Here is a 115,482-nt window from a genome sequence, read left to right on the forward strand (position 1 = left end):
CCTTCCCCCCTTCCCCCCTTCCCCCCTTCCCCCCTTCCCCCCTTCCCCCTTTCCCCCCTTCCCCCTTCCCCCCTTCCCCCCTTCCCTCCTTCCCCCCTTCCCCCCTTCCCCCCTTCCCCCCTTCCCCCCTTCCCCTTTTTCCTTCCGCTCTTCCTCTTTCTATCTCCGTCCCGCATTTTCTTCTGCTGTCTTTCTTATGTTCTGCCCTTCCTTTCTTTGCCTTTTCTATCATTGTCTGTTTCTCCTTTTCCTCAAAAGTTTGTGTGGGAGAAACCTAGTACTAACAGCCTGTCTCTAGGTAGAGGCTTTGCTATGAGGATGTAGATACTTTACTTGCTATGATACCTGTAACAGTTATCCTGAACTAAGCAGCAATCCAGGAATGAATTATCAGCGGTGTCTATCTAGTGTTCATCAAGTCTCACTGTTATTGATAGTTCTACCTTCAGTAGTACTTCTGAAAATGAGAGCTACAGATGGCTGTAAACTATCACACAGTCTGGTTTAAATCTGCAGAGGCTGAACCTTCCTGACTTAGATGAGGCTGGATATGCAGGCATCTTCCTAGAATGCCTTTCCTACAAGTGAAAATCCCAAAACATATGATTCTAACTTCCTCTTAATGTTTTTTGCAGATTTTTTGTTTGTTTGTTTGTTTTTGCAAAAGCTAGGACCAAAACAAATTATGCAACTTGGTTAATTCAAGATGGCATAACAGCAACAGGTAAGACCATGATCTCAACAACATACCAGCTTGGACGTTACTCCACAATATTCTTCAAACACTGGAACGAGACATAGTTTAGGTCTCAAAACTCTGGAATGAAAGGAAAATATATTAAAAGAAAATAGTTGGCTACGACATACAAGTCTTCTATTTTTTTGGAGATAGGGGACAAAATGTTACTAGAAGCAGTGGCTGGAGTGTCTTCTCAAATTATCCTGAAAGGGACAGAGGTCCAGGTTAGGCAGATGTAACAAATGCCCACTAACTAAAAAAAAGATGTACTTCTTTTGTTGTTGTTGTTGTTGTTGTTGTTTTGCAGAACGTACCTAGTGGCTTCAGTGAGTAACAGCAAAACCTTGTCACCTTAGTCCATCTGTGACATGCAGTGCTCCACACATTTTCCCACTTGTGTTATTTTCACTTTTATCCATGTGATCAAAGTTTGAAAACTGAAAAGAAGAAAAAAACAGCTCTAAAGATGTGCAAAGAATAAGCAGTACCAGATAATGTTTGAGGGTGATGCAGCTAAAGAAGAAAATGAACTAACAATTTGTGAATGACAGGTTTGACACCAGAGGGGGAAAATGCTGTAACACACTTCACACTCTCAAATATTCACTGTTTTCTTTCTGGGGCCAAGATCTTGAGCATCTACTCATTACAGATCAACAGCTCCAAATGCCAGTGCAGAATGACATTGACCAGTTTATTTTTAAGTAACTTTATTGAGAAGTTGGTATGTTTGCAGATTAACTCAAGGCTAGCTTCCTCAGTGTCAGAGGAAAGGTTTTTTTGGTTTGGGGTTTTTTTTCTTTCTTTCTTTTTTAGTGGGGGAGGGAATGATGGAAGATGAGGGGAGACGAAAAACATTTGATTTGGCCCAAAGTAAAAGCGCATACTTCACACATATTTCTAACCAACCCCCCAAAACAGTTTCTGGCTTTGAACGTGTTGAACAGGAAGCCATTTAGTGTTGGAATGCTTGCTTTGCCAGTCCAAGAAACACACGTTCTTATTACTCCTGGGCTATCAAAAAATTCAGGGTGAAAAAGTTTAATTTATATGTAGAACCTTGTTTCCTGTTTTGTTTTTTCCCTGTGTGCCAAGTCTGTTTTTTAAGCTCCATGATAGGAAGCACATTTCCCATTTTCTCCCTTTCATCTCACTTTATTTACTCAGCTGTATGTTTTACTTCAATTTATAGCTTATACTCTTACCTGGCTTAAAGTCCAAAGACAGAACGGGAAAGAGATGGATGTTGTGTTTTCATGGTTACTGAGGAAAAGGAAGAATCTGGGTGGAGGTGAAGCTGCCTTTATATCAATATCAAGAGAGTGGTTGATGGATATTTTTCTTTCAGGATGTTCTACAGTATGCATTCAAAAAAGGTGAGGAAGAGGACACAAGGAAAGCAGTAGTGAGGCAGAGCAGTTCCCTCATCACTGAATGATCTTGTGCATATTTGAACCCTATTTACATTCTCCAAATCAGATACACAACACAGCTATTTCCTTCCATTTGGAACTACTTGAATATTGAAGCATGAACAACTAAAAATAAAGTTAAGATAAAGTAACAAAAAGAAAAGTAAGATAAACTAAGTTTACAAATATTGGGTACGCAAAATATACACGTGTGTATGTATTCACTCTGCAAGAGAATTAGCTCCCCAAGAAAGAAGAAAAGCCTTCTTGAACAAGGACTATGGCATTTAAAAATTAGATTAGGACTATTGCTTAGAACAGATTTTAAGTAAATTGATTACTTTATTGCTTAGGAGGTGAAAAGATGTCTAATGAAAGCCACTGTAGGTATAACTATGCATGCCCATCATAACTAAAGGGAACTAGCAGGCCCACTACATTGTTGTAGCTAAGTTGTCAAATCATTAAGACTGTAACAGGCTTTGAAATACTTTGAGGCCTTCCTTTTTTGCTGTCCCAACATTTTGATATTGCCCAATACAAAAGCATCTCAGCTATTAAATTGAGGGAATGTACTGTGGCTCTTTCCATGTGCCATCCTGGGGTGGAATTTTGTAAAAATTTAACTTTTCTCTTTTGTACTTCTCTCCCTCTAGAGGCCAAAGTATCTGCATGAGTAGCTTCCAATTTAAAGTTTGGTATAGATGCAAATGATTCCATCCATTTCTGCAGCAGATCCTTTGATTCTCTGTACCTCTATTATTAACAAAGCCAATAAAATAGTCAGTGCACCTCTTCAAATAGGTGCCCATTTCTTCAAGATAACATGGTTGAGGCACACAGATGCCCCTACATGCAAAGGAAATTACTGCTGAACCTGTGGGTTTTTATGAATCAACATGCTAAATTGCTTCCACACAGGCTGCTCAGTGGTCAAGCTTGTGACTGAAGAGGTTGGCCTACACTTCTGCCAATACTCCTGGCCATACTGACTTGCCTGTGCTAGCTAGATGAAGATGGGATCCCCAGGGCTGTTGGGAAAGAAGAAATTGTTGAAATATTCTGTGCCATTTGTAGCATTTTTTCCTTTTTCCCTTAGGTAGTTGAGTGCTTGATTCCTATACGCTAGCATACTTCAGGAAGCTGATGTGGGTCAGCTATAGGAAAACTTCAGATCGTCCATCTTCCACATCCTTTCTTTCTTTTTTTTTTTTTTTTTCTGAAAAGAAATCTCAAGAACAGAAGGAAAAAAAAAAAAAAAGAAAGAAAAAAAAGAAAAAAAAAACAAAAAAAAAAAGAAAGGAAAAAAAAAAACAAAACAACAAAAACCATTGTTCCTCCTCTCCTGTCAGAATTGCACAACCACACCTTGAGCGTCCTGGAGCAAAAGGCTGCCCAGAACCCTGGTAGCATCAGAAGAAAATGAAGAAAGCCTGAGAATGAGCTGGACAAACTACAGCATGGACATATCTGCAGTCTCTGGCATTTCTGTCTAACCAATATCTCTCTCAACTCTCCTTCCCAGTTAGCCATAAGTGGATCATCAAATGACAGCTGAAGACACCTTTTACTGCTGAGAGGCTCTGCACAGTTCCTGGAAGTTCCTGAAAGGTTAAATGGTTCAGAAGAGAGAGCAGCTGCCTGTGTCTCCACATACATTCCTCCAGCTTCTGACCTGCATTAAAATATATAATTTAATATAACAACTTAATTCCAAACTTTAAAGAAAAAATCAGAAGTCAATTAGGATTGGCATGGAAAATACTTCCTCTTGTTAGTTCTCATTTTCTCCCAGCAGGGTCATTCCAGCCTTTGCCACACATGTGCAAGCAGGATGAAGAGCCAGCTCACTCCAGCTTCCTGCTTTGGTGAGTGAGAAGGGCTCAGGAGCAACACCTGACAGACCTCCTGAAGTCTCAGTTGCATTATTCTTTACCTGATACTTCAAGAAACTTCCAGGGCATGACTAAATGTTCAGCAAAGCTATTGGTAATGTCCTGTCAGTTTCCACATTTTCTCCATCTGGGTCAAAATGTACAATGCCAATGAAAGTCATTGGATTTGTGCAAGAAATTATGTGGGGAATGTGCTCAGAAATGTTTCTGAAGGCTCCTTAAACCAGGACATTGAATCTGAAGGTATGTCTCCAGCGACAGCTGTGCAAGTGGAAGTAGGCAGTCACACAGGGCTTTTGGGAGTCACTTATCACAATTAAAGTGTAAAGCCCACACTCTTACTCAGGAGTAGGTGTTTGCTGATAAAACCTAGTAAACTATAGTCTGTATTTTGTGGGTAAGAGTTTTGCTTTGCTGATTTAGGAGAACATACTGATGCAGGCTTAAAAATCCTGGCAAGAATTTTGCATACTTTCTTGATCAAACGATCCAAGCTAGTTAGAGGAGCATGTGATTATCATCTGTACATGTGTTGATAACAGAGTTATAAGAGGTGCTTTCATACCAATTGTTGTGAAAATCTGCAAATGTAACAACTGTCTTCTGTAATCCAGCCTAACTCTTGACTGACCCCTGAATGTACTGACATTAAATGTCACCTTTTATTTTTCCTCATTGACATTGTAAATATGTCCTGTTCTGCATCTTACCAGGCAAACAACCCTCAGATCATTTTGGAAAGCACAGACTGTGGGGGTTAGTTTCATGTAGCACTTGTTCTCACTCTAGAAATTTCTCTGAGTGTCCTTAGTGTTTTTCTAGAATCTAACTCAGTCTCATAAGAAATGTCATTTTAAATCCAAGAAACGAGCCTCTTTCTGATAAACCCTTGGCTGCTTCCCGTAAGTAGTATTTTGGGAAACAGGCCTTGACAAATATTTTACTTTTCTCTGAGTTCTAAAAGTATACATGCATGCAGATATGCATATATCAATGACTTCACTGTTTATGAAAGTGAAAAATCAACCAATGGGTTAATGATTTTGTTTGTTCCTACTTGTTTTCTACTTGTGTTCCTAGTGGGATTTCTTTAACATTTTATTTATAGCCTAGTTTAACATTACAATTTTCATTTTATTTATGCCAACTGGTCCTGCAGAACTGCTGTAAGTCTTAAAGTAATTTTCTGTATTGTCAAAATGCTATTTAAAGCAGGTTAGCATTTAAGGATGGCTCATGTTTACTGTCTTCCAGTGACTTCCCATCACTTTTGCTCAGTTTAGAAGCAAAAGTGTGCTGGTGGTTTTCAAATAAAGTGAGGCTTAGCTCTTCCTGGCTCATATGTTGTCACCTTTAAACTCATCCAAGTTGCAGTATAATATTACTGTAGAAAATTGGGGAGGTCTTGAGAAGCACAAATGTCAGGAAAGCACTGCAAGGTGCAAAAAATTTTTAAGAACCACACATATTATTTGTGATGGGTAAGTGGCAGTGCACAGAGATGAGATGAACAAGATCTCCATATCAGCCATACATGAGACCTCTGAGACTGAAGAAAATAAATAAATAAATACAAAACCACCTTAGCATTTTAGCTGCAAATGGCCTAAGGCAGGTGGATACAAGAACACATGGCTTATATCATCAGTATTAGGGAAACACATCAGGCAAATTAAACTTTGGTCTATCAATAAATGCACTGGTTTGAAAGAAGAACTCTCTTCACGAATATATGTTATTATCTATCAAGTATAATGGATTCATCCCTAATAACACATTTCACGTTTCATGTTTTTCCTTTGCTAGTACATATATATCACCAGGCATCATTACACTTGCCTGTGATCATGTAACTGATCTTGAGGTTTCCTGGTAAATAATGAAGATGGGCAAACTAGTTTTAGTGAAAGAAGAGGCTTAGGCCTATTCCTAGAGTCAGTACTATCCAAAGCTTGCCTTGTTTTTTGAAATATTAAGTCAGCCTTTTTATAGGTTTTTTTCTCTTCTTTTGTACTTCAGGATCTGGGAAAGACATGGGAAAAAAATGTCAGCATTACAAAGAGAAGTTGAAACTGGGGTAGTAGCAACTGGAAACAGAAATGCCTGAAATCTGTCAATAAAGTCTTACACCCATGTCATTCCTAGTCCCATTTTGCAGCGTTAAGGTGTTTGACTCATTTATATGAGATCTGGATAAGAGGCAAGACTTTCTGATGTGTTTCCAAACTGAAAACATGAACTAAAGTGAAGTCGCCAGCACTTGGGGACAAAACTATTTGGACACTGGGTAAATTTAAATGTTACAGGAAGAATATTCAAAAAGCTCCAATATTCAGCAGCTGTAAATAAATGTGGTTATCTGAAATTATATAATCATTCAACTTTTTACTAACTAGATGAATAAACCATGAATGTGAGGGGAAAAAAAAATCTCATTAATGAAATTCCTGTCCCTGTCTGAGAACAGCTATTGAAATGTAAGGACCACATTATAAGGAAAATGCCTGCTTGGGGCTTCAGGAGGATAGACTGATGCTTAGTTAGGAGTCTTTCTACAGAGTCTGTTGAATTTCAGCACAGCTTGAGATGTCAGTTTATGAGTACTTTTGAACATAAATTCTATGTAAATGCAGGTGTATGCTGTGCCTTAGGATATGAACAAGCACAGTTTAATAGACAGGAAAGAAGAACAAATGTGATGCCAATTAAGTTAGATGAAACTAATACATTTTCCATTTACATTTCCAGCTGCAGTTAAGAGCTGTTAAGCAAATGGCAGCTGCATATTTTCATCTTTCTGACATAGGAATGTAAGTATTTTATAGCTGTTGAAAGACACGGTTTATAAACCATACTGTCAAGTATGAGCAGTCAGTTTTTCTCAAGGTTCTGTCTTTCTATATCAACAGTATAATGTTTTTATTTTTGGGTTTTTTTTGGTTTTTTTTGGGGGGGGGGGGGGGGGGGAGGAGGAAGAAAGGAGTTCAGAATGTTCAGCTAATAATGAAAGCTTAGACATCAAATAGTATTTTATCATTATAGACACAAGTAGAGTTTTCACATCAGCCTACTTTGTGGAGTACAAAAATATCAGCACTAAGTTCAACAAAATAAACCGAAGCCAGAAGTTTTAAAAACTTCTTTAAATGCCATTCCCTAATTATTGTTTGCTACTTTATAAGTGATTCTAATACCGTTCCCTCTTCCTACAACTGTCTGACACATCACATTTTAAGATTTTATCTTCTATTGCTTAAAAGGGCATCAAATTGAGCTTTTGCTTACCTTCCTGTAGAAGAACTGTTGTGAAATTTGTAGCTGAGTCTATAGGGATGTTCCTGAGAACATGCAAGAAGCTGCAGGCATGGCACTTTGGTTTTCCCAACTGGATCCATTGCACAATGTGGTCAAGTTTCAGCTGGAAGTGGCTATGACCACCTGGTCTCAGTGCTGTGAGTATCTGCTAGGTCTACTGTAAGTTACATCAGTCCCATCGGGCTGAGACATGAGAATGCTTAGTTTACAAAACAGTAGAAAGAGGCTGTTATTTTGAATAAGCTGGAAAGCTTCCCAAGCTATCGCAGGAGAACTGAGTGCTTGCAGGTGTGTTTCATGATGGCTGACAAGGTGCCTGCTCATAAGACATGCCATTTCTCTCAACTTGCTACAACACCATCCCACCTGAGGTGAAATTAATGTTCATTTATGCACCTCAGACTTGAATAAAGAGTGAGGGATCTCTTGCACAATGATGCGTTATCACATTATAGGCACTCCTAGAGTGAATGACATAACAAATTCAGTTCCCTGTTTAATTCTGTGTGTTATTATGCTTTGAACCATCACAAAGTGTGTAGTTATTCCACAATTGCTTTAATCTGTGGGACACAAAGTGAAAGTAAATGGAGAAGTGCATTCTGAAGTATGTCCTGTCTGTGAATGCAACCAGGGCACTATACTTTCTCTAAGACTGAAAGTAGGAGACTCATTATCCCCCTGGTACTATTAGGAATCAGCTCAGTAGCTTGAGGTTTATTCCCAAAGACCCACAGAAATGCAAGGCATGCGCTGTATACTTGAAGATGCAGTAAGGCCTGAGTATTGGCCTGCCTTTATTCTGTGTGAAAAAATGCTACCATCAGCAACAGATTAGTTGAACAATTTGCAAAGGTTTCCAGGAAGCATCTTCCTACTTATGAAGAGCCATAACGTCTTTGTTACAATTGCAGAAACCAGAAAGACAGAGGACAACAAGCATGTGCTGCATTACCCAGTTACAGTTCACAAAAAGCCGCTTTGTAACTGTAAACAATAACCCAAGTTGTTCAGAAAAGAATCATGACAAAATTATTCTTTCGCAAACTGTATTGGTGTTAAGAGCCATGACAATACTGTAGATGATGAAGACAGGTCTTCTTCTGCATAGAACAGGGCCCTGATGCACCAAGATTAGTAGCAGTACTAATGTGATTTGGCTGTTGCACTCAATTTTTAAAACAGCCCTCTGGTGTTTGTTTATTCTGATTAAAATCTCACACTGAGGAAAAGTGATGACTCACCCATTTCTCCCCTTTTGGTGCAATAGAGAAAGGACATTGGCAAGAGGTTTCTTGTCTTTGTGAAAGACGAGAAGCCCATTCTCATGTCCCATCACAAGCACCAGCTAGCAAGCGCTGCTTCTGCAGGTCTTTTCTTCAGGTGACTCAATCTCCTACATTGCCTGTGATCCTGGAAAAAGAGCTCATGCCAAATAAGCATCCAGATAATGCTGCAAATTCCAAGCTAATCAGGGAAATTGCCTATTCACTTGAACAACAGCCACAGGCCTGGGAGACGCCAGCCTCCATCTGCAGTCATGCCTTGGCTCATTAGTCCTATGTCCCTGAAACTCAACTGTCAAAGGGATGTTGAGTGCACAAAGCACTGGGCAGCATCTGAATTAAATTCCTGTGCGGAACCAAAAATAGAACACTTTGAGCTCCTTTTCTGTTGTGAAGAAAAAATGCCTGGACAAAAAAAATGCTTTTATTGGTATTATTTTATGTGTTTTTCTGTCTAAAAAGCTAAAGATTTTTGGCCTCAAGGGGTGCTAGCCTGTTACCTTAGAGACTGTTTCTTTTAGAGGCAGTGGAGTGGCAGAGGGCATGCCTTTGCTGCTTACCTTGGCAACCATGAATTGCTAAATGCTGTTCCCATGAATGCAAGCCTTTCACTGCCATTAGCGCCTGCCCACAGGTATAAACATTCCTTCATGAAAAGGTCCAGGGGAATGTACACTACCTCGATAAAAATCAAGACAACAAACAAAAGCATATTATATAACGGGGCAGTTATATAAAATTAGATTTTAAAACAAGACGTGTCTTTAATGACATTGATCCTCGACATGGTCAAATTTCCTGTTCCATTTATATTCCCTACAGCCATACCAAGCAGTGGCAGCGGGGAAGGGAGGAAAGCTAGAAAGCTCAACTGGATATTCTTGTTTCTGTAATTGCAAAATGGAAGACCACTGCAACTGTACTCAGAATAAATTCACTCGATGGCTCCACAGAAATAGCACAACTCTAGTGGTCTCCCTGCCTGGCACTAGGGCAGATGGACATGGGAGGAAAGCAGAGCTCCTTGGGGCCATGCAGTGCCACCATCTCCCCTTGCTCACAGGGATTCTTTATGGTCTAGCTGGGCAAACATTACAGGCAAAATTCTCAATGTGTTTACCTGTATAAAGCCCTTGTGCTGCAAAAACAAGAGATTTGTTGTATTCTTCCTGTAAATGAGGCTGTTGAGTATGAAGGAGCTAAGTTCTAAACTTAATTATACCCCTTCTCCCCCTACCAGCCTCCATTTTGTAAACTGTTGATATTTAAAAGACATTTACTTTTCATTATCAAGTTAATTCACTTTCTCAGGTCCCATCTGACAGTACTTCTAATAAAAACATGGCTCATCTGACTTTTTAGATTGCAATGAGGTGTATTTAGAAGGAGAATAATCTGTAGGGAAAGCAATTCCAGTACAAGACTTTTCTCTGATGTCTGTCTACACAGAGCTGGAAAGCATCTCGAGATTCAAGTGGACTGAAGAACCCAGAGGTCAGCAAAGCACAAGGAGGCTACAGTGTTGATATGCCTGTACAAAAGCACTTTCGTGCATTGATATTGGGATATTGTCCTAAAGTGAGCCCATCTGGCCAGGAGAAGGTTCATTCCACCTTGGAAAAATACACGTGGACATGGTACTCAGGACTGCTCAGGTAACCTTCACATGTGTGCCAGGACACCCAGTGGTTAAATTAAAGCTGAACTTGATGGAAGGGCAGAAGGAGCGGACTCTGGATGGCTGCTCCAGAATAGAGCAACCTTGGAAAGTTTCAGCATTACCACTGAGCCACTAGCCATATAACTGCTCAGCTATCTTACCTGTGTGTAAGTGGTCAGATTGCTTCCTCTGAACACCTGTGTGCACCCAGTTAACAGCAGAGCAGCAGCTTGTATGACAGTGTCTGATAACAAGTGCCTGAGCCAATCCCCAGAAATCCTCACTGATGCCTTAGTCTTGCACTGGGTATCTCTAGTCTGTTCAAAGAGTTGAATGTGTAGTATACCAAGAATCAGATCTATGACATGTTTGAGATTTCTAGATTCTGCTTTATAACACTGTAGGAAAAATATACACACGCCTTACTTAGTGTGAGGGCTTTTCCTACTTCCTACTATTTGGCAGAGCACAAAAAGCATTTTCTTTTCTGGTATAAGCCAAGCTAATCCCACATATTATCTTTCTCCTCTGTCCTGTTTAGGTGATAAAATAGCAGAGTCAGCAACAGGAAGACTTCTCAGTTGGCTGCAAGCCTCATATTTATTAGGTGAAACTGATAATTATTTTCAAAATTTCAAGTGTATCTTTGCCTTCTTTGCATGAAGGACTGAGGCAGCCAACCTTATGCCAGTGATGGTTATGTCTATAGCAACACAGCAATCTGTGCAGTGATCAAACCTATTAGAAAGCAATGTGGGTTTGCATGAAACAAAATAATTAAATTATTAGCAACTTTATAAACTCAGAATTTAATGCATAAAAGTTGTATCATACCTCAAGAAAACAAACTCAAAAATATATTCTTCCTTGGTTTTACTGCTCTGACTATATGGCATTGTTCTAAGAGCCTGGATTTCAGTTTAAAGTAGCAGGATTTAAAACATTAAGCAAAAAAAAGTCATAAATGTTTTTTAATTCAACATACAGGTAAGAAAAATCTTTTGCCTTTTAGTCATGGAACTGGGTTCCTCTGGTTGCTCTCTGAAATCCTTTAATGTAAACCCTTAAGAAGGTCGATACGAAATTTGGCATCTCCTTCAAGAAAAAAAAAAAAAAAGAGAGAGAAATGAGAACTATTGGAAAGGTTGAAGTATCTGTAGGCACTGATCATCTGGCAGCTGAGCAGACTTTAGTATTTAGAGACTATTCAAAGGTTTTAGTCAAAACAATCAAAATTCTGTGACACATTTGGATGGCTCAGATTTGGGGTCTCTTCCTTCCCCTTCCCTGAAAACACCCTCAGCTTCCTTCCTTACCAAATCCATTTAGAAAGTGCAGACAACAGCTGCCACTGTATTTTTCCTGGCATGGAGTAGCTGCAAGTGTTTACAACAACAAAACAGATCTGGGCACATGACACCATCAGGTATGAAACAAAATGAGCCAGATATTAAACCGTGGCATCCAGCTTATATTAGAAAGTGTTGCCAGCGGGAGCAAGGAAGTTATCATCCCTTTGTACTCAGCTCTGGTGAGGCTGCACCTTCAGTACTGTGCTCTGATTTGAGCTCTTCACTACAACAAAGACTCTAGGGCTCTGGGCTGTGTTCAAAGAAAGGCAGCAAAGCTGGTGAGGGGTCTGGAGCACAAATATTAAGAGGAGAGGCTGAGGGAACTGGGATTGTTTACTCTGGAGAAGAGGAGGCTCAGGGGTGACCATATTGCTCTCTACAGCTACCCGAAGAGAGGTTGTGGTGAAGTGGGGGTTGGCTTCTTTTCCCATGTACCTAGTGATAGGACTAGCAGGAATGGCCTAAAGTTGCACCAGGGGAGATTCAAATTGGACATCAGGGGAAAAAAAATCTTAGAAAGAGCAGTTGGGAGCTGGAATGGGGTCCCTGGTAACAGGGAGTCACCATCTCTGGAAGTATTCAAGAAACATTTAGATATAGAACTGACGAACATCGTTTAGTGGGAATACTGGTGATAGGTGGATAATTGGACTGGATGACCTTGGATGTCTTTTCCAGCCTTGATGATTCTATGAAACCTGAGGACTGGCAGGGAAATAAGGACAAGATCAAAGGCTGCAGTTATCGTGTCTAACACAAGCTATTCAATAGCTTCCACTGTCTTGCCACTGCAGTTCCGCTGAATGACAGCAGCAAGAAATTTCCACTATAGGAAACACACAGAATATGGCAAGTACTTCATTAATTCCATTTTCCAGCATCTGTGTAAGGTTATCTCCAGATGTGCTTAGCCAAGTTTCCCACATCAAGGCTGTAAATACTTAACATAATCTACAACTCTGAGAATCCAGTGGTCTTGCCTTGCCTTGCTTTGCCTTGCCATCTCCTCCTTCCACAGATCACAGAATCACAGAATCACAGAATTACCCGGGTTGGAAGGGACCTCAAGGATCATGTAGTTCCAACCCCCCTGCCTAGCAGGGCCACCAAACATACACATTTACTAGATCAGGTTGCCCAGGGCCCCGTCCAACCTGGTCTTGAACACCTCCAAGGACGGGGCATCCACAACCTCACTGGGCAACCTGTTCCAGGACCTAACCACCCTTCTAGTAAAGAACTTACCCCTAACATCCAACCTAAATCTTCCCTCCTTCAACTTAAAACCATTTCCCCTAGTCCTGCTATTATCAGCCCTTTCGAAGAGTTTACTCCCTTCCTGGGAGTAAGTTCCCTTCAGGTACTGAAAGGCTGCAATGAGGTCACCCCGCAACCTTCTCTTCTCCAGGCTGAACAAACCCAACTCCCTCAGCCTGTCCTCATAGGGGAGGTGCTCCAGCCCCCTGATCATCTTTGTGGCCCTCCTCTGGACCCTTTCCAAAATTTCCATATCTTTTTTGTACTGAGGGCTCCACACCTGGACACAGTACTCCAGATGGGGCCTCACAAGAGCAGAGTAGAGAGGGACGATCACCTCCCTATCCCTGCTGACCACCCCTCTCCTGATGGAGCCCAGGATCCCATTTGCTTTCTGGGCTGCCAGAGCGCACTGCTGGCTCATGTTAAGTTTCTCATCTATCAGGACCCCTAGGTCTTTTTCAGCTGAGCTGCTCTCAAGGACAACTCCTCCCAGCCTGTACAGGTGCCTGGGGTTCTTCCGGCCCAAGTGCAAAACCTTGCACTTTGCCGTGTTGAACCTCATTAGGTTCACCCGAGCCCAGCTTTCCAGCCTGACAAGGTCCCTCTGAATGGCATCTGTTCCCTCCACCGTATCGACTGCACCACTCAGCTTGGTGTCATCAGCAAACTTGCTGAGGGTGCACTCCATTCCCTCATCGATGTCATTAATAAAGATGTTAAAGAGCACCGGTCCCAAGACAGACCCTTGAGGGACGCCGCTCGTTACCGGCCTCCACCTGGACATAGAGCCATTGACCACCACCCTCTGTCTGCGGCCTTTCAACCAATTGCTTATCCATCTAGTTGTCCACCCATCAAATCCACCTCCCTCCAATTTGGAGATGAGGATGTGATGGGGGACCATGTCAAAGGCCTTGCTCAGGTCCAGGTAAATGACATCGGTCGCCTTCCCTTCATCCACCAACGCCGTCACTCCATCATAGAAGGCCACAAGATTAGTTAAGCATGACCTTCCCCTGGTGAAACCGTGCTGGCTGTCTCGGATCACATGCTTGTTCTTTATGTGATCAAGCATGTTGTCCAGGAGGATCTGTTCCATAATCTTCCCAGGCACAGAGGTGAGACTCACCGGCCTGTAGTTACCCGGGTCGTCCCTGCTCCCCTTCTTGTAAATGGGAGTGACGTGACCCTTCCTCCAATCATCCGGGACCTCACCTGACAGCCACGACTTCTCAAATATGATGGAGAGCGGCTCAGCAACCACCTCAGCCAGCTCCTTCAGGACCCTGGGATGCACGCCATCTGGCCCCATAGACTTATACTCATTCAGTCTAAGAAGGCACTCTCGGACTTGCTCTACCCTTACAGTGGGGAGGGATTTACCTCCTTGGTCCCCACATGGAGGGATGGGGGTGCAAGACTTAGGGACGTGAAAAAGACTAGAATCCTGGCCACCAGTGAAGACCGAGGTGAAGAACTCATTCAGCACCTCAGCTTTCTCTTCATCTGTTGAAGCCATTTCTCCTTTTGAATTTACCAGAGTAGGTACACCCATTTTGGCCTGTCTCTTCTGGCCAATGTACCTGTAGAAGGTTTTCTTATTGTTTTTCACATCCCTCGCCAAGTTCAGTTCTGCCTGTGCCTTGGCTTTCCTGATCCCACATCTGCAAGTTCGGACGGCATCCCTGTATTCTTCCCGGGTGACACAGCCTTGTTTCCAGAGCTTGTACACCCCTTTCTTCACCCTCAGTTCTCTTAGCAGGTCCTTGCTGAGCCATGTCGGTTTTCTACCTCTCCTGCCCACTTTCTTAATCAGGGGAATGGAGACCTCTTGTGCTGCCAGGAGGGCATCCTTGAACAGTAGCCAGCTCTCCTCAACGTCCTTATCTTTGAGGGCAGCGCGCCAGGGGATCTTGGCCAGCATTCCATTGAGTAGCTTGAAGTCTGCTCTTCTAAAGTTGAGCATCCTGGTCCTGCTCTTTGCCAGGCCCACATCGCTTGAGATCACAAACTCAACCAGGGCATGATCGCTGGAGCCCAGGCAGCCTCCAACCTTGACGCCTTTGATGATCTCCTCAGCGTTGGTGAGCAGCAGGTCCAGCAATGCTTGACCTCTGGTCGGTCTGTCCAATACCTGAACCAGAAAGCTATCATCAATGGATTCCAAGAGCCTTCTGGAGCTCTTGCAGCTCGCCGTGTGGTTTTCCCAACAGATGTCAGGATGGTTGAAGTCCCCCACCAGGACAAGAGCCCGTGAGCCAGACGCCTCACGCATCTGGAGCAAGAAAGCCTCATCAGCAGCCTCCCCTTGATCAGGTGGCCTGTAGTATACCCCTAGTACCAGCTGACCTTTATTAGTCCCATCTCTAATCCTAACCCACAGGCTCTCAACCTGTTCTTGACTGTTTCTCATGGGGAGCTCCTCACAGTTTATCCAATCTCTGACATAAAGGGCGACTCCCCCACCCTTCCTACCTCGCCTATCTCTCCTAAAGAGCCTATAGCCATCGATGGTAGTATCCCAATTGTGGGAGTCATCCCACCATGTTTCTGTGATAGCAACAATGTCATAATTTTCAGAGTGCATCACAGTTTCCAGTTCCTCCTGCTTGTTACTCAGGCTCCGTGCATTAGTATAAAGGCACTTCAGCCGGGCTGTCCGTCTTACCACCTTCATAAGCAACCTCACAAATCTCTCCTCCTTCTCCAAGATAATAATTTGGTATGGTTTGATCCCAGCTGTGAAATTTTGGGTTTCAGTGGATGGCTTTCCCAGCTCTGCATTAACCTCAGCCCCTCTGCAACCTGACAGCAGGTGATCCTGAAAACAGCTCAGCCTTAGCCTTGACCCAAGAGCATTTACAGGATCACCAAGTTCTGTGTCCTTTGCTGTGACATTAGCTCCCACGGTCTGGGTGGGTGAAGTCAAGTGAATTGGTGTAATTTCAGGGAAAGCAAGTAGTGTTGGTTTTGGTTCATTAAATTGAACTGTCTATGCTCAGTCTTGGAACAACTACATGTTGCCAGGAAAAGGAAAAGGAAAATTAAGAGATATTCTTTTCAGTAGTACAGTGAAATTAAAGAAAATCTAACATGAGGATTCTAACACTAGTCCAAGTTCTGTCATTACTGAATAAATGTGCTAAAATATGGGGGGAAAAAAGAAACTTAGTTTCTGTCAGAGAGCAGTGAAATGCTGTGTTTATCAAGGAGCAGTGGATAAGTTCCTTGGAATTAGCTACCGGTCATGCACCACTCACTAATCATGTTTCAGCCACTATGAACAGCTCGTACCCACTGTGAATACACCAGGGGAGCAGCCCTCATCCCCCCCCCGCCCAGATTTTTTTTGCTGCCTGGATGCTCCTGATTATTTTCTTCCTCCACTCACAGTAAACCTACTCTAATTCACCCAACATAACACGTCAGCTTCCATTGTTAATCAGTGGTCACAGTTTGAAGGTATCAGTGCAGATGGCCCACAGTTATCCTCTTATACTGCTGTTCCAAAGTCACCATCAGGCATTCCTCATCTGAAAGTAACCGTAGCTAATTGTGTTACTGATTTATGTCACAAGTTATTGTACTACCAAGTCATGGTTAAAAAAAACACATCTTACTCTGAAAGTTTTGGACTAACACAAATTTTTGACAAGAATATGCTGCTAATTTTAGCTCATCCGGTGGATTACTTTAATCGCTGCTACCAAAGTGAAGTCACTGCTGGGGTGGTGGATAACAAACATTTAACAGCGCTCTGTCGCGGTATGTGAAAGTGTGGGGCACAAATTGAGGAACCACAACCAATTGAAGTGGCAGAGGAATGCAGTAGACAGAATGTAATTACTTTTATGAGAATTTGCCTAGGAAACTGAAGCTAACACCTCTACTCCTTAAAAAAAAAAAAAAAAAAAAGCATGTACCTTTTAGTATATAATAATCCATCCAGGTTTCTTCTTTGATGTGCTGTGTGCACATTGCATTGTTAGAGAGTAGGCAGGTAGGCAGGCAAGTCAGCACGGTAATTTTTTTTCAAAAAAGCAACAATAGAAAGAATATTTCTTGAATCTCAGTTAACTACAAGCTGGCAGACACAAAAAAAGGTAAATGTGTGAAGACTGTCTAAGGAAAGCAAAATGGAAATCAAGAGAAAATAAGGTTAGATTTGTGAATATTTTTGAACTTTCAGAATGCAAAGCCAGAATGCAGAAAGAATACGAGATAGTTCTGACCTAGAAGATGTCAGACTGCACGTTAGATATTAGTCGTATCCTATTTTAGTCCTATCTCCCCAAGCAGTGTTCCATAAAATCAGCCTTAACAGAGACATTTACAAGCACTGAGTATGGATTTAGAGAAAGCAGAAAACATATTTATTCTAGGAAACTGAGAGAAACTTTCCATGTGCGCACACATGCTCGTTCACTCACAACAGCTCCTGGAATACAATTTCAAGAGAAGCAGTGCTATCACTCTGCTCAGATCAGCCAGAACCACTTCGTTTTGACTGAGGAGAAGAAAAACAACAACAGTAAAACTCTAACCGCTGGGTTCAACAATTTGGGCCAAGTTCTAAAAATAGAATCATCTTCTTATGGAAAGAAATACAGAGGGGAAAAAAACAACAACCATCCTCCAGAAGATCTGAACAGTTCTCAAAATGGTCTGAATTTGATGCCAAGCACACAAAGTAGCCTCATGCCGCAGAGGTCTCTCGTGCCTGAGCTGAATCTCTGCAGGAATCAGTGACTGGATATACAGAGTGGGAAGTAACTGTGGAAAAAAATACACTATTTTTTAATGGACAAGCTGTTCAGCCATTTTAACTGTTGTTTGAATGCCTGCCTTTTAGGCAACACAATATAAAATCTTCCTTTGGCAGACTCAGTACAGTCGCTAGGGTTTGCATCCTGGCACCGTGCAGCAGGAGCAGCCTCCAGCAGCTGCCTTCCAGCAGCACATACAGCAGCGGGACTTTTTCTGCTCACAAGGATGTGGTTCAGCCCTGCCAGTAAGGCTGAGCATCTTCAGCAGCCTCTTCCTGCGTGGATATTGGGAGGCAGCTATCTGCCCAAGTGAAAAGCCAGTCTCCCTCCCATTTATAAGTGCATTTTGAGTACTGGAGGCCCCCCTGCAACCTTCTCTACTCCAGGCTGGACAACCTCAGCTCCCTCAACCTGTCTTCATAAGAGAGGCACTGCAATAGTGCCAGAAACCAACAGTATGGACTAAGGCCTTGCTGCTTTACTAATTTCAGCATCTTTCTGCAGGACTGAAAAGGCACAGGGGATGTGCTTTCAGTGGCATTTGAAGTAGTTCAAGAGGAAAGGCAGCTTCCTGTTTTCCTGCTCAAAATGCACAAAACACAAAAAACAATGTTAAGAAAGCAAGTAACAAAGCAGCTTACATTTATCCTCTGAGACTCTCTATTATCTTACTAAGAACCAGGCAGAAATACAGCTCTATGATCTCACTTTCATGTTTTGCCCAATCTCTGTATATGCAGTACTAAGAAACATACCCCCTTTGGGGACAGAATATATGTGCTTTTTGCACATCACAGTGGCATGAAAGGCAGGTCTTTAATATCCACACAGGGAGATAGCATTCAGGATTTATACAAATCGCTGAAGAGCTTTGTGCTAAAATACCTTAAATGTCACTACTGACATCTGGCAAATAAGTTCTGGAGTGTTTCCAAACCCATTTCTCCTTCAGTTCCTTTCTAGAGCCATGGCCTACTAGATGTCTCAAATACCTGAAGATGTGGCCTGCAAAGATCCTGGGAGAGTGACCCTATCATCTCCCTCTGTAATCCATTTCATCCTCTGAAATCCTTGCAAGGCATTTCACTTGTGATCCAAAGCAGTCTGTACTTCTGAGTGGTCATTTTCCTTTGCCATTAAAAAGTTCCACTGTATATCCAGCAATATCCACATAAACTCCAGCCCCAGCCCTAACTCCCATTTTCTGATAACCTTCCTTAGGGGACTAGGGTAACCTATTTTCTTGCACTCAAGAGAGCTGAAGCTTGCATGAGCAGCATGAAGGGCAAGGACTTTTAAGGAAGAAAGGTCATTTCTTTTTCTTTTCTTCCCCCCTCACCCCCACGTAAAAAGGTTTTTTTAAGAAGCCAGAATCCCAGCTGGATTTTTGTAAGCCAAATACAAGAAATATGATATGAGAGAAACAGAAGTGCTATTTTGGGTCATGTAAGTATCATATTCTGAATAATCCTTCTATTAGCAGGCAGATAGCCTTTTCCTGCCTGTTATTTCAGGACTTACAGACTTCAGCCTCATACATTTCTATCACGTGGTGAAGAGGGCATTTGTCAGCTTTCCATCCCTAAAAAATACACGTAAATCTGAACTTGTACCTAGCAAGAAGAAGCACATCACAAAGTACAAAGCAGCAACTCTCGCACTTGCTAAAAAGCATGTTTTCAAATAGAAGGTCAGTCTTTTTAATATTTAATTTATTTCTAACCAAGCAAGTAATCAAACAGAATGAAAGCCTAAAGCCATCAGTTCACGTTTCACCACGTGATTCTGGCCTGGTGTGTAAGAAAACACTCAATTAACTTAACAAGCAAAGTGTGCACTGGAAATATTATTCTAGGCATTTAATGCAGTTACATAACTTGAGTGTTTGCTAGAGACTGTAAAAATAGTCAAGAGAAACATTTTTTTTCATTAAAAAATGTCCTTTTATTTTTAAATGCTGCTTACAGTTTTCACAGACATTTTGAATCGAAACAGCTCTGATAAATGTTATCTAATTTTTTTAGCTAACTTGTCTAAAAATACTTATTAAAAAATAAGCTCTGAATATGGAAAAATAAGAATTGAAACTTCCTTAGTAAAATTTTGCTTTCCAGACAGCTATCACAAATACCTTTTACTTTGGAGTAGAAAGTGGTAAAATTTATTTCATAAAATCATAGAATGGCCTGGGTTGAAAAGGACCACAATGATCATTCAGTTTCAACCCCCCTGCTATGTGCAGGTTTGCCAACCACCAGACCAGGCTGCCCAGAGCCACATCCAGCCTGACTTTGAATGCCTCCAGGGATGGGGTATCCACAACCTCCTGGGCAACCTGTTCCAGTGCGTCACCACTCTGAGTGAAAAACTTCCTCCTAATATCTAACCTAAATCTCCCCTGTATCAGTTTAAAACCATTCCCCCTTGTCCTATCACTATCCACCCTTGTAAGCAGTTGTTTCCCCTCCTGCTCCCTTCAAATTTTGGAAGGCCACAATGAGGACTTCCTGGAACCTTCTCTTCTCCTAGCTAAACAAGCCTAGTTCCCTCAACATTTCTTCATAGGAGCACCAGCCCTCTGATCATCTTTGCGGCCCTCCTCTGGACCCATTCCAAGGGTTTCACATCCTTCTTGTGCTGGGAGCCTCAGGCCTGAATGCAGTACTCCAGATGGGGCCTCATTATTTATTCTAGATTCTTAATGATTCAGTTTTTTTCTCTCATTTGTCTTTTTAGTTTAATCACATACACCAATTTTAAAGCTTTCATATCATCTGGACAAGTAAGAGAAGCCCTTTCAGGATTAAGTCTGTGTCCACCGTGTCCACCAGACATAGCTCTGATGCAGTGGCCAACCATGGGAGTGAAGGAACATTTTTAATTACAGCACTACACTATAAATTTATGATTATTTAAGTTCACTTGACCTCACCAGTTGTCTAATCCTTCCTTTTAACTTCCTCACGGTCTATTAAACATCCCCATTTTCAAGACTCACTGCTGGAATCAAACACTGGCTAGTTACAATGTCCGTCTTTCCCCCTTAAAATGTTCTGATATCCCTAAACATATTCCAGGCCAGGTATGACCTCTCAATGGTATGCGTCTAAATTGAGTCAAACTCACTGACAAAGATCAAACTGCTACTTAAAGTGTCTCGTGGCTGGATTTTCCAGCAGACCTACAACTCCAAGCTGAAGTAAACATGAAAGGCTGCACACCGCTGCATGCAGTATTAGTAGGTAGGAGAACAGTGCAAGCCTCACATGATGCGAACAGCAAGTGCTATTGTGGCAGTGTTGCAGGAAGAAACAAGGGGAAATGAGCTTCAGACTCTTGGTCCCAGAGTAAACCCATGCTCAGAGTGCATGACAATGATACTCACTCTTGTGTGATGATAATACTCATCTGTACACTACATCTCCCTGATGATGATACAGTTGTTTCCTTATTCTTCTCCTTAATTTTCTAGCCATCAGTTCTGCCCTCAGTCTTTCAGGGACTGATCTCACAGAATATAAGCTTGTCATTCCTGGGTGTTTTTCCATACATCTCTTTCCTGAAGAAATGCATCAAGGTGTCATTCAAAACCTTTGTATAGTGAGCCCAAGAATCGAGGAAAACAAAACCAGAGGTTTGGTATGATCTCAGTGGGTGACTAAGGTGTTGGGACAACTAATGCTTTCTCAGGTTCGAGTGCTAGAACAAGATACCACTTCTTCACCTGGAAATAGAAGGGAGAAATCATTAGGTGGTGGCTCATATCTAACCCAAGCAAAGAAAAGGAATGACGATATTAAATGGTGGTTTCATCAAAACAACCCAAAAACAATTACCTTAGATTTTGCTCTTACAAAGCAAAAATAAAACCAAATAACTAAGATCCAAACTATCTTGGGGGATATGGGAGAATAATTGTTCTCTAGTATACTGTAGTAGTGAGAAAACCACTATCTCATTTCAAGAAATATACATATACATATGTATAGCAACCACTGATATGTCCTCTACAAAATGTTTTCTTCTTCATGTGTAACACAGCGGGCTGAAGAGTTTTAATTACCCTCCCCCAGTGCTCTTCTCCCTGCCAAGATAAAAAACCCGGTGGTATTTCAATTCCATTCTGCAGCTAAACATTTTTAGTACACAATTTCCTGCCTTTGGGTAAAAAATAAATAATTTGCTAATTCAGTTACTAATCCAGGGAAAGAGGAGTTGCTGTTTCAAGGACTTCTCAGGCTTCTGTTTAATTCTTTGTCCCTTAAACACCTGATTTTCTACTGAACATACTGTAGGTTTTGGAATTTGTTGCAAATATAAATTATTCTAGGATTTATTTCACCTTTCCAAAGGTATTTAAAGTATCTGGCTTGTACTTGGCAATTATTACTTACTGAATAAAGTGTCTTGCTAAATCCTGCACTGAACTTCATGCAGCACCCTCAAGCAACTAAGCTAAAGGAAAATGAGGGTATTCCTAGTGTTTTCATCAGTGATGTGCAGAGACTTGAAATTTCAGCACACAGTGCAAGCACTTCTTTCTGAAGTCTGCTTTTGAAAAACAACACTGTCTTCCTTTAAAATGATACAGGGTGTCTTTGTAATGGCATTCCCCCTTTCAACACAATAAAAGGTGGCCATCTCTCTATAAGTACACACTTAAAGCTTCTGGATTTGAAGCAATACATCCAGTATCTCTGCTATGAGGCTGTTACATCGTTGAAATAAAATGCAGGATAGGATTAACAGTGTATAATTTACTTAACAGCACAGAAATCTAGGCAAAGATGATAAACCATACAGATTTCTTTGCACTCAGCATGACTAAATCTTTGACTAATTTAAGCATTTTAAAAGCATTTCATGTGTATCTCACAGTGCCAGAAAAACAGCAAGCCAATTGCTGAACTTGCTGAACTGCTGTTTGGATGTTTTAAGTAGTAAGTCCTCTACTCCATATAAGCATTTGCTTCCATTACAGTTGGCTTAGCTCCCACAGACCAAAAACTCTGGTTTTAAAAACACCCTAAGACATGGAATATATTTAATTTGCATTAAAATATTGCCATTCTTCCTCGGAGCATCGTCTCTGAATATACAAAAGCAAATTAATTGCATTTTACAGTATTAAAGTTTCTTCTATCAGAAATAAGACCAAGATACAGTGTGACACAATTAACAAAACTATCTTCCATGATGTTTGTTTTTTTTTTTTTTTGCTGGACTCCTAAATAAAACAGAAATAGTAATTAATGTCTTCATAAAAGCCTCTTTAATCATTTTTACAGTTACACTCACTGAGATGTAACCATAGGAGGACTTAGGAAAACCGAGGAGCTTTCTGGCTGGTACTTAGTCTAAGCCAGTCTCTCTTTTCTACTGCTTCATTTTCATCAAGCCTTTCTCTACTCCAGGACAGTTGAGCTGTTCTCTCTTCCACATCAACTTTCTTTCAACATCCCCTCTCCCTGTTTCTAAATCCCTTCTTCTTTTTGGGACATGATTCCTCTTTGAGGCTGCTGTCTGTCAGGTATCTCTCAGCGCTGAGACTGACACACGGAAGTTCCCCTTTAGTCATCTTGTTTCTCACACTCCAACACAAGTCCTCCTCAATTCCAGTGCTACTCCTTCCCCCCACACAGCTCTGTTTAACTGGCTGGCAATGAAAGGAAGCTGTCAGCTTCTTTGGGTGTGACTTCAAGGTGCAGTTTTAGCACAACAGGCACAGTGAAATCATCATTTCTGCCTAAAGGATGAATCTTCACTGTTTACATTTTCACAAGAACTTTCTTGCATTGTATAAATGCTGTTCATACATGTTACTCAAACTCTGTTCCCCATGGGTTTTAAGTTTAAGGTTTAGCTGACATACATTAGACCAAATCAATGAACAATTTGCTACTATGTGTCACAGTCACCCTCAAAGAAAAACAAAACCAAACAATAAAATAAAATAAAACCTCACCAAAAAACCCCAAACAATCTAAAAGTTTCCTGCAAACATAAGAAAGTCATTTGGCCTAGGTGATTCATTGTTTATTGCTTTCCATATTTAGCGCTTACTATGAAAGAATAAAGACCTTTCTTTTAAATGCCCAGCAAAACAGCAGTAGCTGTTTTCACAGACTAAGTTTAGTAGTCATAAAGAAGTGTTTACAAAGAAACTGAACTGCCAAGACTCCTCAGTTTCTCGTTTTACACACTCAAAACTTCAGTACTTTAAAAACACACCATGTGAAGACAGAACATTATTTAAAATGAAGCACATGCAGGAAGCAGCTAAACTGACTGACAGAAGCACAGCTTGGAAGAAGAATCCCACTGTAATGGAAATTATCCTTCCCAACTATTGCTAAGGTATCAATCACTGCAGCCCTTAAGGGCAGAGGAGAACACAAGATCTCAGGTACTATCCTGGCTTTCTTCTGGCTCCTCTGGGTCATGATTCTTTCTGTCAGTCTTGTACATATCATTATCTGTAACTGACTGCAGAAGTCAGCCCATCTAGGACAGCATTTAAGGGGAGAAACTGCAGTTCAAGAGCAAAAGCAGCCTGTATCCTAAAAGAGGTTCCTCACTGCACGTGGGTTTGTTACGTGAGACTTTCTTGTAGGATGGGATACACGTACATGTGAAGAAGTTTGATTCTTAATACACTGGCTAAGCCATCAACAGTGCAAGCTACGGTATTTCAATTAAGAATAATAAATTGCTATTTTCAGTCATGTTGTTGCTTTGCCCTCTAATTTGCTGTGCTCAGTGGCTGAGCCATCCAACATCTGGACTGTGAATATGATACCGCCAAAGCTGTACTTGGTGACTGCCAAACTGCTGAGCCCATGTGTGGCTTCACAGCTGGATACCCAGAGAGCTCAACTATGATTCAAACTCTGAAAAATCACCAGGTCTACGGCTGCAGCATGATTCAGCAGTCTGGAGGAGAGCCTTCTTAATGGAAAAGAAACAGCAACAAAACACCCACAGCTGACCATATATGGCATAAAACATTTTAAAAAGAAGTAAATGCCCTGAGCACCTTCACTTTGTAGTGCAGCTCTGTAACTCCACTGTTTGGTACGAAATATGGCTAACCACAGGCACCAGAGCTAAATTCTGCCCCACTAACAATGCTTCAATTTCAGATTAACTTCACTAACTTCAACAGTATGCAGCTGGCTTAAATATGAATATACCAAACTGACACATCTCTTTCTGGTGCTGTTTGAGGTAAGTTTGAAATCATTAAGCAGGTAGAGAGTACAGCTCTTTGTGAACAAAAGCCTCCAGTGGTATTCCAGGAATGCTGCCAAAGAGGTGGACTCCGTCCCCACCACACAAAGATACTTGATTTGTAAATGAATTAATGCTTGTGAACCGACAAGGAACAAAACCCGGGGTTCTGCACACGCACACAGAGAATGCACTGGAAACCTTAGAGTTGCACTAATTACTCTGTAATGCTCCAGGGATGTTTACACATACATAAAAGGTGAACACAGCTTGCCAAAATGAGGTGCCTAATGTCCTGCTACATAGAAGAGTTCAGCTGCTCATTCACATTGCAAAACCTATTCCTCAAACTTGGCTCCTTGCCTTCCTAAAGATGAAAATAGCTAAACTGTGATTTTCTTCACACGTTGATGGCTCAGGCGGGCCAGCTTTCCCTCCAGCCATGAGAATGCTACGACTTCATGCTGTGCTGCTGAACACTGTCTGGTCGGGCAGGTCAGACATAGTCCATCCATCTGCACCACACTCATTCTTCTGGTGACGATGTCTACATTTCCCTTGCCAAGCAGAGTGGCTTAACGAATATTCTCTGATCCTCACAGAATAAGTGCTCGGTCATCTGGGAAATAAATTTAAAAAAATAAGTGGCATAAATGCTGCTCCAGTTCAAGCTGAACAATTTGTTTCAGCACTACAAGATGTTGCTTTAGGAAAGCTTCCTTTTAATATAGTATTGGAGATAAATGGAGTCTTTTTGTCTCATTCCCTTCTCTTTACCAGTAATTGAATAAAGTAGAGACTGTGAGGTAAAATCAAGCACATCTGGGTCAATTAGCATGGAAAGTCAATTCTTTAAAACCTGATGGATGCCTCTGGGAATCGCACACTTCACAGCACGAATCTCAGTGCAGTGCTGCACTCTCAGCAACTCAACTCAATTAAGCCATTACGTGGTTCTTTAAATCGGGGGTTCTGGGGGAATTGCTTAATTGTCTGCTTGTCATGGTTCCTCCTCAGGGAGCATGTAAACGTCTTCTGTTTCTCCTATAGATGTGTGCTGCACGTAGGAACAATTCATTTTAGCTGACTTATTCATTGCTTATTTCTCCCGTGGGAAAATTAATCTTTCTCCTCAAATTCTGCTCCAAAGAACAAAGATGCCCAGTGGAAGCAAACCACGCCATCAATACAGCACAGGTTTTCACTGACTACTGTCAGGTTTGTATTTCCTTTGCCTTGCAAGTCTCAACTATTGCTCCTTGCTTTCACTTGCTCATAACTTTCAGAATCAACTTTTTCAGGCTTGTGGGAGGGTTTCGCCGTTCTCTGCAGCTATGAGCAGCTCTGCAACACACTTGGACTTGCCTAATGCATTGTAATCACCCACTGACTATATAGTCAGCAGGGCCTGAGCAAGCTGTCTGAGCATTTATGAAACTCTGTAGTCCAGGGGCAGAGATGACCATCTCCACAGGATAACTCATCCTGCAACCAGACAGTAGACTCAGTGACATAACAGGGATGCTCATCGATGCCCATCTGCCTCCACTAACAGAACCTCTGGACCCACTGAACCAAAGAGATTTTGAACAACCAGCCTAGGGCAGACACCCCTCTTCTAGACTATAAAATCAGTGAGATCAGTCACACATGCATCTCTCCCCGCCACTGTCACTGTGACAACCAACTAGTACAAGCTGCTGTTCCTGCCTTTCCCCACATCAGTGAGTTTCTCTTCACCTGCACAAAAGTAACTGCCATTACTGTACTTTTGCTTCATGTTTCAGACAGCTGAACACCCAAAATCTCCATCTGGCCTCAGTGGGAGACAGTTGCTGGGTGCTCAGGGTTGCAGAAAACAAATAACCCCATTTAGCCCCTAAATACGGATATAGAAGGCTAACTTTAGATTCAGATTTTATATATATATATTTTAACTTGGCACAGTATTCAAGTCTATCCATGAGGTGAGTTAATTTTTTACCATCAAAGAGAAGTAAAATAACTTCTTCAAGGTCGTACAGTAGGATAACTAGGATTAGAATGCCGCAAATTTTGTGTGCTATAACCAGAAAATTATTCTACTTCCTAAATGTAACATAACTGGGACACAGTCTGATAAATGGAGACTGAGTAAGCCACACTAAATCTACTGATGTGTTCTGCAGTGTCTGGATGCGTCCCCAACCCTTGCTATGAAAGGAAATGTAATTATGGTAATTGGAAAGCGCAGTCCACCCATCGTTTGGGTTACCACACACATACGTAACAGATTCCAAATATAGAACTGCAGTAATGTCTCTTACACTCTTATCTCCTTTAGGTCCCTTTTTCCTTAAGTTATAAGCTTGACATCTTTTCCTCTGACAGAAGAATCTTTGTTCTGGTGTATGTTTGTTAGCCAATGGCTGTCATGCGGCCCAGAGCATGCAGAACAGCTGCTTAGAGTTCATCAGAGCTGCCCACGTAGGTCTAACCAGAGTATTTGTTTGGGCACGATGGTGGGGATGAAGGAGGGAAACTCGGTATGAGGAAGAAAGTTCAGGAAGGAGAGGAAGATCAGGAAGCCAGAAAATTTTATAAAGCACCCTTGTGTTTTGGAACCTATGCCAATTTTAAAAATGAGGCAAATGGCTCTTACTGTAGTCTCTGCTGTGAATGCAGGGCACTGTAGAGATTCACAAGGCTTATTCAAGCAACCCAGCTAGGCTCTGGACAAGCAGAATAGCATAGCACACTGCTGGGCTAACTTAGACAGCTTCTGAGTTGGCAGTTTAAATCAGTCATCTCCTCAAGTGTAAAATGGTAAATTTACATGGTATCCTTAGAACATATCACTCACTTGGCTTGCATTACCTGGAGTACTCTTCTTAGGTTGTGTACTACATATGTATAACTTAATGGTCTACGCCAGAGTATATACAAGGGCTCCTGGTGACAAAACTGGCTCTTCCTGCCTGCCTGCAGTCCAGTGATGCAATGCCACTCCATTGTCATCCTGCAATGGACTGGCAGACACTTTTTTTGTGCACTTCAGCATTCCCTGGTTACAGAAAAGAGAGGAAATATTTTATTAACTTTCATCTCCTAAACCAGAGTGTCCTAGATAGCTGGACTTCTAGGTTCACCATGTTTCTGTGGGTAAAAAAGAAGTGGCTCATCACCAGATGTTTACAGAAGAATTCAGAGGTATCTGAGGTTGAAAAGGTTTTCTGACTATAACTTAAATATGTTAATATGTTTAGGCTGCCATGCACAGGTTTTTATTATGAGCTACAAGTGGATAATCAGAGGCAGCAGACAGCAGCAAGAAGCATTAGAGAAAGAGAACTGAGACTGCACATCAGCATCCAAAGCCACCTCCTCACGAATGCCTTGTTCTTGCACTGAGCAGCAGCATGTGGCAGCAAATAACCCCATGGCAGGGGCAGACAGCCCCAGCTGCTAGTGGCTGCTCCTCCAGTATCCAGGGCTTCCAAACACAGCCACAAACAGGAGCAGCATGCCAGAAGGGACTCTCCTTTCCTTTCCCATCCACAGCCTAAATCACATGATAGCTCTGTTCTCTCTGGAATAACACTGGAGCTCACGTACTTGTATCTGCACCGACTGTCAAACTATCTCAGATTCAAGACACTTTAATATCTTTTTTTCATAAGAAAGAAAAAACAAAAAACACTCCACCAATACAGAAACAGTATTTCTTCTGTGTTTCACAGCTTGAAATTCACTAAGATCGTGCCTCATCAGTCATGTCTAGAAGACAAATGGAGCAAGTCTAGTATAATCACATAAAATTTAGTCCAACTGAGTTAACAGTGGCTTGAAAGCTTTCGGATGCAGTCCACACAATAATAGTTCCACATTCCACCTTCTAACAGAAAATATCTGTACCCATGGTTAGTTCAGGTAGAGGCCAAAAACATCTGAAAGAGGCCAGAACCCTACACTTAAATACAGATCATTACATGACAAATGCATGCAAGATAGCCAATGCAGAATTGCCCCACATATCCTGTACTGCAGCCTTTTATGCCAGTTAAGAAATGGTTTAAAATACTGCTACCATGTTTGTGCTGGGTTCGGTCCGATGGAAGAGACTACATGAAATGTGGCACGCACTGAATAACGATAGGTCTTCCACAGTTGTCAATAACACCTTTGAAAAAGTACAAAATGCACCTTTCTAAAAGACAGATAGAATTGATAACAATAATAATAAAAGAATCATTTGCAATTATTAAGAACTTGCTTTTCTTGCTCTTTTTCAAAACAACTGTAACACCCTCCTAACCCCTGAACAGCACAAAAGCTGTAATGTTCACTGTGGCATTACAAACGCACAAACTCAGAGGAACATACACATATACATACATATATATATATATACAGATCCAAAACCCCCTTCCCAGGAACATGGCCGTCTCTTTTCAGGTACATACCAGCAGGAGTGTATAGTCTGAAGAAACACAGAAGGAAAACAGTAATGTTATTTTTCACGCAGTCATTTTACTCTGCTTGCAGCAGTCTTCTCCTTTTACAGGCACAGGCAAGGGCTGAATTCATCTGAGGCCCAGGCAGAGGACGCATGATGTGAGACCACACCTTTAAAACACACTCCAATCACACAGAATGACTGTAAATAAAACCTCACCTTTGAGGGATCAACACCCCCCCCCCTTCTTACATGAAGCAGTTTCCATGTGTGAGAAGTGAGCAAGTAAAGCCAACCCTTTCTAGAAACTCTGAAAACAGACTGGGAGGACTGTAAGTAGCTTTCACCATCCTCAGGTTCATAGAAATTTTAGCTCCTTTGGAAAGCACTTTCCTGTTGTGCATGGGATATGATGAGCCAGCACAAAACTTGCCTCAATTGTTTCTTCAGGTAGTGAGGATCACTTTAGAAACAAGCTGTTTGTCTACAGAGTACTTCTACACATTCAAAGATATGACTCCAATATTACACTGACAAGCCTACTTAGCCTCTCTGTTGATATGAGTGCTCTCTCTTTCACTCTTACTCTCATATGCTTTTTTCCACATACACATCAAAACAGCTCTAAAGCTGATTTAGAGAATTTCCAGCACAGATCATATGCAAAAGGCCGATCTCAAAAGGTAAATGACTGAACTGAAGTCAGGCTTCAGTTTAACTCCTTCCAGATAAAAAGAGCTCACTCAAACCACCTCTAACAACAGTTCTATTTTGGGACAGTACGCAACACAAGAATCAGTAAAACTTGATTGACACTGGATAGTAATTTAACTCCTTGGAAACACTTCAGATGTCTAGGTTAAGAAGGCAAACAACTTGAAGTCATCCTGAGAGGAAAACCACAGTTCTGATGTACACTCCTCAAGCAAGGAAGTCTCAGAGAAATGAAAGAGGCAGACTCCAGCTCCAACAAGATATATGAGACAGCATGAAAGTGCTTTGAATGGCACATGCTCCAGCCAAAAAGGTGGTTTTTAATAAAAATGGATAAGAGCGCATTGCATTCCCACAGAAATAGTAGAAACACTGAGTTGTCCAAGATTAGGAAAAAAAAAAAAACAACAACAACAAAAAACTATTCACATTTTTGATGTTTGCACCAAAGGAAAATCTCCTGCTTTGAACATTTGATGGAAGAGTATTACAGGAAATCATTATTATTATTATCGTTGTGGCTCCCACTAGTGATAGAAGAGGCCAGGATCTGTCAACATTTTCCTTATAAATCCATTTTCAGTAGAGTCTAAATTGGCCTGAAATAGCTAGCTGGGGCTACAGTCTGGTATGTGAGATCTCTAGAAACAAAACTCCATCTGGCTGTTTACAAAATTCTAGTCTGAAGAAAACAAGAGAGACCATGAAAGCAGAAAAGAGGTCATTTTCAGTGGTTAAATCTATCATGTTTGTGTTGCATCGCAGAGCTAATCAGCTAAAAAGTATCTAATCAGTATCTAAAAAGAAAGTTTGGAATCAGTGCTGATGAACATCTCAATGTCAGCATGCACATTCAGCTGCCTCCAACATCTTCTGAAACAGGCAGCTGACACATAAAGCAGTCTGCCTCATGATATATCTGGAGACTGCATTTCCCATGACATCCTGGACTAAACTCAGCAAGAACCACAGCAGGAAAAGAAAGATTCCAAACATTCTTGATTTTTTAGTAAAGAATCATTTCATGCCTAGGCTTAAAACTAAGCTTTCTAAAGAAATTCTATACTAATTTAATGAACCAGTTCATTAGGCTTCAAGGGTAGCACTCAAACCAAAGGACAGATTCTGTCCTTGGTTAAGCCATGCTGGTTACTACCAATCACCTTGCCATTATTTTCCATATGCCTTAGAAGGGCCTTCAGGAGGATCTGCTCCATGATCTTGCCAGGAAGAGATGAAACTGGCCTGTCGCTCCCTGGATCTTCTTTTTTTTCCCTTATTGAAAATGGAGGTTATGTTTCCCCTTTTCCAACCAGTGAGAACCTCACCATACTGCCATGACCTTTCAAATATTGTGGCTTGGCAACTTCATCCACCAGTTACCTCAGAACCCATGGATGGACCTCATCAAGTCCCATGGACTTGTAAACCTTTACGTCCTTTAGATGGTCCTGCACCATTGTGCGGTTCAATGGCTCAAGTCTGCTTCATGTACATGAAGACCATCTCAGCTTTCTTTTGGCTATTAGTCAGGCACTGGAATGGGCTTCTCAGGGAGGTGGTAGTGTCACTGTCCCTGGAGGTGTTCAAAAAATGTGTATGTGTGATACTAAGAAATGTGGTTCAGTGGGCAATATTGGTGGTAGGTGGACAGTTGGACAAGATAATCTCAGAGGTCTTTTCCAACCTTAATAATTCTATGATTCTATGATTCTTTTCCTTTCACACTTCAACTGCCATAGCTGTAAAGCTAAAAAGAGTCAAAGGCTTTGTGAAGTCCAGTAACAATTCCTTGTACAAACAGTATTCAGTGCCAGGCAGAACAGCAGAGGGTCCTCGTACTTCAGCTCCATTTTTCTTTCAGCTGAAATGGTCAAAAACATTTACCTGCACTCTAATGAAATATCCATTCCCAACTTACTGGTTTTCCTCTATTTTCCCAGGTTTTACAAGTTCTTTTACATAAACATTTCTTCAATCTGTGCAGCACGACTGTTAAAATCGGAACCTGAGTGTGGTCCCTTCAAAGCCTGAGCTGTTTTACTGTGCATTCCTGCAACACTGTGCTCAATCAGTTATCTTTTCAGCACTAGTTTAATATAAAAATTGTACTAACTTTCAATTATGTCTTAAGTTTACCAGTTCAATAAATTATACAAATACCTCATATTTTAACCAGTAGGAACACAGTCACTCAACTCCCAAGCTCACAACAGAAACACTTAGCCAACAACATCTACAACAGTATCTGAAAGAAACTTAGAAACAAAATACAACAAGAGAGAAACAGCAGTTAGTGAGAGACCAATAAACACACTGTAAATACTGAAGGTTTTCACAAGAAACACTGCATAGTGAATAGCTGTTGCAGAAATGGAAAAATAGAGAGCCTCTTAACATCCAAATAGGGTGAGAAGGCAGCACTCCAACAAACAAATCAGAAGTGGAAAGAAAAAATGTTACTCAGATCCAACTAGTTTCAAAAATGAAAACAAGGATTAAAAAGGAAGAATTAAAACATGAGAAGCTGAAGCCTGTTCCCATATTTTATTGAGCCACTTGAAAGAAAACTAAATGCAGGCTATGTCCTGATGAGAAGCAACATCCTCTGTGTTTTTTGCCAGTGTTAGATAATACTAATAGAAAAATATGAGGCTTAAAATAGTGTGGGATTTAAATCAATGCACAGATAAAAAGCTCATGTTGCATTCCCTTCTTTTTTTAAATGCAAGGATGACTTTTCTAACCTATGCACTCATGGAAGTTGTAGATATGGTAGATAAGGCTCCTGCATCAGCTCTTTCCTGTGCCCATTGTAAAATGGTGCTTCTACAAGAGCACAGCTGGTAAGACCAACAAGCATTGACTACTGTTTCCAGCTGTGAAAGGCTGGAAAATCCCTGTAGGAATAATCTGCACCAGCTCTCAGACCTCCAGGCAACTGCAACACCACTCACTTGTATCCTTTCAAAATGTTTTTGGCATATCACCCTGCCTTCAGAACCCTGAGGAGTCACAGCAGAAATCCAACAACAACTACTGTGCAGAGCTGTTCTGTGCTGGGCCACTTGGATAAAACTTTATGAACAGAAAACAGCAATAAAGGAGTTGTGAGGGGAGGTAAGGCTCTAGTGTGTGGGTGCTGACAGATAGTGACCTGGTACCTTCAGCTTTGCTGGTCAGCTCTCACCAGCTTAATTCTTCTTGTACTGCATCTCAGTAACTTTCCCTCCAGCCCCAGCAAGGAGACAGCTCTACATACAAGGACTGTGTCATTCAAAGCAATGAAACTTAAACCTATACTCATAAATATAATACATATTCAGACACAAGATGCCATTAAGATCACAGAAGATACAGACTGGCTGATGAAGGCCTTCAAATAAGTAATCAGTGGAAGACCTCTAACTATTGGACACACAGGTCTGTTATCCAAAACTGAATCTTTGAACTACTTAATCCAAGACTTTATACTGCAGTAATCTACAAGAATGAGACTAGTGACAGAAAATGGTAAAAGCGTGTGGCCAAATTTGCTTTTACACAATAGGTTTTAATGGCTTAAAATGAATCATGAAATATTTTTTATGTCTTCCCTTATGTATACCACAAAACCATATCCTTGAAAAATATGGAGATTCCAAACTTTCCTTCAGCCTCACTTAAAATGACAAAGATCAAAAAAGCCCTCAGAGTGTGAAAACTTAAAAAAAAAAACACAAAAAAACCTTAAAAAATAGAATCATAGAATCATAGAATTACCCAGGTTGGAAAAGACCTCAAAGATCATCAAGTCCAACCACAGCCTAACCATAGTACCCTAACTCTAACAACCCTCTGCTAAATCATATCCCTGAGCACCACATCCAAATGGCTCTTAAACACAACCAAGGATGGCGATTCAACCACCTCCCTGGGGAGCCTATTCCAGTACATAACTACCCTTTCTGTAAAGAAGTGTTTTCTAACATCCAACCTAAGCTTACCTTGGCGCAACTTGAGGCCATTTCCCCTCGTCCTATCACTTGTCACCAGTGAGAAGAGATTTGACCCACTCTCACTGTAAGCACCTTCAGATACTGGAAGAGGCCGAAAATGTTTTTATCAGGCCAGTGTAGACCAGTAGGTTATTGACAGAAACTGCATTTCAAAATACACAATGCTTTTCCCTTCCAAAATCAAAACACAACACTGAAACACTTTAATGAAAATGATAGGCTGTACAAGTTACTTAAAACACATGAAGAGACAGGTGGGTAGATATCCCCACACTGAAAAACATTAAATAATAAAAAAAGACCCAGAGATCTGACAGGAATGTCTGGTGCCTGACTGTAGTTCTGACTGGCTCCTTAAGAGGAAAACAAACATCTGATTGCCTTTTATACTCTTTTAAAAATCCTGTCATCATTTTTAAGTGTGTTGATCATGGCTTATTTTTAGCTCTGACAAGCCATAGAAACATTTCCAAAAATATTCTCAAGAAATACAGTGACCTTTCTAACTTGGAAAGCAGAGATATTAACAGCATCATTCATGCTACTGTAAAGACTGAACAAATCTGTAAGACCCTTCAATGGCCCACTGAAAAACTTTCCACACTCACCTGTATGTTATCCCCCAAAAACTGCTTATTTGGGCTAGCAAAAAATAGTTTTGACTACTATACCATGTTCAGAAACAGGTCAAGGAGTCACCTATAAAAGACAGGGGCATGACACTGAAGCTGAGGAGGAAGTCCACACTTCATGGACTGTAATTTCCTGATAGTAATTCCCTCTGGTTGAAGCTCCTTCACATTTGATCACCCCCTGAAGATGAACCTCTGTGTAAGATGAACGCAATTATTCATGTGGATGGGAAAAGGCTTACAACACAGAAGTTGCTAAAAGTTAGAAAATCAGTTTCCGTATTGTTTAATTGAGTAAACCAAGGCTTGGGTTATGTTTAAAGAACATTTGTTCAGCATTTTGCTATCCTTTTAAAGATACTAAGCTGCACTCCACTTTGTGGAGCAGTGTTACATACACACGTACTTCATATGTCCAAGGCTGGAGAATTTCTATCTGACTTTTTAGATGATGGCTAACAACTGAACCACAATCCTTTTAAAGACGATGGCATAAAAAGATTGCGCCATCACAGCAAGAAGCTGGTATCTAATGTTTGCATTCCTGATTCAAAACTTCCTTCCAAGCAAGAACTGTTGTTAGTTAAGAACATCACAGAGCTTGGGTCTATTTTCACAGCTGTCAACAGCAGAAGTCTCCCAGCAATGAAGCCACGGACACATATCACATAAATTATGGAAGATGTACTGTCTTAACCTTTTGGAGTTCTTTGCTCTTCACCATCCCTGTTATTCTCATCTCAGCTCTCCCTAGAACTCTAACACACTGGTTCCTTTTGTCAGGAAGTATCAAATATAGTCCAAGTCTTGCAACTATGTTCCATCTTGGCTTTCTCGATAAATACTGTGGGACAGAACTTTTTGTTACCGTGGCTTTTTTTGTTGTTGTACACCTTTTTTTTTTTTTTCTTTATTTATTTTTTTTTAATAATTAAGTGATGAGAATTTACTGCTCTGTTTTGGCCTGTAGGAGAAATGAAGGAATTCTGAGTGAGAACATAACTTTGGCAGGATTTTTTCTGATTGGCCATCAAGAAACAAAACTCAGGCCTCATCCATTCATCAACTAACTTGGCGTGAAACACGGCATGTGTGGTTTTATTGCTGGAACTGCATCACAACAAAACAACCTTTTTCAAATGTCAGAAGTACATTATGTGTCAGCTCTGAACATAATGCAAAATCGATTCTCTTCAGGAACAAATCTGTGACCTGTAACACCAGAAATAAACATCTATACCTCTTCAACTAAAAAAAAGGATTCAGTTGCACTACAGTAACTGTGCAGTCCATCTTATCCGAGGGTTAAACCATAGTGAAGAGTAGAAATAGAAAGGCTAACACATGTAGCCAAAGCACTGAATGTATTAAACCCACAAAATGGATTTCTTTAATTTCCCTCAGATTTAATTTATTTTTTTCTTGAAAATAATAAGGTGATGAAGACTGAATAATCACAGAAAGAGTTATGGAATTACAAGCCACAAAATGTTGGTTTTGCTGTTGGTTTTGTCTTTGTACATGTATTTATTTTTCCAGTTGTAAGAAACACAAGCCATGTAGAGAATTAATATCTTGACATGGTACTTTGCAAAAGCACTTCAGTTTGGGCCAAGGCTTTTTACATGGTTAAGTGCCTTCATTTTTATCGTCCTCTCTTATGTACTCATGCATTATGGCCAATTGCTTTATCACGTGATCTAGAAAAAAGTATTTGACAAAATAATCTGAAAGTGCTTTAGAAAGTGCAAGACAATTGTGTGGATATCTTTAAATGTGACCATGGGACACTGTGACATTAACTCAGGACAATGTTCCCCAGGCTTTTACTATTCAAAGAGTCCAGATGAGTAAAATAAACTGCAGTACAATCTTCAATATGTTTCTGACTTGATATCATTCTAGAATCTATACATCACTGAAACTAGGAAAAAAGTTCAAATGTGTTCTGAATGTATTTGATTTCAGCTTTTCTCTTTGTACTTTTATAGAATCATAGAATCACCAAGGTTAGAAAAGACCCACAGGATCACCCAGTCCAACCATCCACCCATCACCAATAGTTCTCACTAAACCATGTCCCTCAACACAATGTCCAAATGTTCCTTGAACACCCCCAGGGCCGGTGACTCCACCACCTCCCTGGGGAGCCCATTCCACTCCCTGACCACTCTTTCAGAGAAGTAGCATTTCCTAACGTCCAGCCTGAACGTCCCCTGGTGCAGCTTGAAGCCATTCACAGAATCACAGAATGATCCGGGTTGGAAGGGACCTCAAGGATCATGAAGCGCCTACCCACCTGCCTGGCAGGGCCACCAAACTTCCACATTTACTAGATCAGGTTGCCCAGGGCCCCATCCAACCTGGCCTTGAACACCTCCAAGGACGGAGCATCCACAACGTCCCTGGGCAGCCTGTTCCAGGACATCACCACTCTCCTAGTAAAGAACTTCCCCCTAACATCCAACCTAAATCTTCCCTCTTTCAACTCAAAACCATTTCCCCTTGTCCTGCTATTATCGGTCCTTTCAAAGAGTTTATTCCCCTCCTGATTATAGGTTTCCTTCGGGTACTGAAAGGCTGCAATGAGGTCACCCCACAGCCTTCTTTTCTCCAGGCTGAACAAGCTCTCTAGTCCTATCACTTATCTTTAGTTAACTCCCTGAACAACAAAAAGTTGTGCCTAAAAAAAGCCACGTTTGCCAAATACATATGTTCTTGTGACCTTACATACTTATTGTTCAACAAAAACAGCCTTGTACTCATAAGACTTTGAATATATTTAACATACTTCCATTCAGACCTCAATATCTGACTTCCCAACAGCGCAAACAACTTCCTTATGTCTCAATGGAAACAGAACTATTAATTCTCTTTGTGTGTGTGTGCATGCTAGGCACAAGTTGTGGAACAGGCTCTGAATTTATCAGTATTCTGAACACAAAGAATGCTGTTCCTTTTGATGATAGTTCAATAGTCCTGGAATCACATTTATAGAAAAAGCAAAGAAAAATTTCACTCAAAGAATTGTCTGCTTTCCCAGTCTACTTTATCATTAAAATGAAAAGAAGCACCTGCTTCCCAGTTTTTCTTCTTCATTCTCAAATAAGACAATAAGCAAGGAATATACAGCATTTTTAGCTTTTTTTTTTTTGATGGGCTGTCAAAATGTAATTGCCATTTTCACATATTTCCTCTAAATTCTTTCTTCCTCATTTTCTCTTTCTTGTTGTGGATCTGCACACATTCTTATAAGAAATTCAGAATCGGTTGCTTTCCTGATCAATTCCTGAAAATTACTTCATTCTTTCCACTGTCCCCCTCACTCCCCCACTAAGAAAAAAATAATTAAATTAAATGTTGACTAGGCTGTTGAACAATAAAGCTCCCCAGCACAGATCAAAAAGCAGTAGTTACTCCACCTCACCTCTCAACGCAGCCCATTCCTCCTAAGCATTGAGGGACTCCAATAAAAGGAGGGGGAAAAAAAGGAGACTCGCATCCACATGGGCTCAGAACAGAGCACCAGGACTTTGCAGCAGACACTGCTCTTTTCTCAGAGAAATGAGTTTTCCCGTGGGTTAACAGACCTGATCACTGTTTCCAAGTGGTAAAAGGTTGTGGCGATGGTGGGAAGGAACCTTCCATGCCCACCTCACCCTTGGCTAGTTCATTCATGCTGCCCTTTTCACACACTTCCTTCACTTCCTTCTGTGTCCCCTCAGCCCTTCCCACATAAACAAATGCACACAACACTTCCTTTAGCCTTAATTATCCTTTGCTACTCAGGACCATGGCTGCGTATCTCTGGGTACAGGCTCAAGCCTGCCATGGCAAGGACCTTGTAGGAGGCAGCAGGCACCTTGCCATGGTGCTGCCTGGGTGCTCTCCCCACCCTCATGCCCAGTGCCCATCTCCTGCTATCTCACAGCCACTAGCAGAGCAGAGAGCAGCTGCAGCCTGCACCACAGACCACTTGCAGCTGTGGCCGGGCATGGGATGAGAGAGCAACCACACACTGAGACCAAGGTGTGAGGAATTTATCTCCCTCCCAGACTCTGTCACTCACAGCCCATGCAGAGTCTATCTGCTGTGTGTTACATGGAGAGAATGGACATCACCAATCCCAGCAGTCTCACAGAACAATCCTTTTCTATCAAAGTCATCGCCAGGTCTTCTGCCTTGTAAAGATGCCTTGCCTCTACTGAGCATTTTTTATTTCATTAGCAAATACTGCTAACGTGGGAAAAGCCTTTTGTCAGCCTGACAGGGATTTTGCAAGCCCTGTACAATTCCCACATGTCATCGTCCCTCCTGAGGCAAGGACACAGTTTGCATTCCCTTCACATCTGGATAGAAAAACTGCTTGGAATGAAGAAGGAAAATAGTGTGGTTTTGTGATGCAGTGAACCATTTAGCTCATCCCAGCTGCACAAACCTTTCAGTTCCTTCCTCCAACGAGCCCTTTAATTCCTAGCACATACATTCTTCTTTTGCACCCATTTTTCTCCATGTACAGGACTGCTCAGGGTGTTCGCTTGGAGTTCAGCGCTTGACTTGTATCAGTGAGTCCGCTCCAACCTCCTACTCCCCCCTGTGGCAGTTTGATGGTGAAAATGAAACAAAAAGCACCCTCCTAAAACATGCAATGCATCGTGACTCTTTGCAAGTCACTTACCAAAACGAAAAGAGATTGTCTGAAGGCCTAGGCACAATCTCATTGGTTGTAAGACTGTAAAATAAGATAGCTGCTCCTGGGGAATTTGAATTTCAGCCCTCTCTACCTCATGAATAGCATGAGGAGAAAGCAATAGATGTGGCTAGTCTACATCTACTTTTAAAACTCAACCGATTTTATTTTCCTTTATAAAGTTCCTAACTTGCAGAGTGGATGTTGGTTAGGACAGTTTTAGGACTTCCAAATACCTCGCAAATCTTAGGTAATGAAAAAAGGCAAGTGATGAACTGTCTTTTCATCCTATGTCAGAAATGAATTCCTCATAATCATAAAGATTTACCATGTTATTAGGGTCAGGCTTTTCCACAAGATCTATCACAGGTAACTTCCTCAGAAGAAATGCACCACAAATAACTTCATAGATTCAAACCTCATAGAGACCCCACTGTCCAAACTGGTCAAAACAAACATCTAGGTACGGTAAAAACCTAACCTTGATTTCTATTTAAAACTCTTTAATAAAAATGTTAAACATGAAATGACATGCTCAGAAACACTTGCCACTGGTGTGAGCCCTACCACTTTTATAATCTCATGTTTATTGCTCAAAAGCCACTCATCACCAAGACATTTGCCACAACACTGTCGTAAACTCTAGACGTGGGACAACTGCACAGCTCCTTTTCCTCAACCAGTACATGCAGGAAATCAAAATATCTTAGAAATGCCCCCACTTCCCTGACAATGCACATTTCTTCAAGTGTCTGCATTTCTTGGCTCCATGTGAAAAACAGTCTGACAGAGAGTTTCCCACAGACACCAGAGAGATCAGCGCAGTAAGATGGCTTCTAGACCCACTCCGGTAGTTGCTACATTTCACACACATCCGCAGGTCAATAAGGAAGCTGCCCTGGCTGTTGTAGGTGACATCCTAGTTTCCCCATCTGCGTCAGTTGTAGAGATGTATTTACACAGGTCACATACCACAGATCATGTGATGAAATAACAGCCAGCCAAGCTGGCAGCTGAGCCATAGGGAGCCATTTTCCTGAAAACCAAGCACTGTCTAAAATAATATGTCAGCACATTGAGGCTATAGGCCAGCTGACACAGGGTGCTTATCAAGTTCTCCAGAGGCATCAGAGACCTCTCCAATAATAAAACTCCTCCACTGCCTCAGGAAGGCCTGTGCAAAGAGAATAGCCCATGTCACACCATACCATGCTCAGTTAACACTAGTTGCAGAAACTGCTCTTTTCACCATTGCCAAACATAAAAATCCTTCTCTACCAGACAATACAGGCAAATGCACCCCATGGGATTCTCTACAGGATTCTACTTTTTTAATTTACAGTAGTAAATTAACAGATCCTGTAGTCCTCTCTAAAGCAAATGGAATTTGTTAATTTAAGTCTCTAATCTGGTCAAGTCTTAATTAAACACTGATGTATCAGCCTGGGGTAAAGAAAATGAAAAACCTCAAAATTTACACTGAAAGCTCATGAGAGAAGTAAGGTGAAAAACAAAAAATAAGATGACATGCATTTTAAAACAGGAGATCCAGCTCCTTCCTGATGATGTTCGCAATGACGGAAATGAAGGAAATGTTCCTCCAACTGTTTTCCACAGGGTTCTTCTGAGAGGAACCTCAAAAGACTTTCGGTGAATGTTCTGGACCAGACCTGCAACCACACTTCCCCTCCAGCCAACACCACTCACTTTTTATGAACTGTTAACCATTCATACGACAATTGTCAAAGCAGTGGTCAGTGACTCACTTTGGTCCTACACCAGTTTGACTTCCCACTGCAAGAGGTTGTGAATCTCAGTCAGAACTAGAAAATAGACAACCGAGAGCCTCTTCCCTCCTTACTCATCTTTGTAAACTGTAGAAAGGGCTATAGAAACACAGGACACAGACAGACTCTGCACAGATTCAGTGAACACAGATCCATACAAGGCTGAAAATATCTATGTCACATTTACTCTAATGCATACAGATGTACTGAACCTGGGGCTCAGTAGGTAAAAGACCTTTGGCTCTGTGTTACGTACAATTTCTCTCTCATACAAATATTTTTACATGTGCTTTGAATACTCATTTTGGTTATTCAACTTACAGCCATGTCGCTTTAAGACCACACGCATTCATGAAATACTCTGGTTACTTTTCAAGAATGAAGCCAAGAGCTTAAAGCAACTTTCTCAGTGACTCCGAGTAATAAAACATTTCATGTTTGAACATAAAGAACATAAGTTTAAATAGCTAAGATAACAGAAAACAACAGAACACAGATTCATTAACAGCAATTACATCCAATGAGTTTGCTCCACCCATGCCGATGAGGAGCTTCAGTTCAATGGACTCAGAACTTTCAAGTCCAAATCCTTTGATGGCTGGCAGAGCATTCACTGAAACCCCCATATAACACTCACAGAGGATCCAGTCCAAGCATCTCCAGAAGCTTGGACAAGGTCCACAAGCCCAGCAGTGAACATTTCCACAGGCCCTATGTCACACGCTGTGCTGCCCAGCATGCTCATCCTGGTTCATGCTGACAAAGAGCCAATGCTGATGAGCAAATAACACCTCATTGGCAAGGTGAAATGATGTGAACCTCGCTGCTTCAGTGCAGAGAGCTGAGCCATGTGACTGACACGATGCAACAAACAGAAGTGTGGACAGTTGGCTCAACAACACCTGGGAATTTTCTATTTTCTGTCACCTTTGGTGATTCATGAGCACACATGTGCCTACAGAAGAGAATGAGTTAAAGCGTAGCAGACTACTGCAGAAGTACTTTCTGTGCCTACAGATGCATAGAATAAGTCAGTAGATGACTTCTAAGAAAGATAAATACCAGGGAACCACATCCACGACAGAATAAATCTCCTTATTTATATGTTGTGCCTATTTATGAGCTAGCAGAGTAAGTCCTGCCTGGAATCTGCATTTTAAGCAAAAGCTCAGTAACGCAGCTTTAACGAGACCTCTCCAGATTTTGAGATATATTTGTTACAGTTCTTAAGAAATATTCTGGTGAGCATTTTGGGAAAGGAACTAATTGGCGTAGGAAGGCCGAGGCTGGCCAGAAATGCCTAAAGTTAGTTCCAAGCCAATAGTGACGATAAACAGCCCAGGGTCCAGATGTCCTTATATGGCAAGACTTCCTATAAGACTGACAGTCCTGTATGTGCATTGCGTATGGTTCTTGGATCACACTCACATTCCTCGGGTATGTTTCTCTGGGAGCTTTTGATTTCCGCTTTGAGGGCTGGCTCAGACCTCCAATTGCTCTTATAAAAAAAAAAGATCTGTGACTGAAAGTTGAAAATGTGCAAGATTCTTTCTTTAAGTACACAAACACTCCAAGTCTAGCCGCTTTCCTGTAGTCTTGCCAGGTTTTCAGTATGTCTGATACCTGATCAAGTGACTTTTTTGGGGGGAAAGGAAAAAAATATATTAAAAAAAGAAGGAAAAACATGGGAAAGGAATGCAGAGTATCCACACCTGTACCTTTTACAAGGCTTCACCAAAGGGACTGCACCAACGGGAGCTGATGCAGACACACACATACCGTATATAGCTGTGTAAACACATCTGCAAGGCCGTGGAGTGAATTCCTAATTTCAGCAGAAAAAATATACTATCTTAAAGGCATGTGCTGTATAAACACCTGCGTGGAAGCCAAAAGGAGTGCAGTTTAGCCATTTTATGCATCAATGCCAAATGCCCTTCTCCATCTGGAGGCACGTAGTCATCACAGAAGACAGGCTAACAACAAATGGGACTCTGAAAGACGCACCTCTATTCAGGCTCTCTTGCCCTGCACACATGTGCACAAACAGGGCACCTGGTGAGTCACAGCCAACAGCACAGGAACCAAATGACCAAACACCAAGCCTGGCGGGCTCCCACTCACCCTACGCCTTTGGCTGGTACACGCTGTGACTCGGGGCTAATTCCCAGCTAATTCCCAGGCAGCGCGAGGCCTGCACTAGGCCTGCAGCCCAAACGCCTGTGTAAGTCTTTTTTTCTCAGGGCAGCAAGGATGGGACTTGCTGTACTTGGCCTGCAGTGAGACGACTTAGGACAGATTTATCCTTTAATTTTGGATTTCCTGGCTTTCTGGTGGTTTGTTACTTTTAAACATACTTTTTCTGTCAGTGAGATTCTTAGGTTTTGTTTAATAAAATTGATTCTCTGAAAAAGCCTCTTACATGGAAAGTTATAAAACACGTCTGGAGCCTCTCTCCCTCTGATGTTCCCCTACCATATTTAGGCATTTAAAAAAGGCATTCTGTTTACCTGGTTACATTTGCATTTTGGTATGCATGTCATACATAGTTTGGTACACATATTATTTACCCAGCACTGGGGCCATCAGAGTCCTTCAAGCAAACAGATTTCAGGAGGCCACATGTTTAGGAGCATATATTATTTACCATAACTGTTCCTCCAGGGCTTCTTGTCTTTCAGAGCCAATCTCATTTCTTTTTATGGAGAATTTCAAGTAGAAGCGATGACATCCAAATGACTTTAGCAGCCAAATCACAGGGCTGGCAGAACAGAAGTACAGTTGTCCCATACAGTTCAGCCTGCCGGAGCTCAACATGGCTTTTTTTCCCCACAGATCTGGTGCAAATAAACTGTGCTACTGTAGCATTGGTGTTAAGTGTGCAAATGTATTACAGGAGGATGGAAAGAAGCAGGATATGGCAGCGGGGTTACACACAACGACGGGATCTTTCAAGATATCCATTCGGTTTCATTTGCCTAATGAGATGCATTAGGGCAGCCTCCCTCATTAAGCACTGACATACTCCTACAGGTCAAAAGCCAAAACGCAGGCATTCCTCGTGCTAAAGCTGAGGTCAAACAGTGTGACATCACCGAATATTCAAATGGCACAAGGGGAGGTGGGGGAAGACTCATCCTTTGGGTTAAAAATAGAAAGGAGCAGTTATCTGTAATGATTTAATCCAAACCACAGGTTTGGGACTCGAACACCAGCAGACCGCAGCGTTTGGGTTTGGCACATAGATCCATTCCCTTATCCTGGCAGGACAGAGCCCGGCAAGACGAGGGCTCGGGGACGTGCTGGGCAATGACAGCAGCCGGCGGGCAGCGGGGACTTACAGCCGCTTCTTCCACGCTGCAGCCTCCGCTCGCCGTGCCAAGTATTTCAGAGTAAATAGGCACTCTCTCTATTCATAGAGAGCATCTATTAGGGCAGGAACACGTTACAAATACTCAGTATGATTCAGGAGGACACAGCGGCAATTTATATCCTGCCGTGTAATTATACCTTTTTTGGTCTCGCAAAACGCTCGCCGAACGGCCGGCCCGCGGGCAGCTCGCAATGGGGGCCGATACCGGCGGGCCCCCACCCGCCCCGAAGCACCGCGGCCGGGGGAGAGGAAAGAGGAGGGGAGGGCGGCGGAGCATTCCCCGGGCAGCCCTTAGCAACCGGCCCCGTTCCGCGTGCTTCCAGCACGGCCCGGGACGGCCCCGGACGCGGCTCGCGCGAGGCGAACGGGAAAGAAAAAGAAAAAAAAAAATAAAGGGAAAAATAAAGGGAAAAAGAGAAGCGGAGGTGCCTCGGGCCGGGGGGGACGGGCGTAGGAATGCGGAGCCAGGGGTCAGGGCCGCTCCGGGGCGGCGGCGGCGACCGCGCGGGGCGGGGCGGGCGGGCGGCGCGGCGCGCAGGAATGCGCGGAATGTCGCTGTTTGTCCGCGGCCCCATTCAGCCCATTGGCGAAGCCGCGCCGCCGCCGCCTATAAAGGAGCGCTCGGGCCGGAGCTCGGCAGTCACGCAGCACTCTCCCGCCGGGCTCAGAAGTAGCAAAGCGGAGCGGAGCAGCCACTGCGGGCCCAGCGCGAATCCGGACGGCACCGTACGGCGCTGCTGAAAGAAGCCTCAGCGAGAAACGCTGCGCATCGTCCCGTCTCATCTCACAGCGCACAGCAGCACCAGGATGTCCCCCGCCAGCCTCGCCGTCGCCCTGCTGCTCGCCCTCCTCGGCCAGGTGAGTGCTCACGCCGTTCTTCCCGCACCCTCCCCGTTCCCTCCTCGTCGGCCCGGCGACGCGACTGATGGTTCTCCCGTCTGTCCCCCTGCTCAGGAGGTGCGCGGCCAGGAGTGCAGCGGGCAGTGCCAGTGCGGCACGGGGCCCGGCCCCAGCTGCCCCGCCGGCGTCTCCCTGGTGCTCGATGGCTGCGGCTGCTGCCGTGTCTGCGCCAAGCAGCTGGGCGAGCTGTGCACCGAACGCGACCCCTGCGACCACCACAAAGGGCTCTTCTGCGACTTCGGCTCCCCCGCCAACCGTCGCATCGGCGTCTGCACCGGTGAGTGGGGCCGCTGGGGAAGCAGGCGGCGGGGAGGGGGTCCCGGCAGCAGGGGTGGTGTGTGACCGGCCGCCTCTTGCCTTCCCTCGCAGCTCGGGACGGAGCGCCCTGCGTCTTCTCCGGCATGGTGTACCGGAGCGGAGAGTCCTTCCAAAGCAGTTGCAAATACCAGTGCACCTGCCTGGACGGCGCGGTGGGCTGCGTGCCCCTCTGCAGCATGGACGTCCGCCTGCCCAGCCCCGACTGCCCGTACCCGCGGCGGGTGAAGCTCCCCGGCAAGTGCTGCGAGGAGTGGGTCTGTGACGAGGCCAAGGAGCAGACGGCGGTGGGACCAGCACTGGCCGGTGAGTGGGCATCCCGCTTGGAGTGGCAGCCTAAGGGGAAAGGGGCATCTGTGTGCGAGCTGATGTGGGTCTGCTCCAGCAGCTGGAGCCCAGAAATGAGTGGAGTCGTTTCTCAAGTGTCTGCCTGGGCTTCTGTAGAAGGGGTGGGAGCATCAAGCAGGGTATGATTGTAGATGGTGGGCTCACCATGGTTGTCTGTTCCCTGCAGCCTACAGACTGGAAGACACTTATGGCCCAGACCCCACCATGATGCGTGCCAACTGCCTGGTGCAGACTACTGAGTGGAGTGCTTGCTCCAAGACCTGTGGCATGGGCATCTCTACCAGAGTCACCAATGATAATGCTTTCTGCAGACTGGAGAAGCAAAGCAGACTGTGCATGGTCAGACCCTGTGAAGCTGACCTGGAGGAGAACATCAAGGTAAAAGGTTTCATCCTTAATGAATGATCTTCTAGGATGCTTCTATTTCCTGGCAGAAATTCTTGCTGAAAAATGTAGAGTTCTGATTGTAAGTTTCAAGTGCTTGAAATTTGAGATAGCTCCAGAAGTGAATAATCTACATCTAAATGTTGATAATACTTGCACATTATGACACTACATAAAGCACTCCATAAATATCTTACCTATTGAAAATACAACCGTTAGTAGTGCATCTGCCTGCTCTTAACATGCAAGCTTAGTGCTGTATCAAAGCATACCTTCTAAACATGTTGTATTCACTTGCATCCTAACAGAAAGGCAAAAAGTGCATTCGCACCCCCAAAATCTCCAAGCCCATCAAGTTTGAGCTGTCTGGCTGCACCAGCGTGAAGACGTACAGAGCTAAGTTCTGTGGTGTCTGCACTGATGGGCGCTGCTGCACACCCCACAGAACAGCCACCCTCCCTGTGGAGTTCAAGTGCCCCGATGGAGAGATCATGAAAAGGAAAATGATGTTCATCAAGACCTGTGCCTGCCACTACAACTGTCCTGGAGACAACGACATCTTTGAGTCTCTGTTCTACAGGAAGATGTATGGAGACATGGCATAAAGCCAGAAGGAGACGCTTAACTAGATTCTCAACTTGAACTGATTTGCATCTCATTTTGTAAACATGATTCAATAGCACAAGGTATTTAAATCAGTTGTTTCTAATTTCAACAAACCGCTCCATGTGACTTAAGACAATTTGTCTACTGACCCCAAACGGTGGTTTGAAGAAGGTAAAACGGACCGTGGAACCACAGCAAGACACAGCTTCAGAACACGCTGTTCATGAGGTGGTGTGAAGGGGTTAAGGGAAATGCACGGGCAAAGCAGACTTTAGTGAATGTTCCCTTAATGTGGTACAGTGTTGTGTGTGTTTTTTCTTTCATCTAGTGCAATCGAGAAGGAGACCATAGGCATGTTTGCTGACACTGGTTTAGTGACAGCGATAGCTGAAATGCAAACCCTCACCCAGAAAAGTGCGAAGCAGAAGGTGTTCTGTTTAGTCAGGACCGCAATGTTTCAGCTCTGACACTCTGATTCCCATGGCTTGCTCAGCAAGAATCAGAATCATGTCTATTTGACTGGACAGCTTGTGGCAGTTAGGTTATCTGCAACAAGCTACTTTTTATTAATATTGTAAATACTGTGTGTATATATATTTGTACAGTTATCTAAATTAATTTAAGTTTTGTGCCTATGTGTAATGCTTTGATATTTCAATGATAGCCTTCTTTTTTTTGGAACAAGATAGGTAGGATCTGAAGCTTGTCTGACAATGCATTCAAAGTATGAAATGGATACTTTAGTGGAAACTGTTCAGAGTGAAAGGATGAGTGGAGACTGAGATGGAGAGTGTTGGACTTAAGATGCCTGTATTCTTACAAAGCACTCGTCTGTCTGGCAAAATGCATCTACCTCCACTTTATTGATCAAGTGGCTTTAAGAAAAATGACTCTTCTGTAGCTAATCAGTCTTTCCACTTGAGCATTTGTTTCTTTCTTTGACTATGGCTCTTTTTGGACAGTTTATTTGTTGAGAAGTGTGACCAAAAGTTACATGTTTGCACCTTTTTAGTTGAAAATAAAGTATTTATATTTTTTATATAAATGGCTTGGCATCTCATTTATTTACGCTGTTGTGTATTTCTCAATGAGCTTTGCTTTACACTAGGTAAAAAAATAAGTGATGTAAGTTCTCCTCCTCCAGAAACACACTTGGGAACCATCATTTATCTTATAGTCTCTTTTTCTGTAGATAATGAATCAACTGTAGTACACTACTCTGAATTTGAATGGAGGACAGGGCCAGGTTGGTTCTGCCAAGCTGAGTATCACAACAATGTGCAATGGGTTCCTTAAGCATCATGTAGTGCTTTTAAAATGAGCCAGCTGATCACTGTAGTATTCAACCCTACTATAATAATCCATGCAGTGTGCTTAGTCCTGCTGTGGTGTTTCATTGGATATGAGTCCCTCTTTTGCCACAGATACTTCAAAAACTGACCCAAATCAAATCCAGAAATCCAAAATCTGGTAGAATCCTCAGTGAGGACTTAATGAGGAGTCATACAAATTGTAGAATAATATGAATTGGAAGGGACTTCCTAAGATCTTATGATATAAACTTCATGCAAAGTAATGCTGACTTGCATGTTTCTACCCAAGAAAGACCTTGCAATGTTTTGGTAGATAGAGCACTGAATTTAAATGCAGAATAACTGGGTTTTCTCCCTCCTTAATGACTGGGGGCAAATCACTTTAACTGCCAGTTTGATCTGTAAGGCATCTATTGATTCAAACTCTTGCAGGCCAACAAATCAGAAATGTTGTGAGAGCTACATGTTTAGATGATGGTCCAAGCATTCTAGATAAGAAAGAATAGGAAGGACAGTTGAGACTCTTTAGTTGTATGCTAGGTCCTACCTTTAGTAACAGACTTTGCTCCTTTATTAAGACTCGAGGGGGGTTCTTTGAATTTAAAATTAACCTTTGCACTAGAAGCATTAGTTTTTGTTTTCAGAGGGAAAAAAACCACATGCTCCCCAACAAGAATCCTTTTCAGGCAAACAAGTTCAATCTGGAATTTCCTGGTGGTGAAAGAATGTTAGCTTACAAAAACGTCCATCCTTCTTGAGAGCCTTCCAAGCCCATTGATTTCAGCTTGCATTAGCAGCAAATCGGTATAACACCAGCTTTGACTAATGATGGACAACAGGGTTCTGAACTAATAGGAAGTCAACATGAATCTTTTCCAGCGGTCTTGCCAAACTGCACATAAGGACACAGAAACATTTCCCCTTCCTCTTGAAAATATGAGGAATTTTCCTGGCATGAGGAAGTGGCCTTCTGTGTCCCATAAGAAATAGTTTTGGGCAGCCTCTGGCTTTTACACTCCATGAGACTCCGGCACTTTCTCTCTCTCTCTCTCTCTCTCTCTCTCTCTCTCTCTTTATTTATTTATTTATTGCAGGTTATGAATGCATTGTGGCCATTCAGTTCACCCTGGAAATACTTCAAACGTTTATACAGCCACAAGGATTGGTTGTCCAACTGCTACTGTGTCTCCACCCCCAAATGTTAAGAGTCTGGTTCCAGCAGGGGCAGGACATTCATGGACTTCATTCATGGCCATCATTATAGAAGCTCTCAACATCAGAGGAATGAAAAAAAAAAGCACAGTAGATCTGGCAGTTGGGATTAATGCCCTTAGAGATGAGGTATTTATGATGATGCTCAAACCTATTGAATATAAACCTACGCTGTTTTTTTAAAGTGGTCAAAACTGATATTGGGCATTATAATGAATGAGCATTCCATATAACATCAGCCTCCCGTGTCTCATAATTGGCTCATGAGATTCACTCAGTTTTTGTTTCTAAGGTGGGGACTTTATCACAGACTCCAGGCTATACAGCACAGTGGCAACCCCTGCCACTGCCCACCAGTTGTTGTCTGGCATATGAGGCTGCAGGACTAGTGAGAGGCAGAGGCACTCTGCTTCAGGAAGGACCACCTGTAACTCAAAGCACCCACAAAGGGGGCACCCCAAAAGCAGCTCAGAACCATGATCTCTGCTTGGTAATGCAGGTACATCTGCTTTGCCCACCATCTGAAAAATCACCACGTTGCCTCAGAGGACAAAGGAAAAGTAGGAAGAGGCCTCCTGCTATAATATTCTAACTTTGAGCTTTGCTCTTATCGCTATGAATTAAAGAAAGGAAGCATGTTGTGTATACAAATGTGTTTGGCAAGTTGTTAATCTCCCCAAAACATATCATGGACTGCACATTTTAGCTATCTCTTCAACATAACGATTTACAATCCATTTCCAAGCACATATGTAGTCTCCTGGCAGAAGTACACATTTTATGCATTTCACAGGCTTTAGACTTCTGAAGATTTTTACCTCTGAAGGTAGAGAAATTCAAATAGTCTCCTTTAAGATGTCCTGGAGGTGTAGGCATGCATCACACTGCATGTACAACTTGCTTTCAAAGATATCTTGGGAAAAAAAGGAGCCCTTGTGTGGAATTTATGGCATCTTTAATAATGGTTAAAATGTGGGTTTTTCAGCCATAAAAATGTTTCCTGATTTCATTCTTCATGCCCAAGATATATGGATGCAAAAGTAAAAACCTGACTTCAAAAATCACGAGCCACTTTTACTTGGGATAGAATGTTGGTTCACATTCCTTCCAGAATACCTTGTTTGGGGAGTTTGCTTTTGGATGTTTGAGTTTGCATCCTCAGAAATGTCTGTGATGTGGGTTTGCTGCTGCACTTTTAAAATACCTTATTCACATATGAAGATACAGTCAATCAAATGACTGCCTCCTTAAAATGAATCTCCAACAATATTAATAACATGGTGCATAAAGCACTACTGTAAAGTCAATACTTATTTAATAAGTGACACTCGATTAATCACTAAACAGGAATTCAAGGTGGCTCGAGCTCAGAGTATCAAATCATTATTGAAATAGCTCTTAGCCACCATATTTTACAAGTTTGTCCCATAACACATTTGCATGGATTTTCAGCTCAGCTTTCTAACACAATACAGATGTGAACAACAGACACGGATTATATCCCTTTCATATGAAATAGGCTTTACTGTCCAGATGGAAATTTGTCAGATTCCTCTGAGCTAAGAAACATCCAAAAGACAGCAGTTAAGAAACACTTTAAGAATGATCTACTTCTAGTGATCCATAACCACACAGGAACAAATAAGTCTTTGAACAGCATCCAACTGTTTGTCTCACAAAGTTGGAGATTCAGCTGAGAAAACTGACTTACGGGCACATCTCCAGAAATAGCATACTCTATATCATTTGTGTTTTTCTCATGTAGCACAGCTTTTTCAGACACTGCACTTGAAGAAAAAGTACTATTGCACTGAAAAGGACATTAAATGTAAGAAGGCACAGTAATATTCTTACCTAAACATGTAATAATTCAACCATTCTGACTTTGCATCCTACCACCAAAAACACTGCTTAAATGTGGCTTTAACTGATATTATACTATGCCTGCATGTGGAAGTAGTTAGCAAGGAGAAGTTGGGATGAAATACCAGTATCAGACTTTGCCCAAAACCCAAGAAGAATCTGAGAGAGGAAGTAGCTCAGTTAACTTATTTTTCCTCTCATTTTCCACTTCTTTCCTCCCTGCAGTTCCTTTGATTCATGCCCATAAATGGACATACCAAAAACCGCCACATTCTCACAGTGTTTTTCAGCCTGAGTGGAACCAGGAAATGCCAGGAATTTCTTCAGAGAACCTGCTCCCTAACAGCGCTAAAACCTTCAACACATTTGGAGCTTGAATGCAGTTTAGAAGCATGACTAAGGTCCCATCTCTACTGCATGATCCAGAACTGCTCCTGCACGGAGAGACAACAATTTGCAGTCACTGCTGCCAGCCCTGGCTGCCCTAGTTCTTCTCCATTCTCACCTGAGCCCATTCCTCCTGCACAGCAAACCAGGTGCAGTTCTAGGAAGACCTCTCAGAAACATGAGGCTGTGTATTGTGACAGCATTCCTATGTGACAGCAATAATGCTACTATGCATTATTGAGGAAGTGTCAAATGATTTCGCTTAACGGCAAGTAAGTCTAAGCCTGACAGTGGCAGTGTTTATGCAGAGAGGAGCAGCCTTGAAAGCTGGACCAGCAGGTTGCTGACACAGCACTGCAGGGTAAACAGGTAAACACAGCCCGGTGATGTCTCCATTTGTTGCTTGGCCATAGTAATTGGGCCTCTGAAAGAGACACAGTCCAAAATGTTTGTTAAATTAGTCCTATTAAAATTAGATATTAAACAACTTTCAGCAGCCACAAAATATGTTTCCCTACTCCCGAGCTAAATGCTGAGAACAAGCTGCTCAGCTGTTTTTCAGGATTTCAGTCTAATCTAAGCTAACTGAGATAGCTGCATGAGCAATACTTCAGACCAACTGTTGCCCAAAGACCTGGTGCTGGAGGGGTTCAAGGAATTGAACTGGGTTGAGTGTCTAGGAAGGATCCCTGCAAGGCATGAACTGGCACCCTGGCATTGCTGGGCAATAAGCACCTGCAGGAGCACAAACTACACAACAAAGCCTTCTGTAAACAGCCAGAAGTATAACCAAAAAGACAAGTGATAAGCCACTGCTTCCCATGAATGAATGTGACAGACTCTAATTCAAAATACATCTGAAGTTCAAGCATTGTATAACAAAATTTCTAGGAAGGTACTAAATATGATCTTAATGCACTGTGATGTGCGATGGGGGGAACATCATGGGCTTTGTGAGTTAGAACAGGATAATTGAATCATTAAGATTGGAAAAGACCACTAAGATCACCTGCTCCAACTGTCAGTCCATCACTACCATGCCCACTAACCAGGTCCCTTCGTGCCACATCTACCCTTCAGCAGGAAAAAGAAGCATGAGAACAGTTGAGAATCACTGTAGTCTATAGAGCCAGGGACAAAAGGACTGGTCTTGGTGCAAAAAGAAAGGCCAATTTTCACAAATTCCAAATTTCTGTAAGGTCAATGTTAGAGTTCATCAATTTCAGTGGAAATGAATCTTGGTTTTCACTTAATTTTCAATACCAGTAATGCAAGAGGGGAAACATGCAGAACAATGGAAGTATATAAAAGCCACATTTGCCCTTTTCCATCTGTACCTACTGTGCTTATTCTAGTCTTGTTCCAAATCAAAAAGTCCAAGGTCAGTGAGCTGATGAAGCCTCTGAAATCCTGTGTGATAGTTAATGAAGAATGGCTCACTGGAAACTGCCGTGAGCTTCTCTCAAAAGGTTTCCCTTCAACGCTGTGTCTGTAATTGTTGCCCAGCTAAGAGGACACAACCAGATCAGGATTTTCCCGTGTGTGTGACTCCAAAGCTTCTTGCAAGAAGGCATACAGCATACGTAAGTTTCCTTCCATTCATGGCTGCTTCCAACCACAGCTCCACAGACCCAGACAATAGGTAGGCCTACTGGAAAGATCTCCATAGACCAGAATATATCTCAGACAGTGATCTCAAATGGATCCCAGCACTGCCAATGCCCACAAAAAGCTGTCGTTGCAAGGTAGGAAAGCGCTAAGTTTGCTCTCTGTGTTATGTGCTCAGCATTGCTTTTTTTGCTTAAGCTTCATTGCCATTATAAGTAGCAATGGAGTAATGCTATTTTGTTGTTGTATTAGATACACAACAAAACAAATCATCAGTGTTACCCAGAGAAACAGATCCTTAAAGCTAGACTGCACAGGATATATCTAAGATATCCAATAAGGTCCCACCTTACACCCATGCACATAGTAGTTTTCTGTATGAGGTGGCTATCCTCATGAGGATAGACCAAAGCCAAACATGCATTGTAATGTAATGCTGTCTGATAGAATCTTCTGCTGAATGGAGAAGTCTGGTTGTGAGATGCAGCACATATTTGCTCCAAATGGTTACCTATTCTGTCAAAGGCCTTTCCGCATAATTAGATTTCACTGGACCAGTCTTCAAATGAGTTTGTGCTCTCATTGTCTACACTGTGGAAATCTGTGGGCTACCAGCATTGCTCAGAAACAATCTGCTCTTTAGTCCAAACAGTCAGAAAGTATGGATTTGAAGCACGTACTCCTTTGGAGCATATGCAGAGAGGGGCCACAAAAATGATCCAAGGGATGGAATTCCTCCGCTGTGAAGATGGGTTGAGAGAGCTGGGGCTGTTCAGCCTGGAGAAGAGAAAGCTCTGGAGAAGTCTGACAACAGACTTTCAGTATCTCAAGGCAGGGGGGCTATATAAAAGGAATGGATTCTTTAACAGGGGCTGCTGTGATATGACAAGGGGAACTGGTTTCTAACTAAAGGAGGGGAGATTTAGACTGAGTATAAGGAAGAAGTTCTTTGCAGTAAGGGTGGTGAGGCACTGGAACGGATTGCCCAGAGATGTGGTGGATGCCCTGCCCCTAGAGACACTTAAGTTCAGATGGATGGGACTCTGAGCAACCTGATCTAGCTGTAAGTGTCCTTGTTCACTGCAAAAGAATTGGACTAGGTGACCTTTAAGTATCCCTTCCAACTCAAACGAGTATATGATTGCCTGATTTGTGCTCTGGTGCCTGCATTTTGTCTGTCTGCTCCTCAGAAACAAGAAGGGAAAAGTCAGTCTGACCTTTAATTCACTAGTGTGTTTATATATACATATATATACACACACACACATACGTATACATACTTGGCCTTATGTTTGTTTGTTTGTTTTATGAGGCAAATTCGGGGTGTGTGATCTCCGTTTTAAGCTGTTAGTGGCTGATGTCGGAAGCACAGCAATACCTCCTAATGCTCAGCCCAGCCAGCACTTGACGCACGGCCCGCCGCGACTCAGACCAGCAGCTCCGCAGCAGGGCGCACATCCCCGTGCGGTGCTCGAGGGCCGCTCGGTGTCTGCATCTGCTCAGCTCCTCTGCCAAGTGCCGCTTCCCGGCATCACACCGACACCGCGTGGCCGCTCGGCCACAGCGCTCAGTGCTCTGTGCAGGCTTTGCCTCTGCACAAACGAGAGGAGAGCGCCCAGTTCGTTTCCCCATTTGAAACGATCCCTGTTTTGTTGAGGGAGGCGTGAGATAAGGGCAGACTTGCTCGGAATAGAGGGGACTTTTCCTATATTCCAATCAAGCGATGGAATAATAGCTGCACGCACAATGCCTATGTATTAAGTGTGCCCCAAATAATAATAATACTTTTTAAAAGCACCCCATTAAGTATTGTTTGAAAGCAGCTGCAGGTTGTAGCACGAGGTCTCTCTAATTGTCTCTCCATTCATCTTGGGCTGTAGCAGGAGCCACATGCAAACCCTGCCGTACACCCTAGACTCGATGAGTCCCTTCCAACCCCTACAATTCTGTGATTCTGTGAATTTCCCAGCTTCCCAGCAGTGTCTGATCTGGATCATAGCAGCATAGAATCATAGAAACATTATGGTTGGAAAAGAGCACCAAGATTGTCTATTCCAACCATCAACCCACCATGACCACTAAGCTTCATCCCTCAGTGTGACATCCATCCTTTTCTTGAACACCTCCAGGGACAGTAATTCCACCACTGCTCTGGGCAGTCTGTTAGAATACCTCACCACTCTTTCTAAGAACAAATGTTTCCTGAACCTCCCCTTGATGAAAATTAAGGCCACTCTTCCTATCACTGTTACCTAGGAGAAGAGGTACAGCTCCACACATGGTCATCAGGGATCTGTTAGCAACCCACGTAATTATGTAATTATTACGCCTTATGTAATTACACCTCTTTTTCCAGCTGACTAATTAGGTTACAACAAGCTTTTGCATTGAACTGTTGAAAGGAAAACTCACATCCCTGCTGGCTTCTTCAACATGCATAGACAGTGAGTCGTGTCCGTTATGTGTAGGTTTGGGCTGATGAATGGGATCTTGAGTCTGATGCTCTGGGCTTAACCCAAACCTAGTGTAAAAAGCTCTGATCTGGCTCCTTAGTAAAGACCCACTTTTGCTAAATGGATTTGGGTGTGCAAACGGCCAAGAGGGCTACAGTGCATAAGCAGTACTTCCAAAATTGCTGTTTGGAGAACCCAGATTAGGTAAATATTTCTTTACACAGTTTGCTTTTATACAGAAAGCGCAGCACACCTTTTTTTCCCATTAAAGGTGGAGTCTCAGCCAGGCAAGCCTAAGGACGTTTTCAGGTTAGCTTCTTTCCCTAGCACTGTATTCTCCTAATAAGTATTTTATGTTCTAATTCTGCCTTAGCACAGAAGCTCCGGCTGATTTCAGGTTGGCTTTGACATTCTTATCTACCAACAAAACCTTTGCCTGTGTATAAAGTGTCACCTCTTACACAATCAAAGTCCGCTATATCTTAAGTTTCAGAGAAAACAAACTTCCAAAACAAGGGCTAAAATAAACACATATTCTTTTTTTAATGTAAGGTTTTAGGAAGGTCTTTGCCATCTACCAGTTCCCCACCATCTATCTTGCTATTAATAATGGGAAATATTGCCTTTTTCAGTATCTGTCAAACCTTTTGATCTATAACAATCATCTTCTGGCTTTTTTTTTCTTTTACAAAAATACACCTGACTGTTTGCAGCTAGTAAAGCCAAATCCCTCCAGCTTTCATCACGCTGCCCCTCTTCTGAGGCCCATTTAGTAATGGAACAGCTGCAATTTTTGTGCTTCAGTTATTATTCCATAGGGTCTCAGTCTCCTCTCAAGGGCAACCTCCACGTCTCCCCTGCCCCTCAAATGGCCACATTTTCTTGCTAAACAACCCAAAGCACAGCATTTATTTTTCTAGCACAAGTATCTTTGTGCCTTTCACCTATAGGTTCAGTTCACAGGTCCTCTCTGGGAAGATGTTCCTTGATTACAGCTCCCTGTCACTTAGAAGTCCAATACTCACTCCGGACATGGGGCAACACAGTGTCTGCTTATCAGCCATCTAAGTTCTATTCTCATCATCTGCAAAGGCTTTTTCTCTGAGCCAAACTGGACTGAAGCAAACGTAATCATAGAATTTTTTGTGATTTTTGTTTACTCTGTACTCCATAAGCCTCTTCCTTGTAGGTAGGTGTATGGGAAATTGGTAATCACAGCCTGAACCTCTGATTAATCAGCTGAAGCAAGAGTTGGGTCAGCTGTGGGAGCACAGGTGAGAGTAATTTAGCTGTGCTCCCTGAAGGGGTGGAGCTTGACTCCAACTCCTCTAGACCTCACTTAAGGGCTGACCACCACTAAGGCAGCATCTCTTGGAGACTGCTGTGTGGTGGAGATTGCCTCAGCATTTCCCAGTGTGGGCATCCATATCGGTGAGTTTTTCCTTATAAATAACCTTTTGATTATCTGTTATCGACTTTGTATCGTTCCACCTTACAGTAGGTCTCTTTGCTTATAAAGCTTTGCATTTGCAATCATTTCTAATGGCAAAAGTGTCCAGACTTGCTAAGCTTCTTTTAGGTGAGGATGCCTTACTTCAAAAAATCATTGTTACTTTCCAGAGGATTTATACAGCTTGTTGCAAGGGTCTCCGTGTTTTCGGTGTTCAAGGTGTTACCCACAAGAAGCTATGTGTGTTGATTACAACTTTCATCAGATAGTGAATCTCTATGAATCTCACAAATAGTTTCCCCATAGTTAAAGTTATCATCTCAGCTCTCTGATGACAAGGCTATGGAGATTGCATATCATTTGAACAGACACTTTGAACTCAGAGCCAGGTGATGCAGAGGTCTAACAACTGTTGTCTTCTTCCTCAAAGTCCTTTTTGACCTTCCAAAATCTATTTGCCTTACCCTGGGAAAACTGAGAATATGCCAACTGGCCCAGCCCTGCTAAAACTCTCCGCTCCTCCTTGTCAACAGTGATTCAGTCCAAGTCCTGTGCCCTGCAACCTGACATCTGCAGCCAGATTTGTTGATTTAGCTTACAGTATTTACCTCCCAGTCCATTAGCTAAGTTTCCTCTAAAGTCATGGATGTTAGTTGTCACACCACCATCCACCTCTCCAGATTGATGCCAAATATTTTGGCTGGTTTTGTGGTATACAGGGACTAGGGGGTATGGGTCTTATTTACTTATTTTTTTCATAGAATCACCAGGGTTGGAAAAGACCTAAAAGATCATCCAGACCAACCGTTCACCTATTACCAATAGCTCCCACTAAACCATGTCCCTCAAAACAACGTCCAGTCTTTCCTTGAACATCCCCATGGTCGGTGACTCCACCACCTCCCTGGGCAGCCCATTCCAGTGCCTGACCACCCTTTCTGAGAAGTAATACTTCCTAATGTCCAGCTTGAATCTCCACTGCTGTAGCTTGAAACCATTCCCTCTGGTCCTTCACAACTTCCATAAACAATGTGTTTACTTTGAATAGCAGAACCTAGTGTACTTAATTACTTCCTCCAGTGTAAAGTGGCTAATTGCAGTTTTCACCTAGTAGAAGATTAGTAGCAAAGAGTATAATGAAGTTTTGGCAGTGGACTGTGCCACCTCACGCAGCCAGCAGGTACAGGATTTGAAAGTGAATTTGCCATCACTGGGCATTCTGTCAGCTAGAAATCTAGCTAGAATGTTTGACACAGACGTTGGATGCCCTACAAAGGTAAGGCTGCCAGCACAGAGACATGGGAAGAGACACCAATTTCTCTTTCAAGCTATAAATGGAGACTGGTCTGAAATACAGGTTATCCAGAGAGTGAGGAGGGCAGAGCCTCACGTGCATTATGGACAGACTACAGGGCACTTCCATGGGGCCCAGGGCCATGAGGCAGGTCATTCAGGATCTTTGGGGTGACTCAGTTTTCTATCCCACTGCATTAATTGCATTTGAGCAGAGAAACTAAAAATAAAAAGGACTACATCTGCAATAAGCAGCGACAAATTTAACACACTGTGGCTGAGCAACAGATGATAATTTGCAATGGCATCCTTTAAATTCTGTTTCCAGGCTTCCATAATTATTCTGAGTTTGTCCATTGGTCTCCATGGCAGCCCTTTCTGTAGGCTGTAGTGGTGACTCATGGCGGTTCAGTGAGGAACTCCTTTCCAAAGGAGCCTGAGTCACAGGATGCCAGACCTGGACTGGTTTCCTGTCATACAGAGGTTCCTGAGCTACAGTGGACAAACTACACATAACACACAAACCACCTCAGTGTGGTGCTCCCAGGCAGCTGGATGTGGCCACAGGGTATATGAGAGTGAGCAGGAGGTGCTACTGCTGCCACTAGCAGTGGTGGTATCCAAACAAAAACATTCAGGAATTTCTTCTTTAGTAAGTCAGTGAGTTTGTGTTCTGACCTTCAGTTTTCCTCAGCACAGCAGTAAAAGAACTGAGTATGCCCCAGGATGGCTTCCTGACCCCATTAGTGGTGTAGCTGTAGGCATGGCACTATGGCAGCTGCCCAGTCAGACATAGGAGAAGTCTCTCAGTGTGACCACCCCAAGCACCTCCGGAGTGGTAGGATGGATGGTATCTCATATAGTGCAGGGGAACTATTAGGTCACAGCTTGACGGAGCACCTGCTGAAGGGTGCTGATGGGTGGCCTAGGGAGCACAGGCAAATTGTTTGCACCTGTGTTCTCCACCTGACCAGAAGGGGTAGACCTAGGGTGGAGCTGCCTTGCCCTCATATAAGGAGCAGCCTCTAAAAGGATGCCATTGATTGGACCTAGACTACTTCTAAGGAAGAGTGCTGCATAGCTAGAGAGTCCTTTCACCAGCTGGGTAAAGTCCACCAACCCACCTGTGAGTACTTTGCCTGGTGTTGTTGCCAAGAACATGTCAGAAAGAATTTGGCTTCTTTGTGAGCAGGGTACGCTGGCACATAGACCTTTTTAGCATTGAGCTTTGCTGTAGAGCTTGGAAGAAGGGAGGCCAGAAAAGCCACCTTTCCTCCCAGCTGCATGCCCTAATCAAGAGGCCACTGGTTTAGGATTTCTTTCCCACTCCTTTTTGTTTCATGGCTTTCATTTTCTTGAAAAATGTGAAGTGCCCTCCCATGCGGCAGAGGGGCAGCTCTTCTTAGCCTGGTTTATAACCTTGTATTTAAAGGAATTAGTTTGTACTTCAGTTCTCCTCAGACTAAGGATGGCCAGACTCAGGCCACCCACTCTCAGCATGAGGCCAAGCAGGCCTGGCAGCTACCAAGTGGCTGCAGTGGGCTGCATAGGAACAGTTCAAAGTACAATGGATGTTCTGAGAGTATGTTTGCCAGAACAGGCCTGTATCACATACAGCAGAGAAGTATCACTTTGTTTTCTGCTTTACAGTAGACAGCCTGAGGTGAGAATTCAATTGGGCGTTAGTTAAGTGAGTTATCTCACAGCTATGGGTAAGGAAGCAGCCAGCTCTGACAGCACAGCTCTGTGTGCACTGTGTCAGCAGGAAAACCATTCTGAGCTGTCCTCCCCTCTACTGCTCCACCACCCTAAACTATCAGGCAAATAAACATGTCAGAGTATAGAAGAAGTGGAAATTTCTAGGAAGGCCACATCCCACACTCCTCCCAGCAACCACCCTTACTCAGGGGCCCTCAGCTTTCATAGCCTCTCACCCTCCCTTCCAAAATCTTCCCTAGGTCAAACCAACAGTCAGCTGTTCCATAAGGCATAACCTGTTCTATCCTTACCCAGGAGTAGGGCTAGCCACACCTCTTAACGTTGCTTTGTTTTCTGAAGGTGTTAACATCTGTCATTTGCATACACATACTATCAAATGTAATAATAAAATGTAAGAATATTTCCTCCCTAAAGGAGGTAAAGCTGTCTCCCAGGCTTACCTGGGAGTATACCTCATTGTGAGTCTCTTCTATTGGAATTTTCTTTCTTGTCAATCTGAATCAAATACGACCTCGATAAATGAGATTTATATGGAGCTTTTCACCAGCTCTTGCCCAGAAACAAACATGATGGTCACTAATTATTCCATCTTAGAGAAGTTAGAAAAGACTTTCAGCCTCTTTGTCCTAGCGATACCTTAGTTTGTCCTAGCGATACCTTAGCAGTAGAATTATTCCCACTATTACATATTTTTCTGTCTTCCTCTCCTAATTTCACTCTTCTATCAGAGGCCAGGCAACACAGTTCTTCCTCTGCAGGCAGGCTTAGCTAATACAGGACTTTTATCTGTTGCAATAAGAAGCTGCTATAATAATTCACTATGTCATCTTAATGGAGCAATTCATCGCAATACACGGCTGTCATTCTTAATATTTTCACCCTCCAATAATGAATCTAATGCTTCAGTTAGAAGAAAATACATCTTCAGCTTTAAAAAGATTTAAAGCACCCTCCCAGTCCAGGAACAAGTGAAATGCATTGTTATATCCCTACACTAATATTCAACTAGTCACTACCATTTGGAATATAAAGGGTCACGAACAGCATACGTCATCTGATGTTTTTATTTGGTCACAGGTGCATTGTTACAAAGATGTTACACTGAATAATGCTGTCACAGTCATGTTGTAATGTGAGGTTGCTACAACACATTGAAATTTCACACAGTGAAACAACTTAGGGAAAAAAAAAATAAATCATGCTTATAACAGAAGATCAAAGAAATACATTTAGTTAAATCAAAATATGGTCCCGGGATGTCAGCCCACTCAAACTGAAGCTAATGGAAAAGCTTCCACTGACTTCAGCAGGCTCTGAATGTAGCCACCAACTTGCCCTGACCAAGCCATAATGTAAAATGCCTCTCTGATCTGTCCGCAGGGTTTTCAGTCTTCTAACAGACTTGTGCGTGATGTATTTTCTTTTAAAATGAGACCAAAATAATGTATAATTGACTATACCAAACTTAATACACAGCAGAGCCAATTTTGGCTTACCAGCTTCAGAGAAAGTGGAAGAATTACAAAGGTGACAGCACGGGTACTAGGAAAGGAGGGAGTTACTACACTCCTGAGTGCATGTAGCAGCTGTTTGTGTGGTCTGAGCTTCCAAGGAAGCTCATTATTTGCTTCTGCTGGATTTGCATCTGACAGTGTCTGCATTCAAGACAGGTAACTTATATGAGCTGGAATTTGGATGATGTAGCAATAAGGAGGCAGCTAAAAACGTACAGAGAATGTGGCTGTTTGCTGCCATCAAGGGCAGACTGTGGGCACTGGCTTGTAGCGATGGGCAGTAATCATTTTACCATTCTGGCAATGATCTTTGTGTGAAATTATCTTGGAGGGGAAAAACAAATAAACAGGAGGGGGGGATTTCAAAACCACAACAGACTAAATGATGCACCAAATCTAAAGAGGCATAAATACAAGCTTAATTTGAAGGACGTTAGTTCTGGGAACTCGGCGATCTTTCTGAATTTCTGGGTGAGATGATGATTGTTCCTGCTCACTCTGAGTGATGCACGCAAAATATGCAGAATATGCGTCAAACTCTTCTTCAGCGTTGGAGACACTAGAGGGCAGCAACGCACCAGTATTCCCTTGCTAACTGAACTCCATTAGTCAAGAGTTTATTCCTTGCTGTATAACTGGGTAACTTTTGTATACCAGTCTTACTGCTTACCTCAGTACAGGTCCTTGGATCACAATGCTGCATTATTACACAAGACCCGAAATTCAGAACGTAACTCATGCTTCAGGGAAATGTGCTGCTTTTTGTATTTCAATAATCAAGAATGTAGTTATTTCTTAAATCTGTAAAACATTTGCTAATTAGAATATTGACCACATTGATCATAACTTGTGCTTTACAAAACTCTCCCTCTCCAGTGCATGTAAAAGATAGTTTTGTTTTTGTCTCAAGACTGCAATGATGAAATACTGACAGCATTTAATAATGGTTATGGTTCTACCAATATTCAAGGGTGAACGACAAGAGCTGCCACCCTGTGTTATATACATAGTCCATCAGGAGTCCCTGAGATACAAATACAGCTTCCACTTTTCCCCCTCCCCCACTGGCATTTTGGTCAAGAGTTCTCAATAAATTTTCCAGCTTATTTAAAAAAAAAAAAAATGGTTTTCCATCAATTAAAAATTCTATTTACAAATCTGTTGCAAAATGGACAGAAATATTCCGTAGGAAAAATCAGACAGTTTCAAAAGTTGGTAGATACGTTTTTAACTCTAAAATGTCAGATACTGGCTGTTTTCTGTCTTGATAGAAGCTGAGTCCTGTAAGTAATTCTATATCTCTGACCCGAGCTATGTGAAACTTCATTCTCTCTTCAACCCACAGTGACTCAGACCTCCCATCCTAAAGGGAAAGAGGAGGAAAAGAAGAGTTTGTGAAATGTACTTTTTTTTTCTCTGATATACATTTAATCAATTAGTAAAAGATATTTTCATGCTTTATGATGACAGACAGAAAACAGTAACTGGTGGCAAACAAACAAATAGAAAGCATTGGATTCTATTCTATGAATAAATATAAGCTTGTGCAAATTTAGTACTTGCTATTACTTCCTCAAGTGTACAGAACCTGCAGCTGCATCAGTGGAAGCTGGTGATAATGAGGAGTGACAGGTGAGGTCCAACATCTATTCAGCATGTCTATGATAACCTACTTCTGGGAACTTTGCTTTAAGAGGGCTGCTACTCGTGTACATCCTCCTGTAGGTTAGCACACTTCACATGCTTTGTTCTGCTTTATAAGGTATAAACCTTATAAGCTATGTATGTTCCTGCCAAAATGCTGAGGTACCTGAACTAGAAGCAGTCAATGATCTTCAAGAATATCTCTTCTCCTTTAGGAAGATCTTGATCTAACACTGAACTTCTTTTGTGGATGACTCACCTTCTCCTAGTTGCTCTTCGATTCTCTCAAATAATATAACTGGACACTGCTGCTACAGAAAACTGTGTATGCCTCACACCAATTCTCTCAACATGCTCTGATTCTACCCAGCTACCTATAAGTTTTAGTCTTTGAACAGGAAACTTTTCTTCTCCAATTTAAGGATATTTATGCATTTTAATGTAACTCTGTGTACGAAAAATTTTATCTTTCCTCTCAAGATGATTATGACAGACTGCAGCGTTTTTACAGCCTTTAATTAGCTGATACTCGAGCAGAATGAGCTCAAGCCTGGCTTTATAGAGACTGAGAAGACTACTTACTGCACAGCTTTCACTATTGTCTTCTCTATGAGGTACAATGAAAGACAAGGCATCAAGGGATCCTTCACACTTCAAAGGAGTTTCAGAAGTATTTTTACAAGTAGTCAGCACAATGAAGAAATGAGTAGGAATGGGAACTTCTGAGTTACCAGGGTGTCTGAAAAGCAGAAAAACATTCCAGTAATTCAGTAAGTTAATACCTGTACAAAGAACAAATGGCAGCAATCAACTGATTACACTGAGTATGCTGATTTCTTAGCAACCCACATATTTGGTCTGAAGAAAGCTTGGGTCTGGAGGGAAAATACATCTGTAATCAAAGTTGGCATCATATTTCAGATTAATTGTTCAAGGAATGATTGGATGTTGTCAAAGAATGATTGGAAGTTGTGCTGAGGGATGTGGTTTAAGTGGGAGCTGTTGGTAACAGGTGAACGGTTGGACTGGATGATCTTTTAGGTTTTTTCCAACCTTGGTGATTCTATGAATATTTTGCATATAAAATTCAGCTTGTAGTCCTAAAATGGTGAGTTATAACCACAAAGAAATTACTTAAAAAGGTGCAAGAATTTATGACCTATCTGTTATCTTGAACCAATTTTGCTATCTGGGAGTAACTGGTACACTTGTGCTGACAACCTGATAGTAGAACACTGCCAGATACTCAGACTCACTAACATAAGCTATGATAACACGGGTAAGCCCCTGCTTTATCCAGTTCTATAGGCAATGTTGTAAGTTTTCAGGCTAATGGATGTTTTTCCACATACTTCTCTTACTTCCTTTCAGTATGACATACTTCTACTACACATTCTCTTTCTGCTTTTCATTTGCTTCTGAGCTTCATGCAGCTCAATCTGTTTAGATCCATTTGGCTGCTTCTCTCTGAACTGGTATTACCTCCCAAGGATCAGTTTCAACAAGATGCTTTCCTTGGTAATGAGGATCATAATTACCTTGAGACCACTAATGGAGGAAAGAAGCAAAGGATTACAATGAGAAAGCAGCTCACCTTTTCACTTTTTCTGGGTTATCATAGATCCCATCAGAGTCGTAATCAAACACAGGACCACTTACTACATTGACTCCATTTCTGTCTGCAGCATACTCAGGCAGCAGGGACTGATGAAAGTAGTTCCATAACACTAGAATACAGTAATGGAAGTGGGATGCATCATTTCCAAAGTAGGACTTGTTAATAAAACTGTGCAGTTTTCAGTAGAGTACTGACAGGCATGGTAAGCTAGGAAAATAATAAACTATGCTAGGAAAATATAAGTCTCTGTACTTTTAATCTACCTGAGCAACAGCATGCACTGCAGTATCTCCTGGCATTCTGGTTTCACAGTCACCCTAACCACAAACCTGACTAAACATAGTAATGCAGATCTCTTGTGGCCTTGGGTTTCTTTCATGGAAACCAATATACGGAGAAGCTAAAAAGGGAATGTGAGAGAAAACCATGACTGTATCTTGCCTCATTATCAAAATCAGACTGGCTAGCATGTACACCTGCATCTTCATTTCATGCACATTTTCAATTTATATGTACCCGAAGAAGCCTCTTCTTTCCTCTTTAATTCCTTTTAAGAGGAAATTACTGCTTTTTTTGTCCAGCCATACTTCTTTTCATTAAAAACATGCTTAGCCTCCCTCAGCCAACCATCTCATGCTCCATTTCACCCAGGAAAGCCCATATTTTCATATTTTTTCTATTAAAGATCTGACTAGTTTCCCATTTTCTCAGTGTTTGAGACTCTAAATTTCTGCCTGGAAACTCATGTGATTTTGAGAGACATTCCTAAAATGGAAATGAATTTAACTCACTACCACATAACTGGCATTTGGGTTATCTAGAAGATACATTAAAAAACCTTGTTTAGGAAATGCAAATAAAAATGTTAGTAATAAAATGGAGACATCTATGTTATATGAATGTGTAATTAGACATAAGCTAATCATAAGCTTAAAATGCTGGACCTCTTTTGTAAGGGTCATAGACCTACTTCAAGAAGTTTCACTGATGTAAGAAGTTCAGGGTCCGGGGAGGTCTTATTTCACAGACACAGCTAACTTGAGATTGTTTGTGGTGTTTGGGAGTAAGCAAAAAAGCTGCAGTCCTAGACTCAAGTATATAAAGAAAATACCTTTAAATGCAGGATACATTGGCACAATGTTGCTGGTGAGCAAGGCATCATAATGAGATTTCTTTGCATCTGTCATAAAATCTGAAACCACAAAGCATAAAAATACAAGATTAAAGATGAACGTTATGATGTTAAGGTGGAGCTGACCTAAATTCACTTTACAAAGTTGATGCGAGTCTAAGGGCTAACTTCACTACATGAAGGTCCAAAATAAAACAATCTTATCTGCAGCAGCAATAATTGCACTTGGAAGGTATACAATGTCCACATTATTTTAATACTTTAAAATATCAGAACAGACTTTTCAGTGGTGGGGAAGGGAACAAAATTAACTTTCTGAGTGTCAGACCAACTTGTTCCATCTGCAGAAATTAGGCACAAGAATAGCCCTCTTTGAGTTTTGCAAACCACACTTTGAGCAGATGTTAAAATAACCCTCAACTCAATACTTTATGAAGTAAAACCAACGTAGAATGCTTCCAAATCAGAGCAGCACCAGTTTACACGCAATCCTACCATTTGTAAATAGCTAACTATATTTTAAAATATGTTTTGAGAACCAGAGCTGCACTCTTTACATCAAATACTGAGTGCCTTTACCAAAAGTCACATATGGCACACAATAGTAAATTTCAAACATAAAATAAACTTAAATCAAGGCATTTTTACATTTACAGACAAATGTTTCAGTATTACTTTGTGTAGTTCCAACTAATGGAGGTCATGCAAAACAAATTTGCAGTTTATTAGTTTGCCAGACTTGACTCAAGGTTTACACATTTCTTCCAGTTTCTTCTATGAGATGCCACATTAGAAACCAGACAAGTTGAAAAGCTTTCAGGAAAAACTAAATGACCTTGGACTACTCAACAACTGCTGACGCATGTACAATGTTTTCCTTTCTCATATGCTAAAAAGAACTGCAATAATTCAGCAACTATTGCTTCAAGTTCTTAATCAGCAGTATCAATAAAAGAAGAGAGCTACTGCATTACAAACTATTTAAATCATGTGCTGTACAATGAAAGCAATGTATTTACTTGGAGGAGAAAGAAATCCATAAGTTAGTCGAGGATGATTGTTGTAAAATGAACACGTCTGGTTATGATTAGAAGGAACACGAACATCCTTGCGTAAACAGCTGGAAATATCTTCTGTAGTAGAAATCCAACTGTCCTATTGAACAAGAAGAAAGTGTCACTAGAAAATTGGATAGCTGACTTGCAATATTTTGTTCAATGTGGGGGACTGCAGAATTCTACATATTTACCCATGGTTGCTTTCAGTGGTGCAAAGAGGCTTAAGATTCAAATGTTGTCTCTTTTTTGCCAATGAAAAACAAGTCCTTCCATTTGCTGCATGTATTTTGTAAATAAAATGAGCAGAACTACAGGATTTCAGTTAAGAATAACTTTCCCTTCCAAAGGAAAACTGGAAGGTCTCTACAAAATGTAACTTGATCTGGTGCGAATGCATATGCTCAGGCTAAGAGCTGGAGGCAGCTATCTCTCTCCAATGGGCCACTTGTTACAATAACTGGTTGCTTTGAGCCACTGGCCTCTCAGGAAACTCAGGATAAAGCAAACCTTGACAGAGCTTAGTTTGGTTTTCTTATAATGGCCATTATTTAAAACCCGTTAAGCCCAGATAATCAAACTACAGTCCACTTCAAGCACACCTTGGCTTCTAAACTTTCTCTAAATTGGAAGACCAATCTGAAAACTTTCATTCTTAACATCAGCAATCTGTGTGAACATCTTAGCACATGGTTCAGAACAGCAAAGCCCACATTAATCTCCAGCAACTTCTTTGAACTCAGTCAGAACGATCATCTGAGGGTAGGATTCAATCAAGGCATCAGATAGCCCAGAGATTATCATTTCAAAAGAGTCCTACATCATTCCGTACACTGCTTTATCTGGTAGACTGCTATAGCAGATCAACATTGCCAAACAGTGGGGTCAGTGCAGATTCATAGGATCTCTCAGTACCAATGGCAATGGTCTCCTCACTTCCTGGTGGATCTGTTCTCTACAGAGGCAAAAGCTTATGCCAAGAAAAAGGAAGGAGTCAAAGCCAACTCCTATTCTGGAAAGTGTTTGGGAATAGCTGTCATTCAAGCTTTTTATCTTTCAAGGTTGCTTCTAACATTTCTTCAGATACTTACATTTTTGTTAACAGTGTACGCACTCCACAGAGACATCTTATAGTCCTTGCTGTACCCATTTACATAGCGGTTATGGTAAAGGAGGCAGTAATTATGTTTCTTTTGCAGAACCCTGGGCCGTCCATAGGGCAAAGTGAGTGTCTCTGTCTTCTTAACTGGAGTAGAAATAGTGCTTGTTACATTTCAATCAATAACAGTTGTTAAGAACATTTGTCTTTAAAAATTACCCATTTTCACTTGCTAAATAGAGAAATCATAGTAATGGAACAAAAGCAAAAAAAAAAAAAACAAACAAATAAAGAAAAAGATATATTCATGTATCAAAGGTCTAGTTTCTGCAATAAGGCAACAAATTAACTGAAAATACTAATATAAAGAAAAATGCCAATATCCATAACTCAAATGTACAATGCTCAATTTTACAGTGTATTTAAAATACCACATTTTGACATTTTAAAAATAGTAGATGGATATAAAGCACAAATTTTAGTCATAGTTGACTTTGTGCTTTTATACAAATACACAACATAGGATCTGCTTTTACTTAACATTTAGCTGGGAAATAAACCAATTGTGGTGATTTCAAATCTTTTGAACGGGCTGTTTCAGTAAAAACCACAAGCTATTTGAAGAAATGACATTTATGGCTCTACATTTCATTGTCCTTTAAATGAATAATACCATGAAATAATGGTTAACATTTTCAGATACATGAGGACTCAAAAGGAGATACATAAAAGAAGGGGAAAAACTCTTTAGCAGGGTCTCTTGTGATATGACAAGGGGAAATGGTTTCAAACTTAAGGAGGGGAGATTTAAATTGGATATAAGGAAGAAGTTTTTTACAGTAAGAGTAGTGAGGCAGTAGAACAGGTTGCCCAGAGAGATGATGGATGTCCTGTCCCCAGAGACACTCAGTGTCAGGCTGGACAGGACTCTGAGCAACCTCATTTAGCTGCAGGTTTCTCTGTTCATTTCAGGGTGTTTGGGCCAGATGACCTTAGAAGGTCCCTTCCAACTCTAGAATTCTATGATTCTTCGATTTTTTAATGACTGTGATGGTCATAAAACCCTTTCCTCCCCTCTCTCTCAGACCAGGCTTCTCTACAATGTTTGCATACAAAAAAAAAAAAAAAAAGTATCTCTAAGATACTGCACAGGGTTTCTGGCAGATCCTTGCCTAGGGCAATGCCTGTTTATGTTCATTCACAACTACCTCATCCAACAGAGCTGTAAAGACTTTCCTTTAAAACTGTAACAGAAACAATGTATGCGGGGTAAAAAGAAGGGAAGTCATTAAAAAGAAGCTGAACAGAAAAGCAGAGTTGGCAACAGAGATGCTTTACAGTATACTTTTCTTAAGATTCTTAAAATAATTAAGTGGGAAAAAAAAATGCAACAGAACATAATCGTATGAAACATGTGATCCTTCATTCACCTGCTGCTGTCCAAAAATGTCAGCAAAAGGTTCCAGAGTTTTGAAGATAAACATTAACTCCATAAAAACATCAAGTATTTATTTATTTAGGCTAGAAACAGCAAAAAAATAATATTTGCAAGTTTCTGGTTCTCTAGTGTAAAATAAAAACAAAGAAAAACCAGCACATCATGAAAATATCTCAAAATTATAAAAAATATTACTTCACTACTGAATATGCAAATGTTTTCAATTGTTAAATGAATGGAATTATAAAGAGGGGGACCAAAGCTTCAGGTATGTTCACCATTAAGTAGGTCACTGCCATCCACAAATCTTCAAAGCAATTGTTTTAAATGAGGAATTCAATTCCAAATTTCAACAAAACATGAAGTTAAGCTCATGACATTTATTTCCCTACCCATCATGGAAAAGACAACCATTTTAGGTTTTTGGTTTTTGTTTGCTTGTTTTTTTGTTTTTCCCATAAAACTTAAAGAAGCAGTAGTTAATTGCTCTTATATGGCTGTCAAGTTATAATAATGTCAGAATGTGCAGAGGTAATGAATAAACTCTGAATATTTTTAAGGAGTATTGAGGCTGGCTGTTAGAGAAGGTGTTACAGATGGAGGAAATGTATGTAATAAGTGCAGGATTCATATGACTTAAAAGTGAATTACTTTTAGTAACATCACTGGCAACCTAGGTCTCACTGATAATCCAAGCTAAAATCCCAGTGTTTCAGAAGCATAGGGATAGAACTTTTGATTAGTAATTTATAAAATGGGACCAAAACGTATCACACGCCTGGCATATTTCTCCAGAGCAGGAGAAATCAGGCTTCCACCTACATACTAACAGTTTGTTTCAGTGAAATGCTATGAGGAAAGCACATGCTTCTGTATCCTACTGACTGGATTTCACTTTGCTGCTCTCATGCATGTTGCAATGCCAAAGAGTGGTTTTTAAAAGTCTTTGGGACACATTTAAAAAGATGCCCTGCTGTCAATGGAAAAGGCTCAAAAAAATTATTCATTTTTTGTGCCAGGACAAACTATACAAGTCAAAAGAAGGCTTAAATTAGTCCTGAATAAGCATCAAGCACTGGATCCTGCCTGTAGCTGACATAAATCCAGTTATTAACAGTGAGCTACAGCAGGTTCTCAACAAATACAGAGGCTATTTGCTTAAGAAACAAGGTTCCAATGAGAAAACACCTGGCAAGGTTTCTATCAACTTATTTTCCTTTATGACAATTTTAACTGCTATGGCTGCATTTTTTAAGGTGTTAGCACGAAGGGCTAGATTACAACTTCCTTTCCATTATTTAATGTGTTTTGTTTTACAAGTTATAAATATATATATGGCCTCACAAACTGCAGCTCAAACATGTGTGCTCACAGAACTGAAATACAGCATTAGCACAGCAAACAATGATTTAAAACCACTTCTGTGTTTCCTTAGAAGTACGTTTCCATCATGATGCCAATATTTACAGGGATTTCTTATTACACTGTTACCCATCTACCACTTTTGCTTCTCAGTCTGGAGTGCTCATTACTTCAGTGTTGGATACTTCAAGTATTCCAGGCAATAACATGCACCATAAAGACACATATACACAGATACACATGTAGTACTTGAGAACACACGGTTCAGTAGGACTGTGTCTGAATCCTACATATATATGACAGAGCTACATTTTTAATCATCCTCACATTTTTATTATCATTCTATTTTACAAGCTAAAGGTCTTACCTTCTGTTTCAGTAAGATTTAAACGCTGATGAAAATCTCTTACTGGCAAGCCCTATAATTATAAAGCAAAAATATTGATTTTTTTATTATGTGTTTCACAAAGCACATCTTTATATTTATATTCCACCACTTAAAATAATAAACATAACACATTCGCCTTGCAAGTTATCCCTGCACAAAACTCACAGACATGTACTGCAGAGGAGCTATGGAGAATGAGCAGAAACACACTGTTTTTGCCACAAGTGAATCAACATCTTTGAAAACCAACCCCAAGCATACAACATAGTCACAGAAATTTCAATGTAGTAAAGTGAACCAAGTAATAACTAAATGTTTTTCCCATCAAAGTTTGCTTCTGCAGTGTTTTCCATGCTCTTCAGAGCTGAATGTTGCTTTACATTAGGAAACTTCAAAAAATGAATGTGCAAATATAGGCTCTCTAAACCCAGGCAAGACATGATTCTGAGACCGGATCAAAACAAAAAACAGGTAGCAAAACCATAAGATAAATATTTTTACTAGAGAATCTAGAGTGTCACTCTGAATAGAACAGAGACATGTGCCTCAATGACTTCAACCATTTTGGTACGTACTGCTGTCCTGCAGGAGCAGCCAAGGCTCACTGGAAAGGTTCTTTGTCCCACAAAAGAGCATTCAGAAGGATGGCTTGTTTCTTTGGGATGGTGAGGGATGTAAACAGGATTCCTTAAGAGATTATTTAGGCGTCCATGGGTTCCATTGTTTGGGGCTGGCTTCAAATCAAGCAAGTCTATGAAAGAATTCAAGTAACAGGACAAAACTATAATACATAAAACTATAATACATTGCTGCTTGTATTGTGATAGCAATTATGGTCAATTACAAGCAAGAGTGAGTTAATCCTGTACTGCTTGCTATTCAGAACAACTGAAAGGAAAAACAATGCAAGCACTTTAAAAGAAAGCACATACATTCTCAGGTAGGGCTCAGGATGGAATTAGTCTGCTTGCAAGGAAGTACAGAATAAGCACGCACTCAAAAAAGAAAAAAAAAGAAAGAAAGAAATAAAATCATATAATGCATCTGCAGAATCACTGAATGCTTGGGATGGAAGGGACCTTAAAGTTACAGTCTTCTACAATGGTTAGGGTTGCCACCCACTGGGATCAGAGTAGATCCCTTCCAACCCAAGCCATGCTACAATTTTGTAAAGTCAGGCAGTTTGAACACTTAGAAAAACGTGAGGTGAAATTCCTTCATTCAGACAAGACAATCAGCTGTATGTATTTGGTGTTTGTGCTTTAACTACTGACACACTGCACAAATGCAAGTAGTATTTCTCTTTGGCTGCCTCTGAAGAAGGTGCAGTCAGAGGCTTCCAAGAGAAATCATAGGGACCTGACTGAAAGAATATGCCTTTCTGCAGTCCAGAAGTTACCTAAAGCATGGGCAAGGAGAACTTTTAGTAAGTTGCCTCACTTCATCATTTTCTATCTAAAAGTAAAGGTGCTGGCTATTAACTCCTATGCAGGATGGAAGAAATCTGGACCTTAATGAGTAAACCTAAGAAGTCTGATCTACCACTGAAGTTGCTTCTGTGAGATGTCAGTAAGGACTCCCACACAACATATACAGAAGGGAACAGGGAAGCATTAGAAGAAGGCTCAAAGAAATCAACTACAACATGAGAAGACATCAAAGCACACCAGGGTGTGAGATGCATACTTCCTGAAAATAGCCTGTTTCCTACTCCAGTAAAGAATTTAAACACATGGCTTAAATATGGTATACCTGAACATTGCCACTGATCTCAAGCATGTGCAGTGTTCCCGTTAACTGCTTTCTTGATCATACCCTTTGGTAATAAATTGTCTCTCACAGAAGCAGGTGTTAGAGCAAGCATGGTTCCTGGTAGGAGAGAGAAGGAGGCAGGAGATAATGGAAAACAGGTGAAGACCTCCAGGGGAATAAATGAACTTGGCAGAAAAAAAAAAAAAAATAGCGATGGATTCGTAGAGAAACCATGAAAGAGGACAAAGAAGGGACACAGAAATTAACAGTAACATTGTGTCTGAAAGGGTGAAAAAAAGGAGGGCAGCAAGGTGTCTGATTTTCTGAAATGAAACCCTCTTCTCTGGTGCAGTGAAAAACCATAGAGAAATGGGGAACTTATCCACTGCAGCTATGCAATCAAAGAGACAACAAGCTTTAAAGTAACACTCTTAAAGTCATGTGACTGTAGATTAATGAGAGAGTTACTGTTTATTAAAACACACCAAAAAAATTGTGGCCCTATGAAATAATGAGAATGGACAGGGAAACACCCAAACCCCCAGTACACAAATTGAATGACAGGCATCAGTGAGTTTGGGAGAAGGCTTATTATGTGAATGAAGAAGGTGTACTGTATCGATCAATTTTAAAAAACAGAAATCTCAATTTCAGTTAACTAAATTGAAAACCTATCCAAAACAAGGCAATAAAAAATTGAAAATATGATAAAGGGAAGCACATAATAAGAATACACATGGTAGAACATACAAGGATTGTTCAAGTGTATGAAAAACTGGATGGGGCAGCAGAGCATGACTCAGACTTCCTGGAAATGAGCTGCCTGGCAGCTGAACCCATACCTCCATTCACATACTATGATAATTATTTCTGCTCTGCCAGAATAAGGTAACGTTATTGAATTAAGCCTCTAGTTAAACAGGAGAAAGAAAGGGAGGGTGTGTTTTTGGCAAGAGGAAGGTTGTGTAGGGTAGTTTTAATACTGGTGAGTCAAAATGTCAGTTTGGAGCAGGTCAGAGGAATGTGCACAGTGACTGGTGGAAAATACAGATACAAACAGCCTGAATAGCACAGCCTCAATAGGAATTAGTCTTTTAGAAGCTGAATATTTCTCAGGTACTAGTGAAAATTGGAAGAAAATCTTAATTTCTAAGGACATTTAGAAGTTTGTTACTAAAACATTTATGACACCCAAAAGATTTTATGTTTTTAACAAACAAAGACGACCTTCATCAATTGTACTTACCACACATTAAGTTATATACTTCAATGTTTTCAAATGGATCAACTTGAGTTTGAAATTTGAATCCCGGTCCAAAACCAATAAAGATAGCCTAGGGTTCACAGAGAAAAGGGGAACTCTCTTAAAGACAGGCTGAAACTGAAAATATTTTCACATTCCAACTTTTTTTTAAAGGAACTTATCTGTACTTTAGTAACATAGAATGGATCAAGCTAAAAGCATGCTTTTCTTAAAAAAGGAAATGTGTTTTTCCGGCAAAACGCATATAAACAGAATTTGAAAGATGTAGGAATAAATTCAAGAAGTAGTCAATGAGCATTAGGAAACTCGATTCTGCCTCACCACTGCCCTTAAAAGATGCCTTCAGCCATTTATGAAGTTCTTTGCTTCCCTCTGCTTTTGAAGAACTTCATTCTCTCAAATGGCTTAAATGACTTAATGGAAATGTAGAGCCAAAATAACCATCACTTTGCATGCCTTGTAAACAATTTGGGAGCTTTTAATTCAAGGCTATAAAAACATCTGTTGGTAGTAATGCTTTAAACGGATGAAGCAAATGCAAGATCCAAGACTTTTATCTCTTATACTTCTTGCACCACTTCCTGAGCTGGGCTGGCACAAGCAGTTGTGTAGCCAAACAGTGAACCCAATCCAGGAACTCAGCCAGCTCAAAACACTTAATATTTTTTCCTCCTGGCTCTTTTTCATTTGGTTCAGTTCCCTGACCTACTTAACTCTGCAGCCACACGAAGTTAACTCTAACAAAGAGCGGGGTTTGCTGCAGGAGGAAAAACAAGGGGGTGAGGACAGCAAATGCTTATGCTCAACTTATGACAAGATCATTTTTAAATTTAGCTTCAGATATTCAGCTTTTTTTTTTTTTTTTTTTATAAATAAAGCTTTCATCTACCTGTGTTGCATAGATACTGAGCAATGATGCATGCTTTGCATTCAACACATAATCTCAAAGCACTCTGCAAACAATTCAATTGTCTCTGATTTCATAGCTATGTGAAAAAAGAGGCTGTTCTTTTTCTGAGATGTACGCATAAGACAGGTTGTCACTCTACAATGGTTGCTACCAAAACTGTAGGTGAATAGAGACCAGACTTGTCTGGCTAAGGGATGCTATTAAGGACCATGCTCCTCAGTGCTACATGGTGGGAGGCAGAGGGACAACAGGCATAACTTGAAACAAAAAAGTTTCAATCTGGCTATTGTTAAATCCATTTATACCATGAGCAGTAAAGCAGTGGAAGGAGCTGCAGAGGTTGTTCAGTCTCTGAACTCAAGAGCTTTCAAGACTCAATTGCATGAAATCATGAGTAATCTGGTCTGACCTCACAGCTAACACTGCTTTGAGTTGCAGATAAGACTATGAGACCTCCTGAGATCCCTTCCAATTTGAATTCTCCTGTATTTTATGATTCCTATGATTCCTATATTTGAAGTTCTGAAAAGATAAGTTCTCTTTTCCTGCTTTTAATGCTGTAACAAAACAATTGGATACCTCTTTATATTCTCATCAGCAAAAGTCAAATCTCTGAAGCACAGATTGAATAGTGCCAGATCTCGACAATAAATAAATTTCAAACCTCAGCAACCACAATATTCAAATCAGAAGATGCTAAAAATAAAAGCCAATATAAGTTTTCAAGCCTTACCTGCATATTTGGGAAGCGATTATCTGAGCCATGGAATCCACCCGTGCAACTTTTAATCTCAAGCGGTTTCCTATTAAAAATTCACAGTGCATATAATTCACGCTTTACAAACTTTAACATTCCGTGATGCACTATTTACTTGTTATTTAAAGATATTAGAGTTTTTCCAAAGGGAACAGAAAGTCTTCAAGCTCTAGAAAAAAATGCCTTTTGAATCAGAATGAGAGTTTCCTCTACAGATATTATTCCTCTGGAATTCACAAGAGTCTGTCTTAGAGTTGCTTAAAGTCAAAAATCAGATGATATATGAAGAAAATGTTTGTTCTCAGGCTAAGAAATTAACATTTCACTGGCATTTGAGTAAAAGAACTTGATAGTACACAAAATAAACAGTTATGCACTTCAGAGGATTCAGCCGGGCATCTTATCGTCTAATAAAAAACAAGTTTCAAACATATGTCAGTTTCACATATATTATCGAAATGTGTTTATTTTCAGAAACTCAAACCTGATTTGCAAGACTTATACACATTTCACTGTTACATGGCAGTACTTACTGAATACATGGGCTGAAAAACTCTTTGGTGTTGAAAGCCCTGAGGTATCACAGAGGTGTTCAAAACTGCATTACTACAGCAGTTGCCATTATTATGGGAGTTGTTCATTGATCAGAACAGTATGTTCATTAAGTTCAGCATGGTTCATTCACGTGATTGCTTCAACAACAGCAGTTACACACATGTTTACCAGGACTCAGTTTGGAAATTCCTAAAGTATGGCAAGATGTTCACAATACAATAGGGACCTTAGTTTCTAATATTTGTGACTGAGTATTTGCACTACTCAGCCAGGAGATTATCCATAGCTGTGAGATTAGAAGTGAGCTTTCTCAGGTGAGCACAAACTCAGAGAAAAGGCTGGCTTCTCTGCAACATCTCTTTGCTAAGACAAACAAGAATTCCAGGCTCCAATAGCTGCCATTGAACTCTATGCAGCTATATGTCAAAGACTACAAGAAAACAATGATATCTTTGCTGTATAATGAAGTACAGAAAACTGTAACTTACCTAGCTAGTTGCCACTGAGAAGTTAAATAAAAGTGCAGCGGTTCAATCCGGTCATTATTGGCATAATGGAAACGCTTGGGTAGAAACTGCTTCATGTAAGCTTTGAACGGCTGATTTGGTTCTATGCACTGAAATATTTAAAATTAAAATATAAACACAACACATTCAATCAAAGATTTCTTTATTTCATGCACAGTTCTTAGCACTTCTCTTACAAAGGGTATGCAGTAGCTTCTTGTAAGAACAATGGGACACCATGTTTGGAGTAACAGGGCACATAAATATTAGTTAATACTTAAATAACAAATAGGAACTGCTTTTGCATTTAGCAGTTATTAAAAGAATATTTGTGTGATTATTGAAATCATTTACACTTGTTGTTTTTTTGCTTACAGTCTACATTTGTACATAATCAAACTGTACACTGCGACATTCAATTATGCTGAGTCATAAACATTATACTTTCAAGTGGTAGGAGAGTATCCAGTAAAATAACCTTACACTTCTGTAATACTGGAGTCACAGATACTGAAACATTTTTTAGATTGGTCATTCCAGGACAATCATTTTATTCTAACTGCTTACGATCCATTCATTGTTAAAAACAACACATATGCAAAAGTAGAACTTTGAATTCATCTACACAAACAACATAGCTCTCACTGACAGTGATGTCTGCACAGCTGAGAAGCTAACAACAGGTTATGGTGCAGGGATGAGAACAGAATCAGGAATAGTTAAGTTCAAGTTGGAGTTGACAAGAAGATATCACTGTCCAACTAAAAGCTGTTTATCAAACAGGTGTGAGTTAAGATTCACATGGATGTGGCTTTCAGCCAGCATGGTCCAGAAGCACAAGTTATGAAGAGCAACGTGATTATAGCATTAGGTAAGAGTTAGTGAAAACAGATGAAAACAAAACCTTAGTACATAACCAGAGACAGCCATATGATACCCTAATAAACTTTGACCTTCTTTTACATGGAACTACGTTTTTGTTGTTAACTTTATAGCATGTAGAAAGTCACGGACTCAAAGTCCAGATGTTATTTCAGCAGACTAGAAAATAGCTAATGCTATAAAATGCCTAGTAGAAATAATGCTAGAACAGCAAATAAGACGATACTTACTGTGAGGTTTCTGACAATGCCTTCATAATTAACTGGAAGAATCATATGTAAGAATTAGTCACCTAAGTTAAAAAAGATCAGATGTAAAATGAAAGCATTTTCCTTATGTAACTTAATTACCTCAATTTCAAAAATTTTCCAGAACAAAAACTATCTGTAACAAAAGAACTATTCAACTATTGCTTCTGTGAAATTTTAGTTCACCTCCCTTGCTTACTTACAGTCTTATATTTTTAAAGAATATCAGCTACATCAGAAAAATAATGAGAGAAGTATGCCCTCACATAAAAAAAAAGGCAGCTAAGTGCTGTGCTAATTAAGCCAGAATTTTCCTGCTTGCTAATAAAACTAAGGAAAAAAGGAAACAAATAAAACAACCAGGACTGCAGTCTTGTCTGGCAAATATCCTTAGCAAGAAAAGCCAAGTGCAAGCTAGCCAAGATTCAGATTCTTAGACTGAAGCCAAAAGGGGGCATTACATCATTTAGCTTGACATTTCGTGTCACAGAGGAACGTTACATTTCACAGTTAATCTGCCCTAAGTCTGATGTTCAATGCTTGACTGAAGTACATAAAGGATTATGCTTGCAAGGAACTATTAATAATTCCTTCAGAGATATATGTAGCGCTACAAATACAGCTATGTTACTTGAGGAAAACAGTACATATATCACTAGCAGAAGATGCTCTGCTTTTCTTCCCCCTGAACTTCTTTATCCAGACAGAAGTTGGAAGTGCAGTTGAATCCCACATTCTCCATGGAAACATTTGAAGTTGTTTAGAATAGCACCAAGAAATGGCATAAACAGGAATAAAAGTTACTGGGGTTGATGCATACAAGTTTTAACAAGCTTGGAGAATAACTTAAACGGAAAAAGCACGTCTTCCCTAAAAGAAATATGAAACATGAAGGAAACACTCATGTTCTACATTAAAAACAATCAAAACCTGGAGATATCAAGTGTTCCTCTGCAATGTGACTGCATAATGAAGTTAAACTTTTTAAAGTATTATTTATTATTAAGTATTTATTATTTAAGTATGATTTTTACTGAAGTTGATTATCTTCTTTTACAGTTTACTCCACTGATCTGATGTCAGGCCACTAGGAGAAAACTCATTTTTAATAAAAAGGAAAGATAATTATCATAAAAATAATATGCAAAATATATATTTTTTTAAAACTAATGTTACTTGAAGTCAGAAATAAAGCATATTATACATTTAAACATGTATGAATTTGTAATTCACCAAATAAGGTGAGACATGATGGAGGATTAGGGGGCTATCTTGAGATCTGATTCAAAAGAATGTCTTTCACATAGCAAGAGCATCTGTAGTTGTTCACAAGCAAAAGGAAATTGTAGGATTTGTGTACACTTTTGGCCCTACAAAGCAAAATGGTCTTTAAAAGGATGTGTGCACCACTTAGTATTTTCCTTTCATTATTACCCAGGTTATCCCCAGCTGAGCTTCGCTCAGGTTTACCAGTGTATTATGTAAATCTTAAGTTTGTATTCAGAAAGCACTAAAATGTATAACCAAGTAATAAAAATAAGTTTAACAACTACATACAAGAGAAATACTCATCTGGAACTTTATTAGGTCGAAGGCGAGCTGCAGGACCAGGTACTAACAGGAAATCTTCAACATTGTCCAGGTAGCTGTCCAGATACGCTGTTTTTCTGCAACTCCCTGCTTCCATCCCTGCACAAGGAAGTATATTTCATTCAAAAGTGAAAGTATCAGCTTCGAGCATTCTTACTGATGAGACATATAAGACACACAACTTAAGCTGTAGAAATCATATATGCAATATATCAGGCCTTTTTACTTTTTCATTTCTTAATTCAGCAATGCCAAGACATGTGATCCAAGGATACCACAATACACTTGCACATAGCAAGTGTAAAACATCACACATACATATATATATGTATACATGTATATATGTATGCAAGTGTATATACACGCATATATCCATTTCTTCAGCCCAGAAAGTCACTCTGACTAAGTGGACAAATTTTTCTCAAAGAGAAAGAAATCACATGTCTAAGAACACTGGTAAAGATGAGACCAAATATTGATAAGACAAGAGGCTTTAAACTAGAAGAGGGGAGATTTAGATTAGATATTAGGAAGAAAGTTATTACTCAGGAGGTGGTGAGGCAGTAGCACAGGCTGCCCAAAGAAGCTGTGGGTGCCCCATCCCTGGAGGTGTTCAAGGCCAGCTTGGATGCAGCCCTGGGCAGCCTGAGCTGGTGAGGGGGCAGCCCTGCCCACAGCAGGGTTTGGAGCTGTATGAGCTTTAAGATGATCTGATATTTTAAACATGCATGTGTATTTGGCATAAATCATTCCCAGTGACAGTGAGTTCTGCAAGTTGGTCCTATGCTGTATCAAAGTGTACTTTCATTTGTCAAGCAAAGTTGAAAAAATGGAATGGTGAAAGATACAACTTTTTAGCTCTTATTATAAAAATAATTAAAGAAACATAGAAAAGATACTACAGAAGTAAATCCAAGTTTTATACTCACAGTTGTTTTTTTTTACACTGTGTAGTGTAGTTAAAAGAATAAAACAAAACCTGTTTTTTTTTCAATTCATTTTTTTTACTTCTCTTACCAGGTGTCCCCTGTGTTCTTCTCTTCTTTTCCTCACACTCATAGTCTAATTCCTACCTAAAATGATTGTCTCTTATGCCATCTTCACAATATAAAACATATTTTATATGTCACCATTACCAGAAATGTACAAGAATAAATTCAGCATATTACTTTATAAAAGCCTTTCAAAAGTGTGATATATTTTATAGCGACAAATTTACCATGATCTGATATAAAAATAATATTCAGGCATTTATGCAAGTTCATCTGTTTGAGACCATCCATCAGCATCCCAACTATAGCATCTACTCTCTGCAATGCCAAAATGACCTGCAAGGACAAAAGTTAGGTATGTCAAGTACCTTCTTAAACATTTTAACTGAAATTTAAAAAAAAAAAAACAACACACCAATATACTCCACATTTCTAGAGAGAAGGAATAAATTTAAACTTCAAAGGTATGTACTAATAATAAATAAAAAGCTCACCATTAAAGATGAGATGCAGTTCAGACATAGGTGAAGGACATAAGGCAACTAACAACTATGCAGCAACCTTCAAACCCACAACAAGGAGCACATAAAGGAGGAGCATATAAAAGTGCAAAGTGAAGGGGAAAATTTGAAGGCAAAAGTGAAGCATTCTCAATATCCCATTAAACTGGCTTCTTGTCTATTCCCACTTCTCTCAGTTTTCCATCCTTCACACACATATTCTTTGTGTTTATTGAGAACAGGCTCAAGAGGTATATCTATCATGCTAAATGGAACAAGTGTCTCAAGAGTGCCTAGCATCTGTGCTACTCAAAACTACCTCCATCTAATGAAGACTGGCTATATCCCTATAGCTCTTGGTCCCATTTTTTTCTGCTCCTCATACATGCATGCACTATGCACTATGACTAAGCTACGTGTTTTCATGTATTTTCTCAGTTAAAAGCATTTGGGAAAAAAAAAAAAAGAAAAAAAAAATCAGATTACAGCCAGTGAGAGCAGTTTTAATGTATGAAATTGAGGATGTTTGTCAATTTATTAGAGGTACAACCAAGGACTACAACGAATGCCTTAGGACGCAAGCCTGCAGCAACCTTCCTCAAACTTGGAACAGCCCTGGCAGCAACACTGTTCTCGTAATTGCCCTTGAAAAATTGAGAGCTTTCTATTACTATCACCACTGAGGTTAGATATATAGATAGAACCTCAAGCTTTATAAGCATTCGGTAAAAAGTTATTGAATTTTGGAGAGCTTTTACCTTTGCATTTTTCACTTCTGTTTGTAAAAATAGAAAACCACTTAGTACTCCTGGAAACTGCAACACTGATCACTCCCGAAGACTGCTTACTTATGCAACAGCTATATTACAGTCTGTGATATCTTCCCTTTTATCACTTTTCCCAAGAAGGCATTAATTCTAACTTCAGGGCAGTAAGACCAATATTCACCTAACCTTTGTACAGTAAAATCATAACATGAATATTTATCCACCAAAGTTGGACTGTCACCACTAAAACCTCTGTTTTTGACAAGGTGAAACTATATAATCTTTGGTAGTGCTTTTGTTGCTGTGTTGGGTTTTGGGTTGGGTTTTTTGTTCGTTTTTGTCCTGTTTTTTTCTTTTTTTTTTTTCTTTTTTTTTCTTTTTTCCCTAAATTCAACAGTAAGTATTAGTATCAGACAGATACAACAACACACAATATATCCAAACACACTTTGGTGATTAAAGTTATTGCAAATATATATATATGTAAAAGTTAGAGTTTCTAAATAGGCTGTTTATTACATGTTTTGTATCAATGTTAATTACAGATAAACAGCCTATTATTTATGTTAGAATATTTTTTATTATAGAATAATGTCAAAACTTCAAATTAAAAAAAGAAATTACTTACTCCACTGCTTACTGGTCCAAACTTATGGCCTGAGGAATCTGGTTCTTCTAAATACAGAGTGTAAAAGTGTGGTCTAAATCAAACAGTACCAAAAATGTAATATTTTACATACACATTGAGACGGCTTGAAGAGATTACATTTCAACAATGGATACAAAATATCAATAACAACTCTATCATTCAAAGGCAGAACACATTAAAGGGAAAGAGAGAAATGTAACAGTAAAAATAGGTTCCACTCATAAAAACAGGCTTGCATCAACAGAACTTCAACATTGCCAGAGTCACATTTAAGACTGTTTAAAACAGAAATCGTATTTACAAAGCATTTCATTGCAATGCCACTGGACAAAACTCACACTTGCAATTGTATACCTACCTTTCATCTTCAGGTAACTGCAGCCAGCGAAGAACAGTTACCACCCTTTCTTCAAAGGGGATTGAGCTGTATCAAAACAATAGAAGATCAGCTATATATATTCCCAAGATGTATAAAATTTTAGTCACACATTTTACATTAGTGTTCTTTTTCAGAGAAATTTGTATTCAATGGGATGGTATTAATGGATATATAAGAGAACACAAGTTTATCTGTGCTAATTTTCTGGGATTCTTCAAGAGTTAATGACCTGTTCTAAAGCCTGTGTAGTCAGTGTTCTCCTCACTGCAATGAGATTAGAATTCAGCTCTCAGTATTACTTGAGTTTATTTTTCAAACAGATTAATCGATTAAAAGTTACAAAGCCACATCTAGGTTTTCATTTCTGTATTAAGTTTTGAAAAAGTCTTAGGTTTGGATTTTATGTCTATATAGTCTGAGTGCAAGATCTCATACTATGTCACAAAGTAGATAACTGTGTCAGTTTCTAAAATAAACCAACAATAAGCATGCTGACTTGCAACAACCCAAGGCATTCACAAAGTTACAGAACATGTACAAGTCACTAAAGAAAAGTATTGATATTAAGTCAAGAATCAGGATTTCTATGCTATATTAAGGATGTAGAAAGACAGAATGGTCATATGAAGACAGAAATGAAAACCCTGGCTTCTTGGAAGAGAGCTGAGATTATTACATAAATGATGATAACTAGATATATGTAGCATTTTCATTAGGCCATGTGATTTCATGAAGACCAATCACAGAATAAAATATCACTGGTTTAATGTGAAATATTTTGAAAATTTGCCATGAAAATTATTTCATATTGGAACAACTTATCAGTAAGATGTGAGTTTTCATGGGCTTGATCTATTCATGCTACAAGAGATATAGACTGGGTATTTCTAAACACACATGTAGAAGACCTGTATAAATGAAAATAAATGAAAAAGCCAGTACTTTTTCAAAGCTGTTATTTCCCTACCTTTCCTGTAAAACGTTTACTGAGGAACAACAAAACAATTAGACAAACAGCCTACACTACAGTGAAAAGGAATTACTTGGGGCTTACTTTTCTTCCATACTGCGTACAACTGTTAAGAAATATAGGAAAACTTCTATATTTTCTCTGTGATTAGTCCCACTGCAACAGTTGAAGTAAAATATTAATCCAAGACATGAGATTTCACATACCTATTGTATTCTTTATACAGATCTGGAAAAGTCCCATCAACTGCTACATCTGATCCAGGCCAGAAGAATGTACCAGCTTTTAGACCTTGGTACATAGCTGTTAACCAGATCTGTAGAAGAATAATTGTAAGCAAGAAGGAGCAGGAATGTTCCAAGGAACTATGCGTACTGTGAAGTACAGGAACAACAGTTAGGTCAACTCTTTCAATTTTACAATGGATTCTATGATGTACAGGGTTTTTTTCCTGCTTTCAGTTATTTATTTTTTTTCCCATCTGACTCATGCACCATTTTTTCTCCATGGTCTGCAATGTCTAACAGTATTCTTCCCTCTTCCACTAGTCCTCCCACTACTACTAAATGGTTGTATCTGTTCCATTCCTGTTCTTCATGCTAGCACTCAACTAACCTTTCCTACACCATTTCATTTTGAAGGCAGTCTCAGCAGATTTGCAATAGGAGTATGACTGAACCACAAGCTTTCCTTCTAGAACTGCATCTTTAGACTCAATAGTAATTTAGGCAGAATACAAACCTTCACTACTGCTTACTACCAAAACTAACTGTCCTGTCAATTTCCTCAGATTAATTAACTGTAAACACACTTAATATTGAGAACAGAACAAAATCTTGTATCTTTATTAGTTATTTTAAGCTAGTTTTTTCCTTGGGGAAAATTCCACTGAAGTTCAACAAAATCTATTATACTGCTTCATTCCTAATTCTGCAGCTCTAGTATGACAATTCCTAACCATGCAGAGTAACCCTTCTTGGCTGACTTGAAAGTACCCTCTGTACTCTTTCAACATTGCTATGTAAGCAAGTGACATTAAATAATATGAAAATACACTGCAGTATGCTCACAGCAGTGCAGTAATACTTACAGGCTCTCCTTGGTACCACTCTGGATTAAACTTCTCTTCACTTTTAAGGGTGAAGTATGCATTTCTTTTGAGGTCATACATCTTGTTATCAATTATACCATGAGATTCAGGATACAGTCCCTGTAAAGGAGATTAAAACTTGTTGCAATGCAGTAAAGAAAAAGAACTACCATGTCTGTTTACCGTCAGTAATTCGACTCTCAAATTTAAAATCAGTACCTTTCATTGCAACCAAATCTTATCTTTTAATTCTTCACTGCTTCTCAGTTAAAAAAGAAAAGTAATAGTAATAAGAAGTAGGCATTTCAAATAAAAATTATGTATTAGTGGCTGAAAGCTCCAAATAGGGAAAATCATCATGTAAACACTGAAAGAAGTTCTGAGTTACCAGCTGCTAGGTAGTTTGAAAAGATTTACTGCTCTGCTAACACACAGGTTGGCTTCTTTTTAGATTAAAGGATGCAGTAACAACACTGTTAGGGCCCTCATAAGCATCATGGCCCACTAATTTTCACAAAGATGGGCAGCTGAGTTAAAGGTCTACACTGTATTTAGGGATACTCTAAAGTGGTTGTAGAACATGGTTAATGCTTCCAATTGCACACTCAAACATGGATATTTGGGAGGAAACACAACTAAAAATTTCATTGCTGTTGCTCCTGCTCACTTATCAAAAGACAGTCCAAAGCACTGGGAAGATAAGAAAGAAGATCCAGATCCTCAACTATTTAATTGACTTTTAGCTCTCACATCATGAGAATAAGAAAGCTCTGCTAGATTCCAGCCCCGCATCCAGACCTGAAAATGTCTTTTTTTCTTCTTACACACAGAAAGTAAAAGAAATTTACTAGGTCAGGACTGGGACACCCCTATCCAGGTTTAGGTAACATCAATCACAGAATGAATAACTTAGACAAGAAAAAAAACACTGTTGCCTTGGAGGCAATTGATAATAAATTTTCTTCAGTAACAGGAACATGGTATACATCAGTACTTACTGTGACAATGGAGTAGTGATTGGGAAAGGTTTTTGAAGGATACACTGGTCTCATACTGGAAGTATATGTTCCACATTTTTCTAGAGAGAGGGAAGAAGGCAAAAGAGCTAAATTACAGATGAAGAAACCTCAGCAAGTTTCTATCATGCAGAAACACTTTACTCAAGTTAGCTGCCTAGATTTCCACAGGCAAATGTATGGGACCTGTTTTTTGGTAAAAAGTAATAGCCTTCATTAACAACATCAAAAATACAGTGTTAAAATCAATGGATGCTACAGAGCCCAAAGTAACGATCCTATAGAAAGAAGACCACTGGATCTCCTTCATTCACACTCTAGGTCATATATATACTTATAAAAGTGAACAAAAAGATTGATAACACAAGAAGCTTCATTTCAAAGAACTTAGAATTTATGGGACTGGGACTCTGGATTACATCTTAGTTGAACTCAGTTTCTTTGTGGGAATTAAGATAAAAAGAAGCCAGCAATAAAAACCCTCTCATATTACACAGGCATTCTCTTTACCTTTGTGTTCTCTTTGTGTTCTGAACTAACAAATAAATGGCTGTATTCCTTTGGTACTGCAACACACTTGATGAATTTCAGACAACCGCAAATCTGTTGTTGATGTTGTTTTCGTAAACAGCAGTTACTGCCATTGTGTGGGTTTTATTTGTTGGTTGGTTGATTTGTCTTTAAGTTAGAGAAAAAATACACTTAGAACACATTTTGTCCAAAACTCAAGAGGTTTTTTTTGATGATACTTTCCATGAGTTATCACTCCTATTTTTGGTTTGTTGTCTTAGTTGAAGGCTGAAGACAAAAGGATTTATTTTAAATTATGATATCACAATGGAAAAGAATCATGTGAATATGACCTCTCTGAACCTCTGTGTACACATAATGGTTATCCATATGTTCCCAAAAAAGCCTCAGCACCACTCTGAATACCCCACTTTGCATAGACAGGTGTGGGTGTGTAATAAAACTTGGTGAATGGGAAATTATGATATTGCCTTATAGTCATTTACTCTACTCAAGGATCTCCAGGGAAACAGAGTTGTACTGTAGATACGTCTGAACTAAAAATATAGCCATTATCTTCTCTCTTCTATCAGTACTTGGAAGCAAGCAAGCAATACAACTGAACGCTGCACTTGCCACTGAATGTTTTAAAGGGGAAAATCTGGAGATTTGGCAACACTCTAATTTAAGGAAACTGTAAGCAGTCACAATAGATAACATGGAAAACATGCCATCATTCATAAACAGTAAGTCTTTCAAACACCAGTCCTTTAAAAGGATAAATACTACCTTCAGAAGAATTCAGCGCAATCTTTCAGCAACTGCCAAGCAATTTATCCATTAAGATTTTTAGTCTCCCAGAGGGGTAGACTTCACTACCCAGTCTAGCACAATAAAATACTGTAGGAATATTTATGCTCTCACAGAAATGACAGCTTCCACCATTTTCAGTGACCAGAGACGGATGGGATGCCAGTCACAAGGAGACTTGAAGGCTCAGTGTCTTATGATCTACTTCCTAGTGAAACCAATGTCTGTCCACCTGATGATTTTTCTCTTACAGAAGGATACTGGCCCCATTTGAGTTTTCAACAACTTTACTGAGGAAAAGAGTTTAGAGAGCAAGGATTTATAAGAAAGATCAGGCTGATTAGTCTCTGTAGTGTATTATAAAGGACAATCAGCTTACAAAAAGTGTTCCAGAGTAGTGGAAAACATAGTTAATAAAGCATAATTAACACAGAAATAGCATTTCTATCCATATTGTTTTTCATTTTATTCTGTCTAAAACATGATTAGGCATTCTGGTTTTAGAATCTTTAAACAATCTTATTTTTGATCACCAAAAACTCCATGTCTCTTTGATGAAAACACTGAAAGATTTGTTTGTGGCAACTGAATTTCTTAGTAGTTAGAATTTATCATGGGCTCAACGGAAACAGAAATACAAGCTTATTATGGAAGTCACCAAGAAAAGTTGCACTGTAACCTATCCAAACCAAAGAACTGAGAAATTCTGCATGTGGAAGTGGACATGGCAGCCAAGAAGTCCTGCAGATGCTTTTTGACACCACTGTCTTGTATCTCAGCCAGAGCTGTAACACTGATTACAGCCAATGCCCTTCTTATGGTGAAAATTTCAATGACTGCATCTTACGAAATTTTTTCAAAGCCTCATTTTATTCTAACACTGAATTAAAAAAAAAAAAAAAAAAGCCAAAACCTCAAATACATCTGTGAATTGTTACGCTCCGGAATAGAACAAGCTGTAACAACCACTGTAAAAAGGCAAGTATTTTTACTTCTTTATTTTTAGTCAAACTGAAACCAGTCACACCAGGTAGTAATTTATGAATGACAACAAGATTGGCATATTTTTCAGACAAGAAATACCACCAGTTCTTTAGAGACCACAGGCAAAACAGAGACACAGGAAAAGTAACTAAAGTTACTTAGAAACTTCAAAGTTCACTAAGACACTACACAATCCACAGGAAAATATATATATATATATATCTGCATTTATGAAGCTCTATTTTTTTCTGAAAATGTTTTCTAAAGGTTTTCTCGGATTCATCATAATTCTATGCCACATACCAGCCCTTCTAAATGATCTGTTCCCAGTCTCTTCCTTCTTTTCTTTTTTATTTTTCTTTTTAAAAGCAAAATGAAATGCCTTCTACCTCATTTTCCATTTTCTTCAAATCCATTCCACCTAACTATGAGACACTATGCAATACAGACTAAAATGTGAGCCTATGCCAAACTCGCAGCAGAAGTGTCCACCTCTGAAATACTGTGAGGGCTGCATAGCTGTTTCTTTTAAGGTTATACTGAAACTCCAAAGTCCAGATGGACTGTTTCTAATACCTTCTCTTCTCCTTGCCCTTCTACCCACAAACAACTCAAGTTCTCTACAAAGCTGCTATATAAGGAAAAAACTATAAAACTTGAATTGCTATGCAAGATTAGTGATGATTTTTAAAAGTAAGAATAGAAGCATCTACAGAAAAACAAATCCAATGGGCTTTTGCGGTAAGACAGCGAGATATTGCTTAGACAAGGAAACTACTCACGTAATTTGCTAATAACAGGTAGAAGTCCACCCCACGTCTGCAAATATTCTGCTCTGAAGCCATCCAACGAAAACAGTAACACCGGAGATTTGTTAAATCTGTATAAACAGAACATCAAGTATTAAAAGTAAGACTGAAAAATAAATTCATATCATTAAATTGAAAATAAACTTTTCCCAATACTCTTAGACATATTCCTTACGGGAGAGTAAACCAGGCCGATAAAGAGAGGACTACAAACCAGGCCCAAGCAGAAAGGTTTGCAGGCTGGCATAACAGAAAGCAAGACATCCATAGAATCCCCTTTCTTTGCAGGCTAGCATAACACCCTGCCTGAAGAGGCTGAGGTAAGGTGTACAGACACGTATGTGCACCTTGTGACAGGGCCTAATTTCACAAATATACAAAATAAAGTGCAAGCCAAGATGGTCACACAACCCATCTGGGTTTTCCTGTACTCTCTCCTCAAGTCAGCCTCACTAGAGCATCACCCAATTCCTTCCTTCTCCAGGTAAGAAAAGGGAAAGAGGAAAGGCAATGATAATCTATAGCGCTTCTTTATTAACTTTGCTCCTCCAGAATTTGTAAAGTTTTTTTTAGTAACTGAATTTCAGCATTTTTTAAGAGAAAAAATTACTTTTTGCTCTTAAATAAATAAATAAATAAAAGCAATTTTAAAAAAAATAGCCACCAAATTTTACCTTCTGACTTACAGAGTATACAAAACTAAGAAAAATCTCATGTACAGGATATGTTCAAACAGTACTGTAACACATTTTTCCTTTCTTCTTACCAAGATTATTTAACCAAACAGAACTGAACCACCATTCTCTACATACAAGTACCATCAATCTCAAACCACAAAATGCAGCCCTACAACTGGAACACTGTAACAGTATTTCAGGCCAGAATTTGCCAGGTAAATTCAGAAACTGATTTCACTGTAACTTTCAAAAACAAATTCTCCCTTTCCAGTATCCACAATACCTATGTTTTCCAGCCTTGATTTGTTCCCAGCTTCAGCCCTGTCCAAACGATTTATCTCCAACTGCAAGCACTTAAACCACTGCATCACTGACAGGGATAGACATCAGTTATTTCTTCCCTGAAGAAAAAATATCCTTACGTTAAACCTGTATATGAGGGCATGCAAAGCTGTCAAAGCACTGCAGTCCAGCAACAAAGCAATCACTGAGAATATAGTTTTGCCTAAAATAAATGAATATATAGCTTACACGCCAATTGCAAGCTCATTTTTCCTTTTACTGTTTACAATTTGTAAAATGGAAATTTTTAAAAAATACTTTATTGCACTTCAGTTTCCCAAAATAAAACAGTGATGAAAGAAGACAAATATTATTCGTAAAGCGTTGACAATTTCCTAAGTGACATACCACACAAAAAAATCCAAACCACCATTTACCCTGACAAATGAAACATTTATAAGCCTTATTTCAGTCTAAAACAAACGTGACTGCATTCAACTGAAGATTAGTCAGACAACCAGAACATGTCTATCCACAGAAAATTTTAATCAACAGGTATAAACTACTGGAAAACAGTTCAACCAAAATGACTTCTTTATTCAGAACCATTACACTGCCCACCCTGTCTCAGACAAAATAAACTTGTAGCCTGGTTTTCATCTACATATCATCTCTAATATCATCTTTTGGAAAGTTTAATAGAGACAGTAAGCTGGGAACAAGTAATATATGACCACCAAGGCCAAGAGTGAAGTCTGGTGAAAAAAAAAAAAAAAAAAAAAAAAAAAAAGTAAGAGAACTTCATATTATCTCTTCACCCATATTACAGGCATTTTCTTATACCACAGGTTTTGATCTCTGCAACTTCTCTCAATTCTTATTTTTAATTTATTCTCTCTAATGCAGAGGTCTAAAAAATTTCACAGCAAATTTCCTGCAATAAAATACGAACTTTGAGGCAAAGCCTATTCAATATTACTTACAAATCTAACTAAAAACAAAAAGGCCCTCAGAAAGGGACTTGACGCTACTGCGATACTGCTACAGTATCCAGAAACTGACTACCTCACACACTTGACAAGATAGGCCATTGCTACATTTTGCTTCTTGTATCCTCTACACAAGCTGAAATTCAAATAGTTGATGATCTATCCTGTATTCAGGGAAGCACAGCATGAGAAATTACATTAGACTCTTTGGAAGAGTTTCAGTACAACCCTTGCTGAGTAAAACCCTAATTCACAAACTGACCTAAGCTCAGTTCTGAGATAAATAAGTAATTTCTATGACTTTCTGGTGGTATCTAAGCTTACACTTGCTACTTTTGAAACAACCTATCATGAGCAAGCATACACGAGAATTCAGAGACCCAAATTTTAGCCCTCTCTGTGATTCATGCTGGCTACATGCAAGCTGTGTGACAAGGCTGTTTCACAGCACTTAGATAAATACGAATGCCACAGTTACATCCTGATTCCAAGATAAAGGAAATGCAGTCATAATTATCTACTCCTATAAGCTGGCTTCTATGGAAACGTAACGCAGACAATACAGGCTTGCTGTGGTCTAGCAGGTTCACCAGCCACTATGAGCGAGAGAACTGAACTGTGGACAATGCTGCCAAGCTGACCTGCTTCTCAGTCTGGTTAGACCACAAAAATAACAACAAAAGCTAGACATCCTACACAGAGAAGTCCTACCACACTTCCTATACACAGTCATAAAGCATTGGAAGTAAAACTTTCTCTTTTCCATCAACTGTATGTAAGGCTTCAATGGGAAGAATAAAGATTCATTTATCAAAGAGAAAGTAAATAATGAATCATCTTCAGACACATAGGGTTTCATCCAGCTTACCAAAGACTCCAACGTTTCTGTGGGCAGTCTGTTCGAACACCTAACCACTCTTTCTGAGAAGCTGTTTTTCCTAATTTCCAGCCTGAACCTCCACCAAGTGCAACTTAAGGCCATTACCTTTCATCCTATTTCTAATTACCTTGGAGAAGAGACTGACTCCTACCTCATCATAACCTCCTTTCAGGTCAGTGTAGAGAGCAATAAGGTCTCCCCTGAGCCTTCTCCTCTCCATACTAAATAATCTCAGTTCCCTCAGCTGCTCCTCATAAGACTTGTGCTCCAGACCCCTCACCCGCTTAAATGCCCTTCTCTGGACATGTTCTAGGGCTTTGATGTCTTTCTTGCAGTGAGGAGCCCAAAACTGAACACAGTATTCAAGGTACAGCTTCACTAGTGCCAAGTACAATCACCTCCCTGCTCCTGCTGGCTACACTATTTCTGATACAAGCCAGGACCCACAGTGGCTTTCTTGGCCACCTGGGTGCAGGTTCAGCCAGCTGTCAACTCAGACCTCCAGATTCTTTTCCTTCACGCAGCTTTCCAGCCACTCCGCCCCAAGCTGGTAGCACTGCATGGAGTTATCGTGACCACAGTGCAGGATCTGGCACTGGTTCATGTTGAAGCTCATACAATTATCTTCATTTGTACTTTAAAGCATTTCAGCTGAAATCAGCAAAATTTTTCAGATTAAGCATATCATTGAACACTGCAGTTTTTGTCTCATCTGTACTACATGAACAATCCAATTTGAGCCCAGAAAACACATATATGAATATGAACAGAGTCAGAACCAATAGCCTGAGGCTGAAAACTAAGTGCTAAGCTCAAGTCAACTGTGCTCTTGTCTATTCTGCCACAGGCAGAAGCTATTTGTTTACAGACTTGTCAGTCTGTGGAGAAGCCTGTGTGCTAACAGTCTGAGGTGAGCTTTCAGTAAACACTGCTTGATTCAACTTTGACCACACATCACCCTTTCCTTAGCTGGGTTTTATTGCAACATTTCTGGTTTTGCCACAATTAAAACTATTTTAGTAAAGTAACTATGCATTCTTTCCATGCGCTGAATAGGAAAAAAATAACAAAAAATAACAAAACAAAACAAAAACCCAAACTCCTTATAACAACTTAACCAGCAGGAGTTGCCCTACGACATTTACACCATTAACTGTGAATCTGTATGAGGTTCTTGTTTGTTTATCTACACTTGGAGTATCACTCCCTACCCTGTACTTGGAAGGTCAGCATCCTGGGTCAGTTTCCAGCACACAGCCCTATACTAATACTTCAGAAGAAGAATTAATAACAAAAGCTTCCGCAACTGGCTGGCTACGGCTCTCCTATGTAGAAGCTTATCAGGGACTAGGGCTTAATACAGAAAGAAGCTCCAAAGTCTGTCTTAAAACAGATTCTGAAGTGTCAGCGCTACTCTGAATCAGAATGAAAAATGCTAATTTGGCATAGAAACATTAAAAAAAGAATGCACTTTGACAATATTATAAACCAAATAAAGATAGTATGATTTAAATACCTTAAGTCAAAAAGAGTAATGACAAAAAATAAAGTTTTACTTTGCAAAATGTAGTCTCAGCACACCATTTCAGAATCATCAACATTTGTTTTTGCCTCTTTTCAGACAAGAATGTAGCTGAACTCAACTCATTCCCACAGCATATTTCAGTTTATTTTCCAGTGGAATGCTTTTCAGTCAGGAATGGCTAAGTCACTTCTATTAATGCCTGATGCACCCAACAATGGGATGCAATCAACTTCAGCTTTACTGTTAACCTGAAGATCCCACAACAAGAGCATTACACAAAGTGCAGGCTGAGTCTTTGTCTGGGAACTGTGCTGTGCTATTTGACCCCAAGTTCTGGTGATTTCAGGAACAGACCCAATGTGGAACAGACCCAGTGATCAATGATCCCATGGGAGCTCACATGGAACCTTTCTATGCATTCAGAAGAAAGTAGCTCAGATAGCTTGCTAAAAATTCTGTCCTAGTGCTGCTGACACTGGGACAGTGATCTGCCCATGTCCTGCAGCTATGCAGCTGGAGCGGGCAGAGAGAGATGAGGAAGTCTTCAGAGTCTGAGACTGCCAGCTGGGTCTCTGAGACTAGGTATGCTGGAGCATGTTTAGGATAGTAGTACAGCTGGCACAAAGAAGGGCTCCCCAGAACATACAGCTGTGAGAGATGACAGGGTGTGGGAACAGACATATTCTGCAAGTCAAGCAAGTGCTGGGCTATGTGAGTGCTGCTGGGATTGAGCAACCCGGCCTGTTAGTATGCACTACTCAGTATTGGCTGAATGGGTGTCCCCAGCTGGCTGGCAGCCACTCCTACTATGACTAAGAAAGGCAAGCAGGTCCCAGGAAGGCACATGGTGAAAAATAATCTCAAAAGCAAAGAGCAGAGCTATGCAAATATACATTATCCTCACCCTTTTGGACACTGAGGTTCAGTAATGTCCTCACACTCTTCTTCAACCCAGCTTGCCTCTCCTTAAAACAAATGAGTGCAATTTATTTTTCAAGACAGTAAATTCCTTTATTGATCAATGCAATTTTTTCACTTTATGTTTTTAAAACTATACTGTATCCTTACACCATTCAAACAAGCACAGGTACACAAGAGACACTACAGGAGTTTGCTGAGGGCATTTACCTTTGCACGCAGCTTGATAATTGACACAGCAATCATTATTTTCCACACAATCATCTGAGCAGGAGCAATGATATTCTGGTCGCCTCTTCTCTCCACACCTGAACTTATTACATGTCCATATATGAGCTACAAACAGATGAGAGAGGGGGACAATATGACAGTTAACACCAAGCAAGTGCCAAAATACCAAATGCTAAGTTCTACTGAGTTCAGTTGAATCATTTGGTTCTAATAAGTCAGCACTGGAATTTTAAATTTCAGGTTGACACTATATTAATGAGTTCTACAAAGACTTGTAAAGTTGGGTAAGATGAGAAACAAGTTATAAGAATATCATAAATCAAATATTAAGCTAAAAACACAAGTTCTGTCTTTTGTGTTACTACCCCCAATAACATTATACTCCATAATAATTTTCCATGGTACTTGTCACACATTTACCTATCACGCTCCTAGATTTTGGTAAATCATGATCACTTCCTACTTTGAGACCATTTTTCGCCACTGCAGTCTATTTTGTTGTCCCATGTTTTCCCAGAAGCCATTATGATAGCCATGCTTCACACTCAAGCAAGGGAATAATCAAGCAGAGTGCTTGAACAGCAGGGTATTGGGTAGGAAAAGAGCATTCACAGGGCAGCTCTGTCCTCCCCCTTTCTCATGTAGGCCATGACTGACACAAAGACCCAGTATACAGAATTCACTCCTCTTCCCAGCCCCAGAATGTGCTAGCTGTGTACTTGATAAGAGGGACAATGCGTGCCACTGTTCTTTCACTACCAAGCACAGAAAACAAAAGGCTGGCTGAGATCTGCAGACACAGTTCCTCCTGCACTTTTCAAGGACAAGTGCAGCAACACAGTCTTTCAATTTGTCTCTCCTATTAACAGCATATAAGCTTTACTGGAATGTAAAACATCTACACGTAGCCCTGAGGCTCCTTCCCCAGGAGCCCCTAGTAATCATCACTGCCAACAGAGGGGGGAGGAGGAGGTGGGACCACTGCAGCAGAGAGACCACACTGCTCAGTCTTCCTTCTCTTGCCCCTTGAAAACCATTTCAAGTTGGAGTAATGACCACCTGACCACAGCAGAGCTCACATGTGCAAAGCTGTCCCATATGAGAACTTGCCTCCATTGCCTCAGTAGTTTTTGCCATCCTTACCTGGCTGTATGCATGTTTCCTGGTAATCTAAGCAGCAGTTTCCAAGCTTAACACAATCTCTGTCACAACGACAGCTTCCAAAGGTCCTTTCAAAGCAACGACCTTTGCAGGTTTTGACTGTAATACAGAATAGTGTTATTAATCAATATGCAAAGAAAACAATCAGCCTACAGAGTGACACAGCTGGTCATTCCACTACTGACAGAGGGGCTGCAAACAAACAAACAAAAATGAGGCAGCTGAAGAAAAAGAAAGGTCTTAAACCAACTAAATACGTTTATTTTCTCTTACTGAATGAAAATGTCATGGTGAAGCAGGGGAAAGAAAAGGTCTTGTTTTAACGGGAATATGATATTTCATTTCTGGCAGACATCACTGAAACCAAGGACTACAATTCTAGTTGTGACCGCCACTGCCTCTCAGCAACTCCAGGAGATATTTGTACAGTCATTCAGTACATGAAATATCTCCATAAGAGGAAATACGAACCCTTGTTTTCAGCTAGAGAGCCTTTACAATGTAGATAACACCAATCTTCATTTTTGGCGCTGACAATCATCTATTTTATGTAAGCAAATAAACATCAGTTGAAATCTAGATCACATGAGGCCGGCTTGCATCTCTCCCATAGACTGAATGGCTAGTTTCATACAAAACAGAGACACTCCAGAACAGAAACTGAAGAAGCCCAGCTCTATATTCCACCGTATCACAGTCAAGATACCACTTGGAGATATGGAAAGATCTGTTTCCAATCAAACACAAAGGCATGAACCTTTGTGTACCGGTCACTGGCTTAATATTTGTTCAGTTTTAATGCAAAAAAGGCAGAGTCTTCTAAAGTAGAACATGGCTGCCTGAAAAAAAACAAAACAACTTAGCACTGATTTGCAGCATTGGCAGCACCTTATTTGGCCAGTGTTATACTGTAAGCAGTATATGAAGTGAATTCACAATTCTGCCTTCGACTTCTCAAAAGTCTTGAAACGTGTGGTATGAGGTAGTAAACTAAAAGGTAGTAATGTGGTGGTATGGCAAAGCTCTAATAAAGTGGGCAAAGATAAACAGATTCTAATGAGAAGCCACTATTTTCCATTTGGGTTAAAAATCATTGCAGCACTGTTTGTTAAACGGACCTTCAATTATTTTAGATTTGTACCATGAATAAAATTGTTCTCAAGGAGAAGGTTGATTTGTGTGCCCCGGTGGTGCAGTGGTAGAAGTGCCGCTTTGTAACACCAGGGCCCAGGTTCGAATCCCCCCTGTGGTGCAAGTGGTAGAAGTGCCGCTCTGCTACACAGGAGGCTCGAATCCCGGGGGTTGGACTCGATGATCCCTAAGGTCCCTTCCAACCCGCATGAGATTATGATGATGATACTATGATATCTTAAAATGTTTAACCTTCTACCTGAAGAAATGTCACCATCAAAAAAATTATTTTCAGGGCAGAAAACAGTAAAAAAAATTCCACAAAGAACATTTTCAGATGATAATTCTAACTAAAACACAAAAAAAACAACAACCTTTTTATTTTCGTAGTTGACTGGAAAAGATGAAAAATAAATGTTCCAGGATAACGTGAAATAGAAATTCTTGGTTTTGGGTTTTTTTTCTTTCTTGTGTCTTTTTCTTTTTAAACAGTGAACTGAGAAAAAGCCACATGACATCACCGCAGACACAGCTGGAATACGTGGAAAATGCCAGCTTAGACACTGAACACCAGAATGAGTTTACCTTTCAAGTAAGTACACAGGTACTAAGTACACCTGAGGTTAATTTCCCGGTATTTTCATACCACTCTAAATGAAACTATTTCAACCAATGCATCCAATGTTCTTCATGTATCAAGAAAGGATGGCATTCTGGTAAAAGTAAAATTAACTCACAGAAGAAAAAAATAAATTGCTAGAAATATTACTAATAAAAGGTATATTAGTTACCATCTTTTGAACAGCTCGGCTTCAGGCCAAATATACATCCTAGGATTGTCGTTAACACGCAGACACAGAGTATCTGTGGGACAGAAAGGAAAAGGGAGCAATTGTGAGTGACCACAGAATGGTTTAGAAAGCCTTCATTTTCTCTAATAACACTACACAATTGTACTGAGCTTGATCAACATGCACATTAGGAGGCAGATTTCACCACTTACACAAGCAGTTTTCATTCACAGAAGCAGTTACACCGATTGCAACTAATTACCCGTGCATGAAAGAAAATTCTCTAGGCTGGGTTCTCTAAACTTTCTTATTAAGTTAGGTCAAGTAAATACTGTGATTTATTTCCCTCTTGTGAATGAAAAAAAAAAAAAAAAAAAAAAAAAAAAGATGCTTATGTTTAGACATGTATTCATTTTCTACAAAACTTTCTTTGTTCCACTTCTTCCTTCCTCCTGGACTGTTCTAAGAAAATGAAGTTATGCCATTGACCACAGACTACAAACAGAAGCTTTGGCCTTTAGCAATACCTATAATTTTCCTAGGCAGGAAAACCTTTTCCCACTTCCTAGTATGTAGTTCAGTGTTGGTCTATACAATGGTAAGCAGCTGTGGGATGTCACATTAGACCAACCACAGTGTCTTACACTGACCAGAAAGTGTCGCCATGTTTACTTTGGATTCTCAATGCTTTAAGGCTATTAAACAGGCACCATATTGCTCACAGCCAGCACTTCAAGCAAGATCTAATGCCTACTTAAATAAAGGGATAGATTCCTTCTAACCTCACTATCCTCACTGGATTCAGTCCATAAACTCTTTAGGAACAGTGCATATATTATCACTACATCCACAGTAATTAAAGGCAGTCTGGGAAAGCCAGAAATGCACTCATGACTGCCATTTTATTCAAGCATAAGCTGTAATATTGAAGTTAGCTAAAAGTCCTGAAAGAGAAAGCACTTTCAGAAAAATAATGCTTTCCCATTCAGAAGTATTGAGGAAGACAGTAGAGAATGTACATGTCAGCCTTCTGGTCATAATTCTCTGAGAAAGAGGACGTGGAAACAATAGTTAAATATTTTCAAACACTCTCCAATAAAAGTTATGTACTGCTTACATTAAGCATTTCTCTTTTTACCTCCTTCCCCATCAGCAACAGCTGCTGAATCAGTTATTTGAGTGCAATACCAGGACCTTGGAAATCTTCCATCTGAAATATCACCTAGATAAGTACACACACAGGGAGGTAGGTGTCATGTCAGATACTAGACTTCAAGGCTTATTAAAATCAACAGGGAGAGCAGAACTTATTACTGTTCTTTTTATTTATACATTATTATTGGAAAACAAAAACTTGAATTCTTGAACTCAGTTATAAAAAATGAACTTGAGTCTGCTTTATTTCAGGGTGATGATGGATTTATTGCTTTATGCCACACTACTAAGCTTAACGAGTAGAATGCCTGTTGATGTGTAACCACAAGCAGGCATCAAACAAATAAAAAAACCTCTATTCTGAGTGTAATCCTATTCCTATTCCTGAGATTTTGGCAACGAGTGTTACAAAGCCCTATTTTTGCACTGTGTTCCAAAATTTCTGTTTCACTTCCATGAACATAATTAATTTCAACAAGCAGAAGCATGAAAAGGATTATGTTCACTGGGACATACTAGTATCTTTTGGGTAGGAAAATGATAATGTTTCTGATGAAGTAGTATATGTTGTATATGTTGTGTTTCCAGCGAGCAATAATATGGAAACCCCCAAACATCATAAAACACAACACACTACCAGCAGTCTGTCTAGTACAGATCAACTCTGCTCTTAGATTTCTTCTATAAACAACAGAAACAATCTCCAGTTCCTTACCTGGCATAATATGTCCACCTGTAACTAAAGAAAAGCTGGGAACTGTACTGTATTGTAACAATGGATATTCAAGTATTTCTTTTCCTAATGCTAGCCCTACTATCCGAAATAGCTTTAGAATACTGCAGTAAAGTATATTTAAGACTTTTTTTTTTCTCCTTCAAAGCTTAATAAAGAAACTTCTCAAGGACAGCAGCTTAGACTGTCCTGGGACAGTCAACTCTAACCAAGTACTGTAAACTACATAATTACTTTGAATAAGACCTTTACCTTGGGTCCTTAGTCTTTAGACATTTGGATGTTACCCGCACAAACGCCACAAGCATTCTAATGGAACAATGTGGAACAACTAAACCTGGCCAATCAGCAGTAGCAGTCTTGCCTAAGCCCAGCAACAGTTATTACAGCAACTGTTAACATGTTGTCTGTCAGTGAAAATGCTCTGAGATCATCAGCTCTGCAAATGACCAGAAATGACTGACTTCTAAGAAGACTGCCTAGGTACAAAAGGTTATCTCACTAACACAGCCCCAAGGTGCACTAATTTGCTTCACTTCTTGCTATTTGGGACTTCACTCCCGCAGGCAGTTTATGAATATTACCTGAACTATTTTGCATACAGCTATATCAGGTTTGGGATGCTGCAATCTTCTGTGTAAAGATTTTGTTTATTGTTGTTACGTACAGACAAGCAGCCACATATATAGTTTAAGTTTTATGAACAAGAGCCTTGTTTCAAACTTGCAGAAAGAATATGGGAATCCAACACATAATAGGAAGGGGAATAAAATTAAGAAAACCAGACCTCATTACTAACAAAAGCAGCACATAAACTGTTTGTGATTTTTAATTTAAGAGATTGCTAGAACAAAACGTAAGGTTTCTCAACCAACTCGGTAACAACTGCAAAGAAGAAAATGTCCTGTTTTGTTTTAAAAATATTTTCTGAGAAAGTTTGTTTTGGAATCCAAAACATTGCCATCCAGGGATGAATCTCCGTCTATCACTGCTTCCTTTACGTGGGAGGAAGCAATAAAAGATTTGCTTTGTAAACATTATAGTGGTTGGGAATAGGTGGTTGAGCGTCTGGAAAAATGCAATCCAGAAAACATTTCAAAAGCCTTTTATTTTGAGCTGGGAAGATGGCAAGATGATAACATGGTTAGAGAGCAGGCTTATTTTCACCACTCATCTCTGTAGGGATGAAGTCAAAGAGAAATGCAGTAGCGGTTTCAGTGAGCTGGTGGAAAGGCTCAAGTGCAGTCTGTAGATACCAAATGCCAAAGTGGCTGATCAGCAAACTACAGGGCAGGTCCCAGTGATACACAGTGATGCATAGGGAAACTTTTCACCATTCCTTTGCAAAGGAAAAACAAAATATTCTTCTGTCACAGTTCATTTCTCTTCACTTTTTACTGTTTGTCCATCTCCCCTACTCCCCCCTCTATTCATTCATTCTGTATTTCCTATGGCAAAAAACACTGTCATTTCCTTTAAGGAATGATCCATAATCATTCTGGATTAAGTTTCTTCCTGTGCTGACTCTCCTCAGTCTTTGTGTACCATGTACTCAGCTGCTTTCTATCTTTTTTTTCATCCCTAGTGTTCTATGTCACTCCAAGGCTTAAGGCATACTAGTTAACTAACCACTGTGCAATTAACAAAGAAGCCATGCAAAACAGTGGATTTTCATTCTAACATCCATGATTGACTCTTGCAGTTGCTGTGTCACGTCTGCCCATGAAGTGAGAATGTCTAGACTGGGTTCGTAATGCCAGTATTACAAAAACATGTGGAATTTTCCAAAACCACTGGGATCTGTCAAGGGCTATGTTTTCACCATTTTTATGTGCTTAAAATAATTACTAAATATACGGACTTTAACACTGATAGACCTAAGAGAAAGAATTTCATCTGCAATGAAGATAGTAATAAACACTCAGTTTCAAGTCAGAGCATAGTCATCTTCTACCTTTATAAAGGTCATGTTAAAAGTACAGAAAACATACTGTACATAATCAAAAAAAAAAAAAAACCAGAAAAAACAGCAAAAACTTCTCTACACATGCCAAAGGCAGCAGAACATTTACTCATGTTCATAAAACCTATTTTTAAGTAGGGATAACCCTCACCAACTCAGCTCTATTCGCAAACAGGAGGATATTTAATAAATGTTACTGAGCTGAAGTGAAATGGATACTTCGTTCACACCAACATAGCTACTAGGCTAAGTAAATCAGAAAAAAAAAAAAAAAAAAAAAAAAAAAAAAAAAAAAAAGCAGTACTGAAACAAATGTGTTACACACATCGTATTTCCTTCATTCACCCCCAGTTTTCCAAATTAAATTTGGTTATGATTGTCAAAGACTCGATTTTGTTGACCCACATTCCTTGTCTGGAGTCCGCAATGGGAAAGGGAATTGCTGAGACTCTCAGATCTTGGTTGTCCTGAAACACTGAAGGTGACTGTATTAGCCTGAAGTCAACAGAGGCAAAAGACAGAGATCACTGTTTTTCTTCTCAAAGAAGGCTGCAACAACTCATGTTGTTTCTACAAAATGCTCTCAGACTTATTGTACGCTATTGCAGCCACAGCCTAAGGTCATTCAAGGGGCAAGAATGTTTTAGAGGTAGCTTGGACATGGTTTAGTGGGAGCTATTGGTAATAAGTGAACAGTTGGACTGGATGATCTTTTAGGTCTTTTCCAACCTTGGTGATTCTATGAGCCATGTCAAGGTACTACAAAAAGCCTTCAAGGATCTTACCAAAGAGCTGTAACTTCACACAGTGGGGAAATTATTAGCAAATGCCATTATTATACTACAACTCTCTAAATACCTTACAGAACTATTTAAGCGTCTAGTTTTAACAAGAAAGAAACAAAAAGATAAAATAGAGTCAGCAGCTGCCAACAAACTAATAAAAGCAAAAGTAGAGAAGAAAATATGGTCTTCTGCTGGCCACACTCTTCCAAAAAAACTCTTTTCAAGAATAAATCTAAAGCTGCTATAATTTATAGTAGTTTCCTAAAATTAGTAACAAGAGTGTACAGGTTGCTTTTATTGAGTGCTGATAATACTATTGAATAGACTGAGTAAGCCACTTCCATTTTTTCCTCTTCAGATGTTGCTACTGCCACCATTCAGCAACTTGAGGCTGAACAAGACTCAGTAGCCTTACAAAGTCAGTGAAGAAATTCTGTAAAATGGAGCATAACGAGTGTAAAAAAAAATTGTAAACCACAAAGAGGTACAAGAATAAGACAAAAAGAGCATCAGAGCGACTCACTATGACACTCCACTAAGCTCAGTGGTAACCAATTACAGACACAGCTTTAGTCCTGGCTCCCATGGCTATTTTCCAAAGCGAAGGGCTGATTGAGAGGCTATTATTTGCCTCTGCGTTCTTTGAAAATAGCTCCTCAAAATACAAAAGGCAAACTATCAAAAGATCCTCACTTTACAACGTGGAAACTTTGTATTTCAGCCAGAAGAGCACTTCAGTACTGTTTCATTTGATCCTATCAAAGAGAAAGAGCACAATGGAAGACCAAGATTTTTACTTAGGTCAACTGGCCTCCATGCCTTTAGAGAGCTGAGCTGGGAAAAGGTGCATCTGAATTTTTTCAATACTGTAAATATGGCATTTTTTCCTCATTAATTCTCTCTTGTCCCCAGCTACTTTACTCAACGCTGAATAGCTAAACAATAGCCAAAAGCCCTTCTTCATTCCGCTCAAAGGAATGTGCTCTCCATCACACTGGGTTTACAGCAATATCCACCACTGTCATATAATACTTTTATTGCATTGACCTGTGCAACATCTGCGCAGGAAAGGAAAGTTTATTTAGGGTGTTTGTTGTTGTTGTTTTTCAGTACAAGAAGTGTATTTTTACTTTGTTTCAATTTCTTTCCACTGTTATTTTCAAAATTCCAAGACATTATAAAATAACTTCTCTGAAAATGACGTGTTTGATGACGATGATGTGAGACACTGGCAGATCCTGTTAGAGCATCCTTTAAAATAAGTATTTATTCAGTTCCTATTGTGTGTACATAGTGATTATTTCCTAACACTGACTCTGGAGCAAGAAACTTTTCAAACTTTCCATGATTTCAAAGCTTTACCTTGTTCCACTCCTCCTTTCTGCTGAGATCAACAATTCAATTGTAAGTCAGATCAGAACAATTCAGTCATTGTACATTTCTACTGATATTAGTGAATGAATGCCAAGGAAAAGTTTTTAAGAGTAGAGGCTTGGTGGAAGCCTTGCATAATTTCCTATCTTTGACCTCACATGAAACTAAAGTCGGCTTGTCCGTGGCAGGTAGGCAATCCCTGCAAAATTAATGAAAGGAAATAAGACACAGCCTTAGATGGAGGTCTGAATGTTCAAGCAGAACCTCTGAGCACACATGACACTATTAACAGCCCCACTCCTTTGTGCAGTCTGACTAGACTAAATGGCTGATCCAGGCACACCAGTCTAATCTATCGTCAGATAGTCTAAACTTAAATTCCTAGGCATAGCGTGGATATTTTCAACCATGCAGTCAGCCAGCAACATTAACAGAAACACGCAAGTCCCACAGCTGGATACATTTGATTTGATTCCAAGCTCTGCCCTGCAACTGTAGCCAGGGAAACCAGAACCACTCACATACTGCACTCAGGAGTTCAACTGAAAACCTCTACCATGGTTTTAATCCTTCAACTCAGCTACATAAGGGAGGAGATCGTTTCGCATCCTGTCCTAAATGGCACCTTCTTTTGTCTGGTAGCTGTGCCTAACCTGCCAAACTCAAAATGAGCTCAAATACACTTAGAATAGATACAAATCACACCTGACTACAGCCTATCCTATGAAGTGACCACTCAAGTCATGAGAGAGCTCTGAAGCAGTGTAGATATATTCCTGACTCAGAAGGGACCCACAAGGATCATCAAAGCCAGCTCCACACAGCACAATCCAAAATTCAAATGGCACATCTGAGAGCACTGTCCAAATATCCCTTGAACTCTGGCAGCTTGGGGCTGTGACCTCTGCCCTGGGGAGCCTGTGCCAGTACCAAAGGACCCTCTGGTGAAGAATCTTGTCCCAGTCTCCAACCTGACCTTCCCCTGACCAAAGTCCATGCCATTCACTTGTGTCCTGTTGCTGTCATGAGAAAGCAGGGATCAGCACCTGCCCCTGAAGCTGAAGTAGGCTGCCATGAGGCTTCTCTTCACCCTCCTCTGCTCTGGGCTGCACAAACTAAGGGACCTCAGCTGTTCCTCATACATCTTACCCTCTAGGCTCTCCATCACCTTCATAGCCCTCCTTTGGATGCTCTGTAATAATAATTAATACGTCCTTCTTATATCGTAGCACCCAAACCTTCACCAAGTGCTTGAAGTGAGGCCACACTGCACAGAGCAGAGCAGGACAATTCTTCCCCTTGCATGGTAGGGGTGCTGAGCCTGATCCACCCCAGTGAATGGCTGGCCCTTTGGCTGCCAGAGCACACTGCTGACTCAAACTCAACTTGTCATTAACCAGAAACCTCAGATCACTTTCTGTGATACTGCTCTCCAGCCCCTCATTCCCTAGTCTGTACATTTATCCAGAGCTATCCTGTCCCATATGCAGAATCCAGCACTTGCTCATGTTAAAACTCATGCAGTTGCGCTGCCCTCCAGTTTCTCAAGATCTCTCTAACTTTGAGAGATTCAACAGCACCTCTCAATTTACTGCTTCCACAAACTTAACTTAGTATACCTTCAAGTCCTGTATCATTGATAAAAGCATTAAAGGGAGACGGTCCTTGTTTTGCCAATGTTTTGAAATTGCCTGTTCCCAGTGCTCTTAAGAGGTCACTTAAAGTGACCAGCACTGATGGACACTAATGCCTTCAAAAGCAGGCTCCCAGAGAACCCTGCTAACTAGTTTCCTGAGCAGCTCTTCCAGAGTTAGGAGTCTCTCCTGACTACCACAGTGGCAGCTGTTGACAAGAAAAAGACTTACATCAGGCTAAGCATCCCAGTTACAATGGGGTTTATGACTCAGATCTTACACATTAAACTTCATGTAGAAAATCAACAGACAACTAGAACCAGATTTATATAACCATAAGGCTGAAACGAAGGGACCTCAAACTGGTTTTTAGTCCAATCACCAAAGCGGGATCAAAACTGAATTGAGGCCACGTTGCTGAAGGCTGCATGCAGTTGAGTTTCAAAAGCCTTCAAGAGAGACTGCTCAACTTTCTTGGGCAACATGTTCAAATACTTAGTTGTCCTCCTACAGTACACTGCTTTTTGTGTAAACACCCCCCCCCCTCCCCCCCTTCCCTTATACTCAATATAAAATATAAGAACATCTACTACTTCAAATGAAATTGTTGCATATCCATACAGGTACAAGGTTTATCTTCTTGAAAACACCCTTACAGGCAGGGGAAGGCTGCTATAATGGGCAGGATCTGAGCCTCATCCAAGCCTATCTAGGCTGAAACAGTCCAGCTCCCTTGGCTTCTCCACACTTGTGAGGAACTTCTGTCCTTGACCTTGATCTGTTATGACTAAGAGATCTTCTAATGCAAATGTCATTTGTAAATGACTTTTCCAGTTCTGACAAAGGAAAAGTCTGAAACTGTCAATGTGAAGAATCATTTATTTTGTAACATCTCCCTCCCCCCCCCCCCCCCCCAACACTTCAGTTTTTAAACACATGGAAAATTTTAGTGAAATGAGTGAACCAGACAAAACCCAGTGAGATTTGCTGGCCAACCTGAATTGAAAACCTCAAACCTAAGGAAGAAGTATGTTGCTGTTGAGGTCGCAAGCTGGTCAATCATACAAAGGCAGTAGATGAGCCTGGAGAGAACATTAACAGCACATTTGGCTTTGAGGAGCAAAGGTAAAAAAAACACAAAAGACAATAAATGGAAAGATGTGCTAAGAGATTACGTAAACAAAAAGATCACCATCTCCTATGATGGCTCAGCGCTGGATGTTTGCACTTAGTTGCTCTTCAGGAAGAAAGAAGGGTTAATAAATCCCTGCAGGTCTGTCCCACCATCCAGGAAATCCCGCCCGTGTGTAGCACCAGAAGAGTGACACGTAATATGAGCATCTACAGCTGAGCTAAAATTATACCTGCCACAACAAGAGCTGCTAAAAGCAGAGGTGATTCTATACCACTTCCTCATCTACCCACATCCTCCCTCACCCAGTGATCCCTCAGTTCACAATAGCTGAGTACCGCCATGAAACATGGAGGAGCTCCTGAAACCACCCACAAGTCAGTTCTACGTGTCAGCCTTCTGCATATGGTGACTTCACAGCTTCTCTCTGATGGGATAAAATCACCTCATCAGCAGAATCTGGCAATGCAGAAGTTGCATTCAAGTTGTACAGACATCTATGAGTGGCAAACACATGCACAGAAATAGGGGAGTGTAAGCAAGACTATGCTTTCCAGAAATTATTTTCTTTTCTTCAAAAAAAGCAGACAACAAACAAATGAAAAACAAACAAAAAACAAACACCACCACACACAGAAACTTACCTGTAATCACATTTTCCCATCTACCCAAATAAAGGTAGAAATGGAGTATGCAACTAGGATAAAGGCAGGCATAAGAAGCTTCCCTATGTTTACTTTGGGTAATATCACTTTTATTGTTTCCCACTGCACAACCAGGAACACTGAGCAGGGAAGTCAATTCCCTTTTTGCCCCTAACACTGGAATGACACCATTGACACACTGCTAAATGCACTGGCTGGTGATGGAGAAAGAACTTGTATTTCCAACTCATTTTCTACCATTCTCACATCCTAACATGATGTTTAGGCCAAGTATACCCTTGTTTTACTCAGGCCAATATCATCTAGTATCTGTAAAGTTTTCCAAACTCTGCCTAAATACTCTAAATTATCACTGTCTGCAGTAACTAGAAACAGTGCTGCATGGTTGCTTACAGCTTTCCACTTGTTTCTGTATAGATGGCATATATTTAATCTGAAAACTTTAGTCAGCACAGGATGAATGCTTTGCCAGTTCTTGGAGAACAACTGTGGTCTGAAAAATAAGGATGTGATTCAGAAGTACATGAGTGCATGCAAAAGTTTAAGCTTATGCTTAACTCCAGTCATGAAGTGATAATTTCTATTTGAATAGCACATGATTTTCACTATCACAACCCATTTTCACAGCTGAAAAAAAAAGACAGGCTGTTTTCACCATCTGCTGCAATGCCTTATTTTGGGACATCCTGTCCTTCCCAGAAGAGAACAAAGTTATGAAATAAGCTGCAGCCCATTACTCTTAAGAGTGCTTTTCAGCAGCATAGTTGCCAGGGAGAAAAAAAAATCCTCTACACATGATCACAGAACTTATGGAAATTGGGTCTTTTTCTTAGTGTTCTAGCAAGCCTGCTAATGTAACATACAACCTCTTACGTTAGCAAATATGCCCAGGGTGCAACTTCTAGAATGTGGCGGCCACTTCATTTGAAACAGTAACCAAGTGATAGGTAAACCTGGAAAGGCGACTCTGAAAGTGTATCACTTATGGATACACCACACAATAAAAGCTGCTGTAGTTCCAGAGAAGCTTCCTTCCAAGAAGGCCATAGTTTAACCTTGATAATGACTTCAGCTTCGTAACGATCACTCCGGGCAGTCTGGACAGTCTTATTTTCACATCTCTACAGGAAGGATAATTATAATACAGTTGCGTGGCTAAAAGTGGAAGCTGACCTACCTGCTAAGAATGGCTTTGGACACAGGTCCTCCAACCCAGGCCTGAAAGCAGCTCCGAAAAGCAGCCCCAAGGCACACTCGGAGGCAATCTTTCAAAGCACAGTATTTCAAATACAGCACAAAGCTACTTTTTAATCCTTCTTCTGTCTTCACTAAATCTTCTACAAATTTCCAATCATATTTCCCCATTTTAATCTGTTTGCTTTCACCTACATCAACTAGTTAAAACAGCACAAAGAACACTGGAAAATCATTAATACTAGAGAAGATTCAAGACAATTCAAGAGACGTAAAAGAAGCGACAAGCCGAAGGCTGTCCCAGATCCTCAGGTAGGCTGCTGCCCGCAATTACTAAGCACACCACCGCAAGCGCCGCACTGCTGCCCGCCGCAGAAGGACGAGACAGCCCCGCAGCGCTGCTAGTGCTGCAGGCAGAGCCCAGCCGAGGGCTTCCCAGGAGGGCCCTGGGAAGACGAACCTCTCCCGACCTCCATGGGGGATTGCCTGGGGCCGTCCGCACGCCCGCGTAGCACCGCAGAGCTACCCGCCGGGCCCTTACCAGAGAGAGCACTTTGTAGGTGTTGGGATCCTTGCTTTTGCCGCCCGGAGCTTTCTCCGGCTCCTCGGCCACCTCCAGGGCCGGCAGCATAGGCACGGCCGCAGCCTGCAGCTCGCCGTCGGCCGCCCCTTTCCCTCCGAGGCCCTCCTGGCGGCCGTTGCCCGCCGCCTTCTCCCCGTTGCCCTGCATGCTGCCCGCCGCTCTGCCCTCCGCGTTCCCGGACGCCGTTATTAATAGCCCGACCGGCCCGGCCTGGACAGCCCCGCCCCTCCCGGAGCGCTGCCGCCGGCAGCCCCCACTCCCACGCTGGCGGGGCCGAGCTGAGCCGGGGCCGAGGCGGGGGCGCAGGCCGCAGGCACGGCCCCGTTGCCCGCCCTCGTCTTGCGGGGCCTGACCGCCCCTCCGCGGGCGCGGCGCATCCGCACCTGTACCAGTGAACCTGCCGCTTGGTGGGGGCGGGTGTGAGGTGCCGTCACCGCGAGCCCAAAACAGAAGCTGGCAGGGAGGTGTTTACAAGGCAGAGTGGAGAACGTTACTTCTCACTAGAGGCAGCTTGGGGTTAGATGTGTCAGGGGCTCAGCAGGACGCAGCAGCACCTCTGTATGCACCATGTAGGTACCCTTCCACACACACTGTTCTACATCTTGTGTTTAGAAGGCGTTCAGCTCATCCATGGTTTGACCTCTCCCTGCCTATTCTCACTAGCTCAGCCCTACTGTTTGATAAGGGAGAGGTGCGCTGTTAGCTTTTTCAAATGATCCTACTTGACAGCTTGCTCCAGGATTATGTCTGGCTGTTCATGATCAGTTCCACATGGACTATGAGCCTACTAGTTGCCTAAAAGGTTCAGGGAATGCTTTGTTGGTCATTTCTCTAAGCAAGGTGGAAGTCTTCAGTAACACCAATAGTTGGAAAGTCTACTTATTGATAAATTGCTGAAAATTAACAGCTTGGCATAGGGGGACCTGGATGTGTGTGTGGTGGACACGGAGCTGAACATGAGCCAGCTATGTTCCCTTGCAATGAAGGCCAGTGGTATCCTGGGCTATGTCAAGGCAGTGTGTTGCCAGCAGATGGAGGAAGGTGAACCTTCTCCTCTACCCAGCACCTGTGAAGTCACACCATTAGGTCCAGTGCTGGGATCCCCCACACAAGAGATGTGGACATACTGGAAAGAGTTCTGAGAAGGGCCATGAAGATAAGGAAGAGACTGTAGCACCTCTCCTTTGAGGAGAGGCTGAAAGTTGGGAATGTCCAGCCTGCAGGCTGATTCAGGGATGATTTAACTAACATTTATAAATACCTGAAGAATGGGTGCAAAAGAGACAGAACCACTGTTATGATTCTTTTCAGTTGTTTTCAGTGGACACTGGGAAACAAAATGAAACAGAGAAGTTCCCACTGAAAATCAGGCAGCACTTCTGTGCTGTGTGGGTGATTGAGCACTGACACAGGTTATCCAGAGAATCACAGAATCACAGAATTATAGGGGTTGGAAGGGACCTCTAGAGATCATTGCGTCCAACCCCCTGCCAAAGCAGGTTCCCTACACCACGTCGCACAGGAAGCTGTGGTATCTCCTCGATAGAGATCTTCCTAAGCTGCCTGGACATGATAATGGGCACAATACTCTGAGTGTTCTTGCACAGGCAAGGGTTTGAGCAGATGGACACTAAAGTCCCTTCCCACCTCAGTGATCCTATGAAAGAACTCGTTTTCCATTATTACTTATACTTTATGTACAGTTACACATATTGAAATTAGATCATCTTTCATTCTAATATGATGATGGCTTTGAAATACAAGGAATTGAGAAGTCTATAGTAAATTTTCTTGTGATTTTGTGCCTTTAAGAGTAAGTCACATAGAAATCTTCCTTGCACTGTCTAAGTCATCTACTCAAAAGTTCCAGCAACACATGTTGTGCACTGGTGATTCAATGGAAATGATATATAATTAGATCACAAAACTGTGTCTTTTTTTCCATCTAAAGAAGGGCTTTACTGCAGCTGCAGCTAACTCTCAAGACATTCATTGAATACCTGTCCACTGACAGCTGTTTTTCTATGTACAAATGTTTGAGAAACACCCCCCAGTTTTATCATTTCTATGACAATAAAAACAGTTAAGGTACTTCAGGCTAAGCATGGAAAATAATTAACCTGTTTAGAAAATGATTAACCCACCAGTGAGAAGAACGCTCATCTCAGTTGACTGGCAGGGTGTCTAAGGTACACTATGCAAGAATGGAAAGGAAAACCAAACACAATTAAGTTTTGACATCTATGAAATCATGTGAGAAGTCTTTTCTGATGCATACTAGGAGAACAGATGGAACATTTCAAATGCTAAGCCTTCGGGAATCTACAGTTACTCCACTGCTTCTGGAGGAGATTGTGAAATACTGGTCAATACAGTTTTAATAAATATTTGACAAAATGCGTAACTGTGCAATTAATTAATTTCAATTGTTACTAAAACTGCAAATCCAAATTCCAAAAGACTTGGCTGTGGCTTTTTCAGCAGAGACACAGAAATCTTCAGAGGGACACAAGATTTCCATCAGCCAGTACATGCACTGAGCAATTAATTTCCTCACCAAATGAAAGGGGAAAACCTCGTTAAAAACAGCCATAGAATCATAGAATCACCATGGTTGCAAAAGATCTCCAAGATCATCTAGTCCAACTGTCCATCTACCACCAATATTTTCACACTAAACCACATCTGTTAATACAGCATCTAAACATTCCTTGAGCAGTTCCAGGGAGGAGTATTCAACCACATCCCTGGACAACCCTTTCCAGTACCTCACCATTCTTTTAGAGAAAACACTTTTCCTAATACCCAACTTGAACCTCTCCTGGTTCAACTTGATACTATTGCCTCAAGTCCTGTCATTAGTTATGCTGGAGAAGAAGCTGACCTCCCTTCAGGTAGTTGTAGCCTTTTGTATACAAAGTACAAGGGACCTGGAGTTGGGTGGCAAGGTGTGCGTGGGGTACCTCATTACATAAGCAGACTACCCCTGGGCTCCAGCCAGGGCACAGGGACCCTTCCTGCACTCTCAGTAGGCCACAGGTGTAGCTTGTGTGCTAAGCAGTACCCTGTTGTAAGGCTGCCTGTGATAATCTGTTCTATGCTGGCTGAGTCTTGAGCCTTAAATTATAGCACAAAGCTCCTCCCAGTGGGTGGTTGCAACTGTGAGCTTCTTGTTGCTTTATCTAATCCTCAGAAACATTTCTGTAGCTGTAAAAAAGACCAGAAACTCCAGACAAAGGACGTGCTTGTTAAAGATCGTTACTGCTCAGTGTAATGCTGGACTCTGCCCCTTATGTGTTTCTCAGCTCCCACTATAAGGACTTCTCTGGCATTCTTGTATGGGAGCTGTGCTGTAAACTGTTCTGAGAAGCAACAAGCAAATTGGTAACTTTCATAGTTTCTGAGTTATCATTCTTGGGAGTTAGTATAGTATAGTGACCTGTAACACTGAAGAATTGTCTAATCCTGCCCGCTTATAGTTTGGTGTAGATTAATGAAAATTCAGTAACTGTTAATGCAATAGCTGTTATTGCTGGCTACAACACAAGCAAACCATGGAAAGCCTTTATTGTAGCCATTGTACTTGCTTTGCAGCAATCATGTATCTAAGCAACATAGAAATATTGTTAATTTTAGGAAAAAAAAGGGGGGGCTAAAAACCTTTATGCTGTGAAATCCAGACAGTGACAGTGTGTTGGCAGTCTTTTATGGGAAGCACCAGTTACTGCATGAAAATATCCAGAAGATGTTTGAATACTTTAACACTACCCAGGCAAAAATTAATAGCAAGTCAGTTATGCTGTTATTATCAGACTAATGTCTCCAGCAGAAATAGTTTTACTGGTTACCAACCATGTCTAGGAGGTCTGCATATGCAAACAAGTCACCGGGAAGAACACTTTTGTGCATACATGGGAAAAAATTGCAAGAAGTTCACAAACTGGAAGGAAAATTAATAACAATACTGTACTGGAGTAATTAGTCTAGCAGTTTCCTGAAGACATGCTGGGTTAATTCAGGGCTTCTAGTGAAAGCAGTGTTTATGGATCTGAGAGGAGCGTAGAGCTTTGATTGCTTGGCAATGACTCTTAGCAGTATTGCAGGTACAATAACAGCCACTGCAACTAGCTGGGAATTTAAAGAAAACTGAAAATTCTTTCACAACTTAAACGTTGTGTAACTAATAAGAAGATATACATAATTACAAGCAGAACTTCTGTTCCCTTTCATGTTATTCTACTCATGATTTAGACAAGCTACAAACTTCTCTTTTAGTTTCTGCCTTATAAACCAGTATCTTCTAAGATATCTAGCAAATCATTGATTCAGGAGGTCACATATAGATAGGTCACTGTGAAACCTCATGACATTTTCTCCTTTGAATACGTTAAATGCATTCTTAAGGCTCAGCTGCATGACTCAAAAACACATTGAGAAATCCCCTTGCAGAAGAGAAAGCATCAGGGGAACTTAATGTGGTACTTGAAGGGAACATACAAGCAGGGGGTATTGGCTGTTTACATGGGCGGATAGTGAGGACAAGGGGGAATGGTTTTAGACTAAGACAGAGGAGATTTAGGTTAGACATTAGGAAGAAATTTTTCACACAGAGGGTGCATTGGAACACGTTGCCCAAGGGGGTTGTGGAAGTCCCATCCCTGGAGGCATTCAAGGCCAGGCTGGATGTGGTTTTGGGTGGCCTGCACTGGTGATTGGTGACTATCTACAGCACAGAGGTTGAAACTAGATGATTTTTGAGATCCTTTTCAACACAGGCCATTGTATGATTTGATGATCTCACTGATTTTTGATAGCTCAAAGTGGACAGCAAGACTCAATACAAATAGGAAATGGAAAAATAAGTAAATAAATCAGCTTTCAAAACAGATGCACAAGTAGAGGCAGAGATTTGAAGAAGTGCCTAAGGAATTTAGGAATGCACACCCTGCATCCCCAGGCAGATTTGTCTTCCTAAATCACTTTGAAATCCAGCATTACTTCATGCTAAGAGTACAACAACTGTACTAAGTCAGCTTAAACAGCAGTCAGAGATCTGCAGCTGAGGAGAATTTTGAGCCAGAGGAAAATTCTCCTGCTAAATACTATTTAAAAATGCTTTTTCATGATGTCTGTACACTTTCTGAACACATGCAAACATGTAGCATATACTCCATTCTACAGTATGAAGTTCTACTGCTTTGTTCTTGAAGAAAAACTCAATTTATTATTTATTGTCATCATGCAGAATTGTGTAGTCTAATGTAATTTCACAGTTTTATACCTTGTGGAGTAGCTTTATGATTCAGGTGCTACATGTTTCCTTTTCAGCAGCTGCACTACCGGCATTGGCATTCATAACCCTTTTACTGGAAGCAAGCGCATGGAATGCAAAGTGCTGGAAGAGCATCTATTTCATACGGACATAAAATGCCATCAAAACAAAACTGGAAAATTATCTTTCAGAAAGTACCTGGAAGGACACTTTAAGACATGCTGTGCTGAATTACCATGAAAAAAAAAAAAAAAGAGGGGGGGGGGGGGGAGGGAGGAAACAAAAACCAAAAAGACAAATGATTCAGGAACTTGGTGTGCACTCAAGGAAACATCTGGTATTGTAAAGTCCAGTGTTATATAAAAACCTCACAAACAATTTAAAAAGTACCTGTGAAGATAATGAGAGAAATGCCATTTGTTACTGTTACTTGTTTAAGCATAAGGAAGAAAAAGGCTTGGCAAGGATAATGCTAAGACCATGTGGAAAAAAAATGGAGAGAGAAAACTCAAAGATTCAGAGGAGAGGAGAGTGGAGGGGAACAGAGTGGAGAGAAGAGCGTTTTTTAACACTGCAGGTGCTGTTTCTTGATCATCTGAATTTCAGTGAGGTACGTACAAGTATTATATCCGATTGGATAGAACAAAACACCTAACGAAAACGTTTTGTTGTTGTGATCAAATTTTGCCTTCCATAAAAGGACATCTATAAAGCTTTCCAAGTAATTTGGTTAGCTGTGGAGTTTCTGCACTTCGGAATAACACCAGTACCACCAACAAACACTCACTGACTGAACATCTGTTTTTGCAATCCTGACAGATC

At 40.7% G+C, this 115,482-nt stretch overlaps 2 protein-coding genes across 7 annotated transcripts; one reads left to right on the forward strand and one right to left on the reverse strand.

The window, feature by feature from the left end:
• The first annotated feature begins 45,182 nt into the window (after nt 1-45,182).
• CCN2 (cellular communication network factor 2) lies at nt 45,183-48,142 on the forward strand. The gene is made up of 5 exons (XM_015858579.3): nt 45,183-45,402; nt 45,499-45,721; nt 45,814-46,065; nt 46,274-46,485; nt 46,800-48,142. The coding sequence occupies exons 1-5, from the start codon at nt 45,352-45,354 to the stop codon at nt 47,094-47,096; spliced, it is 1,035 nt and encodes a 344-aa protein (XP_015714065.2). The 5' UTR covers nt 45,183-45,351; the 3' UTR covers nt 47,097-48,142.
• A 13,299-nt stretch (nt 48,143-61,441) lies between these two features.
• ENPP1 (ectonucleotide pyrophosphatase/phosphodiesterase 1) lies at nt 61,442-109,703 on the reverse strand. 6 transcript variants are annotated; one of them, XR_014944045.1, is made up of 26 exons: nt 109,347-109,691; nt 98,171-98,243; nt 96,231-96,347; nt 95,067-95,192; nt 94,843-94,903; nt 89,559-89,656; nt 86,455-86,534; nt 85,457-85,576; nt 84,573-84,682; nt 83,376-83,441; nt 82,997-83,069; nt 81,329-81,437; nt 80,077-80,208; nt 78,502-78,533; nt 77,372-77,499; nt 76,305-76,374; nt 74,644-74,731; nt 73,398-73,514; nt 72,221-72,396; nt 71,625-71,676; nt 68,450-68,604; nt 67,323-67,458; nt 66,283-66,363; nt 65,148-65,280; nt 64,136-64,292; nt 61,442-63,272 (listed from the first exon to the last, which is right to left on the reverse strand). XR_014944045.1 is itself a non-coding variant. In XM_015858551.3 (25 exons), the coding sequence occupies exons 1-25, from the start codon at nt 109,533-109,535 to the stop codon at nt 63,105-63,107; spliced, it is 2,730 nt and encodes a 909-aa protein (XP_015714037.3). In that variant the 5' UTR covers nt 109,536-109,703; the 3' UTR covers nt 61,442-63,104. The 6 variants fall into 6 exon arrangements, 5 of the variants coding, with proteins under 5 accessions (XP_015714037.3, XP_085397747.1, XP_085397746.1 ...); XM_015858551.3 differs by lacking the exon at nt 73,398-73,514 and having other exon boundaries at nt 109,347-109,703; XM_085541621.1 differs by lacking the exon at nt 73,398-73,514 and having other exon boundaries at nt 82,997-83,043; nt 109,347-109,619.
• Nucleotides 109,704-115,482: the final 5,779 nt, after the last annotated feature.

Source organism: Coturnix japonica, chromosome 3 (assembly GCF_054131305.1).
Source record: "Coturnix japonica strain WE chromosome 3, WE-NBRP24, whole genome shotgun sequence".
Taxonomy (NCBI): Eukaryota; Metazoa; Chordata; class Aves; order Galliformes; family Phasianidae; genus Coturnix; species Coturnix japonica.

What these genes read in the sequence shown, in the direction of transcription:
- CCN2 (XM_015858579.3), top strand. Translation starts at nt 45,352, where the DNA reads ATGTCCCCCGCCAGCCTCGCCGTCGCCCTGCTGCTCGCCCTCCTCGGC. An exon ending in GGTGGGACCAGCACTGGCCG is followed by an intron (nt 46,066 to 46,273) that starts GTGAGTGGGCAT and finishes TGTTCCCTGCAG; the next exon opens with CCTACAGACTGGAAGACACT. An exon ending in ACCTGGAGGAGAACATCAAG is followed by an intron (nt 46,486 to 46,799) that starts GTAAAAGGTTTC and finishes GCATCCTAACAG; the next exon opens with AAAGGCAAAAAGTGCATTCG.
- ENPP1 (XM_015858551.3), bottom strand. Translation starts at nt 109,535, where the DNA reads ATGCAGGGCAACGGGGAGAAGGCGGCGGGCAACGGCCGCCAGGAGGGC. An exon ending in GAACCTCAGTGTCCAAAAGG is followed by an intron (nt 89,657 to 94,842) that starts GTGAGGATAATG and finishes CTGTTTATACAG; the next exon opens with ATTTAACAAATCTCCGGTGT. An exon ending in AACCCAGAAAAAGTGAAAAG is followed by an intron (nt 64,293 to 65,147) that starts GTGAGCTGCTTT and finishes TCTGCTTTTCAG; the next exon opens with ACACCCTGGTAACTCAGAAG.